We start from the raw sequence: 144,179 nt of genomic DNA on the forward strand, positions 1-144,179 counted from the left end.
ACACGGCCACGGAACCGAACCCAAAACCAAAACACAAAACCCGAAAAATTTCAAGTGCACATCCCTAGTATATAGCAAGAAGCCTTATCCTAGGGAAATTTTGTACGGTGTTACCAGTTCACTGTAATGAATCCTCCAATAGGTTAGCACTCCTTGGAAATGGAGATCCTCTCACTGGTTTGCTTGTCCCGTGCTGGTACTGGTAGAGGGAATGAACCGTAGCAAGGTCCTGATGTTGTTACCTTCCCAGAAATTGCCCCAAAGGGGTCACCGTTCCCAGTAGATGGATTACAGGCAGATCTCGCAGTTTGAAAGTCCCAGCGAAACGCGTTGGTGATAAGACTGGGACTTTCAAACTGCGAGATCTGCCTGTAATCCATCTACTGGGAACGGTGACCCCTTTGGGGCAATTTCTGGGAAGGTACCAACATCAGGACCTTGCTACGGTTCATTCCCTCTACCAGTACCAGCATGGGACAAGCAAACCAGTGAGAGGATCTCCATTTCCAAGGAGAGCTAACCTATTGGAGGACTCATTACAGTGAACTGGTAACAACGTACAAAATTTCCCTAGGGTAAGGCTTCTTGCTATATACCCAGCATTTCAAGAAATTTTCACAAAATTCAGCAGTGTTGATTTTTGCCCTATTTTTAATCTTGGTATTTTTTATCAATTTTTATCTGTTGCAACAGTAATTATATGCTAATGTGCACGAAATTGATGGTTTATGTTCTAAATAAATTTCTTATTTTATATATCTAACCAGTTACTAGCGCTGAATTGTTTTTATCTTTTTCTGTTTCTAATAAGGGTCTAACTAGCCCTTTTATTCAGCAGCTTGAGGATCCACAACAATTGTCAGCGCCATCGTACCTTGGTAGTTTTTCTCGCAGATGCATTGATGTGCAGATATATCTACCAGTGTGTACCCAGCTTAAGCTGCAGTTTCATACCGGTGGAAATCACAGGTCTAGCTCTGTATAATCCCGCTTCCCAATGTAAGTGTCTGGGGTTAGGTGAGGTCACCCAAAAAGTTGAGAAAGGGATAGAGGAGCTTTAATACATGTGCAATTCTGGAAAGTTAGCAAATAAATACTTAATGCATTTCAGCTATCATCAGACTAGCAAAGTCTACCCGGCAGCGGGTCCCTTCATCACCATGGACCCACGCCCGCATCGCCATTAGTTCTACCACTGCATGCACACGAACACTCACAGAAGCTCACATGCCAGACACATATACACACACATACAAGTCACACACACAGAAGCTCACATACAAATCACACACACAGAAGCTCACATACAAATCACACACACAGAAGCTCACATACAAATCACACACACAGAAGCTCACATAGAAGTCACACACACAGAAGCAAACATGCAAGCCACACAGAAGCTCACATACAAATTACACAAATACAGAAGTTCACGAACAAGTCACACACACACACACACACACACACACACACACACACACACACACACACACACAAGGTCACATACAAGTTACACACAGAGAAGCTCACATGCAAGTCACACACACAAGCTCACATACAAATTACAAACACAAGCTCACATACAAATTACACACACATAAGTTCACATACAATTTACACACACACACACACACACACACACACACACACACACACACACACAAGCTTGCATTCAAGAAACACACACACAAGTTCACATACAAGTTACACCGACAAGCTCACATACAAATTACACACACACATAAGCTCACATACAAGTTACACACACACACACACACACACACACAAACAAACACACACACACACACACACACACACACACACAGAAGCTCACATACAAGTCAAGTTACACACACACACAAGCTTGCATTCAAGAAACACACACAGATGAACACATACAAGTCAGTAACACACACAGGTTCACATACAAGTCACAGTCAGTACCACACAAGTCACATGGATACACCTTTCCCTCCACTCCCTCTTACTGTACCAGTGTACCTTAGAAAGAAACACTGAGCAGAGTGCAGTGCAGTCCCAATCAAGGCAGGCCCTGGATCTGCAATAGCTACTCCTGAGTTCTGATCATCTGACACCAGCAGCAATTAGGTGCCTGAGTCCCATGTAGCTTCGCCCCCGCAGAGTCCCACATAGCTCCGCCCCCTGCTGAGTCTCTAAGCATCCACAACCAGAGCCACACTAGCGCTGCTACTGTCTCATCTCTTGGGGCAGGAAGTGCACTACTGCCGGCCTGCAGTGCAGTGCGAAAGGCCAAAGGTGCTATGGGGCTGGCCCACTGGCAATCTCACCCGGTATCCCGGTGGACCAATCCGCCCCTGCCGCAAACCCCCAGCCCCGGGTACGGCACCTGTGCAATGGATCTGGCAAGTGCTGGAACCATCGCATGCACAGATGCTGCAGTGCAACTGCTCATGCACAAATCCCCGACTTCTATAGACTGCATCGCCTGCAGCCCATAGAAGCTGGATCGGATTAGGCTGCGCCAAAAGCAGGAAGTGGCTTCCTACAGGAAGCCAGCTCTCTGCTTATCGCAGCCAGGTCTGGCAGTCCCAGAGAGAGGAAACATCTCCCAATGGGACTGCCTTGTGTGTCTGCAACTGACAGGTAGGATTTCCAATAGGAATTAATTACCAGTCACAGTGAAGCCAGTGGCTCACTGACACTGAGAGGGGTGGTGAATTTTACCTGGGGAAGGGGATGGGGGGGGAGCTGCAGTCCTGCAGCCCATAGGTAAAATCCGCCACTGCTAGTGACAGTCATCGTCATCTCACAACTTGCACCTGGGGTCAAGTACCCGTAAATTCTACCCTCCAAATGGGCATGTTTGTGCCTCTTGGATCCCCATCTTGGGGTGCATTTTACAGTGAAATGCTCTTACTATACATTTGCTGTGTCTACAAGTCCACCCCAACCCCCAGCCCGGCCCCCTTGGAGCAGTTATCAGTAAGTGTTGAGCCGCAAGGACGTAAGACATTGTGAATTGACACATATACACAATTAACAAAACAAGAGAAAGTTGCTGACTTAGATCCATTTTGGGAATTGAGCTTTAATGATAGTTTTGATTTGTTTTTGCATTTCGGGAGAATATATTATTTATTGATTGTTCATATGTCAATTATGCTTCATTGATTGCTAAATGTTTAAAGGATACATCCATGTACTGAACACCCCAGAGAAAATAAATTTTGCAAGGCGTAACTAAATAACATGGAATTTTCCGGTTGACTTTTTCATATCCAATGCCCTACTTGTGATTTTAGCAGAAGATTATTTTATTGATGTGAAGGGATTTCCTACCTTTATGCTCTTTTCATTATTGCAGCGGATTTGACATCTTGAATTTATTCAATCCCTTTCTGGAATTACAGCCAGTGACTTTTAATTCTTTTCCAAATAATTTACTATGTGTTCTTACTCCAATATAATGTCCCACTTTTTAAACATAAAGTACAGTATGAGCTCAATTTTCTGCATGACTCTTACATTTGAAACTGGTATCATCCATGTACAGCATACTGTGTATATGTTCAGATTAAATGTTTCTGTATTGAGGGGGTTATTCAGAGTTGTTAGCAAACCAAGACAGTTAGCAATTGGGCAAAACCATGTTGCAGTGCAGGTGGGGCAGATGTAACATGTGCAGAGAGATTTAGTTTTGGGTGGGTAATATTGTTTCTGTGCATGGTGTGTGGGGTGTAGTTAATATCCCGGTGGTCTGGATCCCGACCGCCAGAATGCCGGCAGCTGCCCAAGGGATATTCCCACTCGTAGGTGTCCATGACACCTATAGAGTGGGAATAGAGCCTGTGGCGAGCCACCAAGCCCGCAAGGGTCTTCGTTGCACTCACCCCCCAGCCGGCATTCTAGCAGTCGACATCCCAGTGTCGGTATTCTGATCGCCGGGATAACATACCCAACGCATTCTGGCTGCTTTATTTTTACACTGCACTACACTACACTGCAGTTTGTACACACCCCACCCTAATATAAATCTCTCTGTACATGTTACATCTGCCCCATATGCAGTGCAGCATGGTTTTGCCCAATTGCTAATGTTTTTGGTTTGCTAACAACTCTGAATATCCCTCTGAATCTACAATTCAGGTTGATTTGTATGACATATTTTTGTTTAATTAAGTTTATTGTATATTTTAATAAACTACAGTATGAGATTGAGCAATCCAAATTTATGCTTATTAAATTTTACTGTATATGGAAATATGAAATTTATGAGCTACTTTGAAAAACAAAACATTTGCGAGTAGGCAATCATCTGGTGTCCAAATGCCAAGTTGGAGTATAGGCAGGGAGAAATGGGGTAGGTGACTGTGTGGATACATAGCTTCCTATTGGCCAACCAGGTCACCACTCCTACTGACTTCTGCACAGGTTTCCTTGGAAAGGGTGCCAAGAATCCGCTGCATTTAGGACATAAATTTCTTTCTCAGTGGACTAGTCTGTAAGTTGCAACAGAGACAAACAAGGATCAAACATCTACCAAACAAGGCACACTCAAAATACAGAACTGTTTCCAGTATTTGGTGGCACTTCAGAGGCACTTATAAGGCTATTTCTTTGGGGATCCGGTCTTTAGGTCGACTGCACTTAGGTGCAAGGTCACATGTGCAAGGTCAAGGTTGACATGAGTTTTTCAAAAAATTTTAACATTTTCATACTTTCCAATCCACATGGACTATGATTGGGAATAGTAACCTGTGTCAAGCGCAGCGGTAACGAAGCGAGGCACCTTGCCCAAAGCACAGCGAGTGAAGCGAGGGGACATGGTGCACTAATTGGTGTTCCCGTTTACTTTACAAAGAAACAACCCCCCAAAAATGAAACCTTGTTCATGTTGACCTAATGACCACGTCGACTAGTCACTGTCGACCAATAGTGGTCGACCTTATGACTGTTGACCTAGTTACTGTCGACCCTATGATCCAAACCCATTTCTTTGTAGAAGAGCACAATATACATTAAGCTATTTATTTACAACCTGGGATTTGTATACAGTATATAAGCAAAGTTGGCCATGTAGAAGCCAGTTTTGCCATTTGGTCCAAATGTGTGTGTTGCACCCGGGGCTAGGATGGGCAAGTATGTATGAGTGTGCAGAGGGATTCACCGTCAATATCCGTGATTCCCACACTTTGTCGATCAGTTCAGCTCACACGCTGGCTATCCTTTCCGATAGATCAGAGGAGCAATAAAGGTAAATCAACACAGTTGATGCTGTGATAGAGTAACACTCAGGGGCGGATCCAGAAAAAAATTACAGGGGGGGCACCATAAGTGGTTGTGCTATCAAGGAGGGGTGGAGTCAGAAGTGGAGTGGGTGTGACCAAGTTTTAGTGGGTATGACCAACTGTGTGAGGGTGTGTGGTCAAGTGCTCAATGTGCTCAAAGGGTAGATGCTAGAATCAAGTGGGCTAAGAGACCTTTTCCATCAGGGGAAGGAGCCACGACACAAGGGGGAGGAGCTATGCCAGCGGGATAGTTCCTCTACTATCCACGCCACCAACTATTACCTTTAGTAATCAGGTGGCGAGCGAAGCGAGCCACCAAGCCCGAAGCATGGCGAGCGAAGCGAGCTCGCAAAGGTACCTTTCGGGTACTCTGTTCACCCGTAGCTCCTCCCCCTGGTGACGTGTCTCCTTCCCTAAGTACGTCATAAGGTCCCTTCTCCCACTCCGATATAGAATCAACCATACTCAAAGTGCTCACAGCAGCACCATTCTCCCTCCCCAGGCCACCCCCACTCCCCACCCAGCAAAAGACCGCTCACAGCAGGCAGCAGAACTATTCTCCCCCCCCCCCCCCGGGTAACCCCCACTCCCCACTCCAACAAAAGACCACTCACAGCAGGCAGCAAAACTATTCTCTCCCCCCCCCCCCCGGGTAACCCCCACTCCCCCCTCCAACAAAAGACCACTCACAGCAGGCAGCAGAACTATTCTCCCCCCCCCCCCGGGTAACCCCCACTCCCCCCTCCAACAAAAGACCGCTCACCAGCAGAAGGCAGGGCCAGTCAGGCAGGCGTCGTCTTCTTGCTCGGTTGGCGGCTGCTCTCCCGTACCCTTGCGCTGCTGTGCACTGTTCCTGTGTGCTGTCCCTCAGGGTCGGCGGTGCGCTGTCCCTCAGCGGCAGCGGGCGGCGGCGGTGCACTGTCCCTCAGCGGCGGCGGGCGGCGGCGGCGCACTGTCCCTCAGCGGCGGTGCGCTGTCCCTCAGTGGCGGCGGGCGGAGGCGGTGCACTGTCCCTCAGCCGCGGCCTGGATCTGTGTTCCTCCTCCTGCTCGGCTCCTCTGCAGTCTGCCCTGACTGCAGGTCACATTTCACCAGGGAGCCAATCAGGAGGAGGAACACACACGCAGAGCAGCAGCAGCAACTGACAGGGGAGGGGGACATGTCGGGTGCCGGGTGCGTTCAGCGGTGCAGACAGTTAAAAATGACAGGGGGGGCACGTGCCTTGGTGCCCCCCCCCCCCCTAAATCCGCCACTGGTAACACTCAGCTGAGTAACACTTTATTATAGCATGGCAACAAAGGTAAGTACGATATATTTAGGCAGAAATGATTGCTTACTTCAGTTGTACCATATACATTCACAATAGGGTCACTGGTATCAATATTCTACACCACGGCACATCGCTGGGTCATGGATTAAACCCTTCAGAGTAACTAAGTTTAGCAGATACATATACGCAACAACTCAAGATATTCAAGATAACTAGCTCCAGTAATTGGACCTATGTAAACAATCTTCCCTATCAACGGATTAAACACTGCAATGTATATCATTTACTTACGTATCCTTCAATTTGTCCGGTATTATGACAGGACACCAGTAATAACATTTAAATTATGTACTAACAATGGTATTATAACAATATATTTTTCCCCTTAGAGCAGTCAGTGTCCTATTACCTGGGCTCAGGTTGAGTAGTCACCGTTGGATGATAGGAGGTTCAGTTAAACTGTGTATGTATATATATATATATATACATATATACTAGATACTGGGTTCTTTAGATTAACTTTCCATTAGTAGAAATTGTGCCCCAGCTTTATATGACCCTTAGATAGTTCAATGTGGAAAAATTAGGTTACTGTAATACACTAATGGTGATTTGTCATTGCAGACAGTCTCGTCCATGCAGGGGTTAATTATGCAAGTTAACAATGGAGATCAGAATGGTACTTCTGTAGGTGTATACAAACTGATGCTGTCCTATAATTCTGCTAGCTCTCCCTTGCACAATGGTTACTGAGCTGGCTGTAATTGAATTCCTCCTTAATATGCACAAACAGTACTTGTAGTCAGGGCTGGATTAAGCCTTCGGGGGGCCCGGGGCAGTAAAGACAGGGGCCCTCCTGGTTATGCACCTGTGTGTGTACTCCTCCTCCTGCAACAGCAACTCCCTGTACCCACATACAGAGCTAGATTTAAACCTCATTGGGATCTTAAGCAAGAAATCTGTTTGGGGACCCCCTCCCTCAGTTGCATGCAATTTCACACACACACACACACACGCACGCACAAGCACACACACTGTCCCCCATAGCCACACACACACACACACACACACACACACACACACACACACACTGCCCCCGTAGCTGCACACATAAACACACACTGCCTTACTGACACAGACTCCCCTTACTGATGCAGACACTATCTTACTGACACAGATGCACTGACATAGACACACTTACTGTCACTGATGCACATTACTGACAGACACCTCTTAATGACACAAACACTGACATACACCCCTTACTGACACAAATGCCTACACAGACACCACTTACTGACAGAAAGCCCTTATGGACACAGACAGCACATTCACAAATACATACTTGCTGACAGACATCCGTTACTGACACAAATACCTGTTACTGACACACACAACACCAACACACTTAGTGACAGACACCCCTTACTGATACAGACATCCCTTACTAACTCACTTACTGACAGATACTACTTACTGACACCACATATTGGCACATTACCATACATATTTGCTGACAGACATCCCTTACTGACACAGACACAACTTACTTGAAGCCGATAGCCCTTAGTGACACACACAACACAAACACACCTACTGACACGGGTGCCACTTACTGACAGACACCACTTATCGACCAAGACCCCCCTTACTGAAACACACACTAACCGACACCACTTACTGACACACACACACTTCATGACATGCATTCAGACAGCACAAGAAGACACAGCCTTCATGTATAGCTCTCTGGCCATGTGGCTGAGTCAATGAGTGGGTCCCCTTGTGTGGTGCTTCACTGCTGCTGAGGCCTTTCTCTAGAGGGCAGAGTTATCACAAGTCACTTACGCCTGTGGTCTGCTTTCCGCGAAGGGCTCTGCGGAGCATGCAGTTGGAATGTCTGGAAAGGATCCCTACTGGCTGTGCGAGGCCCTGCTGTCTGTCGGGGTCACCTCTGTAGCTGCACGGTGCTGTGCCTGCAGACGCTGACAATTGCGACCGGAAGTCTGGGGCTTGTCTCGGCTGATGGCACAGCTGCGAGACCAGAGCTGTTTTCCATGTGTCAGGCCGCACCACATTCACTCTCCTGCCGGGGATGTCACTGCTTGCTCACCTCACCAGTCACCTCCGGGTTACTAGAGTTACTGCGCTGCCGCTTCTGTCCACTCTGTCATCACTCTGTATCACGGGCACACTGTTCTGTGTTCTCTCCACAGCGTCATGCCGCACCTCTCTGTAGTACAGCTTAGCTCGGTTCACTCACTGAGCAGCTTCTTTCTCTAAACCCTTTGACTCTGTCCTCCAGCTACTTGCAGACCTCTCTTTGTTCATCGGGAGGCTTGCCACCTAGCAACAGATGGTGGGTTAGATGCAAGCCTCCCGACGATCGCGGAGAAGGTAAAGTGAAAGAAAACTTTCACTTACCTTCTCCACACAGCCAGGGGGGAACGTGGCAGCGTGGTGCCGCGGGTCGTGATAGCCGATGAGCGCGTCACATGCACCCGCCCGCTGGCCACGCGCGTGCACGCTGGGAACGTGCGCGCGTGCACGCTGGGAACGTGCGCGCGTGCACGCTGGGACCGTGCGCGCGCTCACACTATAAATGATAAGTCACGCCTCCTCCTGACTAGATTTTACTGTAGCGCTGCAGGATGGAGGACACAGTGTCTGTGTCAGCTACAGGCACTCTGCTAGTGTCTCCATCTTGTGGCAAAAGAAGCAGGCAGCCCTTCAGGCTCAGGCTGAGGGAGTCTGCTGACAGTTCTTCCTCAGAGGAAGAAATTGTTTTTAAAAGAAAAAGAACTTTTAACTTGCCAGGTCGAAAGACAGCAGGAAATACTCTGAGGAGGGTGAAATCAGTCAGGATGCACAAACCCCTTCACCTCCTGCATTTTCTAACAGGATATTAAAAAAATCCACCTCAAAAAAGAAACACATAGACCGTGTTTCTTCAAGAGATGCCTGTGCAGGACAAAACATCTCCTTCCCAGGTATTGCCAGTGCTTGGAATAGCTCTGACACTCGCAGTAGACCGCTGTCACCCGCCCGTGGCCGGCACATATTTCCTGCCTCCGACAGGCAGTATGTGCAGCAGCGCACTCATAGGGGAGTGAGTTCCCACCATACATCGTCCCTATCTAAAAAGGACACTAGTTACACTCCGGTAGATTGGGAGTCAGAGGAGGTAACTAGGACTAGCGCATCCTCTCACAGAGGAGAGCACAGCGATGTGCAAATGGCGCGGGTAACCTTAGCCGGCAAACTGCCCCCGTCAAAAATGTATTCTGCTCACTGGGCTTTGAGTGAACGCTCACAGCTGTACAAAATCGCTCAATTGGCCTTCAGAACGGCCCTCGTTAAAGAGGACCAAATGGTACTCCGTAATCACACTGGCATCCCAGACACTGAGGCCCTATTTGTCCCGGAAATTGATCCAGCCCTCACTTCACTCATTGGGGATAAGGCCCAGAGTGATTCTACTGATAAATTATTAAGGAAAATTCAGTTTAAAGTGGCGGACGCTGCTGGTCCTTTATTATTCATATTAGACAAGGCAGAAAAGGAAGGAGTCACAGGGGGCTCCCTAAATTTCCTGGTAGCTTCCGAAATGGCCCTTTTAAAAGCAATTAGCAGGGCTACCCTGATGATAGGTCAGACATTCGATTTTATAACAAATACCCGCAGAGTCCGCTGGCTAGCTAATGCAGGTCTAACCAATCTAGCTCCTAAGCCAGTGGGATGTCCCAAACCTAACAGAGTCTGATCTATTTGGCCCTGACTTCATAGACAAAATAAAGGTTCGCTATAAAGCCTGCAAATACTTTGCAGACCTTAAAGCTCACCAAACCTCCAAACGGCCCTTTCGTCAGGAGGGTTGTACCGCAGGATCCAGCAGTTCGACCCGAGACCAGCAAAGTGGCCCCAGACCTCTCCCGGACACAAATCGCGAGAGGCAACGTTTACCACTCCAGAAACAGAGGATACGGTAAGCCACATACCTTCCCCACCTCCTCCTTGTCTCTGCCAATCAATAGCTTCCTGGAGGCAGATCACCACAGACAGGTGGTTGCTAAAAATTGTGGAGAAAGGTCTGTCCCTCCCCTTTTCCGATTTCCACGCCAGATATTTCCCTGTTCAAAGAATGCCAGTCCTTTATTGGATGGTGTCCTATCCCTTGCCCTACAGCAATGCAAAATAGAGTTAGCAGACGCTTCCAAAAAGGGTTGGGTCAGTCACCTTTTCCTGGTCAGGAAACAGGACGGTTCATACAGACTAGAGATGAGCGCCTGAAATTTTTCGGGTTTTGTGTTTTGGTTTTGGGTTCGGTTCCGCGGCCGTGTTTTGGGTTCGAACGCGTTTTGGCAAAACCTCACCGAATTATTTTTGTCGGATTCGGGTGTGTTTTGGATTCGGGTGTTTTTTTCCAAAAACACTAAAAAACAGCTTAAATCATAGAATTTGGGGGTCATTTTGATCCCAAAGTATTATTAACCTCAAAAACCATAATTTACACTCATTTTCAGTCTATTCTGAATACCTCACACCTCACAATATTATTTTTAGTCCTAAAATTTGCACCGAGGTCGCTGTGTGAGTAAGATAAGCGACCCTAGTGGCCGACACAAACACCGGGCCCATCTAGGAGTGGCACTGCAGTGTCACGCAGGATGTCCCTTCCAAAAAACCCTCCCCAAACAGCACATGACGCAAAGAAAAAAAGAGGCGCAATGAGGTAGCTGTGTGAGTAAGATTAGCGACCCTAGTGGCCGACACAAACACCGGGCCCATCTAGGAGTGGCACTGCAGTGTCACGCAGGATGGCCCTTCCAAAAAACCCTCCCCAAACAGCACATGACGCAAAGAAAAAAAGAGGCGCAATGAGGTAGCTGTGTGAGTAAGATTAGCGACCCTAGTGGCCGACACAAACACCGGGCCCATCTAGGAGTGGCACTGCAGTGTCACGCAGGATGGCCCTTCCAAAAAACCCTCCCCAAACAGCACATGACGCAAAGAAAAAAAGAGGCGCAATGAGGTAGCTGACTGTGTGAGTAAGATTAGCGACCCTAGTGGCCGACACAAACACCGGGCCCATCTAGGAGTGGCACTGCAGTGTCACGCAGGATGTCCCTTCCAAAAAACCCTCCCCAAACAGCACATGACGCAAAGAAAAAAAGAGGCGCAATGAGGTAGCTGTGTGAGTAAGATTAGCGACCCTAGTGGCCGACACAAACACCGGGCCCATCTAGGAGTGGCACTGCAGTGTCACGCAGGATGTCCCTTCCAAAAAACCCTCCCCAATCAGCACATGATGCAAAGAAAAAGAAAAGAAAAAAGAGGTGCAAGATGGAATTATCCTTGGGCCCTCCCACCCACCCTTATGTTGTATAAACAAAACAGGACATGCACACTTTAACCAACCCATCATTTCAGTGACAGGGTCTGCCACACGACTGTGACTGATATGACGGGTTGGTTTGGACCCCCCCCAAAAAAGAAGCAATTAATCTCTCCTTGCACAAACTGGCTCTACAGAGGCAAGATGTCCACCTCATCTTCACCCTCCGATATATCACCGTGTACATCCCCCTCCTCACAGATTATCAATTCGTCCCCACTGGAATCCACCATCTCAGCTCCCTGTGTACTTTGTGGAGGCAATTGCTGCTGGTCAATGTCTCCGCGGAGGAATTGATTATAATTCATTTTAATGAACATCATCTTCTCCACATTTTCTGGATGTAACCTCGTACGCCGATTGCTGACAAGGTGAGCGGCGGCACTAAACACTCTTTCGGAGTACACACTTGTGGGAGGGCAACTTAGGTAGAATAAAGCCAGTTTGTGCAAGGGCCTCCAAATTGCCTCTTTTTCCTGCCAGTATAAGTACGGACTGTGTGACGTGCCTACTTGGATGCGGTCACTCATATAATCCTCCACCATTCTATCAATGTTGAGAGAATCATATGCAGTGACAGTAGACGACATGTCCGTAATCGTTGGCAGGTCCTTCAGTCCGGACCAGATGTCAGCATCAGCAGTCGCTCCAGACTGCCCTGCATCACCGCCAGCGGGTGGGCTCGGAATTCTGAGCCTTTTCCTCGCACCCCCAGTTGCGGGAGAATGTGAAGGAGGAGATGTTGACAGGTCGCGTTCCGCTTGACTTGACAATTTTGTCACCAGCAGGTCTTTCAACCCCAGCAGACCTGTGTCTGCCGGAAAGAGAGATCCAAGGTAGGCTTTAAATCTAGGATCGAGCACGGTGGCCAAAATGTAGTGCTCTGATTTCAACAGATTGACCACCCGTGAATCCTTGTTAAGCGAATTAAGGGCTGCATCCACAAGTCCCACATGCCTAGCGGAATCGCTCCGTGTTAGCTCCTTCTTCAATGCCTCCAGCTTCTTCTGCAAAAGCCTGATGAGGGGAATGACCTGACTCAGGCTGGCAGTGTCTGAACTGACTTCACGTGTGGCAAGTTCAAAGGGCATCAGAACCTTGCACAACGTTGAAATCATTCTCCACTGCACTTGAGACAGGTGCATTCCACCTACTATATCGTGCTCAATTGTATAGGCTTGAATGGCCTTTTGCTGCTCCTCCAACCTCTGAAGCATATAGAGGGTTGAATTCCACCTCGTTACCACTTCTTGCTTCAGATGATGGCAGGGCAGGTTCAGTAGTTTTTGGTGGTGCTCCAGTCTTCTGTACGTGGTGCCTGTACGCCGAAAGTGTCCCGCAATTTTTCTGGCCACCGACAGCATCTCTTGCACGCCCCTGTCGTTTTTTAAAAAATTCTGCACCACCAAATTCAAGGTATGTGCAAAACATGGGACGTGCTGGAATTTGCCCATATTTAATGCACACACAATATTGCTGGCGTTGTCCGATGCCACAAATCCACAGGAGAGTCCAATTGGGGTAAGCCATTCCGCGATGATCTTCCTCAGTTGCCGTAAGAGGTTTTCAGCTGTGTGCGTATTCTGGAAAGCGGTGATACAAAGCGTAGCCTGCCTAGGAAAGAGTTGGCGTTTGCGAGATGCTGCTACTGGTGCCGCCGCTGCTGTTCTTGCGGCGGGAGTCCATACATCTACCCAGTGGGCTGTCACAGTCATATAGTCCTGACCCTGCCCTGCTCCACTTGTCCACATGTCCGTGGTTAAGTGGACATTGGGTACAACTGCATTTTTTAGGAGACTGGTGAGTCTTTTTCTGACGTCCGTGTACATTCTCGGTATCGCCTGCCTAGAGAAGTGGAACCTAGATGGTATTTGGTAACGGGGGCACACTGCCTCAATAAATTGTCTAGTTCCCTGTGAACTAACGGCGGATACCGGACGCACGTCTAACACCAACATAGTTGTCAAGGACTCAGTTATCCGCTTTGCAGTAGGATGACTGCTGTGATATTTCATCTTCCTCGCAAAGGACTGTTGAACAGTCAATTGCTTACTGGAAGTAGTACAAGTGGGCTTACGACTTCCCCTCTGGGATGACCATCGACTCCCAGCGGCAACAACAGCAGCGCCAGCAGCAGTAGGCGTTACACGCAAGGATGCATCGGAGGAATCCCAGGCAGGAGAGGACTCGTCAGACTTGCCAGTGACATGGCCTGCAGGACTATTGGCATTCCTGGGGAAGGAGGAAATTGACACTGAGGGAGTTGGTGGGGTGGTTTGCGTGAGCTTGGTTACAAGAGGAAGGGATTTACTGGTCAGTGGACTGCTTCCGCTGTCACCCAAAGTTTTTGAACTTGTCACTGACTTATTATGAATGCGCTGCAGGTGACGTATAAGGGAGGATGTTCCGAGGTGGTTAACGTCCTTACCCCTACTTATTACAGCTTGACAAAGGGAACACACGGCTTGACACCTGTTGTCCGCATTTCTGGTGAAATACCTCCACACCGAAGAGCTGATTTTTTTGGTATTTTCACCTGGCATGTCAACGGCCATATTCCTCCCACGGACAACAGGTGTCTCCCCGGGTGCCTGACTTAAACAAACCACCTCACCATCAGAATCCTCCTGGTCAATTTCCTCCCCAGCGCCAGCAACACCCATATCCTCCTCATCCTGGTGTACTTCAACACTGACATCTTCAATCTGACTATCAGGAACTGGACTGCGGGTGCTCCTTCCAGCACTTGCAGGGGGCATGCAAATAGTGGAAGGCGCATGCTCTTCACGTCCAGTGTTGGGAAGGTCAGGCATCGCAAACGACACAATTGGACTCTCCTTGTGGATTTGGGATTTCAAAGAACGCACAGTTCTTTGCGGTGCTTTTGCCAGCTTGAGTCTTTTCAGTTTTCTAGCGAGAGGCTGAGTGCTTCCATCCTCATGTGAAGCTGAACCACTAGCCATGAACATAGGCCAGGGCCTCAGCCGTTCCTTGCCACTCCGTGTGGTAAATGGCATATTGGCAAGTTTACGCTTCTCCTCCGACAATTTTATTTTAGGTTTTGGAGTCCTTTTTTTTCTGATATTTGGTGTTTTGGATTTGACATGCTCTGTACTATGACATTGGGCATCGGCCTTGGCAGACGACGTTGCTGGCATTTCATCGTCTCGGCCATGACTAGTGGCAGCAGCTTCAGCACGAGGTGGAAGTGGATCTTGATCTTTCCCTAATTTTGGAACCTCAACTTTTTTGTTCTCCATATTTTATAGGCAGAACTAAAAGGCACCTCAGGTAAACAATGGAGATGGATGGATTGGATACTAGTATACAATTATGGACGGACTGCCACGGTTAGGTGGTATAAAAAAACCACGGTTAGGTGGTATATATTATAATAATAATACAATTATGGATGGACGGACTGCCTGCCGACTGCCGACACAGAGGTAGCCACAGCCGTGAACTACCGCACTGTACACTGGTTGATAAAGAGATAGTAGTATACTCGTAACAACTAGTATGACACTATGACGACGGTATAAAGAATGAAAAAAAAACCACGGTTAGGTGGTATATATTATAATAATAATACAATTATGGATGGACGGACTGCCTGCCGACTGCCGACACAGAGGTAGCCACAGCCGTGAACTACCGCACTGTACACTGGTTGATAAAGAGATAGTAGTATACTCGTAACAACTAGTATGACACTATGACGACGGTATAAAGAATGAAAAAAAAACCACGGTTAGGTGGTATATATTATAATAATAATACAATTATGGATGGACGGACTGCCTGCCGACTGCCGACACAGAGGTAGCCACAGCCGTGAACTACCGCACTGTACACTGGTTGATAAAGAGATAGTAGTATACTCGTAACAACTAGTATGACACTATGACGACGGTATAAAGAATGAAAAAAAAACCACGGTTAGGTGGTATATATTATAATAATAATACAATTATGGATGGACGGACTGCCTGCCGACTGCCGACACAGAGGTAGCCACAGCCGTGAACTACCGCACTGTACACTGGTTGATAAAGAGATAGTAGTATACTCGTAACAACTAGTATGACACTATGACGACGGTATAAAGAATGAAAAAAAAACCACGGTTAGGTGGTATATATTATAATAATAATACAATTATGGACGGACGGACTGCCTGCCGACTGCCGACACAGAGGTAGCCACAGCCGTGAACTACCGCACTGTACACTGGTTGATAAAGAGATAGTAGTATACTCGTAACAACTAGTATGACACTATGACGACGGTATAAAGAATGAAAAAAAAACCACGGTTAGGTGGTATATATTATAATAATAATACAATTATGGATGGACGGACTGCCTGCCGACTGCCGACACAGAGGTAGCCACAGCCGTGAACTACCGCACTGTACACTGGTTGATAAAGAGATAGTAGTATACTCGTAACAACTAGTATGACACTATGACGACGGTATAAAGAATGCAAAAAAAACCACAGTTAGGTGGTATATATTATAATAATAATACAATTATGGATGGACGGACTGCCTGCCGACTGCCGACACAGAGGTAGCCACAGCCGTGAACTACCGCACTGTACACTGGTTGATAAAGAGATAGTAGTATACTCGTAACAACTAGTATGACACTATGACGACGGTATAAAGAATGAAAAAAAAACCACGGTTAGGTGGTATATATTATAATAATAATACAATTATGGATGGACGGACTGCCTGCCGACTGCCGACACAGAGGTAGCCACAGCCGTGAACTACCGCACTGTACACTGGTTGATAAAGAGATAGTAGTATACTCGTAACAATTAGGATGACACTATGACGGTATAAAGAATGAAAAAAAAACCACGGTTAGGTGGTAGGTATATAATAATAAATAATACAATTCTGGTCGGACGGACTGCCTGCCGTGTGCCGACACAGAGGTAGCCACAGCCGTGAACTACCGCACTGTACACTGGTTGATAAAGAGATAGTAGTATACTCGTAACAATTAGGATGACACTATGACGGTATAAAGAATGAAAAAAAAACCACGGTTAGGTGGTAGGTATATAATAATAAATAATACAATTCTGGTCGGACGGACTGCCTGCCGTGTGCCGACACAGAGGTAGCCACAGCCGTGAACTACCGCACTGTACACTGGTTGATAAAGAGATAGTAGTATACTCGTAACAATTAGGATGACACTATGACGGTATAAAGAATGAAAAAAAAACCACGGTTAGGTGGTAGGTATATAATAATAAATAATACAATTCTGGTCGGACGGACTGCCTGCCGTGTGCCGACACAGAGGTAGCCACAGCCGTGAACTACCGCACTGTACACTGGTTGATAAAGAGATAGTAGTATACTCGTAACAATTAGGATGACACTATGACGGTATAAAGAATGAAAAAAAAACCACGGTTAGGTGGTAGGTATATAATAATAAATAATACAATTCTGGTCGGACGGACTGCCTGCCGTGTGCCGACACAGAGGTAGCCACAGCCGTGAACTACCGCACTGTACACTGGTTGATAAAGAGATAGTAGTATACTCGTAACAATTAGGATGACACTATGACGGTATAAAGAATGAAAAAAAAACCACGGTTAGGTGGTGGGTATATAATAATAAATAATACAATTCTGGTCGGACGGACTGCCTGCCGTGTGCCGACACAGAGGTAGCCACAGCCGTGAACTACCGCACTGTACTGTGTCTGCTGCTAATATAGACTGGTTGATATTTAAAGAGATATTAGTAGTATACAACAATACTATACTGGTGGTCAGGCACTGGTCACCACTCCTGCAGCAAAAGTGTGCACTGTTAATTAATATAATTGTACTCCTGGCTCCTGCTAACAACCTGCAGTGCTCCCCAGTCTCCCCCACAATTAATTATAAGCTTTTAATTTATACATTGATGACTGTGCAGCACACTGGGCTGAGCTGAGTGCACACAGACTGAGTCACACTGTGTGACTGACTGTGCTGTGTATCGTTTTTTTTTTCAGGCAGAGAACGGATATAGCAGAGAGAAGTGAACGGATATATTATATTAAATAAAAGTTAACTAGCAACTGCACTGGTCACTGACTGTGGTAAACTAACTCTGTCTGCGACTCTGCACAATCTCTCTCTATCTAATCTATCTATCTCTATTCTAATGGAGAGGACGCCAGACACGTCCTCTCCCTATCAATCTCAATGCACGAGTGAAAATGGCGGCGACGCGCGGCTCCTTATATAGAATCCGAGTCTCGCGATAGAATCCGAGCCTCGCGAGAATCCGACAGCGTCATGATGACGTTCGGGCGCGCTCGGGTTAACCGAGCAAGGCGGGAAGATCCGAGTCGCTCGGACCCGTGGAAAAAAAAGTGAAGTTCGTGCGGGTTCGGATTCAAAGAAACCGAACCCGCTCATCTCTAATACAGACCAGTATTACATGTCAAATCTCTAAACCAGTATATAAAACCCAGTTCCTTCCGTATGGAGGGATTGGCAGACATACCCTTCCTGTTCACCAAAAATGACTATTGCATCAAAATAGATCTCAAAGAGGCCTTTCATACTATTCAAGTCCATTCGATCACAGGAGACTCTTGAGGTTCCTGTGGAGAGAGACTTCCTGTATCAGTGGACCATCATGGTGTTCGGCCTATCCAATGCTCCTTACACATTTACACGCCTCATAAAGACAGTAGTCACACACTTCCATCAGAAGGGAGTTCATTGTATTATCTACCTAGATGATCATACTGTCGTTACTCCAGAGTCTGGGGTTTACCGTAAATTACGACAAATCCATACTAACACCATCCCAGTCAGTCATCTTCCTAGGGTTCTTACTACATACCCCTTCTTTATCAATGTCTGTTCACCTAGAAAAATGGACAGACATTCAAAACTTTGTGTCTCAGATACTCAAACACCAATTTTCCATGAAAGACTTGGCCAGAGTCATAGGAAAGATGAGAGCCTTAGATCAAGGGTTTCTCCTTGTTTGCAGACATTCTCAGATTCTTCTCTAAGCCCTCCTTCGACAAGGTTGGGGTTGGACAGACAGAATCCTGTTATCTCCCATAGTTCTCAAAGAAATCTGCAGTTGGACAGCCCTTCCACTGCCTCCTCCCAGACCTCTCCTACCACTTCCCCCAGACATAATTATCACATCAGATGCGTCGCTTACAGGCTGGGGAGCTTTGACAAGGGACACAGCAGTAAGGGGAAAGTGGTCAATACAAGAGTCAAGAGCTCACATCAATCTCTTGGAACTAAGGGCGGCCAGATTAGCCCTTACCTTACTAGTTCCTCCGAATTCCCGGGAGATCTCAGTCCAACTCTGCCTAGACAACAGGACTGCAGTGTTTTACCTAAACAAAATGGGAGGCACTCGATCCCTCAATCTCTGCCAAGAAGCAATAGACATCTGGAACTGGGCGGCGGAGCGATCCATACTCCTTTCCGTGACATATGTCCCAGGAGAGCTAAACGAGTTAGCCGATTCCTTATCCAGGGAAAGACTTACCTTTGATCGAGCAACTCTGAGACCAGACGTCTTTCTCAGCATTGTGAGGACCTTCGATCAACCTCAAGTGGATCTGTTTGTAACTACATCAAACACACAGGTCCCAACCTTTGTGTCCAAACTCTGGACGCAGAGAGCCCTTCACATGGATACAATGTCCTTTCCTTCGACAGACCTTTTTCTCCCATATGCATTTCCTTCCCCCCGCTATGCTATTAAAGGTCCTCCACAAAATAAGAATAGACAGGGTGTCTCAGCTGATTCTAGTATACCCCGTTTTGCCCTCCAGAATTTGGCTCCCCTTAATCAATCTCCGCCGCAAGGGACCCAAGCTTTCTCTGGGCATATCCAAGGACTGCTTCCAGGGGACCCCAGAGCTGTAACAAGAACTCCCACATTGCATGTGGATAGCGACATTACTAGGCTGTTAACCAACACTACTCTTTCAGCCTCTTCCATGGCCTTGATTAACGCATCGTTCAGGCCCAGAGCTAGAACCAGATACCAGTCCATCATAAATGAGTTTATGACCTGGCGGGCTACTCAAAGTTCATCCTCGGGCCCTATTTCTGAGTCCAACTAAGCCTGGCCACTAAGTGTGAGTCCGGCCTAGCTTCCGCCATGATTCGTTTGTATGGCTCGGCCCTGGCCCTCCTCATTCCAGGCCTCACAGAAAATAGGTTATACCTTAGACTACTTAAGGGCATCTTCTTGTCTAGGCCCCCATGACCACAATACTGTACCACCTGGGATATCAGTCCCTTTCTAAATTTCTTGGCCACCATCCCTTCCACTACCGACATTTCCAATCTGACAAAGAAGTTGGCTTCCCTGCTTTTGCAGCCAGGGAGCCGAACTTTCATTGATTTACACGTCAGAACCCTGGATGACATCCACCCCAATGGGATTCCACATCGTACTAAGAGGTCACACGAAGACCAGCTTCATCCAAACTCCTCTAGTGGAGTTCGATCTGGTCAGAGACCAGACGGATCCTGATCTCTGCATAGTCCAATGCTTATCGACTAACCTTGCATTTACATCTCCTTTAAGGAATGACGTTTCTAACCTCTTTATCGCTTGCCAGAAACCCTTTCGACCTGCCAGACCCTCCACAATAAGAGGTTGGATAGTCTCTGCCATGCAGACCTCAGGGATAGACACCTCCCAATTCAAAGGACATTCCCTCCGTGGGGCCGCCGTCTCATCGGCAGCTGCAAAAGGCTTACCATTACAATCCATTATGCAAGCCGCACGCTGGGCATCTGCTCGCACCTTTGTTAAACACTATTGGAGGCCCTCCGATACTCAAAGGTAGAGTTTCTTAGAGCAACCACCAGGTATGTGGTATTCTATCCACCAGCTGTTGCTAGGTGGCAAGCCTCCCGACGAACAAACATTAGTTTGCAGGAAACTCTCTTTGTTCTAGGGAATAGGATTGCCACCTAGCAACAGCTCCCTCCCAACCCACCCTATACCTTGCTAGGTCTGCTGGTTGTGCTCTCTAGTCCGGTTATTGGTTAACCTAAATCTATCCTTTGATTTCAGGCACTCCAAAAGGTTAGAAGAAGGAGCAGCAGGCTCAGCCCCCTAAGGATCAGAAGTAGCCATACCATCTCCGTCTCCGGTCACAGCAAGTTCGCGGGAGTTTAGAATGGTTCATGGTTCTGTTCTACCTTACAGTTATTTCTGAAATGTTCTCAGTTCTTCAGTACATTGTGTTCAGCTTGATTGTTTTTCAAGTAAACATACTTCTTCCAGCATCAACATGATCTCCTGTCTCCTTTCTGGCTAGGCCACGGAATTCAGGGTCATGGCGCTCTTTTTCAACCTCACTCTTGTGATTGCCATCTTTAGGCTTCCGTAAAATCTAGTCAGGAGGGGGCATGGCTTATCATTTATAGTGTGAGCGCACGCATGTTCCCAGCGTGCGCGCGCGTGGCTGGCGGGGCACGTGCCCGTGATGCGCGCACTGTGCGCACGCATCTGCTGCCACGACCCGCGGCTCCACACTGCTCCGCTCTCCCCTGGCTGTGTGGAGAAGGTAAGTGAAAGTTTTCTTTCACTTTACCTTCTCCACAATCGTCGGGAGGCCTGCACCTAACCCACCATCTGTTGCTAGGTGGCAATCCTATTCCCTAGAACAAAGAGAGTTTGCAGGTAATAGATTCCTGCAAACTGATGTTTTGCTTTCACTTCTCTAGTACGTGGCTTCAACCCCTCCTCCTCTTCCTGGCTCCACACACTCTGTCCAATCAGTGCCCTTCAGCTGTGAGCACAGATAGAGTCCTGGCTGCTTTAACTTCTTCAAGTCCAGAAGCCCAGTTTAGTGCAGTGGCTAAAGTTTCACAAAGCAGACTATAGCAATGTACCACAAAACTAAGCATCCTATCTAAAACACATTTCCCCACATTGACAAAACACCTCTCTGGGTACCACATGTGGCCCCTGTCGTGTGGATTTATCATCACATTGTGTTGCGACACATTGCCATTGTGACTTTGACACTGCCCCTTTCCCCTTGTTCCAAGTCAAGGAGCAGTAAAGTTGGAAGGTATGCTTAGGTGTAACGGCTGAGGAGGAGACAGTCAGTCAGGTCCCAGCATCTGCGCAATGGATCTGGCAGGTGCTGGGATGGGTGCATATAAACCAGCAATTACAGTACTGCGCATGCACAGAACCACAGACTTCATTGACTGCTGCCCATAGAAGCTGGCCAGAATCAGGTAGGGAGAGGCTTCCTACAGGAAGCCAGCTCTCTACTAATCGCAACCCAGTCTGGCAGTCCCAGAGAGAGGAAACATGCCTGTGGTGTTTGTGACTTGACAGGCAGAACTCCCAATAGGAAGTCATTGCCATTTACAATCAAGCCAGTGCAATCACAGACTGTATCTGGCTTTACTGACTCTATGCTGAAGAGGCGAATTTTCCTGGGAGGGCTGCAATCCTGCAGTCCATAGGTAAAATCTACCACTGCTCAGGTGTTATTTCATCTTGACAACATAACCTTGAAGAGAGTTGATTGCTACCAAATTTATTTTCCCAGTATTTCTTAATGTCTCAATGTTTTTATGTACAGGTATGGCACCCTCTATAAACAGAAAGCACACGGCGACCTTGATTAGAAACAAATAAAACAACTGCAATTATGCAACAATTATGTACTTAAGAAAATGTCCATGCAGACAAATTAGTGCCCCCTAGACCATAGCAATACTGAATTGCTAAGGAGATTTAAAAAATGTATTAATTCAACATGTTTTTTTTCTGATGTGCAATTAGCTATGAAATAAGTTAAATACTACATATATGTACATAATTGAAAGCCTAGGTTAGGGAGAATTACAGTATAATTAGCTATATTGTATAAAAATACATTTGAGACTCCGTTTTGCTTTACACACTTCATATTTTCTCTCAGTATGGTTGTATGATCTTTTTTCTATGGAGAACAGCTTTATACTTATTCAATTTAATTTCATACCATGTCACTCAATATATAATAACAAACAACCTTGTCACTTTGTAAATAATTCTCCTGCACATGTGACTTTATATGTGTCAGCTGAGTGGCCTGTTTGCTGTGAGTGGGCTGCTGTTCCCAGACACTATTCATTGCATTGGGGACAGTGTTAATTAAGAGGTTTAGCACCTGCATGGAGGCTTCAGGGTTTCTTAAGCACATGGTGTACATAGGGATTGGGGAAAAAAAAAAAACATGGGACACCCACGTGATAAAGACTAGACCTCTAAAAAAAACTCAGTGGGGTGGCAAATTAAAAAGAATGTCTCCTGGTATTCATCCCAGTGATATATTGAGGTTTTACTGTTTAAAATGTAGCAAAATGGTTAAATGCTACAAGCTGTGTCTTAACTGAGTGTTATTGTGCATGACTCATCAGCTACAATAACATCACATGTCAGAGTCACTGGACTTAAAGGTCAGGCTGATGAGACTGCAGGTGCATGATATCTACTTGACTCACTAAAAGGATAGGCATGCATATGCCCAAGTCTGTCACTGTGTTATTGGAGTGTCACAGTGCTGTACAGTACTTAGTCCAGGAGAGAGTCATACCTTATCAAACTGACTGCTGTTTATCATCTATCACCTGTATCCTGGTATCTTCAATAAAATCTACTTGGGTTTGAAGTCAGTATGTGGTCTGACCTCCTTGCTCGCATCCACCAAAGTGTAGGCATCTGCCAATATTACTCTTCCTTTATTTCTGTTTTCAATGTGTGTTTTTGTCCATATATAAGCATACAGTTAGTATTTTAAAAAACTGTTTTCCAGGGATGACATTTTTATCATAAACATACTGATGGCTATTCTTAAGAGTAATGCACATATTCTCTTATAGACACACACTGACCTTTTCCTGAAGTAGCTCAGACAATATGGGTAGGATGCAGATCTATGCTCAAAAAGAGCACAGAAAAGAGACTGCTGAGAAATTCCTGCCTGATCCTCCATTTCATGATAGCATTTAGGGGTGCCATCGGGAGAGGTGCAGTATGGGACAGCACCTCCCAAATTCAGGCTCTCTGTATAAAGCTGCCTAAAGTTAGCACTGGGAATTTATTCCTGGCATAAGTCAGGTGAATATGTTACTGCTGCCAGCTGGCACACATCTTAACTTCAGTAACTTATAACCATAGCATATGGTTCTAAGTTACTGAAAATTTGAGGTGCATTTGTAGCCAACTGTTCATGAGCCCCTTATACTACAACCAGTCCATAAGTAGTCATGCTAGGAAAGCATATTCCTACTTATATACCTCAGTATACCAATTTGTGTATGGAAATTCAGCTTGCACTGACATTTCTCTTTATCCAACTCAATTTGAAGAATATACAGTTGTTTAAATATTAAAAATTACCTTTCAAAAAGTAGCAAATCAGAAGTTTTTATCACACTTAAAATTCACAATATCACCTGATTCCTCTACATATTGCCAGGGCTTTAGCTGGAAGAGCTCCTCCAATTCCCCATAGATGCGTCGTGTATGTGTACTGCAATTAGCATTGATGAGGTCAGGGATTTGTTCAGTGCATACTAGTCCTGCGTCAGTGCCCAAGTATTTTATATTTTCAATTACATAAAAACTGGTGATGTGGCTGCTCTTATGTTCCAACCATGCACAACCCCTGGGAGACACCAGTTGGTGTCATATGTCAGCACTGCCCCAGCCCTACAGTTGTTGCTCGTTGCATGCATTCTAAATACATATTTCTCTAACGTCCTAGTGGATGCTGGGGACTCCGAAAGGACCACGGGGAATAGCGGCTCCGCAGGAGACTGGGCACAAAAGTAAAAAGCTTTAGGACTACCTGGTGTGCACTGGCTCCTCCCCCTATGACCCTCCTCCAAGCCTCAGTTAGATTTTTGTGCCCGAACGAGACGGGTGCAGGCTAAGGGGCTCTCCTGAGCTGCTTAGTGTAAAAGTTTAAAGTAGGTTTTTTATTTTCAGTGAGACCTGCTGGCAACAGGCTCACTGCACCGAGGGACTAAGGGGAGAAGAAGCGAACTCACCTGCGTGCAGAGTGGATTGGGCTTCTTAGGCTACTGGACATTAGCTCCAGAGGGACGATCACAGGCCCAGCCATGGATGGGTCCCGGAGCCGCGCCGCCGGCCCCCTTACAGAGCCAGAAGAGTGAAGAGGTCCGGAAAATCGGCGGCAGAAGACGTCCTGTCTTCAATAAGGTAGCGCACAGCACCGCAGCTGTGCGCCATTGCTCTCAGCACACTTCACACTCCGGTCACTGAGGGTGCAGGGCGCTGGGGGGGGCGCCCTGAGACGCAATAAAAAACCTTTGTTTGGCAAAAAATACATCACATATAGCTCCTGGGCTATATGGATGCATTTAACCCCTGCCAATTTTTCCATTAAAAAGCGGGAGAAAGGCCGCCGAGAAGGGGGCGGAGCCTATCTCCTCAGCACACTGGCGCCATTTTTTCCTCACAGCTTCGTTGGAGGAAGGCTCCCTGACTCTCCCCTGCAGTCCTGCACTACAGAAACAGGGTAAAACAAGAGAGGGGGGGCACTAAATTGGCATATTAATATATACAGCAGCTATATTAGGGAAAAACACTTATATAAGGTTATCCCTGTATATATATATATATATATATAGCGCTCTGGTGTGTGCTGGCAAACTCTCCCTCTGTCTCCCCAAAGGGCTAGTGGGGTCCTGTCCTCTATCAGAGCATTCCCTGTGTGTGTGCTGTGTGTCGGTACGCTGTGTCGACATGTATGGGGAGGAAAATGATGTGGTGGCGGAGCAATTGCCTGTGTTAGTGATGTCACCCCCTAGGGAGTCGACACCTGACTGGATGGTCTTATGGAAAGAATTACGTGATAGTGTCGGCACTTTACAAAAGACTGTTGACGACATGAGACAGCCGGCAAATCAGTTAATACCTGTACAGGCGTCTCAAACACCGTCAGGGGCTATAAAACGCCCGTTACCTCAGGTCGATACAGACACTGACACGGACACTGACTCCAGTGTCGACGGTGAGGAAACAAACGTATTTTCCAGTAGGGCCACACGTTACATGATCACGGCAATGAAGGAGGTTTTGAACATTTCTGATACTACAAGTACCACAAAAAAGGGTATTATGTGGGGTGTGAAAAAACTACCCGTAGTTTTTCCTGAATCAGATGAATTAAATGAAGTGTGTGATGAAGCGTGGGTTTCCCCTGATAAAAAACTGCTAATTTCTAAAAAATTATTGGCATTATACCCTTTCCCGCCAGAGGTTAGGGCGCGTTGGGAAACACCCCCTAGAGTGGATAAGGCGCTCACACGCTTATCAAAACAAGTGGCGTTACCGTCTCCTGATACGGCCGCCCTCAAGGAACCAGCTGATAGGAAGCTGGAAAATATCCTAAAAAGTATATACACACATACTGGTATTATACTGCGACCAGCAATCGCCTCAGCCTGGATGTGCAGTGCTGGGGTGGCTTGGTCGGATTCCCTGACTGAAAATATTGATACCCTGGACAGGGACAATATATTATTGACTATAGAGCATTTAAAGGATGCATTTCTATATATGCGTGATGCACAGAGGGATATTTGCACTCTGGCATCAAGAGTAAGTGCGATGTCCATTTCTGCCAGAAGAGGGTTATGGACGCGACAGTGGTCAGGTGATGCGGATTCCAAAAGGCATATGGAAGTATTGCCGTATAAAGGGGAGGAGTTATTTGGGGTCGGTCTATCGGACCTGGTGGCCACGGCAACGGCTGGGAAATCCACCTTTTTGCCCCAAGTCACCTCGCAGCAGAAAAAGATACCGTCTTTTCAGGCTCAGTCCTTTCGTCCCCATAAGGGCAAGCGGGCAAAAGGCCACTCATATCTGCCCCGGGGCAGAGGAAGGGGAAAAAGACTGCAGCAAACAGCCTCTTCCCACGAACAGAAGCCCTCCCCCGCTTCTGCCAAGTCCTCAGCATGACGCTGGGGCCTTACAAGCGGACTCAGGCACGGTGGGGGCTCGTCTCAAGAATTTCAGCGCGCAGTGGGCTCACTCGCAAGTGGACCCCTGGATCCTGCAGGTAGTATCTCAGGGGTACAAATTGGAATTCGAGACGTCTCCCCCTCGCCGGTTCCTGAAGTCTGCTTTACCAACGTCTCTCCCCGACAGGGAGGCGGTATTGGAAGCCATTCACAAGCTGTATTCCCAGCAAGTGATAATCAAGGTACCCCTCCTACAACAGGGAAAAGGGTATTATTCCACGCTGTTTGTGGTACCGAAGCCGGACGGCTCGGTGAGACCCATTTTAAATCTGAAATCCTTGAACACTTACATAAAAAGGTTCAAGTTCAAGATGGAGTCACTCAGAGCAGTGATAGCGAACCTGGAAGAAGGGGACTATATGGTGTCTCTGGACATCAAGGATGCGTACCTCCATGTCCCAATTTGCCCTTCTCACCAAGGGTACCTCAGGTTTGTGGTACAGAACTGTCACTATCAGTTTCAGACGCTGCCGTTTGGATTGTCCACGGCACCCCGGGTCTTTACCAAGGTAATGGCCGAAATGATGATTCTTCTTCGAAGAAAAGGCGTCTTAATTATCCCTTACTTGGACGATCTCCTGATAAGGGCAAGGTCCAGGGAACAGTTAGAGGTCGGAGTAGCACTATCTCAAGTAGTACTACGACAGCACGGATGGATTCTAAATATTCCAAAATCGCAGCTGATTCCGACGACACGTCTGCTGTTCCTAGGAATGATTCTGGACACAGTACAGAAAAAGGTGTTTCTCCCGGAAGAGAAAGCCAGGGAGTTATCCGACCTAGTCAGGAACCTCCTAAGACCAGGCCAAGTGTCAGTACATCAATGCACAAGGGTCCTGGGAAAGATGGTGGCTTCTTACGAAGCGATTCCATTCGGCAGATTCCACGCAAGAACTTTTCAGTGGGATCTGCTGGACAAATGGTCCGGATCGCATCTTCAAATGCATCAGCGGATAACCCTGTCTCCAAGGACAAGGGTGTCTCTCCTGTGGTGGTTACAGAGTGCTCATCTCCTAGAGGGCCGCAGATTCGGCATTCAGGATTGGGTCCTGGTGACCACGGATGCCAGCCTGAGAGGCTGGGGAGCAGTCACACAGGGAAGAAATTTCCAGGGCTTGTGGTCAAGCATGGAAACGTCACTTCACATAAATATCCTGGAACTAAGGGCCATTTACAATGCCCTAAGTCAGGCAAGACCTCTGCTTCAGGGTCAGCCGGTGTTGATCCAGTCGGACAACATCACGGCAGTCGCCCACGTAAACAGACAGGGCGGCACAAGAAGCAGGAGGGCAATGACGGAAGTGGCAAGGATTCTTCGCTGGGCGGAAAATCATGTGATAGCACTGTCAGCAGTGTTCATTCCGGGAGTGGACAACTGGGAAGCAGACTTCCTCAGCAGACACGATCTTCACCCGGGGGAGTGGGGACTTCACCCAGAAGTCTTCCACATGATTGTGAACCGTTGGGAAAAACCAAAGGTGGACATGATGGCGTCCCGCCTCAACAAAAAACTGGACAGATATTGCGCCAGGTCAAGGGACCCTCAGGCAATAGCTGTGGACGCTCTGGTAACACCGTGGGTGTACCAGTCAGTGTATGTGTTCCCTCCTCTTCCTCTCATACCAAAAGTACTGAGAATCATAAGAAGGAGAGGAGTAAAGACTATACTCGTGGCTCCGGATTGGCCAAGAAGGACTTGGTACCCGGAAATTCAAGAGATGCTCACGGAAGACCCTTGGCCTCTACCTCTAAGAAGGGACCTGCTCCAGCAGGGACCATGTCTGTTCCAAGACTTACCGCGGCTGCGTTTGACGGCATGGCGGTTGAACGCCGGATCCTGAAGGAAAAAGGCATTCCGGATGAAGTCATCCCTACCCTGATCAAAGCCAGGAAGGATGTGACCGTACAACATTATCACCGTATTTGGCGGAAATATGTTGCGTGGTGCGAGGCCAGGAAGGCCCCTACAGAGGAATTTCAACTGGGTCGATTCCTGCATTTCCTGCAAACAGGACTGTCTATGGGCCTAAAATTAGGGTCCATTAAGGTTCAAATTTCGGCCCTGTCAATATTCTTCAAAAAAGAACTAGCTTCTGTTCCTGAAGTTCAGACGTTTGTCAAGGGAGTACTGCATATACAGCCTCCTTTTGTGCCTCCAGTGGCACCTTGGGATCTCAATGTAGTTTTGGGATTCCTAAAATCACATTGGTTTGAACCACTCACCACTGTGGACTTAAAATATCTCACATGGAAAGTGGTAATGCTGTTAGCCCTGGCTTCAGCCAGGCGTGTTTCAGAATTGGCGGCTTTATCCTATAAAAGCCCTTACCTAATTTTTCATACGGACAGGGCAGAATTGAGGACTCGTCCTCAATTTCTCTCTAAGGTGGTTTCAGCTTTTCACTTAAACCAGCCTATTGTGGTACCTGCGGCTACTAGGGACTTGGAGGATTCCAAGTTGCTGGACGTAGTCAGGGCCCTGAAAATATATGTTTCCAGGACGGCTGGAGTCAGAAAATCTGACTCGCTGTTTATCCTGTATGCACCCAACAAGCTGGGTGCTCCTGCTTCTAAGCAGACGATTGCTCGTTGGATTTGTAGTACAATTCAGCTTGCACATTCTGTGGCAGGCCTGCCACAGCCAAAATCTGTAAAAGCCCATTCCACACGGAAAGTGGGCTCATCTTGGGCGGATGCCCGAGGGGTCTCGGCTTTACAACTTTGCCGAGCAGCTACTTGGTCAGGGGCAAACACGTTTGCTAAATTCTACAAATTTGATACCCTGGCTGAGGAGGACCTGGAGTTCTCTCATTCGGTGCTGCAGAGTCATCCGCACTCTCCCGCCCGTTTGGGAGCTTTGGTATAATCCCCATGGTCCTTTCGGAGTCCCCAGCATCCACTAGGACGTTAGAGAAAATAAGAATTTACTTACCGATAATTCTATTTCTCATAGTCCGTAGTGGATGCTGGGCGTCCATCCCAAGTGCGGATTGTCTGCATTACTTGTACATAGTTATTGTTACAAAAATCGGGTTATTGTTGTTGTGAGCCATCTTTTCAGAGGCTCCTTCTGTTATCATGCTGTTAACTGGGTTTAGATCACAAGTTGTACGGTGTGATTGGTGTGGCTGGTATGAGTCTTACCCGGGATTCAAAATCCTTCCTTATTGTGTACGCTCGTCCGGGCACAGTATCCTAACTGAGGCTTGGAGGAGGGTCATAGGGGGAGGAGCCAGTGCACACCAGGTAGTCCTAAAGCTTTTTACTTTTGTGCCCAGTCTCCTGCGGAGCCGCTATTCCCCATGGTCCTTTCGGAGTCCCCAGCATCCACTACGGACTATGAGAAATAGAATTATCGGTAAGTAAATTCTTATTTTTATATAAAAACAAAATTGTGTGTTGATTCCCACATGGCCATGCTCTACTTAATCTTCGAGACAAAATCAGATTTTGTACATCCCTGGCAAAATAGTGTGATTAATAGACACTTTTCAAAACAACTCCAGATTTAACAGTGATCTTGTTACACAGTGTTAATGAATTGATGGAAACATAAGGAAGGAAAACATGGACAGTTAATAAGTGATAGGAAGATCTTCTGCTTACTATCAGTCTCAAAGAGATTGCTACATCAACATGCACTCCGGCTATTGATGAAATAATGAATAGCAGTAATTGTATGCCCCTGGACATTAAGTGATACATCAATGTGTGTACTAATGAAGAATAAGCAGACACTAAGAGACTACTGCGTTACAGTGTGCTGTACAAACCCCAATTTAAGGAAACACACATATGAATAAATCATTGCCCAGAGTACGGATTAAGTAGCAAGTTTGCAGCATATCCACAAATTACAGTGTGATGTCATCATTTGGCAATTGTGGGTAAAAAGAAATAACACATCATGTAAATGTATAATAAAGTTAGTGCATCTCCCTCAGTGAGTACATGTTGTTATGCTGATAAAATCTCCTTAAAATTAATGTGTTATCTTTAATTTTTTTTAACAATTGACTAAAGTAGAAAACATTTGTCAAGAATAATCACCTTGGAACATATTTAATTAGCTGCGGGGCTTAACACGGGAGGATAGCCTCGAGCCTCGAGCTTGAATGCTTGGAGCTATTCAATTTTAAGTCCATATCCTCCTATGGTAAACCCATAGCTAATGCACATTAACCCATAGGTCCCTGGTTAAGTGCTCGGAGCTATGGGTTAACTCGCTGCGGTGGCTGCTGTATGGGCAAAAAGTCAGGAAGGTGCAAGCAGTAACCCACTGTAAGTGCGGTTAACTGTAAGTGCGGTAACTGCGGGTTTACCGTGGTCTGAAACTGAATAGCCTCAGGCACTGCAACCAGCCTGCAGTGAGCCCCATGACCATGAGTGGATTGGGATGGAAACCATCCCAGGAAATGTATGGCACCAACCTTAATGAAGGTGGGGTCTGTTGAGGGGGTGTGGTCTGTCAAGGGGGTGGGGGCCCTTCTCATAGGACCTAATTCTGAGTTCGATACAGGTGCGGCATTCCTTGAAACTTTTGCTGCAGACGCAAACTTCAACTTTATGCTAATTGACACTATAATGCCCTTCCCTGTTGTATATCCATGCATCCAAATATGCAAAGATTGAGAAACTCCCACTTTCCGTGTCTACAGTGGCTGCAATAATGCTTTGTATGTCTTCAAATGCCACCATCGATCACACCATTGAAACTTTTACCAGCCCTATGCTATGTGCAGATCATCCATCTGAGTATGGCTTCCAATGTGAGCAATTCAGTTTCAGCAACACACCTACATGAATCTGCATCTGATCAGCCAATCTGTAGCCATCTAGGAACCCACAACATATTTCAAATACACTTCTTGGTGTATGCTTCTGAATCCATACTGCAACTCTGTATGAACATCATTGGGAAGAATGCACAATGCAATTCAGATGCATGCACAGACAAAAACATCACACAAGAAAGAAATAAAACACTTCGGCCCCCACAGGAAAAACACACATTGGTCCCCACATGTAAAAACAAACATACTGCTCCCTAAACAAACCAATAAAACACATTGGCCCCCATAGGACAAAAATACACACATTGGCCTCAATAGGTAAAAAAAACAACAACTTCAAAACATGTCAGCCCCGACAATAAAATAAACCCACACATTGGCCACCACAGGAAAAAAACCATATTGGCCTCCACAGGAGTAGCCTGCTGACACGGAATCCTAGACAGTGTGTGGTAAGTGGGGATTTATTCTGGATCAAAGCATATGTGTAAGTAATAGGGACTTCAGATGCAGTATGCAAGTAAGATAATTAAAGTTGGCATAAAATACAGTCTGTGTATCACACCGTGTATGGAGAAAGCTGTGTACAAGGCAGTGTGGTATTGCCTGCAGCGGTAGTGTTGATGGAGTGTCAGGGCTGTCATATGAGTCCAATAGAGGTCTGTCTTGGGTATAGTTTCCCGGATTGTAGGCTTGGAGATGGTTGGAAATGTTCAGAAGGCATTTGTGAATGGTCCAGGAGTGTGTGTTCAGTCACATAGCCTATCTTCTAGGACTGGAGATGCTTGTGAAGGGGCACCTCCATTCTTTTAGTCTGTGGCTGAGTGGGTCTGGTGAGTGTGCTGTGGCTTGACTGTAGTCTGCACTGGAGCCATTGGTGGGCCTGGATGGTCACAGACTCACTTCAGCTTTGCTGATGTTCTTTCAGTCCCTGTTTCCGGTCTGCATTCCACAGTGGAACGTAGGTCCCAGAGGTGTGGCAGCCAGCCTGGCAGACCTGTTGCAACCTCCACTTGCATTAAGTTTTTTTCTTTAAGGATAATATATGTGGTGTTTAAATTCTGCCCTGATTGAAACTTACTGCTCTGAGGACTTGGAATATTTGTTGAATAAACCAGGCCTTACTATTTACCTAGAGAATATTCAATTGTCATAATGATGGCTGTTTATATCTGTCCACAGGCTGATGTGGGCTGTGCACTTGACACTTTATATGATATTTTAGTTGGATTACAGTCCAAATATGTGGATGCTGCTTTTATTATAGCAGGTGACTTTAATCGGTCTGATCTACAATTGGTGTTACCGAAATTTTATAAATATGTTCATGTGCCTACACATGGTGGCAACATTTTGGATCAAGTCTACACCAACATGGACCTTGCGTATGAGACTGTTGTTCTTCCGCATATTGGGAAATCGGATCATGTTTCTCTATTTTTGATCCTTATGTATAAACCCTTGGTTAGACGTGTTAGGCCTACCAAAAGATCTGTTCTTGTATGGCCAGAAAATGCTGTGGAGAGGTTACAGGACACCTTAGCATTTACAAATTGTGAGTTGTTAATTGAGGAGTCAGTGACGGGTGAGTCTATAGATGTCGATCTTTTAGCGACCATGGAGATAGTCTATAAAAGCTGCTGTGTAGAGAGTGTAACATCAAAGCAAAGTTTTAAAGTTTATGCAAATGAGAAACCCTGGTTGAACGCTGAGGTGTGTTCCCTAATAAGGGCTCGGGATAGGGCTTTTAAAATGAAGGACAAAGTCGTATATACAATAGCTAGGGCTGATTTGAGGAAAGGTTTTAAAAAGGCAAACATTCAGTTTTCTAAAATAATGGAGGATAAGTTTAAACAGTGCAATGATTCTAAGAGTATGTGGCAGAGCTTGCAAGATATTACCGATTATAATCCTAAAAAGGTGGAGTCTATTGTAGCTAATAATACTCTGGTGGAAGATCTAAATATTTTTTATTCCAGATTTGACAAGAATAACTTGACTACTGCCAAAGCTATTGAGACTAGACCAGGTGAGGTCCCTATAGTATTAGATGAACAAGATGTTCTGAAGTGCATACGAGGTGTCAGCATAGGTAAAGCTGCTGGTCCAGATGGGATTCAAGGAAAAATTATCAGAGACTGTAGTGATCAATTAGCTGGGATATTTACGTTGTTATTTAATATTTCACTACAGGTCTGTATAATTCCTAAATGTATTGAAGCTATGACAACTATTCCTGTACCCAAAAAGAGTGTGCCTAAATGTCTAGATGACTATCACCCTATTGCACTGACATCGTTCGTTATGAAGTGCTCTGAACGCCTGATGTTAAGTCATATTAAATCTTATTTTTCTGGCAATTTTGATCCCTTTCAATTTGCCTATAGGGAGATCCGTTCTACGGACGATGCAGTTTTGACTGTCTTGCACCAGGCGCAGAACCACTTAGAGAAGAAGGGGACATATGTCAGAATTTTATTTGTGGATTTTAGTTCTGCGTTTAATACTATAATACCAGTATCTTTGGTTTTTAAACTTTTTAATCTAGGCTTAAATGGGTTTATGTGCAATTGGATTTAAACATTTTTGACTGACAGGCCTCAAGTATTAAGTTAGGCAAATCTGTGTCTGGTGAGGTTCAGGTACAAACTGGTGTCAAACAGGGGTGTGCCCTGAGCCCATTGTTATATTCCTTATTTACGTATGATTGTTTTTCAGCCTCTGAATTTGTTGAGGTGGTGAAATTCGCTGATGACACAGCTGCTGTCGTTCTGATAAGTAGCAACAATGAGGAAGCTTATAGGCATGAGGTTTTAAACTTATTAGAATGGAGTAAAAAAAATAGTTTGCTCCTAAATACGTCCATGGTAATTGATTTTAGACGAGGCAGTAGAAGACAGTTACTTCCTGTACTCCTAGATGGTAAACCAATTGAGGAGGTGGAATCATTTACAGTTTTGACCATGTATAGTGCTAGTGACCTAACTTGGTCCTTAAATTGCACTTTTTTGATTAAGAAGGCACATCAGCGCCTTTTCTTCTTAAGGAGACTTAAGGCTTTCTGCTTGAGTACGAACACGTTAGGTTCTTTTGAAATATAGGCCCTCATTCCGAGTTGATCGGTCGCAAGGCGAATTTAGCAGAGTTACACACGCTAAGCCGCCGCCTACTGGGAGTGGATCTTAGCTTCTTAAAATTGCGACCGATGTATTCGCAATATTGCGATTACTAACTACTTAGCAGTTTCAGAGTAGCTCCAGACTTACTCTGCCTGTGCGATCAGTTCAGTGCTTGTCGTTCCTGGTTGACGTCACAAACACACCCAGCGTTCGCCCAGGCACTCCCACCGTTTCTCCGGCCACTCCTGCGTTTTTTCCGGAAACGGTAGCGTTTTCAGCCACACGCCCCTGAAACGCCGTGTTTCCGCCCAGTAACACCCATTTCCTGTCAATCACATTACGATCGCCGGAGCGAAGAAAAAGCCGTGAGTAAAAATACTTTCTTCATAGTAAAGTTACTTGGCGCAGTCGCAGTGCGAACTTTGCGCATGCGTACTAAGCGGATTTTCACTGCGATGCGATGAAAAAGAACGAGCGAACAACTCGGAATGAGGGCCATAGTAGAGTGTTCTGACTTATGGGATCATAGTACGGTTTGGGAACTGTACTGTAGCTGAGCAGATAGCCCTAGAATGTGTGGTTAAGACTGTCAGTAGGATTATTGGGGTGTCCAGGGCCGGTGCTAGGGTGTTTGGCGCCCCACTGCAAACTATAAATGTGCGCCTCCCATACTTTACAAAGGGACAGTGCACATAATGCCCCCTGTAGCAATGACGCTTACACACAATGCCCTCTGTTGTAGTGACGCTTACACACACACAACGCCCTCTGTAGTAGTGATGCTTAAACACACAATGTCCCCTGTAAAGGCCCCCCGTTGTAGTGACGCTTAAACACACAACGCCCCCTGTAGTAGTGATGCTTACACACAACGTCCCCTGTAGTAGTGACTCTTAAACACACAACGCCCCCTGTAGTAGTGACTATTAAACACACAATGCCCCCTGTAGTAGTGACGCTACACAATGCTTCCTGCAGTAGTGACGCTTACACAACGTCCCCTGTAGTAGTGACGCTTCTACTTAAACACAACGCCCCCTGTAGTAGTGATGCTTAAACACAATGCTTCCTGCAGTAGTGACACTTACACAATGTCCCCTGTAGTAGTGACGCTTAAACACACAACGCCCCCTATATTAGTGACGCTTACACACAACGCTCCCTGCAGTAGTGATGCTTACACAACATCCCCTGTAGTAGTGGTGCTTAAACACACAAAACACCCTGTAGTGGTGACGCTTAAACACCCTGTAGTGGTAACGCTTACACAAAACACCCCCTGTAGTAGTGACGCTTACGCACACAACGCCCCCTGTAGTAGTGACGCTTAAATACACAATGTTTGGATAATAAAGGACAATCTTGAACTTCTCAACAAGTCTGCCGAGTGCCGCTTTCTACAATTTGCCTATTTTGAGCCCAGCCTCTATTTCTAAGAGGGCACCGTAGCAATACCCCTTTTCCACTAGCTCAAAAAACACGGATAAATGCATGGGGGCATTTACCCGTGTTTTTTGCAAGTGGAAAAGGGTCCCCCTGCAAAAACCTGGATCAAGTGACCTGTGAATCCTACCCGGGTAAATACCTGGGTAGGACACGGGAATGATCGGGGTAGGGTTGTAGTGTAAACGGAAGCCGTGTCGATGCGACATGGCTCCTGTTTACACTGTATGGAAGAGCGACGCACCCAGCACCACCCCTGCTGCGTCACTAGCAGCGTCACCAACCCGGCAATATGCCAGGTTAATGACCGCAGTGGGAAAGGGGGCTGAGCACGGGCCGCAGCCGGGTAGCACCCGTGTCAGGCTCCAAGCTGCGTGCCGTGCTTGTAGGTGGAAAAGGGGTATTAACTGTAACCTTCAGTGCCGGGTTTTTGCATTAAATATATATATATATATATATATATATAAAGTCCAGAGGTGAAGCGCACACACTTAAAGGATGTTAGAAGGGTGCCGTGTCAATTGTTATTGATACCATATTTCCCAATGCTTACCCTGAAAGGGTTTAGACAAAAGGAGACCAGCACACCACCATATGAAAAAAATATGAAAAACATTTAATGAATCAGTAGCATTATCAGGCCTTTTGAAAAAAGTTTTTAGTACTCATCATGAGGCTTTCAGCAGTATTCAAGCAGAACAGCCATCCCAACGGCCCGTTTCGGTTGTCACACCTTCATCATGGGGTCAGCTACAACATAGTGTTCAAACAGAGAACCTTATAAAGCTGTGCAATTTGCATAAATCAGATACACCTGTTTTGCCCAATCACCAGTGATTCAAAAACCTCCCAGGGGTATGTGAACAGACCAGTGTGGAACTACAAAAGCAGGACAAAATTGCCCAGACCACTATCAACAGTTCCGTTGTACCGGAAGTGACAACACGCGACCGCGTTTGTCAATATCCGCCAAACAACGGAACTCAAGTGCCGGGGTACATTTCCACGGCACTAACATAAGTACCGCTGTGCCGGAAGTGATGTCGCGTCATCGCGACAATCAACTTCCGCCAATACAAAAACCGGCCTCAGATCACTGGCAATGTCACCGCCTATGTGTTCAAGGTACACAACTTGTCACATACATTAATCTGTACCTAAAAATAAAAATAAAAAATACAGCATAAGAATATCAAATAAAAAAAGAAAATAACACATAATAAAAAGTATATTATAGGACATGATGAAAAATAACCTGTATGTCGATACTTATTCTAAGGGCCAATAGGTCCTATATAACTATCATCTTAAACAGGCATACAAAGCCGCATTAGTAGGAGAATATCGACATAGAGGCTAATTGATCATAAAAAACAAATTATATAAAAAAAACACAAAAAACAAAGAAATAGAAATTGTAGTAAGTTGCATTAGTGGCATTGTCAACAGCGATCCCAGATAGAGACAATTTGACATAAAGTATACTATCTTGGTCAGTTGACTGTAAAACAGTAGTACCAATGAAAATTCAAATGAAAGGAGTCAAGATAAGTTCTTCATTCAAACCACTGGGCGCAGTTGAATTTAACTTGTAGATCCATTCACATTCACGTTGCAGAAGTAACCGATGTCTATCGCCTCCCCTACGTAGTGGGGGGATGTGATCTATTGGCATACATCTAAAGTCAGCCATAGTGTGACCACTAGTAACAAAATGCCTGGCTACTGGTGGTGTGCTGGAATCTAAAGCTGTAAAGGCCTTCTTGATTGAACTCCTGTGCATGGATATACGTTCCTTTAGCATACGGATAGTTTTACCCACGTAGAGTTTATTACATGGACAGAGAATGATGTATACCACATAGCGAGAATCGCACGTCAGTCGATGTCTTATAGTATAGCTACTTTTGGTAATTGGATGTGTAAAGGTTTTTCCCAGCAAGAGAAATCTGCAATTTGCACAGCCCGCACACTTATAGGCTCCTTTTTGCAGTGAAAGCCAATGCAGATTAGTGTGTATACCTGGACTAATGTCAGAGAATGTGATGCGTTCTCTTAAGTTGCGACTTCTCTTATAGCTGAAGAGAGGTGGATTCGTGCAACTAGGTCCAAGGATCGGGTCAGCTTGTAGTATGTGCCAATGCTTAGTAATGGTCTTCCTAATTAAACCAGAGGAAGTGCAGTAAGTCGTGGGAAAAACCAATCTGTCAGAAGTAGCATCGACACGTTGTGTAGATAGAAGATCATCCTGTTTCAGCAGCAAACATCGATCTATTGCTTCATCGACTTCATCTTTACTGTACCCCCGCTGGATGAAGTTATCACCCATTTTGTGTAGGGCTATAGGGAGCTTAGAAGGATCTGATGTTGTTCTAACAACTCTAACGAGTTGTGAGTAAGGGAGTCCTTTCTTCAAGGGCCGTGGATGAAAGCTGTCTGCCAAAAGTAGTGTATTTTTGTCCGTGGGTTTTTTAAATAATTCCGTATGAAAGGAGTTATTTTTAATAGATACCAAAACGTCTAGGAACTCAATACTGTCGGCACTACTCCTGCACGTGAAAGTGATGTTCTCAACCTTATGGTTTAATTGCTCCACAAACAATTCTAAATCTACAATTGTCCCTGACCAAACAAAAAATAAATCATCAATATACCGAAAATAACAACTGATAAATTTGGAGAAAAGTGGATCTGATGTGATATATGTGGTCTCAAAATCATACATAAAAATATTGGCATAAGACGGTGCCATGTTTGAACCCATGGCGGTTCCTTGAAGCTGTAAAAAAAATGCATTATTAAACAAAAAATAATTTTTATGCAAAATAATCTCCATAAGCAAAATCAAATAATCAACAGGTGGACCTTTGTAATGGGGATTAAGCATCAATACACGGCGCACTGCCTCAAAGCCTGCATTGTGTGTAATATTCGTATATAGACTAGTTACGTCCAAGGAAACCAAAAGACAGTTAACAGGTGGTATCCCAAACTGTTTTAATTTCAACAAAAAGTCAGTAGTATCTTTCAAATGATAAGGGTTTTGTAGTACCACAGGCTGCAAAAAGTAGTCACAATATTGTGAGAGGGTTTGACATAAAGAGCCACGTGCCGAGATTATAGGTCTGCCAGGCGGCAGACTGAGAGACTTATGTATCTTCGGCAGAATATACAGAAGAGGGATTTTGGGAAAATCCTGTATCAAAAAGTTCTTGGTGTGTACATCAATCCATCCATTAGTGAAACCAAGTTCAATGATGGAGTCAATTTCTCTTTTATATAAACCAGTAGGGTCAAAAGATAATTTTTTATAGCAACTCTGAATGGACAGTTGCCTGTCCACCTCCCTGATGTAGTCATCCCTGTTAAGACAAAATGTGGGGTGGTGTTTATCGATGTACAGGGCGCATATAGTAAATTTAAAACATTGAATACATCCCTTAGGTTACTGGAGAGGTGGTGAATCCTTAGTATGATAGCTTGATGGATTATTCTGGTGTTTTCTTCCTCCTCAACAGAAACAAGTGAGTGGAAACCCATAAAGGTATCTTTACATCAATAGGAATGTTAAAGATTAACTTGCAGGGGCGTACCCAGAACTCACACAGGTATCTTTAGTAAACCTTCAAATATTCATCAGATACGCATCTGATGAATATTTGAAGGTTTACTAAAGATACCCTTATGGGAATTTCCATTACTTCACCTGTGTGAGTTCTGGGTACGCCCCTGCAAGTTAATCTTTAACATTCCTATTGATGTAAAGATACCTTTATGGGTTTCCACTCACTTGTTTCTGTGTGAGTGGGGTACGCCTTTTTTCCTAAAGTTGTGGAAATAATCGACTGGTAGAAAAACTGTCCTACACATTTCTCTTTCTACTTTCTGTTTTCTATGAACATTTGGATCCTTACATGATTTTATGAGAGGAGGAAGAAAACACCAGAATAATCCATCAAGCTATCATACTAAGGATTCACCACCTCTCCAGTAACCTAAGGGATGTATTCAATGTTTTAAATTTACTATATGCGCCCTGTACATCGATAAACACCACCCCACATTTTGTACTATAGATTGTTCTTGTAAAACTAGGTGATTTTTACACTGGTTTTTATAGTGGACGGGCTGCAGTGCGCCATACGAATAAATAGTTCAGAACAAAACCTTTTCTGTGTACTCATCCCTGTTAAGGACAACAATACCACCGCCTTTATCGGCGGGGCGAATTATGATTTGTTGGTTATTTTTCAAGGACTGTATTGCTTTAATTTCATTAGAAGTTAAATTTTGAAAGTGTTTTTTCTTGTGTCTAATCTTAGGTATTGTGTCCCTCTTAACTAGGCGTATGAAGGTTTCTATAGCAGAGTTATTACTAGGTGGATCAAATGTACTTTTTGCTGAAAAAGGTAAATGTCTAGCAGTACTGGTTGTGTTGCCTTGTCTAGAAAAAAAGTCTTTTAGTCTGAGTTGTCTGTGAAATCTATATAATTCAGTCTCCCATTGGAAGTCAGTTTGTTGAAAGGTCTGTACAAAGGTTAATCCTTTAGTTAACACTGCATGTTCCGGCTCACTGAGAATATAATCAGAGAGATTAAAAACAACTATTTCTTCAGTGTTTTTGGTAATCTGTCTGGGCCCCTTCTTATGTTTGACCCCCCCTCGTCTGCAGGGTCTCTTTCTGTGGGATTTTTGTTGCGTGTAAGTGTCTGCTCCCTTAAAAAAGATTTCTTGGAGGAGGAGGACTGATCTGAGTCACTTTGTGATGTGTGTGACTCTATGTCTGTAAATGTCCGATTCTGTCTATATCTATTTGTTTGTGCACCTCTCCAAACCCTTCGGGTACTTTGATTCAAAAGCCAATAATAGACTCGTGAGTCTTTGTAGTATACAAAGACTCATATACAAAAAACAATACTCCCCTCCTGCGCTAATCTATTATGATATATGGGATGTGAGAAAAAGTATTCAGACAATACTAGTACAATTGGCTGCCTAATTCCCCTAAGTTCCCTGTTAGAGGAAACTAAACGTAGAAATGGAATGAGAAATAGAGGAATAGTGCGCCCAAGGATTGTGTCAACCCCAAAGTTTAAAAAACCTCAGAAAATTATACGGTATGATTAAATCTGGCATTAAAACATAAAAATATACTGTTCATTTAATAATTTATTAAAAAAATACAGAAGCATACATAGTGTCCATCACATTACATAGTTAGCAAGATGCAAATCTCCTGTGTTTTGTGGAAGGGTGCAGATAAACTTCTGCCTGTATCTTTAATCTTCCTTGTAGAGTATTCGGAGATAACATCAGAAAACAGAGTAATAGTCCAACGCGTTTCGTCTAATTTCAAGACTTCATCAGGGGTGTGTCTCTGATTTTTGATAAATAATGACAAAAAAGAACTATTTTGATGGACCCAGACAATCAATCAAGGATATTCATAAGGAAAATTCAATAACCACCATTGTGGTAATGTCACTCCAACCTCTAGAGTCGACTACCTAAATTCTAACCATCAATAGAGGAGGCTCAAGATGATAATGAAGTCGGCTAATTCCAACCCAAAAGAACCTCAAAGGTCAGCTCAAACAATGGAGCTTATGCATACGAGAGATCCTAGTATGAATAAATGGATTTTGGAACCTTCCAACAGCAAGTCAGTGATTGTCCAAACCTCCTTATATATGTATATAACCTGCACAGGGGAGGAGGCACAGCCTGGGGTGCGGTTCTGACATGTGGGAGAGGGCCCCCCTGTCTCAAAGTGCCCTGGGCCCCCCACAGCTTAATATGGCTCTGCACACACACACGCACACACACACACACACACACACACACACACACACATTCTCTTGCTCACTCTCTTTCCATTTACTCACCTAAAGAAGTCTGGCTGCTGGAGCTGTAGCCACTCATACTGTGTAACACAAGGCAGCCTGGTCCCGTGTAGCCCCGCCCCTCCAGTTCCGTCTAGCTCCGCCCCCTTTTCAGCCAGCCCAGGATACGGACACTGCAGGGGGAGTAGGGGGAGGCTTCAAGCTGCCGGCACCGCTGCCTGTACAGTGTGACAGGCACAGCAGCCGGCAGCAGCAGGGGTGCAGGCGGCGCAGCAGCAGTGGGGATGCAGGGCAGGCAGAGCGCCTCTCCGTCCTGGCGCCTACCTGCACTGCATCCCTTTGCTGAGCGGGTAGTGCCGGGCCTGGGGGTGTCCCTGCTTTATATGAAGGATCTTTATGTAAACAGAGTGCTAAAAAGAGCCAGATGCATATTAGCCGGACCTAGTCATCCAAACGCTGGGTGGGTGTGAGACGTCAAAAGCCATCTCTCCAATGTTAGAATCAACGCACACGAAGAGTAAGTCCACGGCTGGTCTTGTTTTGCACAAAATGTTTTTGCAGGCGCTCTTCTGCACAGGCGTTCGCACTTCTGCAAAGCAAAAATACACTCCTCGGTGGGCGGTGACAATGCATTTGCACGGCTGCTAAAAACTGCTAGCGAGCGAACAACTCGGAATGACCCCCATTGCTGCTAGTCACTATGTTTTGTTTCAACCAGTAAGCCAAATTCATCCTGTGCCTAAGGTACTGCGGGGGTTGAGTTGATCGCAACAGCAAATTTGTTAGCAGTTGGGCAAAACCATGGCCCTCATTCTGACCTGATCGCAAGCAGCAACTTTTTGCTGCCCGTGCGATCAGGTAGACGCCGCCTATGGGGGAGTGGATTTTTGGATAGCTAGGCTGCGATCGCTTGTGCAGCCGTGCTAGGCAAAAAAGTTTTGTGTAGGATAGGAGTAGGGTGAGACTTACTTACTTGTTGCGATCACTTCAGCATGTCAGGTCCCGGAATTGACGTCAGACATCCGCCCTCCAAACGCCTCGACACGCCTGCGTTGGACTCACCACTCCCCAAAGACGGTCAGTTGACGCCCAGATCTGCCTTCCTGCTGGAAATCTTCTTGCGGTCGCCGCTGCAACCACTTTCTTCGTAGGAAGCGTCGCTGCTCGGTGACGGCTGTCGCTGGGCAAGGACGCACCTGCGCATTGCGGCCACAGTGCATGCGCAGTTCCGACCCGATCGCAAGGCAGCTCAAAAGTGCAGCCTGTGATCGGGTCGGATTGACCCCCCATATGCACTGCAGGTGGGGCAGATATAACATTTGCAGAGAGAGTTAGATTTGGGTGGGTTATTATGTTTTGGTGCAGGGTAAATACTGGCTTCTTTATTTTTACACTGCCATTTAGATTTCAGTTTGAACACACCCCACCCAAATCTAACTCTCTCTGCACATGTTATATCTGCTCCCCCTGCAGTGCACATGGGTGGTCATTCTGAGTTGTTCGCTCGCTGCCGTTTTTAGCAGAATAGCGATCAGGCTAAAAATGGGCGATTCTGCGCATGCGTATGGGCCACAGGGCGCACGCGCTAAGTATTTTCACACAAAACTATGCAATTTTACACAGGTCCGAGTGACGCTTTTCAGTCGCTCTGCTGATCGGTGAGTGATTGACAGGAAGTGGGTGTTTCTGGGTGGTAACTGAGCGTTTTCCGGAGTGTGCTAAAAAACGCAGGCGTGTCAGGCTAAAACGCAGGAGTGGCTGGAGAAACGGGGAAGTGGCTGTTTGTGACATCAAACCAGAACTAAACGGACTGAGGTGATCGCAGTCTAGGAGTAGGCCTGGAGCTACTCAGAAACTGCAGGGAAATATTTAATAGCAAAACTGCTAATCTTTTCGTTCGCAATTCTGCTAAGCTAAGATACACTCCTAGAGGGCGGCGGCCTAGCATGTGCACTGCTGCTAAAAGCAGCTAGCGAGCAATCAACTCGGAATGAGGGCCATGGTTTTGCCCAACTGCTAACAAATTTACTGCTGCGATCAAGTCTGAATTACCCCCTGTATGTGGCCACAACACCTTTGTTATGTTCACTAGACAATATCACCCAGCTCTGCAGGAAAACATTGTTTTCTGCAGATGGGGGATGGGCATTTTTTGCCCCATCTCCCTTATTCTGGCCCACGCACACATGGAGGCATCCTGCTTGAAAGAGTGGAGACTCCTCTTTCAAATGATATGCCTGGTGATCACCAATTCACCAATGGAAAACAGTACGCAAAAAATTAATTTGTCCACAGATGGGGGAAGGGGGGGGGTTAGAGCCCATATCTCACATCTTTTGTCAAATAATAATGTGATAGGCCATCTAGTATTTACAATGAAAGGCCTTTATTGGCTACCATATCTTCCCTATATACAGGAAGTATTTAAATGGCATTTTTGTCAAAACCTACACATACAGTAGAATCCTACTTTTTACTATTTTTGGAAGGGTGGATTGTTGGCAAAACAAAAACCACAAAGTAGTATTTCTTTATGTTTGCTTTTGGCCCCTTTCTTGAAATTTCAATAAAAACACTATTTTGGACCATTTAGGTAGAAAAACAATAGTATATGTTAGAATGATTAAAAAACCTAATGGTATATTCTGAGAACACAAATGCATGTAGGTACAAGGTGCAGTAGACATCTTGGGTGCACTACACAGGTCACACTGGGTAGGATAAATGATACTAAGAGACATGGTAGAAAATGGGGGAAACAGAATACAACATAAAAAATACCGCCAAAGCCATCACATCTCTGGATTATTTATCCAACATTTGAGAGTATCCGGCAAAGGCAGATATTTAGGTGCACTACATAGGAAGCAGTGGGTGGGAGCAATTTTTCGGAATACGATGTGTACTGGAGGGTTTCAGAACAGAACATATGAGATATGACAAAATTCAAAATACTGGTGAAGAGGCCAAACAGAGTAAGGGCCAGCATGACACAGAGATCAAGTGGTGTAAGAGCATGGGTGCTGCAGAGGCATGTGTGTAGATGGGACATTGCTGACCTACAGATGGGTCCACGGTTATCTTGGCTAGTTTGCTGCGCCTAGGCACAACATGGTTTATTAATCTAAACCCTTAATCTATTGTTCTCAGCTGCAATACAATACAGAGAACAATACAGCAGGGGATAAAGTCCGACTGCCCAGTCTCAGTTAATCCTATTAAAGGTCAAGATAAATATGGACCCATCTGTATGCGTTAAAGAGACTGGGTGGAGGTTTGTATGGGGCAGAGGACTTACTAGAGAGTCTCAAATACTGAGGGACCGGGATGACTCAGAAGTCTAGCAGGTGGGGAGGCCAAGGTGGTGGTGAGGCCTGTATGTGGCAAAGGTCTTCCTGGTGTGTATGACCGGTGTAAATAAGAGAGCCACCTAGGTGGTGTAAGGACCATCTTACTTACTGTAAATAAGAGAGACATCTGGTAGGATGCAAAGATCCACCTGTTAAACTGTGCAATCAACAATGGAGGTGGTAGCAGCACTGACAAAAGTATTTCCAAGCCAGAAGTAGGGGAGCCTGTTAAGGGTCATCTGGACTGGAACCTGGCATGGGCAGTCCAGGAGCTATAGCTCAGTAAGTCCACCCTCTGCTTCCTGCTGTCACCCAACTCTTTCAGGTGGTCCTAAGAGCAGAGAGGCATCACTGCTGTCCAAGGCCCAGACAGGTGGAAACAGCTAGGTCTCTCCATGATTCAGCATGAGACAAATTATACTAAATGCTGAATTAGACATACTGAATCCATTAACCAAAATAAGCCTAATTAAAATAAAGGTAATGGAACTGCTCTATATTTGAATATAAGTATAAAGTTTATAATAAATTAAAGTCCACTACTTGGAACATAAATGTATTCCCAATATCAAACACTTATGAGGCTGTAAGTGCCATCAGTCAGTCAGGAGTAGAGGAGCCCACTGGCATGGACTCTATGGAGCAAAAGCCAGGGAAAGAGCAAAGGCAATCGAGCACATTCTCCTTTACTGGTTGCTTATTGGCCAAGCCTCAATAGTAGGGAACACATAATTTGAAGTCTTTTGACTATGAGAAGACTGTGCAGTATCATTGGCCTGAGCATACCTGACTCTTGCATGGCCCTTGTTTCAGTCATTTATTGACTATTATATTGAGGTAAAGAGGCACCATAATGTATCTTGAAAACATTGGAGGCAGATCCCTGAGTGACTGGAGCCCATTACAATGTCAGAGGTCATTAAATGTATCCCCCCTCACCGGGCCTCCCCACTGTGCATTCATCCTGGACTTTAGGACCCAGGTAGGTCTGTCCTCCAATCTTATGTACTGCTGCAGTATGTGACTGCAGTTATGTTGCAAATCCTTCAGTAATACATTAAAGGTCCATATACATGGGAGAGATGTGTGGTGAGCGAACCGCTCAGCACACATCTCTCCCACAGCTCAGCACAGCGCGATGTGTGCTGAGTGATGCGGGGGGAGGACGGGGGGCCGCTCATTTCACCCAGCGGGTGAAATGAGCGACGTGCTAGATTGAGCCTGCATGCAGGCCAATCTAGCACCGGCAATAGCGATGTGCGGGGCCATGCATCGCTATCGCTGAGGGGGGTACACGAGTGAAAGCATGGATCTCTCCGTGAGTACCCCCTTTAAGACTGTGGAGCAGATGAAATAAGCCTTGAAAAGTGATAAAGTGGAGAAAGATAAACTACCAACCAGCTCCTTTTTTTTTTTTTTTAAACACAGCCTGTAAAGTGTCAGTTAGGAGCAGATTGGCTGGTACTTTATCTCTCTCCACGTATCACTCTCCAAGACTTAGTACATCTCCCCCTGTGTGAGAAGTGACATGATGGAAACACAAGCAGAGGTGTTTTAAGAGTGGAGAGGGCCCATGTGCAGGCTCCATGCGACCCCCATACTCTTTGGCAGTGCTGAAAAATGGTGCCTGTGCCATGTTACTGGAGATTTTATTGCGCATGTGCAAACCACTGGGAGAATGGCTGCCACACCAATTTCCCATGGATTTCTGCTGTTCTGAAGCGCTGGCTTCAGTTAGCAAAATTCTTCTCCAAGCCCTTAAATTCACATTCCAGAAAGTATTTCCCATACATGTAATGGGAAATGTGATCTGCCCAAATTAACAATACAATTATAAAAAAAAAGAAAAGAACCAAAGGGAGCCTTATGATAATAATGCTATCTTGATATAGCGTTATCTGGGATTCCTTCTGGTTCCCCGACTCCTGCACAGCCTACTCTGGCTGCTGGCTCATGTGTGACACGCAGACTGATCACTGTGTGAAAAAAAGTTAGTAAAAATAATTTGATAAATATGCTGTTAGTACCAGACAATCAGCTCCTGTCAGGTTACAGGTTATGTTAAAATAATGACAGTTAGAAGCAGATTGGTTGGTACTAGTGATGTGCACCGGACATTTTTCGGGTTTTTTGTTTTGGTTTTGGATTCGGGTGTTTTTTTACAAAAAACCCTCAAAAACAGCTTAAATCATAGAATTTGGGGGTCATTTTGATCCCATAGTATTATTAACCTCAATAACCATAATTTACACTAATTTTCAGTCTATTCTGAACACCTCACACCTCACAATATTATTTTTAGTCCTAAAATTTGCACCGAGGTCGCTGGATGGCTAAGCTAAGCGACACAAGTGGCCGACACAAACACCTGGCCCATCTAGGAGTGGCACTGCAGTGTTAGGCAGGATGGCACTTCAAAAAAAATTGTTCCCAAACAGCACGTGATGCAAAGAAAAAAAGAGGCGCACCAAGGTCGCTCTGTGACTAAGCTAAGCGACACAAGTGGCCGACACAAACACCTGGCCCATCTAGGAATGGCACTGCAGTGTCAGGCAGGATGGCACTTCAAAAAAATTGTCCCCAAACAGCACATGATGCAAATGTAACTCCACCTTATTCCTAGATGTGGGCCACTAATATATGTTCGTGCCTCCACCCAAGCTATTTTATTGCAGTATATGCAGTTAGGCTGCTTAGGTAACCTATTAGTTTGGTTATTAAATAATGAAAGGGCTTAATCAATTTTATTACTATAATATATCTATATATATATATATTTTCTTTACCTTACCCATTCATCATTTCTTCTGTACAGATTCCTCCAAACCGCGTTACATAATATTATCCAGTCTATTTAATGGTAAGTATATAGTTTTATTACATTCCCTATACTCATAAGCATAAATCCAAAATATTTAGATAACACAGTCACCTTTCTTATCCTTTACTATATTCCCCAGTACCTATACATATAAATACTGCATGCAATACACAAAATTTGTTATTAACCTTGCTTATTGAGTTACCCGGGTACTCTTTAAGACTAAAATTTTGCGCACGTTGGGGCCCATACAGTTAGACAGTTGAATAGCAGTATAATGTTCCTGTGCTTATCCTCTGTCCATAAATATGAAAACTCCTTAGTTCCTTAGTTGAGACTAATGCCAAATGTTACTTTAGTTTCAGGTTGCAAATAACTCTTTCAGTCTGCAGTGGTCAGAGTAAAGTTACATTTGTATCCACTCATATGCAGTAGACTAAGGGGCCCTACTCATTTGACGATGCGCCGCCGAGGTGCCCGACGGCCGAAACGGCCGACGAGCGACCCGGCGGCGGGGGGGCAGTGACGGGGAGAGTGAAGTTTCTTCACTCCCCCCGTCACGCGGCTGCATTGAAGTGCAGGCAAATATGGACGAGATCGTCCATATTGGCCTGCATGCACAGCCGACGGGAGACCAGCGATGAACGAGCGCGGGGCCGCGCATCGTTCATCGCTGGAGTCTCCACACTGAAAGATATGAACGAGTTCTCGTTCATTTATGAACAAGATCATTCATATCTTTCAGAAAATCGGCATGTGTGTAGGGCCTATAACTCTCACTATATAAATAGAGATGATAACAGGGCCAGTTGTTTGCTTGGTGAGAACTATTAACTGTTACTCTAGTGTCAGATTGCAACTAAAGGGCCCTACACATATCACGATGCGCCGCCGAGGTGCCCGACGGCCGAAACGGCCGACGTGCGACCCGGCGGCGGGGGGGCAGTGACGGGGGGAGTGAAGTTTCTTCACTCCCCCCGTCACGCGGCTCCATAGAACTGCAGGCAAATATGGACGAGATCGTCCATATTGGCCTGCATGCACAGCCGACGGGGGACCAGCAATGAACGAGCGCGGGACCGCGCATCGTTCATCGCTGGAGCCTCCACACTGAAAGATATGAACGAGTTCTCGTTCATTTATGAACGAGATCGTTCATATCTTTCAAAAAATCGGCCAGTGTGTAGGGCCTCTAAGTCTTTCAGCCTGAAGTGTTTAGACATTAGTATCTACTTGAGAAATTTGAGTCACTTGTGTCAGACATAGTACTCCACCTGTATCAGCCAGTTTCTGTGCAATCTGTTTCCTTCTATTACTGATCCAATCCAGCATCAACTATATCCCACAATAGTGAGTTAACATAAGTTTTCACTGCAACTTTCCTTCAATGTCTTTCCTTATGTAACTCAAGATATTAAATTAATTGCTAGCCTTGTATTTTCCAATCCTTACTCATTTGCATACTCTGTTTCATCTCCCTTTAATATATATATATATATATATATGATTAAAATTTCGATATCCTTTAAGTTCAGTCTCAATGTTCAACCATATATGTGTTATTCTTTCCTGGTATCAGCATGCAATATAACGGCTAGTATATGTTTGCAATATATCAACAGCTGATCTTCCTATTATTTTAATGTCATGCAGGTGCAAGTCCAAATATCACTAAAAGAGAGGTGTTGCTGTGTTGCTTGTTTCACTTATGTCTCACCATGCAGCACTGGTATCTGCAATAAGTTAACTTAAAACCAGTGGTATTATGCTTTAGGTGTAATTGATATATTAGATGTAGTTTTTGTTTCACTTACACCTCCAGTGGGATAGGATCAGTCTGACCTGTCTGGCTGGGCTTCCCCGACTCTCTCCCTGCCTCTGTCCCTGGATACACTCTGAAGCTGCTGGGCTCCCTATTCTCCCTCTTTGCCTCGCCTCCTCATAAGGTGCTGCACGAAGATGCCGCTGGCGGAGGGTCTCTCTTTCTCTACCTCCGCTAACCTGACACGGTCAGGCTACTCCTTGCCTTGAAGAGGATGGCCCGTGACCAAACTGAGAGCCGACGCTTCGGTGGTAGGACAACACTGTCTTAGAGCCCCAGCCGCCGCTAAGAATGTTACAGCGTTTACAGCTCTGTTAAGAGGCGGCAGCTATGAGGCTCCATCAGCATCACTACCCCAGCTCTATATGCGCCGCTCTCAGCCTTCTGCTGGCTCCAGCCAACAGTCCTGTGTGGGCTATACCCCCGAGCCTGTGCCACCGCTGTGTTTACAGCAGTTACAGCTCTCGGCAGCAACAGACTTCAGGCAGGTAAGCGCTAACAGGAGGAACAGCAGACTGACTCGCCGCCGGCTGGGAGCGTCTTATATACGCTCTCCTTTACCGGCACGCGAGTCTCCTCTCTGCACACGGCCCTTCCTCTCCACCGGCACTCGAGCCACCTCTCTGCACACGGCCTCTGGTTTACCGGCACACGAGCCACCTCTCTGCACACGGCCTCTGGTTTACCGGCACGCGAGTCTCCTCTCTGCACACGGCCCCTTCTTTTACCGGCACGCAAGTCTCCTTGTTCACACAACCATCCAATACTGGCGTGCCGATGCTAGCCAGCCAAATCCACACCGCCAACCCCACTACCCCCACGGGTCCCCAGGTGCAGAACTAACCAAATAAAATGAATAATATATTTACATTCTTCACACCCCACTACCTCCCATACCATATATATACACACATGAATTAGACATATATCATCGGCTCAAATAAATTAATACATATAAATGGTCACTACAATATCAATAAACCCACCATCAATTTTTCATGTACAGAATAATTTATATTTATGTTACACTCTTCCCCTGGTGATTCATTGAATGAAACGTAAATGGATCACCATCTTAACTCTAACTGGAAAAAATCATCTCCATAGTAAGGCCATACATTAACCATGTTGGGATGCACTATTCGTGGTACAAGACTTGGTACCCTAAATTCACTATAAGTCAAAATAGACGGAGGATGACATATTCTTCTAGGCCTTGCTGTAACTTGCTGTTCTACCTCATTTTCAGTTTGAATAGAGGAACAATAATTAGAATCCCAATCCTCCGGTCTATATTCCCCCCAGCTACTGATGTCATCACTAGCTTCTCTATAAGAGTTGTCTATTTGGTTCACTAAATTTTCATCAGAGAGGAATCCAATGGGATTATTAGTATTCCCCTCTTGAATGAGCTTTCCAAGGTCATCATCTACTGTTCTATTTCCATCTTTAAAGTAACACCCTGGCCCTGTAAGGTCATCCACTAAGTTTTCCACATCATCATTCTCATTTTTAACAAGTTGCTCAGATCCATTCTCTATATCCTCTACATCAAAACTCGTTTTAGGGTCATTCTTATAATTATTTAAACGAACTTCACGTCCTATAGGAAGCAAATGTTGTCTATGGAAAGTTAATACAGTTTCCTCCCCAGTTTCTGGCCTGATTTTATATACAGGTAATCCAGGAAACTTTTCTATTATTACGAAAGGATCTTCTCTCCACCTATTACTTATTTTAAACTTTCTAGGGGTCCCAAGTTGTTTTAATAACACTCTATCCCCAGGAGCCAAAACCTGATCCCGTACTTTCCTATCAGAATAGCTTTTATTTTTAATCTCTAATTTAGATGTATTTTCATTGGCTATATTATATGCTTTTTGCAAGTCTTCTCTCAATTTCTTAATATATTTAGTATGAGAAATAGCGGGTTTACTACTAGTGGAAATTCCCATACACACGTCTATGGGAAGTCTAGCCTCTCGCCCAAACATCAAAGCATAAGGAGAATACCCTGTAGCTTCATTTCGTGTGCTATTATAAGCATGTATCAAACGGTCAATATGCCTTTTCCAATCGTTTTTATCAAATGGATTCAGAGTCCCTAATATATCCAACAAGGTTCTGTTGAATCTTTCAGGTTGGGGGTTTCCCTGAGGATGATAAGGGGAGGTTCTTGATTTAGTTATCCCACAAATGGTACAGAGTTCCTTAATCAATCTACTCTCGAACTCTCTCCCTTGATCTGAATGTAATCGGTTAGGTAGACCGTAATGAACAAAATATTTATCCCATAGGGTATTTGCTACAGTATGTCCTTTCTGATTTGGTGTAACATATGCCTGGGCATACCTTGTAAAATGATCAGTAATTACTAATATGTGGCATTTTTTTTCTGGTTCTACTTCTAATGTTAAAAAATCCATACAGACTAGATCCATAGGGCCATTACTTCTAAAATTTACTAGTGGGGCACATTGACTACTTACAGTCTTTCGTACTATACAATTTCCACAATTTTGGCAATATGTTTCTATTTCTTTCCTCATACCAGGCCAATAAAACCTGTCATATATTAAATTTAAGGTTTTATCATTTTCTAAATGGCCATGGTCATCATGTAATGCTTTCAGTACCATAGATCGATATACCTTTGGCAATACCAATTGATATATTTTTTTTTCTCGCCTTCCAATTACCCGATATAATAACCCATTAATCATCAATAAGTGTTTCCTTTGTCTTTCTAATAACCTTACTTCACCAGAAGCATTAGATATCAAGGAGTCCCAAGTTTTTTTTTCTTTATTTTTTATCAACTCAGATATAATACATCCTATATCTGAATCTTTCCGCTGATCTTCCTTTATTTGGCTTTTTCTGAGTTTTGGTAATCCCTTTAATTCTAAATGACTCAACCAGCAATATGACAGGGGCAGAGCTTTCTCAGTGGCACCTAATGAACTTAATAATTCTCTTGGAATCATTTCCTTAATCTGAACATGATGACACATCCCCTTCACTTCACCAGCCGGTACCTCAATCCATTCATCCATAGTAACATTATCACCTTGATTAGGTATTCGGGATAATGAATCGGCATCAATATTATTAATTCCTGGCCTATATTTTAAAGAAAAATCATATAGAGCCAAAGCTGCCAACCATCTGTGTCCAGCTGCATCTAATTTTGCAGTAGTAAGGATATATGTTAAAGAATTGTTATCTGTGTGAATCTCAAAGGTTACCCCATATAAGTATTCATGAAATTTTTCAACCACACACCATTTTAAAGCTAAAAACTCCAATTTGTGGGTGGGGTAATTTCTCTCACTAACAGATAACCCCCTACTGGTGAAAGACACAGGCTTTAATTCTTCGTCATGCTTTTGATACAATACACCTCCAATGCCTTCTTGTGAAGCATCTATATGAAGTACATATGGAAGTGAAGGGTTTGCGTATGCTAGAACTGGAGCCCAAGTTAATTTTAATTTTAAGTTTTGGAATGCCATTTCACATTCCTCGGTCCACCGCTCACCAAAAGGTGCATTAGGTTTAAACCAACACTTAGGGGTTATTTTGGTCTCTTTATTCCTACTGGTAGGGGGATATCCTCTAGTCAAATCAGTAAGGGGTTTTGAGATTTTAGAATAATTAGGAATAAATCTGCGGTAGTACCCGCAAAAACCTAAAAAAGATCTGAGATCTTTTAGTTTATTTGGCCTAGGCCAATTTACCACAGCCTCAACTTTTGCCGGGTCAGTAGCAATTCCTTCACTATTTACAATGTGTCCCAAATATTTCACTGATGATCTGCATAGCTGACATTTGTCAATAGACAACTTCAATCCCCCTTCAATTAATCTATCCAACACTTTGATAAGACGGGTGTTGTGTTCTTGAATGGAACTTCCAAAAACAATAATGTCATCTAAATAAACAATGACTTCCCTATAATTCAAATCCCCAATTACTTTATCCATTGTCCTCTGGAATGTTGCTGGGGCTCCCTTAATTCCCTGGGGCATTTTTAGGAATTCAAAAAAACCTAATGGGCAAATAAATGCAGTTTTGTCTCTATCTTCTGGGCGCATGGGGATCTGGTAGAATCCATTCCGTAGGTCTAATACCGAAAACCATACACTTCCTTGCAAACAGTCTAATGCTTCATCAATTTTAGGAACAGTGTACTGATCTGGGACAGTTCTTACATTAAGGGTCCTGTAATCTACACACATACGAATCTTCCCATTTATTATTTAGCAATTACGATTGGAGAAGCATATGGACTACGAGATTCTATAATAATTTGATTCTCTAACAACCCCTTTAAGTGTAACCGGACATCCTCAAAATCCGCAGGAGCTATTCTGCGAGATCTTTTACGAAAAGGACTTGTATCCGTGAGTTCTATACTGTGTTCTACTCCTTTTGCCTCTCCTAAATCCCATTTATCAGATGAAAAAACCTTCCTCCTACTTCTCATTTCCCTTATCAAAGAATCTTTGTCCCCTTCTGGAATATCACTATTTTGGAAACAAACTTCAAATTCTCCCTTTTCCATCTCAAGCTTATCTCTAGGTTGAATTATCCATGTAAGTCCTGCTTCAGTAATCTTTTCCTCCCTATGTCTATCCTGACACCATTCTGATAAATCAGTGTACAATTGGGTATTAGTAACTATAATCACTGGAAGTTCATTCCTACCTCCTTGAATCTCTGGACAAATCAAAGCGATAAAAAGGAACCTGCAATGGTTGTTCATGGATTTCTCTATCAAATTCGAGAGTAACTTGTACATACCCTAGATAAGGATATTTACTTACACTTAAGCCCCAGATTATTAATCCATTAAGGGGTTGTATTTGCACATCAGAAATGTGTTCATTATACCAAGATTCAAAAATAATTGATACCTGGGAACCACTGTCTAGTAATACTTTACACTTTTTCCCATTAATGGATGCAGAGACTATTGGCGTAGAACCCATCAAACCTTCTGGAAATTTCCCATTCCACCAGGAATTCCCCATAGCGCAGTAGCTGACTTCTAGGGGGACTGTGAGGGGTTCACAGTCCTCCCCCGCCCGTTTCCCTGCCCAGAAAGATTATGGCTGTTCACTACGGTATTATTATTATCACTAACTCTTTGTGAAAAATTTCCAGTATCAACAATGCATTCATATGCCCTATGTCCTAACCTACCACAGTTGAAACATCCTCGGCCTCTATTATTATAATTACTTCCCCTTCCCCTCATAGATATATTATTGTTTGTCCTTGACGCGGAAATACTAGAATTACTGTTGGTATGTAAACCCATAAACTGTTCTAGTTTTTTATTTTGTTCCTCTATTATTTTAAGTATTTTTTCTTCAAATGGATTCACTTCTACCACTGGTTGTATCACTTTTACTTTTTTTATAGTTTTTTCTCTCATCTCAATTAATGCCTCCTCCTGCTTCACTTCCTTTAACAAATCATTAAAAGTGGGAGGGGTCTCTCTTATCCCTGAACACCTTAACATTTGAGCCACAAAGTCAGTGGTCAATGCTCCTCTAAGGAGCTGCCTCATCCTTCTTCCAACCACCTCCTCTCTAGTAATACCTCCTTTATCCACTATTTTATACAGGAGTTTATCAATTCTAATCAAATAAGCACTAAGTTTCTCCCCGGGTTCTTGGAATGTATGATGGTATCTCGATGTCAAATCTCCCACATCCTCTAAAGTACCATATGCATAATCCAAAGCTTCGAAATATGTTTCAAGTGTAGCTTGCGGGTTGCTTCTTCTGGCTGCCTGAATAATACCCATGGCTGGTCCCCTCAAACTATCTACTACCCTCTGCCTTTTTATTTGGTCGGGACATTGCCACTCTTCAGCTTGCTGAACAGCAGCTTCTTTCCACGCTTCGTATATTTCTTCCCCAAGTGGCACAGGCACTATCCCTGAAAATATTCTTAATCTCCTGTAACTTCCCTCATAGTGCCATCGTTCCAACTGTGTAACCACTCTATCTACCATGGTTTCAAACTGCCCTCTATTTACATTGGCACCATTCCCATGGGTATTGCCACTCTCATTAACCCTCTCTGGGTTTTCAGCAGAGGCTGAAATATGAGCACTAACTGCTTCTTCCTCACTACTTTTAGGCCATATAATGCGCCACAGTCTTCCACTCTCTCCCCCAGCTACTATCATAGTAGGTATTACTCTAGCATCTAGCTCTTTTTCTGTCTCTATAAAAATGGTCACAACTCTCCCTAATTCCTCTCTCCATTTGTCTATGATCCGGGGTTTGCTTACACCATACAATTTATCTAAAGTCTCTAATACCACATCATCATGCATATCAGAAAAATTTCCCCCTACTCCCATACACTTCTTTAAGCTTGTTCCTTTCTGTATACACCAGGTGTATAATTCCTCTCCTGAGATCCTCTCCATTATAATGTCCTATAATGTCCTGAATATTCATCTCAGCAGTGCCTCCAAAATGTAACCCCACCTTATTCCTAGATGTGGGCCACTAATATATGTTCGTGCCTCCACCCAAGCTATTTTATTGCAGTATATGCAGTTAGGCTGCTTAGGTAACCTATTAGTTTGGTTATTAAATAATGAAAGGGCTTAATCAATTTTATTACTATAATATATCTATATATATATATATTTTCTTTACCTTACCCATTCATCATTTCTTCTGTACAGATTCCTCCAAACCGCGTTACATAATATTATCCAGTCTATTTAATGGTAAGTATATAGTTTTATTACATTCCCTATACTCATAAGCATAAATCCAAAATATTTAGATAACACAGTCACCTTTCTTATCCTTTACTATATTCCCCAGTACCTATACATATAAATACTGCATGCAATACACAAAATTTGTTATTAACCTTGCTTATTGAGTTACCCGGGTACTCTTTAAGACTAAAATTTTGCGCAAGTTGGGGCCCATACAGTTAGACAGTTGAATAGCAGTATAATGTTCCTGTGCTTATCCTCTGTCCATAAATATGAAAACTCCTTAGTTCCTTAGTTGAGACTAATGCCAAATGTTACTTTAGTTTCAGGTTGCAAATAACTCTTTCAGTCTGCAGTGGTCAGAGTAAAGTTACATTTGTATCCACTCATATGCAGTAGACTAACTCTCACTATATAAATAGAGATGATAACAGGGCCAGTTGTTTGCTTGGTGAGAATTATTAACTGTTACTCTAGTGTCAGATTGCAACTAAGTCTTTCAGCCTGAAGTGTTTAGACATTAGTATCCACTTGAGAAATTTGAGTCACTTGTGTCAGACATAGTACTCCAACTGTATCAGCCAGTTTCTGTGCAATCTGTTTCCTTCTATTACTGATCCAATCCAGCATTAACTATATCCCACAATAGTGAGTTAACATAAGTTTTCACTGCAACTTTCCTTCAATGTCTTTCCTTATGTAACTCAAGATATTAAATTAATTGCTAGCCTTGTATTTTTCAATCCATACTCATTTGCATACTCTGTTTCATCTCCCTTTAATATATATATATATATATATATATATATATGATTAAAATTTCCATATCCTTTAAGTTCAGTCTCAATGTTCAACCATATATGTGTTATTCTTTCCTGGTATCAGCATGCAATATAACGGCTAGTATATGTTTGCAATATATCAACAGCTGATCTTCCTATTATTTTAATGTCATGCAGGTGCAAGTCCAAATATCACTAAAAGAGAGGTGTTGCTGTGTTGCTTGTTTCACTTATGTCTCACCATGCAGCACTGGTATCTGCAATAAGTTAACTTAAAACCAGTGGTATTATGCTTTAGGTGTAATTGATATATTAGATGTAGTTTTTGTTTCACTTACACCTCCAGTGGGATAGGATCAGTCTGACCTGTCTGGCTGGGCTTCCCCGACTCTCTCCCTGCCTCTGTCCCTGGATACACTCTGAAGCTGCTGGGCTCCCTATTCTCCCTCTTTGCCTCGCCTCCTCATAAGGTGCTGCACGAAGATGCCGCTGGCGGAGGGTCTCTCTTTCTCTACCTCCGCTAACCTGACACGGTCAGGCTACTCCTTGCCTTGAAGAGGATGGCCCGTGACCAAACTGAGAGCCGACGCTTCGGTGGTAGGACAACACTGTCTTAGAGCCCTAGCCGCCGCTAAGAATGTTACAGCGTTTACAACTCTGTTAAGAGGCGGCAGCTATGAGGCTCCATCAGCATCACTACCCCAGCTCTATATGCGCCACTCTCAGCCTTCTGCTGGCTCCAGCCAACAGTCCTGTGTGGGCTATACCCCCGAGCCTGTGCCACCGCTGTGTTTACAGCAGTTACAGCTCTCGGCAGCAACAGACTTCAGGCAGGTAAGCGCTAACAGGAGGAACAGCAGACTGACTCGCCGCCGGCTGGGAGCGTCTTATATACGCTCTCCTTTACCGGCACGCGAGTCTCCTCTCTGCACACGGCCCTTCCTCTCCACCGGCACTCGAGCCACCTCTCTGCACACGGCCTCTGGTTTACCGGCACACGAGCCACCTCTCTGCACACGGCCTCTGGTTTACCGGCACGCGAGTCTCCTCTCTGCACACGGCCCCTTCTTTTACCGGCACGCAAGTCTCCTTGTTCACACAACCATCCAATACTGGCGTGCCGATGCTAGCCAGCCAAATCCACACCGCCAACACCACTACCCCCACGGGTCCCCAGGTGCAGAACTAACCAAATAAAATGAATAATATATTTACATTCTTCACACCCCACTACCTCCCATACCATATATATACACACATGAATTAGACATATATCATCGGCTCAAAAAAATTAATACATATAAATAGTCACTACAATACCAATAAACCCACCATCAATTTTTCATGTACAGAATAATTTATATTTATGTTACACAAAGAAAAATGAAAGAAAAAAGAGGTGCAAGATGGAAATGTCCTTGGGCCCTCCCACCCACCCTTATGTTGTATAAACAGGACATGCACACTTTAATGAACCCATCATTTCAGCGACAGGGTCTGCCACACGACTGTGACTGAAATGACTGGTTGGTTTGGGCCCCCACCAAAAAAAGAAGCAATCAATCTCTCCTTGCACAAACTGGCTCTACAGAGGCAAGATGTCCACCTCATCATCATCTTCCGATTCCTCACCCCTTTCACTGTTAACACCCCCCTCCTCACAGATTATTAATTCATCCCCACTGGAATCCACCATCTCAGGTCCCTGTGTACTTTCTGGAGGCAATTGCTGCTGGTGAATGTCTCCACGGAGGAATTGATTATAATTCATTTTGATGAACATCATCTTCTCCACGTTTTCTGGAAGTAACCTCGTACGCCGATTGCTGACAAGGTGAGCGGCTGCACTAAACACTCTTTCGGAGTACACACTGGAGGGAGGGCAACTTAGGTAGAATAAAGCCAGTTTGTGCAAGGGCCTCCAAATTGCCTCTTTTTCCTGCCAGTATACGTACGGACTGTCTGACGTGCCTACTTGGATGTGGTCACTCATATAATCCTCCACCATTCTTTTAATCGTGAGAGAATCATATGCAGTGACAGTAGACGACATGTCAGTAATCGTTGGCAGGTCCTTCAGTCCGGACCAGATGTCAGCACTCGCTCCAGACTGCCCTGCATCACTGCCAGCGGGTGGGCTCGGAATTCTTAGCCTTTTCCTCGCACCCCCAGTTGCGGGAGAATGTGAAGGAGGAGGTGTTGACGGGTCACGTTCCACTTGACTTGACAATTTTCTCACAAGCAGGTCTTTGAACCTCTGCAGACTTGTGTCTGCCGGAAAGAGAGATACAACGTAGGTTTTAAATCTAGGATCGAGCACGTGGCCAAAATGTAGTGCTCTGATTTCAACAGATTGACCACCCGTGAATCCTTGTTAAGCGGATTAAGGGCTCCATCCACAAGTCCCACAGGCCTAGCGGAATTACTCTGTTTTAGCTCCTCCTTCAATGTCTCCAGCTTCTTCTGCAAAAGCCTGATGAGGGGAATGACCTGACTCAGGCTGGCAGTGTCTGAACTGACTTCACATGTGGCAAGTTCATAGGGTTGCAGAACCTTGCACAACGTTGAAATCATTCTCCACTGCGCTTGAGTCAGGTGCATTCCCCCTCCTTTGCCTATATCGTGGGCAGATGTATAGGCTTGAATGGCCTTTTGCTGCTCCTCCATCCTCTGAAGCATATAGAGGGTTGAATTCTACCTCGTTACCACCTCTTGCTTCAGATGATGGCAGGGCAGGTTCAGGAATGTTTGGTGGTGCTCCAGTCTTCGGCACGCGGTGGCTGAATGCCGAAAGTGGCCCGCAATTCTTCGGGCCACCGACAGCATCTCTTGCACGCCCCTGTCGTTTTTTAAATAATTCTGCACCACCAAATTCAATGTATGTGCAAAACATGGGACGTGCTGGAATTTGCCCAGATGCAATGCACGCACAATATTGGTGGCGTTGTCCGATGTCACAAATCCCCAGGAGAGTCCAATTGGGGTAAGCCATTCTGCGATGATGTTCCTCAGTTTCCGTAAAAGGTTGTCAGCTGTGTGCCTCTTCTGGAAAGCGGTGATACAAAGCGTAGCCTGCCTAGGAAAGAGTTGGCATTTGCGAGATGCTGCTACTGGTGCCGCCGCTGCTGTTCTTGCTGCGGGAGGCAATACATCTACCCAGTGGGCTGTCATAGTCATATAGTCCTGAGTCTGCCCTGCTCCACTTGTCCACATGTCCGTGGTTAAGTGGACATTGGGTACAACTGCATTTTTTAGGACACTGGTGACTCTTTTTCTGAGGTCTGTGTACATTTTCGGTATCGCCTGCCTAGAGAAATGGAACCTAGATGGTATTTGGTACCGGGGACACAGTACCTCAATCAAGTCTCTAGCTTCCTCTGAATTAACGGTGGATACCGGAACCACGTTTCTCACCGCCCAGGCTGCCAAGGCCTGAGTTATCCGCTTTGCAGCAGGATGACTGCTGTGATATTTCATCTTCCTCGCAAAGGACTGTTGGACAGTCAATTGCTTACTGGAAGTAGTACAAGTGGTCTTCCGACTTCCCCTCTGGGATGACAATCGACTCCCAGCAGCAACAACAGCAGCGCCAGCAGCAGTAGGCGTTACACTCAAGGATGCATCGGAGGAATCCCAGGCAGGAGAGGACTCGTCAGACTTGCCAGTGACATGGCCTGCAGGACTATTGGCTTTCCTGGGTAAGGAGGAAATTGACACTGAGGTGGTGTGGTTTGCAGGAGCTTGGTTACAAGAGGAAGGGATTTAGTTGTCAGTGGACTCCTTCCGCTGTCACCCAAAGTTTTTGAACTTGTCACTGACTTCTGATGAATGCGGTCCAGGTGACGTATAAGGGAGGATGTTCCTAGGTTGTTAACGTCCTTACCCCTACTTATTACAGCTTGACAAAGGCAACACACGGCTTGACACCTGTTGTCCGCATTTGTGTTGAAATAATTCCACACCGAAGAGCTGATTTTTTTTTGTATTTTGACCAGGCATGTCAATGGCCATATTCGTCCCACGGACAACAGATGTCTCCCCGAGTGCCTGACTTAAACAAACCACCTCACCATCAAAATCCTCCTTGTCAATTTCCTCCCCAGCACCAGCAACACCCATATCCTTATCCTAGTGTACTTCAACAGTGACAGCTTCAATTTGACTATCAGGAACTGGACTGCAGGTGCTCCTTCCAGCACTTGCAGGGGGCGTGCAAATGGTGGACGGCGCAAGCTCTTCCCGTCCAGTGTTGGGAAGGTCAGGCATCGCAACCAACACAATTGGACTCTCCTTGGGGATTTGTGATTTAGAAGAACGCACAGTTCTTTGCTGTGCTTTTGCCAGCTTAAGTTTTTTCATTTTTCTAGTGAGAGGATGAGTGCTTCCATCCTCATGTGAATCTAAACCACTAGCCATGAACATAGGCCAGGGCCTCAGCCGTTCCTTGCCACTCCGTGTCGTAAATGGCATATTGGCAAGTTTACGCTTCTCATCAGACGCTTTCAATTTTGATTTTTGGGTCATTTTACTGAACTTTTGTTTTTTGGATTTTACATGCTCTCTACTATGACATTGGGCATCGGCCTTGGCAGACGACGTTGATGGCATTTCATCGTCTCGGCCATGACTAGTGGCAGCAGCTTCAGCACAAGGTGGAAGTGGATCTTGATCTTTCCCTATTTTAACCTCCACATTTTTGTTCCCCATTTTTTAATGTGTGGAATTATATGCCAGTATCAATAGCAATGGCCTACTACTATATATACTGCGCACAACTGAAATGCACCACAGGTATGGATGGATAGTATACTTGACGACACAGAGGTAGGTACTGCAGTGGCCTACTGTACCGTAATGCTATATATTATATACTGGTGGTCAGCAAACTGTGCAAAACTGAAATGCACCACAGGTATGGATGGATAGTATACTTGACGACACAGAGGTAGGTACAGCAGTGGCCTACTGTACCGTACTGCTATATATTATATACTGGTGGTCAGCAAACTGTGCAAAACTGAAATGCACCACAGGTATGGATGGATAGTATACTTGACGACACAGAGGTAGGTAGAGCAGTGGCCTTCTGTACCGTACTCCTATATATTATATACTGGTGGTCAGCAAAATTATGCACTGTACTCCTACTATATACTGTCTACAATGCAGCACAGATATGGAGTATTTTTCAGGCAAACAACGTATACTGGTGGTCACTGGTCAGCAAAACTCTGCACTGTACTCCTCCTATATAATATTATACTGGTGGTCCCCAGTCCCCACAATAAAGCAGCACACTGAGCACAGATATGGAGTGTTTTTCAGGCAGACAACGTATACTGGTGGTCACTGTCAGCAAAACTCTGCACTGTACTCCTGCTATATAATACAGCTGCTCCCCAGTCCCCACAATTAAGCAGTGCGAGCACAGATATATGCAGCACACTGAGCACAGATAAGGAGCGTTTTTTTCAGGCAGAGAACGGATAAAACTGGTGGTCACTGATTAGCAAAACTCTGCACTGTACTCCTCCTATATTAATATACAGCTGCTCCCCAGTCCCCACAATTAAGCAATAAGTAAAGCAAGCACAAATATTTGCATCAACAATAAACGGAGAGGACGCCAGCCATGTCCTCTCCCTAACATTTCCAATGCATGAGTGAAAATGGCGGCGACGCGCGGCTGCTTATATAGAATCCGAATCTCGCGAGAATCCGACAGCGGGATGATGATGTTCGGGCGCGCTCGGGTTAACCGAGCCATACGGGAGAATCCGAGTATGCCTCGGACCCGTGTAAAAAGTGTGAAGTTCGGGGGGGTTCGGTTTCCGAGGAACCGAACCCGCTCATCACTAGTTGGTACCTTATTTCTCTCTACTCCAAGGCTTAGTACATCTGCCCAACTGGGAGAAGGGAAGCCCCCTAGCAGCGACTTTTTGCATATTTAGTTTTTCACCAAATCCTGCTTTCCATGTCCTAATTAGTCTCCCTAGTGAATTTGGTGACATTATGATTGTTATTTCAAGCTAAAATGGCTTTCAATATGGAAAGTTTCATTATGATCACGTCGATGATGAAACACGTTGGGCATGTCCTAGTTGATGCTGGTGATGCTGCACTGTTCCTCTTCCTACGCTTATAGTTGCAGGCCCTAGCGTGCTGCGGTCGGCTGTGGTTGATAGGTGGTGTCGTGTGAAGTTACCGGCGCATGCTGGTCTTTGGAGAGACACTGTGGTGGTGCAGTTTAATGTCTTAGGGCAGAGGTTCCCAAACTGTGTGCCGTGGCTCCCTGGGGTGCCTCGGGACACTTGCAGGGGTGCCCTGGGTTGGTGGTCCAGGACCAATTCAAATTGTTCATGGTCAATATAATAGGCAAAACCAGTGCTGGTGGCAGCCAGTCATAAAATATGTGGCCAGACAGAAGCAAATCTTGTCCCTCACCACACAACTGACCCTAAGGATGACATATAATCGCAATCTACTTAATGTAATAATTCTTTCTAAATTTCTCAATAAGAAATTTTTGGTCTAGGGGTGCCATGAAAAAAATTCTGATATTCTAGGACGCCGTGATTCTAAAAAGTTTGGAAACCACTGTCTTAGGGTATCAAGCCCACAGTGTTTGTTAAAATGGAACGAGCTTTGCCTAACAGGACATGGTGTCGCTTTTTAACTTCTGCCTGTGAATAAAAATGTTTCATGCACCCCCTATCTTGTTTTTTGTTTTGTTTTTACAGATTTCGATGATCCCATGGATTCCAGGCAATTAATAGGGGAGCTGCAGTCCTTAATACCTCAGGACATTTTGTGGAATTTTACTCACTGGATAATAACTGACTACTGGCGAGACCCCTACCCTGCAGGCACATAGCAGGTTGCCTATGGGAACTCTAGTGCACTGTTTTTTTATTATTGTATATATAGTACAGTACAGTATACTGTATCTAAATATATAAAAGTGAAAATATGTATGAACAGTATGTATGTTTGTTTGTTCTTCATAGGCTCCTACATGGCTTTATGGATCTGGACCAAACTCGGTACACATACCCTTCATTATCCAACTTAAAATACTGGACGGTGTAAACTAAAAAAATCCACCCCTTTCGGGGCCAGGGCCATATATATATATCTTATATATAAAATTAATTGCTTTGTTTTGTTTGTTTGTTTGTATGTCTGTCCGGTTATGCATTCGGACATCCCTGCACCAATTAGGATGAAGTCAGTGCAAGGTGGTCCAGTTGGATCCTGGACAGGTTTTAGGAGGGTTGGGGCCCCGGTCTGACCTGACGGTGGAATGTGCCAGACAAAACTTACACCCAGGGTACCTGGCTATTCCGCTGAATGGATTTGGAAGAAAACGTCACAGAGTGGTAACACTGGATTCCAGAAGACATACTAGGGGGCAGGGCCATATTAACAATGGGGCGGATGGAGCTACAGCTCCAGGCCTACACATAAAAATAGGCCCATCATCAAGGCAGCATGATGATCACTAGCCACCACCTATACACATGGTCTGCCACAAAGCATAACTATTAGGCTTGCATTTCTATTTTTCTCAAATTATGCAATTTTTTATATTTTTACATATTTAGGGTGACATTAGAGCTGATAGTGTAGAGCAGTGTTTTTCAACCACTGTGCCGTGGCACACTAGTGTGCCCTGAGCAGTCTCCAGGTGTGCCGCCATAGAAGCAGAGCCAGGCCCATCAGCATTTTGCCGCTACTGAGGAGCTGGAACAATCAATACTGGTGGGTTTAGTGGTTGCAGAGTCAGATCTTATTTTGGGCCTGGGCAGTGTTGGGCTCTTCTGGCTTTCTCATATGTGGCTCAGGTGTTACCTATGGAGAAGCTGTGACATGACATCCTAGGACATGCAACTGCACCATGCATCACTATTATATATGAGTGTGCCTTGGCAAATTTTAAATCTTGTTCAGTGTGCCGCAAGTTGTAAAAGGTTGAAAATCTCTGGTGTAGAAGGTGTATATGCCCATATGGCTCTTGCCACACCCACACAGAACTCCCCTGTTTTCTCAATAGGCCCTTGAATATTTTCAGCTCCAGGCCCATGCGGTCCTTAATCCGGCCCTGCTAGGGAGTTGGGGTCCTGTCGGACATCAGGTATGTGTACACTGGCCAGCACTTTGACAGAGGGACCCTGTTCTGGGCCAGACACTGGATAGATTTGGAAGAAAACTTCACAGAGTGTTAACATTGCATCCTAGAAGACATATTAGGGGGTTGTCAATCCCCTTTTCATCCCCTTAGGGCAGGCCTGGCCAACCTGTGGCTCTTCAGCTGTTGTAAAATTACACATCCCAGCATGCTCTGCCATAGTTTTAGCATTTCCTAATAGCAAAAGTGTAAAAGGGCATGCTGGGACTTGTAGTTTCACAACAGCTGGAGAGCCACAGGTTGGCCAGGCCTGCCTTAGGGGATGTTTATTAAAATTCTAATTACGTAGTTTTCCTATTTCCCACCTGCAAAATACCTATGTTAAATTTCAGCTTCCTAACATATCGGGAAGTTAGAGAATTACTGATCAGTCAGTGAGTGAGTGAGGGCTTTCGCATTTTTATATATATAAACAATATAACCAACCCAAATCTTATTCTCACTGCACATGTTACATCTGCCCAGGGGTGTATTCAGGGGTCCGAGCACCCCTGTCAAAGTAGGGGGCTTGTGCCCCCCCCATATTTAATTAGGGGAGGTGCATGCAAGTGTGTGTGTGTGTGTATATATATATATATATACACACACAAATACACACGGTGGTTGTGGTAGTTTTAAAGTGGGGGTATGGAAAGGTGAAGGCTGTAATTATGTGCGCGCCTCCGAAAAGGGGTGAGTGGCCACTCAAAAGGGGGCGTGTCCTTAAGTGTATTGTACCACACCATATACCCCTTATACACATTATACACCACAATAGTAGGACCCCTTATACTATCTAGTACTGGTGCCCCTTACACATTATGCCACATGGAATGAGCCAAAATTCACAACTGAATGAGCTAAAATTTACATTATGCCACACTGAATGAGCCAAAATTCTCATGGAATGAGCCAAAATTCACATTATGCCACGCAGTATGAGCCAACATTCCCATGGAATGAGCCAAAATTCACATTATGCCACACAGTATGACCCAAAATTCACATTATGCCACGCGGAATTAGCCAAAATTCAGGGACAGGGAGAGTGACAGCAGGGACATAAAGACAGGGAGAGTGACAGCAGGGAGAGTGACAGAGGAACTTAGGGACAGGGGTAGGAACAGAGGGTCAGGGAGAGTGACAGTGGGACATAGGGACAGGGAGAGTGACAGATAGAGGGACAGCAAGGACATACAGTAGGGAGAAAGAAAGGCAGTAGGGTAAGATTACCTAATCAGCAGCAGCGGTGCGGAGTAGGCTGTGGTCAGCGTCGGCTGTGCTGAGGATGAGGAGGCTGTGGTTGGTGACGGTGCGGAGGAGGAGGCTGTGGGGAGCGGCAGATGCGAAGGAGGAGGCTGTGGGCATCGGTGCGGAGGAGGAGGCTGTGGGCAGCGGGGGTGCGGAGGAGGAGGCTGTGGGTGGCAGTGTGGAGGGGACTGTGGTCAGTGTTGGCCTTTGGTGCGGCTCTGGTCCGCCTATGACCGCCACTATTTTAAATCTGCAGCATAAGCTGCTGATTGGCTACAGGTCTGAGAGCTCCAATTGGCGCGTGAATAGTGGCGGATTTGAAATGATGTGGCGGCGGGGGTCTTCAGTCAGTGCTCGAAGTGCCAGTATGCCATACCAGTGTATACTGGTGAATTTCGAGCACTGCATGTGTGTATGTATGTACAGTATGTATGTATGTATGTATGTATGTATGTATGTATATATATATATATATATATATATATACACTACACTAATATACATATATATATATATATATATATATATACACACATGCACACTATACTAATTATATATGTATATACAGGTTGAGTATCCCTTATCCAAAATTAAAAATCCCAAATTTTTGGGTCCCCTACTGACATATATATATATATATATATATATATATAAAATATATATATATTATGTGTGTATATAGATATATTATATAGATATATAATATATATTTGTATGTGTCATCAACATCTCAGTAGGGGAACCAAAAATGCGGGATTTTGAATTTTGGATAAGGGTTACTCAACCTGTATATATGTATGTGTGTGTATATATATATATATATATATATATATATATATAGTATTCAAAATAAGGGAGCACTCACCAGTCTTCAAGTAGTAAAAAGGGATAGTTTAATCAGACCATCAACATGCAATTCACATCGACGTTTCGGTCATAGTTCTGACCTTTGTCAAGATACCAGTGAAGTGAAACAGTGATACCTACAGTATATGCCCCTATTGGTCCCTCCCCCCAATTAATCTCAGCAACTCCCCATCACCCCACATAGTAGACAAATACAGACATAAGACCTTACATTACAACAAACATATATTAAAATTCAAGAGTCACAGTGATCCATATTAGATCCCCTTTATCAGTGTCTCAATCATTCCCAACAGTAGCCGCTGCTGTGTATCAAAATACCACATTCACAAATGCGGCGTGCATTCCACTGTCGGCCACACGTCCGGTCTGTGGAACACACTCGCTATACTAACATAAGAAGGAACAGGTGGAGTCATATGCGTTCCACCAAAGTTCCGGTCCGTGGAGCGCACACAGTAGGTCACATGATCGGAGCTTCAAGCGCTCCATGGCAACAGGCTGTTGACAGTGCGCTGTACTCAGCGCGATCAGGTTTAATAATAAATATTGGAAATTTCAACATCCGTCTGCGCTACCATAGTATATTAATAATACACAAAGTATATAGGTGTCCATACAGACTAGGCCACAGTGGGGACAGATGATCACTGGAGAAGATAACATATAGCGGGTATCATTCTAAAAACATCACATTGTGATCCATAACTTGTAGTTATATCCAAATCCTTTTCTCAATATAATATATAGCTAAATCAAAAATAATAATGAATAAAGGCAAATAAAGATACATAAAAAATAATATTAATTTTTCGGCTTCAGACTGATATATAGGAGAAAAACAGTTGACCGATGACAGGAACCTTCCAAACAAAAAAATAAAAATAAAATAAAAAATGAAAAAAATAAAAAAATAGTCACATTATTCCAGGAAAATACTGTAATGTATTCCGCCATTGAGGCCACGAGGTCGTATCATATTTAGTCTGTGAATCCAGGCCGCCTCTCGTTTCAACAGGAGTTTAGCCCGGTCTCCGCCTCTTTTAGGTAACTCGACTCTATCAATCCCCATACTTCTCAGGGATGCCAAGGAATGACGAGCTTCACAGAAGTGCCTGGCAACCGTTTTATCTAAATTGCCACTTGTTATAGCATTCCTAATGGAGAGCCGGTGATTAGCCATTCTCTCACGAAATGGATGAATGGTCTTGCCCACGTACATCAGAGAACATGGGCATGTCAAAGTGTATACAACAAAGTCCGAAGTGCAACTTAATCTGTGTCGAATAGGTATTTTTGCTCCCGTGTGTGGGTGATGGAAGAATTGACCAATGGCCATACTTCTACATGTGGTGCAATTTATACACCTAAAACACCCCAACTTTTTAGGCATCAGCCATTTGTCTGGCGCCTGTACCATTGGTCTATCTGGCTGCATCAGGATGTCCTTCAGATTATGAGCACATCGGAAACTTAATAGCGGTTTATCAGGTAATCTCTTCATAAGAATTGGGTCAGTTCTCACTACTGGCCATAATTTATTTACTGCTTTTCGAATTACCGGTCCAGCCATGCTAAATGTGGTGGAAATGACAAAAGGATTATCTTCCTTTCTTTTTTTATTTGAAGTCCCTGCATAGATATTCTTTGCCCTATGTAGGCACCTGTTGATGGTCTGCTTGTCATATCCCCTTGCCTCAAATCTCAATTTCATCTCATCCAGCTGTACAGCAGCTACTTCCTCATTTGAGTTATTCCGGAGAACCCTCAAGAATTGAGACACAGGTAGATTTTGTTTCAGTGGTCCAGGATGTTGACTATCATATGGTGTATCGGTCAGTCGGCTTCCTATATAGTCTGAAATCATAGCCTTCATTGGTGGTGCAAATACTAACGTCAAGAAAATCTACTGTTTCTGTACTAAAGTGCATGGTAAATTTAATTGTTGATTCAAGACCAATTAAATACTCCAACATCTTCCGTAGAGACTCCTCCGTATCCACCCATATTAGGAAGTCATCGTCAATAAATCTCCGATAGAAGGCAATACTATCTCCAAACAGCGGGATGATGTTCATATTTTAATGTGCATCCATATATAGATTTGCATAAGATGGAGCGATATATATATACACACACACATATACTTCAATGGAGAACCGGCACTCCTCCCTAAAGGTTAAGTTGCTCCGGTGCCCTCTGGAAACAATCTAACCGAATTCCAACAGTGCAAATCAGCAGCACTCAGAGACATCCATAATAATCAAAAAGAGTCAACTATACTCTGAGTGCCGCTGATTTGCGCTGTTGGAATTATATATATATATATATATATATATATATTAGTAGAGGCAATGCCTTTGTTCCCCCTTCCCATGCCAGTTCCTCACCCGCCCCAGCCGCTGTAAGGTGCTGGGTTCCGACAATGCACCACATTACAATAAAGAAATGCTGCGTACATTAGAGCTCCCCGCAACCCTTGCTTCTGTGAGGTCCGGCATCAAAGGCTGCTGGGAGCTGTAGTTTATGCAGCATCTTCTTCATTGCAATACGGTGCTGCACCCGACTCCAGTGCCTTATAGTGGCTCCCGCTTCTGCTTGCAGTGGTTGTTGCCGGGGCGGGTGAGGAACTGGCAGGAGAAAGGGGAAAAAAGGTGCTGGCTGCCTGTATGAAGTGTATCTACCCCCTGGACGTTGGTGGCACCATCGGGTGGCACCCCTTCTTGGCTGGCGCCCCTGGCGAGTGCCATTCTTGCCAATGGGTAGATATGCCTCTGCATCTGCCCCACCTGCAGTGAAACATGGTTTTGCCAATTGCTTACTTTTTTGCATTGCTAAGAAACCTGAATAACCCCCTCTGTTTTTAAACAATGACAGACTTAAAATGTAATTTGTGGTGCAGCTCTTCAAAGAGCAAGTCTTGAATCGTTTGAATGATTTTTCCTTTAGCCAAGACAGAACAGGCCATGCAATGTACTAGTTTTAAAGCCACCGCACATTGCAGACACCTTGTCCTGTCTCTTTTCAAATCACTGGGTATTGCATTCAGCGTGTTAGAAGTCAATATTGCTGTAAAAACTGCAGTTTGCAGCAATTTATAAGCTGCCAAAAATGCAAAGTCTATACAGTTTTGGCTTTTGTCTCTTAATACCCAGTCTTGTTTTATTAACAGCATAAAGTGAAAACTTTCTATTAAAGATACAAAGGACACAAATGTTGCTGTTTTCTAGAGATGTAAAAAATTGGCTCCTGTGCCTTCAGCAGAAGAATGGGAGGATCATTTTAATTTAGTTTTTATTGCAGAAGTTTATTTAATGGCATGACTTTATGTGCTCAATTACGCTGTAACCTACAGCAATCAGTTGGATTGTGTCATTCTGTATTTTATTAGTGCATTTTAGAAAATGCATCTGACTGCTGTATATATACCTCCCAACATTGGGTGTCATTCCGAGTTGATCGCTCGCTAGCAGTTTTTAGCAGCTGCGCAGAAGCATTGTCACCGCCCACCGGGGAGTGTATTTTCGCTTTGCAGAAGTGCGTACGCCTGTGCAGCAGAGCGCCTGCAAAAACTTTTTTTTGCAAAACAAGACTAGCCCCGGACTTACTCTTTTCGTGTGCGTTGATTCTAACGTTGGAGGGTTGACACCCAGAAACGCCCCCTTCCTGTCAATCTTCTTGCATTGTGCCATGCGACTTAAAGCTTCGCTAGAACCTGTGCAAAACGACAAAGGTCTTTGTACCCGTATGATGCACGTGCGCATTGCGGTGCATATGCATGCGCAGAAATGTCAATTTTTAGCCTGATCGCTGTGCTGCAAACAACGGCAGCTAGCGATCAACTCGGAATGACCCCCATTGTGGAGCATCATTGCAGGACTCCTGCACACGGCAAAGCAACGTGCAACCTAAAGGGGGCATGGCTTCAGCAAAAGGGGTTGTGACTTCACAGGAATACTGGGTTTTTTTTGTCAGCCCCTCTGTCTACCGTGAATAGACCACTGTGTGCATATGAACAGCATCTTTTCACAGCTGCTCAGCAGATCAGCAAGTTACAGGGGCCTCCCAACCAGAGGTGTCACTGACCTCTTTTGTACCTAGTGCAGCAGGGGGCATGGCTTTGTGGGGGCAACCCAGGGAGGGGCGTGGCTTTACAGGAGGGGCGTGATTAGGCACCCCGACCCGCATTTACATCACTCCGGGGGTCCGGGAGCTGTGGCCTGCCCCTGGAGACTGGCGTGTCTGCAGTGCCAACTTCTACATGGTGACAGGAGCCGGGTTGCTGCTTGTAATGTTACAATGCAGCACCCGGCTACTTTCACTGAGCAGGAGCCGGCACTTTGGTGTCACCCCTGGTCGGATGACACCCGAGTGCGGGCCGCACCCCCCGCACCCACCCTGTGATGCCACTGCACCCAACTACCCCCCCAGGACAATGCGGCCCTTGGGCAGGCAGCAGGACACTGCCCAGAAAAGGAGTCTGTCCAGTGAAAATCAGGACAGTTAGGAGGTATGCCTCCCAATCCCATAGAAGCCGGTACACAATGAGCTATTTCTAGCAGTGTGTATGGGGCTGTAAAGAGGCTGACAACAGGTTAATCTGGGGACACACTTCTCTGCTGATCGGGAGCATTAACCCCATCCCCAGTATGATCGTAAAAGTGTGTACCCAGCTTTAGTTTATTGTGCTTTTATGTGGTCTCTGAATGATAGATCTACACTGTCTAATCAATGCAAGTCAACCAAAAGGTCAACACAAAATGTGAACACCTTATGGTTAACTTGCATCAGATCAACTGGATCAAAAGAGGTATATTTACCTATAATAACATTATAAAAATCCATTTTGAATGATTGATGGGCGGAAATCGTCATAACAATATGGAAATACATCCTCACTACCCAACAGCAAATGGGGAGCGAGGATAAAACTAATAGAAAGGTTTATCAGTAGAATGCATTAGATTGCATGGACCACACAGACATAATTTCCAGATTAAGACCAGAAAATTGAAAGGAGATTGGCAATTAAGGATTTAGGAGGGGGGTATTTAATCCCTGCACCTAACAAGCACACTATCCGTTCTTGATGAAGGTCAAATCAGACCAAAACACGTTGTACAGACTGGTGTGTTCAAGGAGAGTGGACTGAAACAGTGGGTTCCATCATCTGGGTCTGATAAGCTTTTTGCGGTACTTCCAAGCTCTTCATCCCGGGACCAGCTCTTGCTTTAATTAAGATAGCCCACCGTAGCATCGCCCAAGGGCGAGAGACTTGAACTGTTTACACTGCACTGTGCCACTTTAAAACATTGTGCCCGATTCAGACCTGATCACTGCTGTGTGTATGCACCACATTGCGCACACGTGTCACCAAACAGCGACAAACTGGTGCGAAAATTTCGATCACATAACCATTCGCAAGCTGATTGACAGGAAGAGGCCGTTTGGGGGAGGCAACTGCCCGTTTTCTGGGAGTGTCAGGAAAAATGCAGGTGTGCGGGAGTGTGTGTGACGTCAGCTCCGGACCCAATCAGCCTATTCTTTTTGTATTGTAGGAGTAAGTCCTGGGCTGTGCACAGATTGCACACACTGGAAAAATCATTAGATGGTGAGTGAGTTGCGAACGGATTTGCAGCTGTCTGGAGACTGAGGGACATTTTCGCACGGCGTACACATGGTATCGCACATTTGCACGGGGCGAATTTACACTTCCCCTTGGGCGGCGACTATCTGATCGCAGGACAACAAAATTAGCAGCACAGCGATCACGCCTGGTTTGTTTTTATACAATTGCTAGCACTAAGTTTATGAATTCTTTTTAATGATGTTTTAATGTATATGAATTTTAATGTCTATGAACTTAGTTTCCATGTTCACATAAAGGAATAAATGTAATATTTTCTTTGATCCAATATAATGTTCTCCTTGGAATATATTTAATTATATATGAAGTATTTTTGGATCTACACATCTATAGGGGCTAAGCGCCAACGAATATACCAAACTCTTCAACTTGCATATATGTTTATGGGAAATTGGTGTTTTGTCCCAAACGGTACAAATGAGGCAGCATTACCCATATAAATTGTGCAATATTAGGTGTATACAAAATCTTTATTGATTTGCATCAGGTCAACAGGTATAAAAAAAAAACATTTTGAGGTTAGGTCAACAGGTAATAGGTTGAGAGGTTCAAAAGGTCAAACATATATGGTTGTCACGCATTTTTGGGGGGATCACACATTTTTTTTAACTTTTGCTTGATTCACTATCCACACTGACTATAATTGGGAATAACTTGTGATGAGCATTCTTGTCTTCCTCTACTGGGTCAGCCAGGAGGCTCCTGAAAATCGGGTGGGGCTCCTGGCCCCCGGAAAGGTAGGAAAGCCTCCCGCAGCCAGTCACAGCCCCTGCACCCACAGCCCCCCCCCCCCACACACACACACACACACTGCTCATGAAAGTAGGTGGTCTAGGGAGGCCAATGACGTGGTTCATGGTGAATTGCGTCATCTTAGCCCCATCCTCCGCTTTGGAATGCTGGTAATGTGGGCATTGCATAATGGGGTGTGTGGCTGCGATGACAGGATTGCATCTCCACGCCCCCTGGACTGTCCCCTTTTTCAGAGGCTGACCCCCTTTTTTCATAGCCTCACCCCCTGATCAGCCGACCTGGCTGCTCCTCCCAGAGGGAGCAGCCTGCAAGTCAGCAAGCCTGGGACTGAGCGCAGTGGTAACGGAGCAAGGCACTTTGCCCAAAGTGTGGCGAGCGAAATGAGCCCGCAATGGTCTACGCTTGCTATAATTGTGGTCACATATCATGAAACATTGAAAATGACAAAAAAAAATTGTATTGACCTTTTCTGTGTTGACTATTTCAATGTCAACCTTTAGACCCTGTTGACCATGTCAGTCATATGTGGTCAACCTAATGACTGTCTGTGTAATTCCTGTAGATCTTCTGCCACACCCCTTTTATGCACATTACTCATCTAGCCAATTTGCTACAATTTAAATTGTGATCCAGTGGATACAATAAAACGTTATTTGTGTTCCTGCTCTGCAGTGATTCTTTCCTTGTGTTAAGGTTGTACAGTATTTCAGTTTTCACAATATATAAAGCAACTCGCTGTTTTCTGTAAAACAAAATAATGGTTTTTTGAATATCTACAGAAGACAAAGATTATTTCATTTTCCAGAGGGAAATTAAATGAAAGAAAAAAAGCTTAAATGCTTTCACTCTCCATCATCCAATAGTAACGGAGTATGAAATATGGAAAACATACAGTCTATCTGCTATTAAGCTCAGCAACTAATAACTTCCCTTGATAAAAAATCTAATTTAACACTGAACTACTGTACTGTATAAAGTAGCTTAGAGAAGAATAGCTCCCCTAGCAGTACGATTAGGCTGACAAGGGAGCAAGAGGGCAGCTCTGTTCTTCACATACAAAGTCTGGTACTGAAATACTGATGGGGCTCGTTTCCCTGCCACAAATAGTCAGTTCAGCAGTGCATGTTATTTGTGTACATACTAGAACTAAATCAGCCCTGGCATACAAGTGTCGAAGTCAATACGTTTTATTTAGCCTTTTGATGTCACTAAGGATTCCTTCACTAACCATGGTTTCACTACTGTGTCACCACTAGCTAGGGTAGAGACTGAGGTGGTCATTCCGAGTTGTTCGCTCGCTAGATGTTTTTAGCAGCCATGCAAACGCTAAGCCGCCGCCTTCTGGGAGTGTATCTTAGCTTAGCAGAAGTGCGAACGAAAGGATCGCAGATCGGCTGCAAAATAATTTTGAGCAGTTTCAGAGTAGCTCCAGACCTACTCAGTGCTTGCGATCATTTCAGACCATTCAGTTCCTGTTTTGACGTCACAAACACGCCCTGCGTTCGGCCAGCCATGCCTGCGTTTTTCCTGTTACGCCTGCGTTTTTTTCGAACACTCCCTAAAAACGGTCAGTTGACACCCAGAAATGCCCCCTTCCTGTCAATCACTCTGCGGCCAGCAGTGCAACTGAAAAGCTTTGCTAGAGCCTGTGTGAAACTGCATCGGCCGTTGTGAAAGAACGTTGCGCGTGCGCACTGCGCCACGTACTCATGCGCAGAAGTGCCGCTTTTTTGCCTGAACACTGCGTTGCGACCGAAAACAGCTAGCGAACAACTCGGAATGACCCCCTGAGTTCAAACCATAATATTTCATAAAATGATGCCTTGGAGGCTGACATTCAATTTTAGAAAGCTTGAGGGCCCACCCAATCCACTAATGTAAATAGTGCTCTTTTTTAGCAACATAAATGGTTTTCTTCTAGCTTTACAATGGTGGAAACTCTGTCTATTCAACAGGTCTAGCAGCTGCGCATCATCATCAATTTTAGTTCTGTGCAAGTGAAGGCAAACATATTGTGAATGCAATGCATCCCACCATTCATCGCAAGTATAACTGTGTATATATTAACTCCGTATGCTTGAAGAAAATCTCAATGGACAGCTGTACTGGTAAGAGCTGTCCTTTGCAATAGAAGGGCTTCCAGGTTTAGGACCCAGGAGTCCTTTTGCGCATGCGTCTAGTAATACATGCTCCATGGGGGTACTGGGAGATCCCTCTTTATATCAGTTAGATCCTTCTCAGGGGGAAACACAGAAAGAAGCCCAAAGACTTCTACTTGGTAATGCCATCTAAAGATGGTGTTGCCCACCACATCCAAGCTCCAGAAAGTATTGCATTTGGGAGCTTCAGAGCTAGCTCTAGGCATAAGCAGAACAGGTAATTGCCCAGGGCATCTGCAATTCCTAGGACATCTGGGCAGGCTAGAAGGACTAGGGCATCAGTGCAGGCTTAGATACATTGTGCTGGGTCCATCTGTCCCATGTCACTGACAAACCGCTGTCCCCCCTGTCTAGGCCACTGTCCCCGGCACTGCTGAGAAGGACTCCTACCTTCCTGCAGCATTATGTTGAGTCAAATAGACTCATTAGTATACTGTCACGCTGCTCTATGGGCTGTGACTAAGGACCCTGGGTACTCCTCCCCTTTGCCTCCTGAGTGACTGCCGGGGACTGACAAGCTGATGCTGATGGGAGGCGGTGCAGCCAGATGTGATGATTGAGGCCAAGCAGATAGGAGGAACAGCCTGGGTCCTGCCTGCAATGAGAGCCAACCCATCTCACACCCGGCCCCAGTAGCAAGGAAACTTACGATTATTTATTTTTGCCACCTCGCAGCTTTCATCAACTGCCTCCCCAGTCACCCACTATCAATCTGTCATGCACTATCTGTCACACTCTATCCCTATCACTCTCTTCCTATAACCCACTATTTCCCTATCAGCCTCACTATGTCACCCACTATCTCCCTGTCACCCTCTTCCTGTCACACAGTGTCTGCATCACCTATCTCCCTGTCGCCCTTACCATGTCACCCACTTACTTCCTGTCAGCATCTATCTCCTTGTCACCCTCTTCCCATCACCCACTATCTCCCTGTCACCCTCTACCTGACACCATCTATTTCTATCACCCAATGTCTCTCTGTCATCCTCTCCCTGTCACCCAATGTCTCCCTGTCACCTGCTACAGTATCTCAGTCACCTTCACCATGTCACCCAATGTCTCCCTCTCTGACACCCTCTATCTCCTTGTCACCCAATGTCTCCCTGTCATCCTCTCCATCACCTAATGTCTCCCTGTCAACCACTATCTCCATCACCCACTATCTCCCTGTCACCCAATGTCTTCCTGTCACCCTCTATCTTTCTGTTACCTAATGTCTCCGTGTCACCCTCTACCAATCACCTACTATCTACCTGTCACCCTGCCTCCCCAGTCACCCACTATCTCTGTCACCCTCTCCATGTCACCCACTATCTCCCTGTCACCCTCTCAACATTTCACCCACTATCTCCATGTCACCCCTGCCTCCCCAGTCACCCACTATCTCCCTGTCACCTACTATCCCCCTGTCACCTTTTTCCAGTCACCCACTATGTCCATGGGTAGCACTGGACAGAAAATTGCCTATGACATTTGTTATTTGTTCCACTTGACTAATATTCAAGAGAAGACAGTTCATTTTTGTAATTCTTTTCAAACATAGCAGAAAGTAGCACTATATAAATAGGGTTGCTATAATATCCTCTTAATCAAATACATGAATTAGGAAGGTTCTATGGGTGGTTAATTGAGGCATGCATTTTATCTGATTTTATACCTGTGTAAGTCACAAGTGTCCCAGATTAAGGAGATATTATAGCAAACCTATATATAAAACAACTGTTGAGCTGCTGGAAAAAGCTTTTGGGGCAATTTTTCAAAGGGAGGAAAGCTGTATTGCCTGCAGAAAAGGAGTTTTTTTGGTGTGGTTGTCGCCGCCTGAGCACATTGACCCCTAATTAGTACACGTGCTTTGCTCACCCTGCTTGGGACAAGGTTACTATTCCCAGTTGTAGTCCATGTGGATGGTAAAGTATGAAAAAGTTGAAAATAGTGAAAAAACCCACACAAAAAACGCATGTCGACTATATCGGTGTCGACCATTTGCATGTTGACCATTTGCACCTGTCAACCTTTTGTACCTGTCGACCATAAGCACTGTTGACCTTTCATAGGTCAACCTAATGACCATGTCGATCATATGGTGTCGATCTAGTGGCTGTCTAACTAAACAATGTAGATCTATTTACCGCATACCATTTGCAGACAAACTATTGCAGCTTCAGCAGAACAATCACTTTTCAATTTAAACATCTAACATACCTACCAATATAAATATCAACTATTATTACACCAAAACTTTAAAGCTAACTGTTTATTTAAAGCATTTTTTTTTCTTAAAATATAAGATCCTTCATAACTGCGTATCATTTTTCATTTTAATATCCTTGTACATTAGAGCGTATTTGCTTAGCACTATTGTTATGATAACTGGATATCTCTAATGACAGCTGTGAAGTCAGGAGCATAGTGAAATATAAACTATTGCAAAATAATATATATATATATATATATATATATATATATATATAGTGCATCCGGAAAGTATTCATAGGGCATCACTTTTTCCACATTTGTTATGTTACAGCCTTATTCCACACTGGAATAAATTCATTTTTTCCCCTCCAAATTCTACACACAATGGGGGTCATTCCGAGTTGTTCGCTCGTTGACGATTTTCACAATGGAGCGATTAAGGCAAAAATGCACATGCGCATGGTACGCAGTGCGCATGCGCTAAGTATTTGAGCACAAAACTTAGTAGATTTACTCACGTCCGAACGAAGAATTTTCATCGTTGAAGTGATCGGAGTGTGATTGGCAGGAAGTGGATGTTTCTGGGCGGAAACTGACCGTTTTCTGGGAGTGTGCGGAAAAACGCAGGCGTGCCAGAATAAAACGCGGGAGTGTCTGGAGAAACTGGGGAGTGGCTGACCGAATGCAGGGCATGTTTGTGGCGTCAAACCAGGAACGAAACGGACTAAGCTGATCGCACTGTAGGAGTAAGTCTCGAGCTACTCAGAAACTGCTAAGAATTTTCTATTCGCAATTCTGCTAATCTTTCATTCGCAATTCTGCTAAGCTAAGATACACTCCCAGAGGGCGGCGGCCTAGCCTGTGCAATGCTGCTAAAATCTGCTAGCGAGCGAACAACTCGGAATGACCCCCCATGGGCCTAATTCTGAGTTGATCGCAGCAGCAATTTTGTTAGCAGTTGGGCAAAACCATGTGCACTGCAGGGGAGGCAGATATAACATGAGCAGAGAGAGTTAGATTTGGGTGGGTTATTTTGTTTCTGTGCAGGGTAAATACTGGCTGCTTTATTTTTACACTGCAATTTAGATTGCAGATTGAACACACCACACCCAAATCTAACTCTCTCTGCACATGTTATATCTGCCCCCCCTGCAGTGCACATGGTTTTGCCCAACTGCTAAAAAAATTACTGCTGCGATCAACTTGGAATTACCCCCAATACCCCATAATGACAACATGAAAAAAAGTTTTTTTGAGATTTTTGCAAATTTATTACAAATAAAAAACTAAGAAATCACATGTACATAAGTATTCACAGCCTTTGTTATGAAGGTCAAAATTGAGCTCATGTGCATCCTGTTTCCACTGATCATCTTTGAGATGTTCCTACAGCTTAATTAGAGACCACCTGTGGTAAATTCAGTTTATTAGACATGAATTGGAAAGGCACACACCTGTCTATATAAGGTCCCACACTTGACAGTGCATGTCTGAGCACAAACCAAGCACAAAGTCAAAGGAATTGTCTGTAGACCTCCGAGACAGGATTATCTTGAGGCACACAACTGGGGAAGGGTGCAGAAAATTATCTGCTGCTTTGAAGGTCCCAATGAGCACAGTGGCCTCCATCATCCATAAAGTTTGGAACCACCATGACTCTTCCTAGAGCTGGCCGGCTGTCTAAACTGGGCAATCGGGGGAGAAAGGCCCTAGTCAGGAAGGTGACCAAAAAAGCAATGGTCACCTTCCTCTGTGGAGAGAGAAGAACCTTCCAGAAAGACAACCATCTTTGCAGCAATCCACCAATCAGGCCTGTATGGTAGAGTAGCCAGACGGAAGCCACTCCTTAGTAAAAAGCACATGGCAGCCCACCTGGAGTTTGCCAAAATGCACCTGAAGGACATTCAGACAATGAAAAACAAATTCTTTGGTCTGATGAGACAAAGATTGAAGAATTTGGCGTGAATGCCAGGCGTCATGTTTGGAGGAAACCAGGAACCGCTCATCACCAGTCCAATACCATCCCTACAGTGAAGCATGGTGGTGGCAGCATCATGCTGTGGGGATGTTTTTCAGCTGCAGAAACTGGGAGACTAGTCAGTATAGAGAGAAAGATTAATGCAGCAATGTACAGAGACATCCTGGATTAAATCCTGCTCCAGAGCGCTCTTGACCTCAGACTGGGTTCATCTTTCAGCAGGACAACGGCCCTAAGCACACAGCCAAGATATCAAAGGAGTGGCTTCAGGACAACTGTGAATGTCCTTGAGTGGCCTAGCCAGAGCCCAGACTTGAATCCGATTGAACATCTCTGGAGAGATCTGAAAATGGCTGTGCACCGACGCTTCCCATCCAACCTGATGGAGCTTGAAAGTATTGAGCAAATGCAGTGAATACATATGTACATGTGATTTCTTAGTTTTTTATTTTTAATAAATTTGCAAAAATCTCAAAAACACTTTTTTCACATTATCATTATGGGGTATTGTGTGTAGAATTTTGAGGGAAAAGGTTAACCTATTCCAGTTTGGAATAAGGCTGTAACATAACAAAATGTGGAAAAGTGAAGCACTGTGAATACTTTCTGCATGCAGTGTGTGTGTGTGTGTGTGTGTGTGTGTGTGTGTGTGTGTGTGTGTGTGTGTTCCAAGAATATTAATAAACGTCCATGTGCAGCTACATCCCACTCTGTGCCACCGGAGTATAATCAAATTAATCTTATTTAAGAAATTGGATAGAGCATTCGTGAGTGTAATAAAAACAACACTTTTTACTTTAAGAACAATGCTCACATATATCAAAGTTTAAAAACACAAGTAGGCAATCACTTAGCCGCTCCTTGAGACCATCAGGACTTTAATCTGCCTCGGCTAACATCTCATGCCAGCCTTGGACCCAGCGGGTGATGCCACAATGTCCACATAGTATATCCACACTTAACACGTTTCGTCCAATAGGGACTCCATTAGGGTGTGTGTGTGTGTGTATATATATATATATATATATATATATACACATATATATATATATATATATATATATTCCAGGCAATGAAGGATAACCAGGAGTGATATTTGAAATGAGTAATGTAGAATTAAGAGGAGCAATACTAAAATCTTGTAATGCAGGATAAATAAACTAGCTCCGGGTGCGGCTGGATAGTAGGTAAATTGAGTGAACAATACTGGAAAGCAACTGTTCCAGGTAATGCAGAAAAAATGTAGACACATGTACCGTACATTTAACTCTGGAAAATGCAGACACATTGTGAGCTGGAAATGATGGTAATCTGCCCAGTACAAGGACACATGGAAACTGAACAATGGTTAGCTGGAAATCCAAGGCAAAGGGACATGAGATCATAATGTCTAGAACATGGTCTAATACTATCCAGTAAAAAAATATATAAAAACAAGCAAAGTGCATGGTGAGGGGCAGGAATACAGATGGAGCCCGCCTCATCTCTGCCTTTAATAAGATTAACTGAGTCAGGGCAGTCGGACTTAATCCCCTGCTGTATTGTTCTCTCTGTATTGTATTGCAGCTTATAACAATAGATGAAAAGCTTATGCTAATAAACCTTGGTGCACCTAGGAGCAGCAGAGAAGCCTAGATGAGCGTGGCTCCATCTGTAAATAGTTTGTGAGGCAGATGCAAGTGATTAAACAGGGGAGTGAAATTAACTTCTGCATGTGAGGAGATAATGTCCAAGCTCCTAAAGGTGGGTACACACTAATAGATATATCTGCAGATCAATTGATCTGCTATATATCTATGGACGGATCAGGCAGTGTGTTGAGCATACACACTGCCCGATCCGTCGAGGACTGATGTCATGAACTGGGTGGGCGTGTACACACGCCCGCCCAGTTCAGCTGTCAATCACCGCCAGTCGCCGCAGCATGTGTACGGGCAGTCGGCCGACCGACCCGTACACACACAGCGACGCACCAATATATCGGTAGATATATTGGCCGTCGGCTGTGCTGCGTGGCCGACGCGATACGTCTGTGAACGACGGAGTTCACAGATGTATCGGCCGTACACACTGGCCGATGGACCCACGATATATCGGCCATTCAAGAGAACGCCCGATATATCGACCAGTGTGTATGGGCCTTAACAGAATCACAAGTGAAATATTAAGCTCCACCTGTGAATCTTTAAAAATGTGTCAGTGAGTAATGAACACACATGTGCACCTGCTAGGTGACCTGGAAAATGTGAACTGTTTGGGGGTCATGAGGAACTGTTTGGGAACCTGATTAACTGCAGGCCAGCAAACACTACTTCCCTGATCTGCTCACCTGGAGTTCAGAGGAGGGCTAGGTCAAGGTTTGGCGGGGCAAGGGAGTGATCTCCCTCCTTCCTTCCTACCTACCTAGACAGGAGCATAAAAGGTGGGCTACAAATGGAGGCACTGCTGAGATAAACCTGTACTCTGTATTATTCCTTTTCCCCTTTAGAATGTAAGCTCTCATGAGCAGAGCCCTCAACCCTCAAGTGCTTATCCTTCTCTTACTTAAACCATCATTGACAGCACCTAATCCCATGGTTTTCTGCCCCCTTAATACTTATGTCAGTGTTTATTAACCCTGCACTTGTCCTATATTGTCTTCAACTGTGAGTTGCTATTGTCTTGTTTTCTTTTCTTTTATGTACTCGGTAATTGGGTGCTGCGGATCCCTTGTGATGCTATATATATATATATATATATATATATATATATATATATATAAAGGATAATAATAATAATAATAATAATAATACTCTCCCATCAAGATAGGATATATTATTTAATTAGTACCTCCACCCAAGCTGGATTATTAAAAACAGCTTTTGGCCTTGCTTTGGTAGGTCCTAATTCTTAATACTATTTTGCAGACTAAACAATGCACTCAAGTCAGAAAATACAATTATTATACATTAAATTAAAACATCTACTAATAAAGCACACCTTCGTTACAAAATTGTGTCTCTTTATTTTGCAGGAACACTTTAATGGAGAAGATCTATGCTTCATTTCATACAGGAATGTTTTAAAGAGTATGCAAGTAAGTAGAAAAACACTTAGCTTTACTTTTTTTCTCCCTTTCACTATTCTTATATGCAGTATAAGTTAACCGCTGACTAATAGAACCCCTAAACCATAAACTTATAACTACTGTTATTCTACCAAGCTATATTATATATCTAAATTAATATCCTTATAGTTGTTATTTCATATGTGAATGCATCACACACTTGGCAATTCATTTCTAGCTCCTAAAGCACTTAACCACTTCTTATACTGCAGTATAAGTCTCTGAATACCAATTGTTATAATATTTTGGGTATATTCCAGCATTGGTCATGCATATAGGGGTTGATACCCTCTTTACAAGTTGTATAATGTATTTGTGGAGTCTAGTTGCTGTGTTGCTTTTAACTACAATTGCTGTTTAAACAGTAAGTTGTAGAGAAGTTATCGTGCATTGGCATGTTGTATAGAAGTATTAACTTTAACTTGTTAAATCCACCTTCATGGCAGAATCACAAAATATTAATAGTTTTATTTAGCATCCAATTGTAAGTGTTCACTTTTTCCCAGAGCATTGCAGATATAAACCTCTACACTGTATTATTCCTTCCTTTATCTGTTTGTCACTTGGAATTTTAGCAACTTTAATACTGAGCTAGTCCATCTAGGGGTTAATTCTGAGTTGATCGCAGCAGCAAGTTTGTTAGCAATTGGGCAAAACCATGTGCACTGCAGGGGGGGCAGATATAACATTTGCAGAGAGAGTTAGATTTGGGTGGGTTATTTTGTTTCTGTGCACGGTAAATACTGGCTGCCATATTTTTACACTGCAATTTAGATTTCAGTTTGAACACACCCCACCCAAATCTAACTCTCTCTGCACATGTTATACCTGCCTCCCCTGCAGTACAAATGGTTTTGCCCAACTGCTAACAGATTTGCTGCTGCGATCAACTCGGAATTACCCCGTAGCGGGGTAGTCTAGTTTGACTGTCTGCAGATTGCTATTCTTTCACTGTCTATTAATCCTGATGGCTAAGCGCTGAATTTAAGGAGCAAATACCAACTTCCCCAGATGTATTGCAGTCAGTACCTTACCTCACCGACAGCTCCAGTTACCTCCCTCATACCTCCAACTGTAGTCTCCACTCAGCACTCTCTCACAGATATGGTAGCTCTTGGTACTGTCTGCTCTGTATCTAAGCAGTTAAATATAGCTCTCTTACGGAAACTCAAAGTCTCTGTATGCTGCACTCTCTCCTCAGAGTTGTTCTGCCTCCTCTCCGATGCCACTCTACTTCCGGCACCCACCTCTGCAACTCCCCCTGTCTAACGGCAATCCCCTTTCAGGGACCTCCACACAGGCAACATGTTACTTTCTCTCTTTTAAGGTTCTGCACATTTCAGGTTCCTTTTCCCATATGTTCCTTGGAGAGCACAGGCTCAATCAACTAATTATTTTGGATATTGGATTTTTGAATATGGGAGACTCAACCTGTATCTGAGTAATAGTAACTTCGGGAAGCGTCATGGAAATGTAATTTATTAATTGTGCCTAATTAAATTGAAATGAAAATATATTTAGTACATTATGCTACCAAATGGCGGCTCTGTCACTAAACCCCTTCTCCCTCTCTCCCGCCCTGACACCCTCTCTCCCTTGCTCCCCTCTCCCACTCTCTTTCTCCCGCTCTACCTCCCTGACACCCTCTCTTCCTTGCTCCCCTATCTCACTCTCTGTCTCTCTCACCCTCCCTGACTCCCCCCTCTCCCCTCATCGCTCCCCCTCCCTCTCTGACACAGTCTCTCTCTCTCTCTTGTTCCTTTCTTTCTCTCTGTATCTCTCTCTTTTGCTCCACTCTCTCCCTGTCTCTCTCTGTCCCTCTCTCTCTTGCAACCCCTCTCTCTATCTCTGTCTTTCTCTCCCTTGCTGACACCTTCTTTCTCTCTCCCTCTCACTTTCTCTATCTCTTACACTCTCTCTCAATCCCTCTCTTTCCCTGACACCCTCTCTTGCTCTGACACCCTCCTGTTTCCCTGCCACCCTCTCTCTCATTCTCCCCCCTCTATCTCCCTCGCTCCCTTTCTTTCTTTCTCTCTACCTGATACCCTCTTTGTGTCTCACTCTTCTCACTCTCTCTCCTACTCCACTGAGGAGCAAAATAGTGAGAGTGGCTGGGTGCAGAGTCAATTTTATTGGTGGGGGCCCCCCACATATTTGTTGCCCGTAGCCCCCACTAACCTTAATCCCACCCTGCCATCACTGTTTCTTCCCCATGTCTTTCACTAGTCAGTATGATATACAATACCAGTGCTGGTGGTGGCGAATCAGAAGCTACATGGACAAGCAAACAGCTACTACAGTACTGTGCAAAAGTTTTAGGCAGGTGTGGAAAAAATGCTGCAAAATAAGAATGCTTTAAAAAAATAGAAGTGTTAGTAGATTATTTCAAATAACAACATGCAAAGTGAATGAACAGAAGAGACATCTAAATCAAATCAATATTTGGTGTGACCACCCTTTGCCTTCAAAATAGCATAAATTCTTCTAGATACACTTGCACACAGTTTTTGACGGAACTCGGCGTGGAGGTTGTTCCGAACAACTTGGAGAACTAACCACTTAGTTCTTCTGTGGATGTAGGCTTGCTCTAATCCTTCTGTCTCTTCATGCAATCCCAGATAGACTCGGTGATGTTTAGATAAGGGACCTGTGGGGGCCATACTATTACTTCCAGGACACCTTGTTCTTTATTTAGGCTTTAGATAGTACTTAACGACATTGACAACCTCCCTGCCGAGTTCCTTCAAAAACTGTGTGCAAGTGTACGTAGAAACATTTATGCTGTTTTGAAGACAAAGGGTGGTCACACCAAAAATTGATTTTAGATTTATCTTCTGTTTTCACTTTGCATTTTGTTAATTGAAAAACATAAACTATTAATACTTCTATTTTTGAAAGCATTTTTACTTTGCAGCATTATTTCCACACCTGCCTAAAACTTTTGCACAGTATTGTATATACAGGGTTGCATTCTAAAATTGTGAGGCCCGGGACTGACGAAAAAGGCAGGCAGCCCCCAACTGCCCCTATACCCTGCACACACACTGCCCCCATGGTCAGATGCACGCACGCACGCACATTTGAATAAAATGCATGACCTGGGCACTATTAATTTAATGTTTGAAATAAAAATCCTAGACTGTTTCCATGTTACTCAGTTTTACAAGCAGGCAGTTAAGTAATTACTGTGCTGATGTATTCTGTGTGTGGATTGCACCACTGCTATCCACTTGTCATACTAGAAGTGTTTTGTTAAATAGGATTTTGTTGCTACAGCCATTGGGGGTCATTCAGAGTTGATCGCAGCAGCAAATTTATTAGCATTTGGGCAAAACCATGTGTACTGCAGGGGGGGCAGATATATCATTTGCAGAGAGAGTTAGATTTTGGTGAGTTATTTTGTTTCTGTGCAGGGTAAATACTGGATGCTTTATTTTTACACTGCAATTTAGATTTCAGTTTGAACACACCCCACCCAAATATAACTCTCTCCGCAGGTTATATCTACTCCCCTGCAGTGCACATGGGGGGTCATTCCGACCCGATCGCTCGCTGCAGTTTGTCGCAGTGCAGCGATCGGGTCGGAACTGCGCATGTGCCGGCACATGGCAGTCGTCGGTGCCCAACGGCAGCGACAGACAACTCCCGGCCAGCCGCAGAAGCTGTGTTTGCCTGGAGTTACTCCACAGATACAAAGGCATCATCTCTGTGCGGTGCTTTTGTATTTGTGCGGAGAGGGGGGGGCGGCACTGACATGCGGGGTGGACTAGCCCTGTGCTGGGCGACCCCCCGCATGTCTGAGTTTACGATCGTAGCTATGCTAAATTTAGCACAGCTACGATCAACTCGGAATGACCCCCATGGTTTTGCCCAACTGCTAATAAATTTGCTGCTGCGATCAACTCTGAATTACCCCCATTGTTATGACTTGCAGGTACTAAAATCACACTTCTGCAGTTCTTTAGAGTCTTGTGGTGATTTGCACAAAGATGACTTTACAATTGCCTTTTCCAAACAGGGTCCCAACAATCCGGAATATGGACAAACAGTAACAAAGATTAAGGCAGTTGACAGTTTGTCAAACATGTAGGATAGCAACTGTCCCAATTGTGGCAAGAGAGTCCTGTCTTTAGGGGTTGATCCTAATGACCTGCATGTAAGTACTTTTGTGCATACTGTATATATGTGGACAGTTGGGAGATGTGTATTGGAGTCAGGGGCGGATTGGGAACAAAAAGCGGCCCTGGAAAAATTTGTACTAGTGGCCCCACATGGGCAACACCAGAGGTGTAAGGTCTAGCCATGGGCCATGGCAGCAGCACCCTCCCCCCAAGACTTTCCAGATAGTGGGCATGTCCAGCATCAAGGGAGAAGTTAAAAATAAATAAAAATTAAATATTATGAGCACATTATATGATACACCTTCAGAATTTAGGAAACTATATCATTCTTTAGAAAGATATATTTTCTTGCTTATTACACCAACCGTATCCCAATCACTATTCACTCAATCTTATATGTCAGCCAAGCAGGCAGACAGAGCATACACTAGATCATCTGCAATCACAGGCTAAGTGGCAAAGTAATTTTCATATATGCAAATTATTTTGCATCTTATTCATTATGTCTATAAAAAGGACAATGTGTCCTCAAACAAAACAGGCCCACGGGTGCGTCGGCCCACCGGGAATCTTCCCTGTGAACCCTATGGCCAATCCGCCTCTGATTGGAGTGATGACCCTTCAATGCTGCTCATACCAGCTGCAATTGCACATTTCATTAAAGGGTTGTATTTAGAGCAAGGGAAGGAGGTATTGATAAATGCATGACTCAATTCTTCATTAGAAAATGTTGGAAGGTACAGTATGTAGGGAAAGGGAAAGACAAGCTCTAATTTTTCACAGGACCACTAATTTCTAAAAACACGCATGTTAGTCCTCTAAAGTCAACACTGTGGATTATGTTTAGGTTTTATATAAATGTACTTATTATTTATTTATTGTATTTCATAAATGTGTCCAGATATGCTTCTTCCTCCATGGTTTCTCCTGTGCCCTTTTTCTCTCCTCGCATCCCTCAGCCTTGCAGCCAATGCATTTCTATGCATTTTATGGTGTGGAAACGCTGCCATCTTGTGGTTTATATATTGTTTTTAAATCAGCAAATCAAGGTGGAAATTTACTAAGCAGTTCTTTAATTCTAATTAAAAAACTGAAACATATGATATTGTTACTAGTAATTTTGAGCTTCATACTGTTGGATTTACTATGCAGCAGGTTGGTGAGTAAAAACTCAGGTGATGACAGGTGATGAGTGGATGTTTTAAAACTGGTTACCGAATCAGAAAAGAGGCTACTCCTGATTGGCTGCCCATCTATTAACTGTAAAAAAAAAAAAATAATTACAACAAAAGACCAAGGTTGAGAAACATTTATATTGGAGGCGTGATTTCATTATTCAGAAATTACATGTGCATACTGGTTCTTATAGTTCTGCAAGTGCCAGTACGCATGAACACTCATGGCCTGTCAGTGTGCAGTATGCTGGCACTTGAAGTACTGTGCTTGCAGTATAATATGATGTAGATAATATCCCGCTGGGCGGGATCCCGGTGGTCAGAATACCGACACCGGAATAGCCAGGGCTATTCCCACTTGTGGGTGTCCACTACACCCATAGAGTGGGAATAGAACCTGTGGTGAGCGAAGCGAACCACCAAGCTCGCATCATGGCGAGCACAGCGAGCCCACAAGGGTCTTTCTGGTGCTCGCCCAGCTGCCGGCATTCTGGCGGCCGGGATCCCGGTGTCAGTATCCCAACCCTTCACAAGATTATACTACTGGGGGTCAGCTTACTGCTGCTACTCAGCATTTGGCCATTACCTTCTAGGTTTGGTGTCCCAATCATTTTTTTTTTTTTGGGGGGGGGGGGCTCCCACCAGAAATCTGTAGTTTCTATATTATTTTTCAATAAGCCGCCTATGATGGGCCTATAACCGAACTTAGCTAAAACCACAAGAAAACACTGCAAACAGCAAAAGTAGAGCCTAACATAACATAATATACACAAGAATGGAACATCTGTCCCAGATGCAACCTAGCCAAACTGGCTCCTGTTCAAGGACATTCCCAGGTGCTTTCTCAAGAACAGAAAATCTTTCCTCACTTCAGAGAAGAGGTGTCCCAAACCCACTGAACTATGGCTGCAGAATAGCAATGCTCTCCCACCTAGCCATTCTCATCTGTGAACAAAACAGATTAGAGAACAAAATAATATATCACTTGACATTGCAAAGATAACAAAAAACAAAAGGGAAACCAGGAGAACAAACAACTAAACTCAAGAGTATATGGACAGTTACAGTAAAACAGGAAGAGAGGGAGAGTCCTCCCACAAGAAGATTACTCACCCTCTACGCATATAATAGGCCAGCCCAACACCAGAGGACCTGAACACCTCCAGACTGGATTCTCCTCAAGACCATGCCCAAGTCCTCTCTCAAGAGCAGGAAATCTTTCCTCACTTCAAAGGGTTAATTCCTATAATAATCTCTTATGTCCACTTTGTCTAGTGAAGAGCAATGCTTTGCTGCCAACAGTTCTAATCGTACCGCACCTTGTCATCAACATCAACCAAATACAGAAATGAAAAAAATTGCTCCATAAACAAAATTAATCCATAATCACATGGACCATCTCTGGAACACAACAGGTCAAGCTTAATGTACCGAATGAGGTAGATGCCCTTACATTTGCTCAAATTATTGTCCCCAAGTGATCCATCAACTGCCCAGGGGCAGAGGTGTATCCAGGGGACTGAGTGCCCCTGGCAAAGTAATGGACTGGTGCCCCCTTCCCCCGCTATATTCTCCCTTGCCTATGTTTTTTCCCCTTATCACATATTACACTCTCTGCAGGTGGGCACTTTACAATACAGTCTTCATATGGGCACAATACACTCTATGCAGTACAGTCTGCAGGTAGGCACCATCAATGTGAATGACAGCAGCTGGCATATGAGCCCAGGTGGGCACCCAGCAACCGCCTTCACTCCTCCCCTGGACTAGCCCCTGGGTAACATCTTCCTCCTTCTCTCCATATAAGGCTGCCATGCACCCTGGTTCTGTGCTGTACAGTAATGTAGGGGTGTGAACTGGCTACAGCTGGCTGCACTAACCTGCCAGCATCTGCAACATGAAGACTATTGTCGCTGCCTACTCCAGGATGCTGTGGAGTGAGCCTTGGCTGTGGGGGCAGAGAGGGGTTGGCAGATGGTGGGGTATAAGCATGGTGGCAGATAGTGGCGGTGACGGGATAGAAGGAGGGTGGCAGATAATGGGGTATGGATGAAGGTGGCAGATAATGGCAAGGGATAGCAGCTAGTGGGTTGACTAGCAGGGGGTGGCAGATAGTGGAGGTGGCAGGATAGAAGGAGCATGGCAGATAAGGGGCTGGCTGGGGATGCCAGAGAGAGGGTGGCAGATCATGGAGGTGACTGACTAATTGTATCTGTGACCAGACAGAATGACAGTCACACTAACTGCAGGATCGTGAAGATGCACTGTTGCTTCAAGTAATGGCTATTTGTTCTGCAGAGTCGGCACTGTGCTCATGGGGGGAGGGGTCTTGGGGATGCCCACCCCTATCCTCACCATCGGCCACTCCGCCTATATTCCCCTCACATAAAGCAAAGCCCCAAAGCTGTGCTGCGTTGACAGTCAGTTACTTGCGCTACTGAGTATTACCAATGGGTATGGCCACTAGAGTACCTGATATGGTCAGTAGTGAACATGATTCCCCCCAGTCCCCCACATTTGGGTACTGATCATTGGCCCTGCACTTCCCTGGGGAACCCTGGCAGTAGTCTGCGCTGCGGCAGCAGTGGGTGTCGCTGTAACATGTGTTCCCTGTTTGTCTGACGCCAATGTTATTCCTTCCTGGACAGCATCTGGGATGTCCACTCTGCCTGGGCACAGAGACACTGGCCACCTAGGACCTGAATAGCCCATAAGGAGCAGAGGAGCAGTCACAGAAGAAACCCCCAGAGCTGCATTCTGGGACATTCAGCAGAGTCAGGAAGTGATGGTGGGATAATATAGGGAGGATGGAGGGAGATAATAAGGGCTATGGAGCTGTTCCGGGCCATGTACTTTTGTGGGGCGTAGCCTAATCACGGGAGGCGTGGCCATGCCCTCTTAAATAATGTGAGGGAAGTTTTTGCTTACAAAAGAAAAGGGATATCGGGTGGGGGGATGGGGGGGGGTGCTCCAGGAGCAAATCAGTGTGATTGATTATCCCCCTGCACAGGTAGAGAAAATAGCAGCCTCCCTGCCTGCACACATTGCAACTTAGTACATGCTGGGCTGCCCATATAATTGTAGAAACCATAAAAACATAAAGGATATAAACAGCCATTTAGACTCCCTAAAGGAGGAATTATTAGTTAAAGCCCTTGAAGCCATCACAGCAATGGTGGCAAACAACCTGGGTTACCCTCAAGGAGAGTGCAAACTCAACGATGCAGCATAGCAGATAGCACATATTATTTAAAGCCCAAGACTTCCAATGGCTGAAAACCTGGATGGACAAAATGGAGCAGCCAGCTTTCACGGTGGACTTTGCTACACTGATAGGGAATGAATGATACAGCAGCATTCAAACCTAATATGCCCAAACACCCCTGAAAATCTACGCTACATTATAAGTTAGTGAGAGTTGCACCATCCCTGTGACTCAGCCACTGTGTTCCATGTAATCAAGCATATTTCATGGCCTGCTCAAATCTCACAAACAACATAAGCAGAAAGCGAAACCCACCGCCTGCTGCGCAACTGGTTAGTTTTAGAGTGGTGGATTTTATACCTAACCATCATCTCTCAATTCAACAAGCTCCAAAAAAGAACTCCCGTTTGCACAGGTAAATAATTACCGACCTGGAAAGTCTCAGAAATTATAAAAGATACAGTGACATGAAGCAAAGTCACTTTGAAACTATCTGAAAAGTTTCTGTAAACAGGCAATCCTTAGCACAGCCCATCAATGTTCGAAAAAAATTTGGTCGGGTGAGGACAGTCATAGAGCTGCTTGGAGAAGAATGCAAAGACCACTAATGTGGAAGCCATTGCAGCTTTGGCTGGACTCTGCTGGAAATAGCCCCAAATAAAAGATATTAGAAATTGTAATGCCAATCCTACAATGGCTGATAATATACACAGTATCAAACATGAAAAGGGCAAGCTAAGTGAACAAACCGAGCAGCAGGATCCGAGGACATCACTAGCCTTGGTGACACCCGGTGCCGGTGAAAGACTCCATGTGCTAAAAGGGGGTGTAGCTTCTTGGGAACGGGTGTGGCTTTGTGAGAAGTAGCCTCACAACACGACCTCCATTTTTGTAGCTCTGGAGTCTCAGAGATGCTGGCTGTCCCTGGAGAATGTCTGTCTGCAATGTCGGCTCCTACACTGACAGGAGTCATGTGCTGCACGTAATGTTACAATGCAGCTCCCCTTTGGTGTAACCCCTTGTCCGATGACACCCGGGAACGGTGCGCACTCCCCTAGTAATGCCACTGGCAAGATCCAGTGCTTGAAAATGGGCCACCTTAAAGTGTGACAGTGGTACAGACATCTGGAACACTGTGAGTCTGAAAGCTAACCTTGGTATACAGGCAATATAGAAACATGTGCCTCAGCAACCACAACTCAAAGTGGGAAGTGGACCATATTGTTAATTGCACAACCCCTGAGTTATTGCATTAGAAATGATAGTCCGGATGACCACAGCTCATCTGCCCGCTAATCTAAATTCCCAAACAAGACAGACAGAACACGGGTCCATACATTTTGTCATCAACAATAGGCATACCCAAGATAAGGTACAGTACCTGAAGGGAGAAAAGCACATCTCTGCAAATACCACTTCATAGCAGACTGACAATAAGAAAATTGTCCAAGTAGTGGCTGATCCCCCTCATATCTCATGCCAGCCAGCATGCACTACTTTAGAAAGTATCTAAACCTGTCAAAGAAAGAGTAGGAGAGGACACAGACAGTGCATAGGTAGAAGATAACATTAAAACCACCATTCAGATTGAAGTCCATGAAATAAAATATGTTAGGGTGGAGTAGGAGGAAGCATCACTTTGCCACTGCCCAGTATACACTATTTCATGGAAAGACAGATCCAGTCAAGCTGCATTCAAGGCAGAATAGGATGGGCACAGGTAAAAATGGGTAGCAGTTAAAATGTCGGCTGTCGGGATCCCAGCGTTCAGGATACCGGCGCCACAATCCCGACATCCGACAATACCAACAGCTGGAATCCCGGCGCATCAGTGCTATTCCCACTCACGGGTATTGAGGAAGACCAAATTATATTTTTGCACCTGGGTCCACCATTCACAAGTTCCGCCACTGCTTCTGGGTGTATAAAGATACCTTATTGCAGCGATAAGGAATCTTTTTTCTTTGGGGGCTGGCTGCAATTGATAATACATATGGCCATATTTATCTTCTGTATATATGCACTATATAACAAACTGTAAATAAAATAAGTAAATACAAATAAACCAGAGGGAATACTGTCACACTTTTTACAAAACCCAAAGTTAATGTATAAAACATGTGTCGATAACAAGAGTTACTTGTATGTAAATAGTCCTCTTTTCCACAGACCAAATACATATCTCTAGGTTATCTGGCTTCTGACAAAATGGACCCTACTGTGTGTATGTTTGTGTGTAGTGCCGTAACTAGACATTTTAGCGCTATGTACAAGAAACAGCATTGGCGGCCCCCCTACATATTTAAAATAGGGCCAGCACATGTTGTAGGTGTGCAAAAAATATATTGGGGCGTGGCTTAATAGGGAAGGGGTGTGGCAATACCAATTCATATTATGCTGAACAGTAGTCTCCATTATTCAAATTATGCTGCACAGTAGCGCCACTTAGATACATTACACACATTACACCAGGTAGAGCCCCTTTTACACATTATGCCAGGTAAAGCCCCTGTCACACATTACACCAGGTGAAGTCCCTGTCACACATTACGCCAGGTAAAGCCCCATTTTACACATTACTCCAGGTAGAACCCCCTTTTACACATTACGGCAGGTAGAGTCCCCTTTTATATATTACGGCAGGCAGAGTCCCCTTTTACAAATTACGGCAGGCAGGGACCCCTTTTACACATTACAGCAGGCAGAGCCTCCTTTTACACATTACGGCATTCAGAGCCCCCTTTTACACATTACGGCAGGTAGAGCCTGTGTATGAGAGAGACTCAGTCAGTCTCCGGAGTGCACCTTACTTCACACAGCTACAGCATGATTAGCTGGAACAGCGCAGCCCATCTGCAACAAGTAGCTAGCTTCAAGAATCACACACGGGGGGTCATTCCGAGTTGTTCGCTCGCAAGCTGCTTTTAGCAGCTTTGCACACGCTAAGCCGCCGCCTACTGGGAGTGAATCTTAGCATATTAAAATTGATTTGCGAATAGACACTTCTTAGCAGTTTCTGAGTAGCTCCAGACTTACTCGGCATCTGCGATCAGTTCAGTGCTTGTCGTTCCTGGTTTGACGTCACAAACACACCCAGCGTTTGCCCAGACACTCCTCCGTTTCTCCAGCCACTCCCGCGTTTTTCCCAGAAACGGTAGCGTTTTTTCGCACACTCCCATAAAACGGCCAGTTTGCGCCCAGAAACACCCACTTCCTGTCAATCACATTACGATCAACAGAACGAAGAAAAAACCTCGTAATGCCGTGAGTAAAATTCCTAACTGCATAGCAAATTTACTTGGCGCAGTCGCACTGCGGACATTGTGCATGCGCATTAGCGACTATTCGCTCCGTTGCGACAAAAAAATAACGAGCGAACAACTCGGAATGACCCCCACTGTGCAGCCCATCCATACCATGTAGCTTCCCTGAAGCCTCAAGGAAAACACACTGCACAGCCCGCTCGTAACATGTAGCCGCCCACAGCAACTAATTACCGTGGGAAGCCACAGACTGCGACAGCCACACTACAGCGTTAGCTGCTGCCAACAGCAGCTAACTAGCACAGCACAGACACACAATGCGATGCATAAATGCGGGTGTTGCCAGTGGTTCTGCGCCCACAGTGCACATGCGCTGTGTCCCAGGCACCTCTAGCACACACCTAGTTATGGCCATTTGTGTGGTCTAGTACTTAGACTGTAAGCTCTAAGGGACAAATGTACTAAGCCTTGAAAAGTGATACGTTTCACAGTGATAAAGGACCAGCCAGTCAGCTCCTAACTGCCATTTTTCAAAGCCAGCAGGTGACATGGAAGTTAGGAGCTGACTGGTTGGTGCTTAATCACTGTGAAATTTATCACTTTTCAAGGTTTAGTACATCTCCCCCTGTGGGTGGGTACACATTAGACAAAATGTTGTCCAATACCGCAGATCAGAGCAACATATCATCCACATTGTCTAGTGTGTGCCCTCAGTAGCGCGCTCCCGCAGGTTGACGTTGTCACATCTGATGTTATACACGTGTGACAACCCGTCGGGCAACAGCATGCTCTTGGATGTGGCCACTGAAAGATATATTGTGCAGTAGCGCGCTATATTGTTCTGCGTGTACAGGCGACCAATGTATCTTTACATCGGTCATCCCGTCAGTCATAATGCAGGTGGTTGTTGTAATGTGTAACCAGACTAAATGGTTACGGGCTCATCTAAATTAATACCTATTTTCTGCAAAGTGCTTTGTAAAAGGTGATGCTACTGTACTTCAATAATTGCTAATTATTGTAACGTGTAGTACTAGAATTAATCAGTAGATGTCACAACTGTGCCATGGGGGTAATTCAGAGTTAATCGCAGCAGCAAATTTCAAAAAGGAGGGAAGCTGCAAGTGAAAGTTATTAAAACAGATATTTGATAAATGCTGTCAACAGTGCTCCCTATGCTGCAGCGCTACGTGCAATGGCACACTCCACACATACCTAGGGCCTAATTCAGACCTGATCTGTTTGTTAGCAGATTTGTTAGCAAATTTGTTAGCAAATTTGTTAACAAATGGCCAAAACCATGGCCCTCATTCCGAGTCGTTCGCTCGGTATATTTCATCGCATCGCAGTGAAATTCCGCTTAGTACGCATGCGCAATATTCGCACTGCGACTGCGCCAAGTAATTTAACAATGAAGATAGTATTTTTACTCACGGCTTTTTCTTCGCTCCGGCGATCGTAATGTGATTGACAGGAAATGGGTGTTACTGGGCGGAAACACGGCGTTTCAGGGGCGTGTGGTTAAAAACGCTACCGTTTCCGGAAAAAACGCAGGAGTGGCCGGAGAAACGGAGGAGTGTCTGGGCGAACGCTGGGTGTGTTTATGACGTCAAACCAGGAACGACAAGCACTGAACTGATCGCAGATGCCGAGTAAGTCTGAAGCTACTCTGAAACTGCTAAGTAGTTTGTAATCGCAATATTGCGAATACATCGGTCGCAATTTTAAGAAGCTAAGATTCACTCCCAGTAGGCGGCGCCTTAGCGTGTGTAACTTTGCTAAAATCGCCTTGCGAGCGATCAACTCGGAATGAGGGCCCATGTGCACTGCAGGGGGCAGATATAACATGTGCAGAGAGAGATAGATTTGGGTGGGGTGTGTTCAACTGAAATCTAAATTGCAGTGTAAAAATAAAGCAGGCAGTATTTACCCTGCACAGAAACAATATAACCCACCCAAATCTAACTCTCTCTGCAAATGTTATATCTGACCCCGCTGCAGTACACATAGGGGGTAATTTAGACCTGATCGTAGCAGCAAATTTGTTAGCAGTTGGGCAAAACCTTGGGGGTTATTCCACTGGGAGTGTATTTTAGCTTAGCAGAAGTGTGAACGGTTGTGTTGCAGAGCACCTGCAAAAAATTTTTGTGTAGTTTCAGAGTAGCTCAAAACCTACTCAGCGCTTACGATCACTTCAGACTATTCAGTTCCGGATTTGACGTCACACACCCGCCCATCGTTTGCCCAGCCACGCCTGCGTTTTCCCTGGCACGCCTGCGTTTTTCCAAACACTCCCTGAAAACGATCAGTTGCCACCCAGAAACGCCCACTTCATGTCAATCACTCTGAGGCAACCAGTGCGACTGAAATGCATCGCTAGAGCCTGTGCAAAACGACATCATTCATTGTGCCCGTACTTCACGTGTGCTCATTGCGCCACATACGCTTGCGCAGAACTGCCGTTTTTTAGCCTGATCGCTGTGCTGCAAACAAATGCAGCTAACGATCAACTCGGAATGACCCCCCATGTGCACTGCAGGGGGGGCAGATATAACGTGCAGAGAGAGTTAGATTTGGGTGGGGTGTGTTCAAACTGAAATCTAAATTGCAGTGTAAATATAAAGCAACCAGTATTTACTATGCACAGAAACAATATCCCACCCAAATCTAACTCTCTCTGCAAATGTTTTTTCTGCCACACCTTCACTGCACATAGGTGGTCATTCCGAGTTGATCGCAGCCAGAAACTTTTTGCTGCTGCTGCGATCAACTAATCCCCATCTATGGGGGAGTGTATTTTAGCATAGCAGGGCTGCGATCGCTTGTGCAGCCCTGCTATGCTTAAAAATGTTCCTGCAAAACAAGACCAGCCCTACAGCTACTTACCCAGTGCGACAGATCCAGCGATGAAGGTCCCGGTCCTGACGTCAGACATCCGCCCTCCGTTCGCCTGGACACGCCTGCGTTCTTCTTACCACTCCCCGAAAACGGCCTCCAACGGTGAGTATCCACCCCGGACCGCCTCTCCGCTGTCAATCTTCTTCCGTCCAGCGCTGTGTCTTTTCTTCTCGCTAGGCGCTCCGTCAGGCAACGGCGCGGCAACGGTGCGCATGCGCAATGCGCACGCTGCGCATGCGCAGTTCTGACCCGTTCGCACTGCAGCGAACAACCGCTGCATGCGAACGGGTCAGAATGACCCCCTAGGGGCCTAACTCAGAGTTGATCGCAGCAGCAAATTTGTTAGCAGTTGGGCAAAACCATGGGGGTCATTCCGAGTTGTTCGCTCGGTAAATTTCTTCGCATCGCAGCGTTTTTTCGCTTAGTGCGCATGCGCAATGTTCGCACTGCGACTGCGCCAAGTAAATTTGCTATGCAGTTAGGTATTTTACTCACGGTTTTTTCATCGTTCTGGCGATCGTAATGTGATTGACAGGAAGTGGGTGTTTCTGGGCGGAAACTGGCCGTTTTATGGGTGTGTGCGAAAAAACGCTACCGTTTCTGGGAAAAACGCGGGAGTGGCTGGAGAAACGGAGGAGTGTCTGGGCGAACGCTGGGTGTGTTTATGACGTCAAACCAGGAACGACAAGCACTGAACTGATCGCAGATGCCGAGTAAGTGTGGAGCTACTCAGAAACTGCTAAGAAGTGTCTATTCGCAATTTAGAGAATCTTTCGGTCGCAATTTTACTATGCTAAGATTCACTCCCAGTAGGCGGCGGCTTAGCGTGTGCAATGCTGCTAAAAGCAGCTTGCGAGCGAACAACTCGGAATGACCCCCCATGTGCACTTTAGGGGGGGGGGAGATATAACATGTGCAGAGAGAGTTAGATTTGGGTGGGGTGTATTCAAACTAAAATCTAAATTGCAGTGTAAAAATAAAGCAGCCAGTATTTACCCTGCACAGAAACAATATAACCCACCCAAATCTAACTCTATCTGCAAATGTTAGATCTGCCACACCTGCAGTGCACATGGGGGGTAATTCCAAGTTGATCGCAGCCGGAATTTTGTTAGCAGTTGGGCAAAACCATGTGCACTGCAGGGGAGGCAGATTTAACATGTGCAGAGAGAGTTAGATTTGGGTGTGGTGTGTTCAATCTGCAATCTAATTTGCAGTGTAAAAATAAAGCAGCCAGTATTTACCCTGCACAGAAACAAAATAACCCACCCAAATCTAACTCTTTCAGCACATGTTATATCTGCCTCCCCTGCAGTGCACATGGTTTTGCCCAAGTGCTAACAAAGGGGGTCATTCCGAGTTGTTCGCTCATTGCCGATTTTCGCAACGGAGTGATTAAGGCAAAAATGCGCATGCGCATGGTACGCAGTGCGCATGCGCTAAGTATTTTAGCACAAAACTTAGTAGATTTACTCACGTCCGAACAAAGAATTTTCATCGTTGAAGTGATCGGAGTGTGATTGACAGGAAGTGGGTGTTTCTGGGCGGAAACTGACCGTTTTCTGGGAGTGTGTGGAAAAACGCAGGCGTGCCAGAATAAAATGCGGGAGTGTCTGGAGAAACAGGGGAGTGGTTGGCCGAACGCAGGGCGTGTTTGTGACGTCAAACCAGGAACGAAACGGGCTGAGCTGATCGCAGTGTAGGAGTAAGTCTCGAGCTACTCAGAAACTGCTAAGAATTTTCTATTCGCAATTCTGCTAATCTTTCATTCGCAATTCTGCTAAGCTAAGATTCTCTCCCAGAGGGCGGCGGCCTAGTGTGTGCAATGCTGCTAAAAGCAGCTAGCGAGCGAACAACTCGGAATGACCCCCCATAATTCCTGCTGCGATCAACTTGGAATTACCCCCATGGTCTTGCCCAACTGCTAACAAAGTTGCTGCTACGATCAGGTCTGAATTACCCCCTTTGTCCTTAAAGCTTCATGGCCCGAAACTCCCTCATGTCTCATCTATACTATAAAAAAATACATTTAACAGTAATTAAAATGTTAATTCATCTTTTATATTGGTATATGACGATAAAATATATAATAATAGAATGAAATAGCTATTATGTCACCCATTCAGTTTTGTTGTCCACAGCTTGAGCCTTTGTTGCCATTCATTTATTGTATTGATTATAATGAGGAACATTCAAAGTTGCACATTTTGTGGACGGATATTGGAATATTTTGCACTGCCCATGATACTGAGCCAAGCACATACAGTTCTCAACATCTATAGTTCAAAGTTGCACACATCTCAGTCACATCTTCACTTGCAGCTCAGTGGTTGTTACTTGAAAAGTATTCTGAGGGCTGTCATGGGCGTGTGGCAAATGTTGGCTGATAGTGATGACAGCTACTTCAGCAAGTGGATGGATAGGGGCTTTACGGCCATATAGCTATATCGAACTCTGAATTCAAGCAGATATACCTATTTGCTTCCAAACACATGATGAGTATGCATCTGTTTGATTTGCATGCAACTCCAGAGGTGCTGAGAGGGGAAGTATGGTACTAAGGGGTCTATTTACTAAACCTTAGATGGAGATAAAGTCAACAGAGATAAAGTACCAGCCAATCCGCTCCTGACATGTCACAGGCTGGGTTTGAAAAATGACAGTAGCCGATTGGCTGGTACTTTATCTCCATTGACTTTATCACCACCCAAGGCTTAGTAAATAGACCCCTTAATACCCAGGCCCTGGTCTGTTGGGGGGGACCCGACAGGGGTGCAGGCCAGCTTCTGAGGGGGAGAAATGCCCCCTCTGCAGTGTGCAGTGCCGCTTCATGGTGGTGTGTATTTTTCAGGGGCATTTTTGAGGTTGTGGGGCCACACCTACTAGATTTTGTCCAAACCCCCCAGACCCTGGCCATATTAATCTCTCTATGGCCCTGTGCGATTCTGCAATATTACACTTAATAAAAAAAATTAGTTGAAGCATTAATGTCTTTACATTTATGTTTAAAATACATTGACACAGGTATTCCCAACCTCAGTCCTCAGGGCACACTAAAGCTGTGAACACACTCTATTAAACGGCTGATATATCGGGGTCCAACGGCCAGTTTGTACGAGCGATAGGTCTGTGAACTCTGTCGTTGACAGACCTATCACATAGGTCCTGCTGCACAGCTGACGGCCAATATATCGCTAGATATATTGGCACGCCAGTGTGTGTGTACATGCGGTCAGCCGACCGCCCGTCCACAAGCTGCAGGAGCCAGCGGTGACTTACAGCTGAACTGGGTGGGCGTGTGTAAATGCCCACCTAGTTTGTGACGTCAGTCTCCGACGGATCAGGCAGTGTGCATGCAGAGCACACTGCCCGATCCGACTTTAGATATATCTGCTGATCAATTGATCTGCAGATATAATTTATGTGTGTACCCAGCACAGTGCCGTAACTAGGCATTTTAGCGCTGTGTGCAAGAAACGGCATTGCCCCCCCCCCAACATGCAAGACAGGGGCAGTGCGCGCGTAGACGCACCAAAAATATATAGGGGCGTGGCTTCATGGGGAAGGGGCATGGGCACAAAATAATACCAGTTCATACTACGGTGCACAGTAGTCTCCATTATTCAAATTACGCTGTACAGTAGCGCCACTACACCAGGTAGAGCCCCTTATACACATTACAGCATACAGTCCCCCTTTTTACACATTACAGCAGACAGCGTCCCCTTTTTTTACACATTACGGCAGACAGCATCCCCTTTTTTACACATTACGGCAGACAGCGTCCCCTTTTTACACATTACGGCAGACAGCGTCCCCCTTTTTTACACATTATGGCAGACAGCGTCCCCTTTTTATACATTACGGCAGACAGCATCCCCTTTTTTTACACATTACGGCAGACAGCGTCCCCCTTTTTTACACATTACAGCAGACAGCGTCCCCTTTTTACACATTACGGCAGACAGCATCCCCTTTTTTACACAGTACACAGACAGCGTCCCCCTTTTTACACACTACGGCAGACAGCGTCCTCCTTTTTACACATTACGGCAGACAGCGTTCTCCTTTTTACACACTGCGGTAGCCATTCCCCCTATTTACACATTACAGCAGACAGCGTGCCCCTTTTTTACACATTACAGCAGACAGCGTCCCCTTTTTACACATTAAGGCAGACAGCGCCCCCTCTTTACACATTACAGCAGACAGTGTCCCCCTTTTTACACATTGCGGCAGTCAGTCCCCCTTTTTACACATTACGGCAGAGAGCATCCCCCATTTTTTCACATTACAGCAGACAGCGTCCCCTTTTTACACATTACGGCAGACAGCGTCCCCCCTTTTACACATTACGGCAGACAGCATCCCCCTTTTTACACATTGCGGCAGCCAGTCCCCCTTTTTACACATTACGGCAGACGGTGTCCCCCTTTTTACACATTGCTGCAGCCAGTCCCCCTTTTTACACATTACGGCAGACGGTGTCTCCCTTTTTACACATTGCGGCAGATAGAGAAAGAGAGAGAGATACTTACCATCTCCCCGCTGGCAGTCAGGATCCTCGTGCTGGCAGCTCCCTCGGTGCAGGCAGTGGAGAAGGAGGAGGAGGGAGGGGACTGGAGCCGCAGCAGTGCTATGTCATTGGTAGTAGCGCCGCTGCAGCAGCCCCCTCTCCTTCTGTATAGGCTGCCCGGCGCTGCTGTGAATGCTGGGATGAAGGAAGCGCATCCCAGCATTCACAGCAGCGCCGGGCAGCCTATACGGAAGGAGAGGGGGCTGCTGCAGCGGCGCTACTACCAATGACATAGCGCTGCTGCAGCTCCAGTCCCCCTCCCTCCTCCTCCTTCACCGCTGCCCGGCGCTACTCTCTCCTCTCCAGCGCGGCGCACGGCACACAACAGAGGTGGCATGTAATGAGTCAATTTGACTCATTACATGCCGCTGGCCGTTGCGCCCTCAGGGCAACTGCGCTGTGTGCCAGGCACACCTGGCACACACGTAGTACGGCCCTGATCCAGCATAACAGTCCAGGTTTTAGTTATATCCATGCTTGAACACAGGTGATTAGTACCTAAGGTATTTTGATTTAACCATCTGTGCTGAAGCCTGGATATCACTAAAACTGCACTGTTAGTGTGCCTTGAGGACAGAGGTTGGGAATGCCTGCATCAAAAAGCACATAGACATGTGCAGGGTGATGTGGCACCTACAGGCTCTAAAGCATGGGCAGCAACCCCTACCCTCAAAAAACCCTACATTGGTGCACAGCGCCTGCTTGATACACCTCCCAACAGTTGGGACATTTGGGACTCGGGAGGTATGAAATGCACTGTGCAATAATACCAACAAGCGCTAAAAAAGTATAGAAAAAAAGAGATGAAAAGTTATTATATTACCCGATTGTTGTATTTAATGGAAAACAGATCATCGGGGACATTTATTACTGGTACATCTGGCTTGTGGGTACAAGGGTAATTATGTACTCTTGCCCTCATAGGGGGTCATTCCGAGTTGATCACTAGCTGCCGTTGTTCGCAGCGCAGCGATCAGGCTAAAAGTGGCTTTCTGCGCATGCGTATGGGCCGCAATGCGCACGCGCATTGTACGGGTACAAAGCCCATTGTGGTTATGCACAGATTGTTGTTGAAATTTTCAGTCGCACTGACGGCCGCAAGAAGATTGACAGGAAGGGGGCGTTTCTGAGTGTCAACTGACCGTTTTCAGGGAGTGTTTGCAAAAGTGCAGGCGTGTCTGAAAAAACGCAGGCGTGGCTGGGCGTTCTCTGGGCGGGTGTATGACATCAAATCCGGACATGAATAGGCTGAAGTGATCGCAAGCGCTGAGTAGGTTCAGAGCTACTCTGAAACTGCACAAACTTTTTTTCCAGAGCTCGGCTGCACAAGCGTTCGCACTTCTGCTAAGCTAAAATACACTCCCCAGTAGGCGGCGGCATAGCATTTGCATGGCTGCTAAAACTAGCTAGCAAGCGATCAACTCGGAATGACCTCCATAATGAAATAAAGTACTGTAACGCTTATTGCCTAATTATTTATTAAGTAGTGACACTGTAGAAATAAAGTAAAGAGCTGTGCCATATTGAAATAAAATAAGTAGTGCCCCCCAGGAATACAGTGATAGTGATGTTTTCAGGGTGTGTCCTGAACACAGGCCTCTGGGTCAAGGCTGGCCCACTCCACACACACTGCACCTATTGAATGTACTTACCTTGTGATCACTGGCAATCATATAATCTCCTAGAAAATGTTACAGGTGACATTTTTGTAGTGATTTCTTTAGGAATATGGTGCCAGCGCCATGTTTCTGAAGAAGTCACTGGGAAAACAGTGACATATTTCAAAAGAAATCACTAGAAGAGTGACATCCTTACAGGGGGTAAGCAGTGGGGATTGTACATGGACTTTATCCTCTTATAAAAAAGGCCCTGTCCCCAATATTATAATCCAGTAATTATTAGTGCTCCTGGAGTGAGGGTTGGATAAGGGAGCAGAGGCTTCAGGTGTAGTGAAGCAGTTACCTCATGCCACTTGCTCTCACCTTCAGGCTGCCAATGACACACTGGTCGATGGTCCTGTAACACAGGTTGGGCATGGATGGAAACCCACACTCCTGGACCCTGCAAGGGAAAGGAATGTACTAAACGTGGACCCCCCTGGGGTCAATGGATAGTCATCAATGGCACTTTTGTTCTTGATTATACCTCCAGTGCAAAGCACCAGGATGCAACATAAATGAAAACACTAGAAGAGAAGGGGGTGGGGCAACACAAAAACAAAAATTACGCTTGCCAGATATACACTTGCCTCTTTGATGGACGAATAGTCTTGGTCACAGTACCTGCTAATACAACAATAGCCCAACCACATGGCATACTTACAGACATCATGGCTGCTCTCTCCAGGTCGGCTCAGTAGGGGGGCAGGGCTATGATGAGCAGAGGGGGAGGGGTGGAGGTGGAATGGGGATGGGACAAAGGCAGAATGGGGGCGTGGTCACCATATCTTGTCATTAAAGCCACGCCCCTGCTCTGTAATGCCAATATTACCCGCATTATGCTGCAGAGGGCATGGCTATGATGATGCGATTCAGCAGGAATCGCTTCATCGACAGCCCGGACTGCCTACTTTACTCACTAAGTGGGCGGCCAGGCAGGGGGGACCTGAAAAATCGGGGGACTTGCCTGCTTTTCCAGGGTGCCGGGAGGCTCACCTGATTTTCGGGAGCCTCCCAGCCAATCCGGGAGAGTAGGCAAGTATGCCACATGGCTATCCTAGGCTGACCTCTTATCATTAGTGTTTACCACCCACAGCAACTTGGATATACATTTACAAATCTAGATTCAGTGGATAAAACAATCACAGACTGATTGTAGTGCACTCCCTCTCACTCTACTCCTGTACTCCTCATAAAGCGTCTACACAGACAATGAAAATGACAGTTAGGAGCTGGTTGGGTGGTAGTTTATCACTTTCCATTTTATCACTCTCCAAATAATGATGCATCTAGCCCTTAGAGTTCTGCCACTCACAGTAAGACTTCCTAGTCTGGCCTGGCTTCTGGCTACTTCATCCCCACCTGGTCTCTACTCAGGCCAGCCTAACATGCCTGCCACAGTCCCTCATGGACTGTCTCCACACAGCAGCCCTTAGGTGTGGTCACTCCTCCTTTTTCTTCCCTGTGAGGGTAGATCCCTCCAGTCCCACACATAAGCCATTGCTCACTATTGCCATCTAGCTTAATACGGCCACATTCCTATGTGCCTACTTCTAAATTCTAATGAGGGCCTGGGTCCTGCACATATGGCCGCTCGCCACAGGATTGGAGTGTAACTTGAAGAGGGCTGCCTCTCTCATAAAGAGAGGCACATGGACAACAACAATCTTTAAGAAGGGTGTGGCATGGAAGCAATTGGTATTAAAATGCCTAATGCATGACAAAAAAGCATTCCCCTCCACATTAATACGGATATGATACAGAAGATAGCCATAAAAAGATAGACAGTCATTAGGTCGACAGTCACACGGTCGATATACAAAATGTCGACATGGTCAAAAGGTTGACACACACAAAAAAAAATTTTTAAACATCTTTTGGCCCAATTTGTTGAAATGCGTCCACCTGTGGGCCCACTTCACTCACCACAAAGTTACTAATGGTGATAGTTTGTGACATGGATAGTCAATTTGATGAAATGGGTCCCCTCGTGGGCTCGCTTTGCTCGCCACACTTCGGGATCGGTGGAGACAGCTATTAAAGATATTAGAACCTCCTCTAATATCTTTAATAACTGCCTCCTCTGAGGCGGCGGCCATCTTAAGAAGGACATTTTCAAAAGAGCCCCGCAGCAGGCTCGGTGGCTCACCACAGGTTCTATTCCCACTCTTTGGGTGTCATGGACACACAGGAGTGGGAATAGCCCTGTTAGTCGGCATGTTGACTGTTGGGCTTTCCCAGCTCGGGATTCTGGCGTCAGTATATTGACCGATGGTCACATAACTGCATCCACTGTGGACAATTTCTACCCAACCCACTTGCTGTCCCGGGGGTCGGAGGAAATTATCTAGTCTATCAGACATTCCAGGAAAGTAGGCAAGTATGAGTGGAATATTTTCACATAGATATTTTGGACTGCGCTGGGTTTTATCAATACAGGCTTGTTCATACTATATATGCTGGAAAAATGGGTAAATTGCATAAAAACTGATGTGCACTTCAAACACGGTTAAAAATAAATTTCAGTGCATTTACCGCGGGCTTTTGGTGTGTTGTGCTTTTATCTACAATCTATAGATTAAGTAAAATTCTAAAATGTTAAATGCAGGTTTGACATTTTAGTTAAGAATAGTAGGAATTTGGCTGTACTATAACCTTCATATAGTTTTAATTAGAGATGGGTACTTTTCGTGTTTTGTGTTTTGGTTTTGGTTCTAATTCCCCACTCGTGTTTTTTTTTTGAGTTGGTTTTGCCAAAACCACCCTTTTGTGTTTTGGTTTTGGATCTGGATGATTTTTGAAAACAACAACATAAAAACAGCCAAAAACACAGAATTTGGGGGTAATTTTGATCCTACGGTATTATTAACCTCAATAACATTCATTTCCACTCATTTCCAGTCTATTCTGAACACCTCACACCTCACAACATTGTTTTTAGGCCTAAAAGTTGCACAGAGGTTGCTGTATGACTAAGCTAAGCGACACAAGTATGCGGCACATCTTGAAGTGGCGCTTCAGTGGCAGACAGGATGGCAGATTTAAGAAATAGGTCCCAAACAGCACATGATGCAAAGAAGAAAAAGAGGTGCAATGAGGTAGCTGGATGACTAAGCTAAGCGACACAAGTGTGCAGCACAAATACATGACCCATCTAGGAGTGGCACTGCAGTGTCAGACAGGATGGCACTTAAAAAAACTAGGCCCCAAACAGCACATCATGCAAAGAAGTAAAAAGAGGTGCAATGAGGTAGCTGTATGGCTAAGCTAAGTGACACAAGTGTGCGGCACAAACACCTGGCCCATCTAGGAGTGGCACTGCAGTTGCAGACAGGATGGCACTTAAAAAAACTAAGCCCCAAACAGCACATCATGCAAAGAAGAAAAAGTGGTGTAATGAGGTAGCTGTATGACTAAGCTAAGCGACACAAGTGTGTGCCACAAACAACATGGGACATGCTGGAATTTGCCCAGATGTAATACACGCACAATATTGGTGACACAGGATAGCGTACCCCTAAACCAAACACACACACGGCAAAGCCTTTAAAATTAATTTGGATAATAATAACAACCCTTTTATTTGAAGCTATAATAATATGCAGCACAGGCGAGTGTACCCTACACCACACAGGGCAAACCCTGTAAAAATTATTTGGATAATAACATAAGTAACATACATAGCCCTTTTATTTGGAGTAAATAATATACAGCACAGGACACAGCCACTATACTTATGGCAGCACAAGACACCACCACTGGACTGATGCAGCACAAGACAGCACAATTGGACTGGACTTATACGGCAGTAATCCTGGACTTATACGGCAGTACCCCTGGAGTTGTACGCCAGTGTCAGACAGGATGGCACTTTAAAAAACTAGTCTCCAAACAGCACATGATGCAAAGAAGAAAAAGAGGTGCAAGATGGAATTTTCCTTGGGCCCTCTCATCCACCCTTATGTTGTATAAACAGGACATGCACACTTGAACAAACCAATCATTTTAGCGACAGGGTCTGCCACACAACTGTGGCTGAAATGACTGGTTTGTTTGGGCCCCCACCAAAAAAGAAGCAATCAGTCTCTCCTTGCACAAACTGGCCTACAGAGGCAAGATGTCGACCTCATCCTCATCCTTCGATTCCTCACCCCTTTCAGTGTGTACATCCTCCTCCTCACAGAGTATTAATTCGTCCCCACTGGAATCCATCATCACAGGTCCCTGTGTACTTTCTGGAGGCAATTGCTGGTGAATGTCTCCACGGAGGAATTGATTATAATTCATTTTGATGAACATCATCTTCTCCACATTTTGTGGAAGTAACCTCCTATGCCGATCGCTGACAAGGTTACCGGCTGCACTAAACACTCTTTTGGAGTACACACTGGAGGGGGGGCAACTTAGGTAAAATAAAGCCAGTTTGTGCAAGGGCATCCAAATTGCCTCTTTTTCCTGCCAGTATACCTACGGACTATCTGACATGCCTACTTGGATGCTGTCACTCATATAATCGTCCACCATTCTTTCAATGGTGACAGAATCATATGCAGTGACAGTAGTCATGTCAGTAATCGTTGGCAGGTCCTTCAGTCTGGACCAGATGTCAGCACTTGCTCATGACTGCCCTGCATCACCGCCAGCGGGTGGGCTCGGAAATTTTATCCTTTTCCTTGCAGCCCCAGTTGCGGGAGAAAGTGAAGGAGGAGCTATTGACGGGTCACGTTCCACTTGTTATGACAATTTTCTCACCAGCAAGTCTTTGAACCTCTGCAGACTTGTGTCTGCCAGAAAGAGAGATACAACGTAGGCTTTAAACCTAGGATCGAGCCCGGTGGCCAAAATGTAGTGCTCTGATTTCAACAGATTGACCACCCATGAATCCTGGCAAAGCAAATGAAGGGCTCCATCCACAAGTCCCACATACTTTGCGGAATCGCTCAGTATTAGCTCCTACTTCAATTTATCCAGCTGCTTCTGCAAAAGCCTGATGAGGGGAATGACCTGACTCAAGCTGGCAGTGTCTGAACTGACTTCACGTGTGGCAAGTTCGAAGGGTTGGAGAACCTTGCACAAGACGGAAATCATTCTCCACTGCGCTTGAGTCAGGTGCATTCCCCCTCCTTTTCCTATATCTTAGGTGGATGTATAGGCTTGAATGGCCTTTTGCTGCTCCTCCATATTCTGAAGCATATAGAGTGTTGAATTCAACGTCGTTACCACCTCTTGCTTCAGGTGATGGCAGGGCATGTTCAGGCATGTTTGATGGCGCTCCAGTCTTTGGCATGCGGTGGCTGAATGCCGAAAGTGGCCCGCAGTATTTCGGGCCACCGACAGCACCTCCTGCATGTCCCTGTTATTGTATGTGCAAAACATGGGACGTGCTGGAATTTGCCCAGATGTAATGCTCGCCCAATATTGGTGACGTTATCCGATATCACAAATCCACAGGAAAGTCTAATTGGGGTAAGACATTGTGCAATGTTTTCCCTCAGTTTCTGTAAGAGGTTGTCAGCGGTGTGCCTCTTACGGAAAGCGGTGATACATAGCGAAGCCTGCCTAGGAACGAGTTGGCATTTGCGAGATGTTGCTACTGCTGCCGCTGCTGTTATTGCTGCGAGAGGCCATACATCTACCCAGTGGGCTGTCACAGTCATATAGTCCTTAGTCTGCCCTGCTACACTTGTCCACATGTCCATGGTTAAGTGGACAGTGGGTATAACTGCATTTTGTAGGACACTGAGGACACTTTTTCTGACTTCTCTGTACATTCTCAGTATCGCCTGCCTAGAGAAGTGGAACTTAGATGGAATTTAATACCGGGGACACAGTACCTCTATCAGTTCTCTAAGTGCCACTGAACTAATGGCAGATACCGGATGCACGTCTAACACCAATATAGCTGTCAAGGCCTCAGTTATCCGCTTTGCAAAAGGATGACTGCTGTCATATTTCATCTTCCTCACAAAGGACTGTTGGACGTTGAGGGAGTTGGTGGTGTGGCTTGCAGGAGCTTGGTTACAAGAGGAAGAAGGGATTTAGGTGTCAGTGGACTGCATACGCTCTTACCCAAAGTTTCACAACTTAACACTGACTATTGATGAATGCGCAGCAGGTGACGTATAAGGGAGGATGTTCCTAGGTGGTTAACATTCTTACCCCTGCTTATTACAGATTGACAGAGGCAACACACGGCTTGACACCTGTTGTCCGGATTTGTGGAGAAATAATTCCACACGGAAGAGGTGGCTTTTTTGGTATTTTACACAGGCATCACAATGGGCTTCTTCATCCCATGGACAACAGGTGTCTCCCCCGGTGCCTCTTTTAAACAAACCACATCACCATCAGAATCCTCCTCGTCAACTTCCTCCTCAGCGCCAGCAACACCCATATTCTCATCCTGGTGTACTTCAACAGTGACATCTTCAATTTGAATATCAGAAACTGGACTGTGGGTGCTCCTTCCAGCACTTGCAGGGGGCGTGCAAATGGTGGAAGGAGCCACCTCTTCCCGTCCAGTGTTGGGAAGGTCAGGCATCACAACCGCCGACACACTTGGACTCTCCTTGGGGATTTGTGATACCATCTTAGAATGCACAGTTCTTTTCTGTGCTTTTTCCAGCTTAACTCTTATTATTTTTCTAGCGGGAGGATGAGGGCTTCCATCGTCATATGAAGCTGAACCACTAGTCATGAACATAGGCCAGGGCCTTAGCCGTTCCTTGCCACTCCTTGTTGTAAATGGCATATTGGCAAGTTTACGTTTCTCCTCAGACCATTTCAATTTCTTTTTTTTGGGTCTTTTTACTGAACTTTAGCTTTTTGGATTTTACATGCCCTCTACTATGACATTGGGCATTGGCAGACAATGTTGATGGCATTTCATTGTCTATGTCATGACTAGTGGCAGCAGCTTCAGCACTAGGAGGAAGTGGTTCTTGATCTTTCCCTATTTTATCCTCCAAATTTTTGTTCTACATTATTTTTCTGGAGTTATATAACAATATGCGGTACAGAAGAGCGTACCTCTACACCACACAGGGCAAACCCTGTGAAAATTATTTGGATTAAATATTAATAACCCCTAATTTGGAGTAAATAATATACAGCACAGGACAGCACCACTGAATTTATATGGCAGCACCACTGTACTGGACTTATACGGAATTATATGGATACAGTATATATGGAATTATACGGCAGGATCACAGGACTTATACAGCAGGATCACTGGAATTATATGGCAGGATCACTGGAATTATACGGCGGGATCACTGGAATTATACGGCAGGATCACTGGAATTATATGGCAGGATCGCTGGACTTATACGGCAGTATCACTGGAATTATACAGCAGTATCACTGTACTGGACTTATACGCCAGTACCACTGTAATTATACGACAGGATCACTGGATTTATACGGCAGTATCACTGGAATTATACAGCAGGATCACTGAATTTATACAGCAGGATCACTGGAATTACACAGCAGGATCACAGGAATTATACGGCAGGATCACTGGAGTTATACGGCAATATCACAGGAATTATACGCCAGTATCACGGGAATTATACAGCAATATCACAGGAATTTTACGGAAATATCACTGTAATTATACGCCAGTATCCCGAGAATTATACGTCAATATCACTGTAATTATATGCCAGTATCACGGGAATTATATGGCAGTATCAATGTAATTATACGGCAATATCACAGTAATTATACGCCAGTATCCCGAGATTTATACGGCAATATCACTGTAACTATACGCCAGTGTCACGGGAATTATATGGCAATATCACTGTAATTATACGATAATATCACAGGAATTATATGGCAGGATCACTGGATTTATACGGCAGGATCACTGGAATTATACAGCAGGATCACTGGATTTATACAGCAGGATTCACTGGAATTACACGGCAGGATCACAGGAATTTTACGGCAGGATCACTGGAGTTATACGGCAATATCACAGGAATTATACGCCAGTATCACGGGAATTATACAGCAATATCACAGGAATTATACGGCAATATCACTGTATTTATAATCCAGTATCACGGGAATTATATGGCAATATCTCTCTAATTATACGGCAATATCACCGGAATTATACGCCAGTATCCCGAGAATTATACGTCAATACCACTGTAATTATATGCCAGTATCACGGGAATTATATGGCAGTATCAATGTAATTATACGGCAATATCACAGTAATTATACGTCAGTATCCCGAGAATAATACGGCAATATCACAGGAATTATAAGACAGTATCACAGGAATTATACGGCAATATCACTGTAATTATACGATAATATCACAGGAATTATACGGCAGGATCACTGGACTTATACGGCAGGATCACTGGAATTATACAGCAGGATCACTGGATTTATACAGCAGGATTCACTGGAATTACATGGCAGGATCACAGGAATTATACGGCAGGATCACTGGACTTATACGGCAATATCACAGGAATTATACGCCAGTATCACGGGAATTATACAGCAATATCACAGGAATTATACGGCAATATCACTGTAATTATACGCCAGTATCACAGGAATTATATGGCAATATCTCTCTAATTATACGTCAATATCACTGTAATTATATGCCAGTATCCCGAGAATTATACGTCAATATCACTGTAATTATATGCCAGCATCACAGGAATTATATGGCAATATCTCTCTAATTATACGGCAATATCACTGTAATTATACGCCAGTATCCCGAGAATTATACGTCAATATCACTGTAATTATATGCCAGTATCACGGGAATTATATGGCAGTATCAATATAATTATACGGCAATATCACAGTAATTATACGCCAGTATCCCGAGAATTATACGGCAATATCACAGGAATTATAGCACAGTATCACAGGAATTATATGGCAATATCACAGGAATTATACGGCAACATCACGGGAATTATATGCCAGCATCCCGAGAATTGTACGGCAATATCACTGTAATTATACGCCAGTGTCACGGGAATTATATGGCAATATCACTGTAATTATACGATAATATCACAGGAATTATACGCCAGTATGCCAAGAATTATACGGCAATATCACAGGAATTATAACACAGTATCACAGGAATTATATGGCAATATCACAGGAATTATACGGCAACATCACGGGAATTATATGCCAGCATCCCGAGAATTGTACGGCAATATCACTGTAATTATACGCCAGTGTCACGGGAATTATATGGCAATATCACTGTAATTATACGATAATATCACAGGAATTATACGCCAGTATGCCAAGAATTATACGGCAATATCACAGGAATTATACGCCAGTATCACAGGAACTATACGGCAATATCACGGGAATTATACGGCAATATCACTGGTATTATACACCAGTAACACTGGATATATGGCAGCAGAGGACACCACCACTGTGACTGGTCACTGGACTGATGCTGCACAAGAGAGACACTACCACTGGTCTGGTGCAAGACAACACAGCAAAACTGCAAGGGACTTATACAGCAGCACTGGGGACATATAGCAGCAGAGGACACCACCACTGTGACTAGCTGGACTGATGCAGCATAAGACACTGACTACACTGGACTGAGCAGCACAAGACAGCATTAGAATCGCCACCCCACTTTCCCATCCCCACACAGACACAGAGGACGGAGACACGTCCTCTCACTACACTCTCCGAGACTGGAGTGAAAATGGGCACGACGCGCGGCTCCTTATATGGAATCCAAATCCCGTGAGAATCCAACAGCGGGATGATGACGTTTTGCCTTGTTCTGGTCTCCGCGCAGGCAGGAAATCCCGAGCCTGACTTGGATCTGAACTCGTGACGTGAAGTCCAATAGGGTTTGGTTCTCTGAAAACCGATCCCGCTCATTTCTAGTTTTAATGCGTTGTTTAGGTGTTAGTCAGCAGCCAAAAAACAATAACAGAGGAAAAGGGCCTAATTCAGAGTTGATCGCAGCAATAAATTTGTTAGCAGTTGGGCAAAACCATGGGGGTCATTCCGACCCATTCGCAAGCTGCAGTTCTTTGCAGCAGTGCGAACGGGTCGGCCGGCCGCAATACGCACGCGTGTCATTGCCCAGCGATGGCCGTCACTGGACAATGACAAGAATAACGAAGAAAGCGATCAGTGTTGAGATCGCAAGAAGACAGACAGGTGGAAGGCGTTCCGGGGCGTCAACTGACTGTTTTCTGGGAGTGGAGCAGCGAACACAGGTATGTCCATGCGTTTGGAGGGCGGATGTCTGACGTCAATTCCGGGACCTTCATCGCTGGATCCATCGCATAGAATAAGTAACTGCAGGGCTAGTCTTGTTTCACACAAAACTTTTTTAGCATAGCAGGGCTGCACAAGCGATCACAGCCTTGATATGCTAAAATACACTCCCCCACAGGCGGCGTCTAGTTGATCGCACGAGCAGCAAAAAGTTGCTATGTGCGATCAACTCGGAATGACCCCCAATGTGCACTGCAGGGGGGGGGGCAGATATAACATGTGCAGAGAGAGTTAGATTTGGGTGGGGTGTGTTCAAACTGAAGTCTAAATTGCAATGTAAAAACTAAGCAGCCAGTATTTACCCTACATAGAAACAATATAACACACCCAAATCTAACTCTCTATGCAAATGTTATATCTGCCCCACCTGCAGTGCACATGGTTTTGCCCAACTGCTAACAAATTTGCTGCTGCGATCAACTCTGAATTACCCCCTATGGGGGTAATTCCAAGTTGATTGCAGCAGGAAATTTTTTAGCAGTTGGGCAAAACCATGTGCACTGCAGGGGGGGCAGATATAACATGTGCAGAGAGAGTTAGATTTGGGTGTGGTGAGTTCAATCTGCAATCTAAATTGCAGTGTAAAAATAAAGCAGTCAGTATTTACCCTGCACAGAAACAACATAACCCACCCAAATCTAATTCTCTCTGCACATGTTATATATGCCTCCCCTGCAGTGCACATGGTTTTGCTCAACTACTAAAAAATTTCCTGCTGCGATCAACTTGGAATTACCCCCTATGCAGTAGCGGATCTTGCCACGGGCAAGCAGGACTTTTGCCCGGGGCGCCGCCTTCCGCTGTCGTGCTGTGAAGGGAAACTAGACGCTACACGTCTAGTTTCCCTTCCTGGAGAGGACCTTCACTGTAATGATGTGCGGTGCGCGTTGACGTCATTGCGCACCACACAGCAAAGGTCCTCTCCACGAAGGGAACTAGACACTTAGCGTCTAGTTTACCTTTGTAGAGAGGACCTTTGCTGTGCGGTGCGTGATGACGTCATCGCGCACCGCACATCCTACAACAGTACAAGGGGCGTAACTGACCATGCCCCCTGTATGAAGCTACGCCCCCTAGTGCCGCCCGGAGCGCCAGAAGCCCCGGAACCGGCCCTGCTCCTATGTCTGTATGTTTTTATGTCTTCATTTGCTGGGTAGATATTAAAAGTCACAGGAGTTGTGTAACCAAAAGTAACAGAAATGCTAGATTAATAATTGCCATAATAATAAACAACAGTACAGATTTATAATTCTTAAGTTTTTCTAGTGTACGCAGAAGTGATAATATCAGAATTCACTGTTATCAAAATGTAACAAAGTGACAAAATAGAAAGACATTTATTAATGCTCCCAAACTGGAAAATAAGTGTAGAAGATTTATTCCTCCCTTGAAACTAGTATGAATTGTTTTAAATCCTGTTGCTAAAGGAAAGCATGGTATATTATATGGATGCAACTATTTGATACTTTTTTTTTTGTTACATATTAAAGAGACACAAAAAAGAGCACAATTACAGTATTGAGTAACATACAAAATTATTTAGGCCCTTCATAGATTCTTTCATTCTACGGACACATTATACAAATACATTTAATATTCTATGCCATAACTTTATTTCAAATTATTGAAACCCAAAATTGTTTTGCAGTATTAAGACCTTTAAGTCTTTTCCATAGTCTTCAGAATTTAAGGGGTCTGTTTACTAAGCCCTAGATGGGGATAAAGTAGACGGAGATAAAGTACCAGACAATCAGCTCCTAACTGTCATTTTTCAAAATCAGCATGTGACATGGCAGTTAGACACTGATTGGCTGTCACTTTATCTCCGTCCACTTTATCCCCATCCAAGGCTTAGTAAATTGACCCTTAAATCCCTCTGTATATGAGAGATGAGTTAGGGATGGCCATCAGACCACCCACTATTGATAGTAATTATCGATGGTGATGCTGCAATAAACCATTGATGGTAAATTATGTGGTTTCTGAATGCTGCATCAATGGTTGTAACACATGTGTACGGAAAAAAGGCCCATGCAGCATCTTATGATTAGTTCTGAATTGGGCGGGGGGGGGGGGGGGGGGGGGGTGGACTATTTGTTCGGCCCACTATCTGCTCAATCTTACAAGCAACAGAACAGCTCCTGCGTCACTAGGGGATCCGGAGGGGGGGCATGCTGCAGCAAAGGGCAGGTACGGCTGGTACTGCCCAGAGATGGACCACATGGGGCCCTAAGCAAGAAACTGATTTGGGGCCCACTTTCTCAAACAGCCCACTCCCCACTACCCTCCCAGTCAGTGTAGGCTAAATCCCCCAAAAAGAGGCGTGGTCTGGTGGGGAAGGGGCATCAACACACAATAGTACCCCAAATTCAAATTACGCCACAAAGTAGTGCCCCTTACTTACATTACACCAGATAGTAGAGTCCTTTATTCATGTTACAACACACATTAGTACCCCGTATTTACGTTACACAACACAAAAGAGACAAGGCTGAAGTTAGCTTCTTATTCGAGCAGCTTCTTATTCACTTCTTATTCGGCTCCAGATTCTTATTCAGAAAACATTATATTAAAATAAATGAAATAAGGATAGATCACTAAGTTAACACTGCATAAACTTAAAAACCCACTTAGAAACCCATACAGGGTGCTCACTTACATATCACGCACTTGCAATTTGCCTTGATCAACAAGAATTTGGGCATGAAAATAGTGGTAAAGAGGGCACAGACACCAGATTTCATTATTTTGAATAAGAAGTTACAGTTCTGCAAGGGTTAAACAGCGTTGGTCAATAGATTTGAAACATCAAACCCACACAGGGTGGTCACTTATATATCACCCACTTGCAATTTGTCTTGACCAACAAGCATTTGGGCATGAAAATAGTGGTAAAGCGGGCACAGGCACCAGATTTCATAATTTTTAATAAGAAGCTGTAGTTCTGTAAGGGTTAAACAGCATTGGTCAAAAGATTTGACACTTGAAACCCACAAAGGGTGGTCCCTTACATATCACCCACTTCCGATTTGCCTTTACCAACAAGCATTTGTGCATGAAAATGGGTGGTAAAGCGGGCACAGATACCAGATTTCATCATTTTGAATAAGAAGCTGTAGTTCTGCAAGGGTTAAACAGCGTTGGTCAACAGATTTGACACTTGAAACCAACACAGGGTGGTCACTTATATATATCACTCTTTTGCAATTTGCATTGACCTATAAGCATTTGATTATGAAAATGGTGGTAAAGCGGGCACAGACACTAGATTTTTTCAGTGGCCTCATCATTTTGAAGAAGTAACTGTAGTTGTTTAAGGGCTAAACAGCGTCTTTGGGTAGAAAATGCCAGTGGACTAGATGCTGGCGGACCCAACATGGGCAAGGTAAGTATTCTTACCTTACCCCAATTTCCCCATAACCCTCTGTCCCTGCAGACTAAGGAACTTTTCCTATTTAAAGTTCAGTATAAGGCTGGTACTAGTACTCCCGCCTCACAGATTCTTCAAATCAGGCTTACTGGCTTCTCAGGCTGAAAGTACAATACTGCTGGAAGCTATTCTAACATTTGTCAAACACATGTCATTATTCCGGTTCCACCTCATTTACGTAACAGGGGTTACTATTCAAACATAAGGTCATTGGACCCCTACTGGTGGGTGTTCAATTCAGGAGGGAGTCTGAGAGCGGTGATCTCTGGTCGAGATATAGAGGAATTCCTGGTATCCCGGGATATCAGGGGTGCGCACCTTCACATTCCAATCTGGCCGCCTCTCTAGACCTATCTAAGGTTGCAATACAACCATATCGCTTCTAGTTACAAACACTGCACTTGGCTTCTACGCAACACCGGGGGTGTTCATCAAGGACATGGCGGCGATTGTGCTCTTACTCCACAGACCAGGAGTGGACGTAATTCTATATCTAAGCGACCTTAAAATCCTCCGGAGAGATGTTGTTACGGTGTGTTGCTCTCTAACATCAACTGTCCCGAGATCTTGGGTGGATCCTGAAGCTTCCAATTTCACGTTTGGAACCAACAAGGAGGTGTTCCTTCCTGGAGATGATTCTCGACATGGAAGTGCAGAGGGTGTTTCTACCGGTGGAGAAAACGTTGGTGATCCAATCAATGTTCCGGGATGTCCTGAAGCCAGCCCGGATATCAGTTCATCAGTGCATTCCCCTTATGGGGAAGATGGTTGCCTCCTACGAGGCTCGACAGTACGAAAGGTTCCTTGCATGGCCATTCTAACTGGTTCTCCTAATCAGATGATAGAGAGCTCATCTTCACATGCACCAGCAAATACTCCTGTTGCCGAAAGCCAGAATTGCATTCCTCTGGTGGCTGCAAACTTCTCACCTTCTCGACAGAGGTTGGGGAGCTGTCACCCAAGGGGAACACTTCTACGGAAAGTGGTCAAGTCTGGAATCCATCCTTGCGATAAACATTATGGAGCTAAGGGCCGGGTTCAATGGCCTTCTACTGCGGCACATCTTCTTCAAGATCAGGCCATTCAGGTTCAGTCGGACAATGTAATGGCGGTGTCCTACATAAACCAACAGGGTGGAACGAAAAGCAGAGCTGTAATGCAGAGGTGACAAGAATCCTCCTCTGGGCAGAAAATCACGCGGTGGCGCTGTCAGCAATCTTCAGTCCGGGAGTGGACAACTGGGAAGCGGACTTCCTCAGCAGACTCGATCGCCTTCCAGGAGAATGGGGCCTCCATCCGGAGGTATTCGTAGAGGTCACAAGCCGTTGGGGTGTACCTCAGATAGGCACAATGGCCTCTCACCTCAACAAGTAGCTTCGGAGGTACTGTTCCAGGTCGAGAGACCCACATGCAGTGGCGGCGGACGCCCTGATAACTTTGTGGGTGTTCCAGTCAGTGTATGTGTTCCCTTCATTTCCACTCATCCCAAGGACTGGCCCAGAACGGTTTGGTACGCGGATCTTCTGGACTTACTGCTGGATGATCCAAGGCCTCTTCCTCTTCGCGAGGACTTTCTGCAACAGGGGCCGTTCACCTATCAAGACTTCCCATGTCTACGATGGACGGCATGGAGGTTGACGCCTGATTTTACCTCGGAAAGGCATTTCCGAGAAAGGTCATTCCTACCCTGATACAGGCTAGGAAGGGAGTAACGTCTAAACATTACCATCGGATCTGGGAAAAGTATGTGTCTTTGTGTGAATCCAAGAAGTTTCCTACGGTGGAGTTTCAACTGGCACGGTTTCTCCTCTTTCTGCAAGCAGGTGTGGATGTGGGCCTATGCTTGGGCTCCATAAAAGTCCGGCCCTGTCCATTTTCTTCCAGAAACAATTGGCTGCTCTCCTTGAGGTTCAGATTTTCTTGAAAGGGGTTCTGCACATCCAACCACCTTTTGTGCCTCCTACGGCACCATGGGATCTTAATGTGCTGCTGCAGTTCCTGCAATCGGATTCCTTTGAACCTCTTCAGGAGGTTGAGGTCAAGTTTCTTACTTGGAAGGCTGTCACACTGGCATCTGATAGGCCTGTGTCAGAATTGGGAGCATTGTCATGCAAGAGCCCCTACTTGATTTTCAATGAAGATAGGGCTGAGCTCAGAACGCGTCATCAATTTCTTCCAAAGGTTGTGTCGGCTTTTCATATCAACCAACCTATTGTGGTGCCATTACTTCAGAATACTTGGATGTTGTTAGGGCTTTGAAGTTTTTCTCGTCACAGAAAGTCGGATGCTCTGTTTGTCCTTTATGATCCCAACAAGGTTTGGTGTCCTGCTTCCAAGCAGGTGATTTCTCATTGGATCAGGTTTACTATCCATCGTGCTAATTCTACGGCAGGATTGCCGTGTCCAAGTCCTGTGGAGGCCCACTCTACCCATAAAGTGGGTTCTTCCTTGGCGGCTGCCCGGGGTGTCTCGGCTTGGCAGCTTTGTCGGGCAGCTACAGTACTTGATCAGGGTCGAACACGTTGGCTAAGTTCTTCAAGTTCACTGCTTTGGCCTCTGAGGACCTTAAGTTTGGTCAATCTGTTCTGCAGGAGTCTCCGCGCTCTCCCTCCTGTACTGGGAGCTTTGGTACATCCTCATCATACTAAATGGAACCCAGCATCCTCTAGGACGTAAGAGAAAATAGGATTTGAATTACCTACCTGTAAATCCTTTTCTCGTAGTCCGTAGAGGATGCTTGGCGCCCACCCAGCGCTTTGTTTTCCTGCATTGTTACTTGGTTAAGTATTGGTTCAACTGTTGCTGTTGCTGTTGCTGTTCCTCTTTCCTGCTGATTAGCATGGTTTCTTCTTGTTCCTGCTGATTAGCATGGTTTCTTCTTGTTCCTGCTGATTAGCATGGTTTCTTCATGTTCCTGCTGATTAGCATGGTTTCTTCTTGTTCCTGCTGATTAGCATGGTTTCTTCTTGTTCCTGCTGATTAGCATGGTTTCTTCATGTTCCTGCTGATTAGCATGGTTTCTTCTTGTTCCTGCTGATTAGCATGGTTTCTTCTTGTTCCTGCTGATTAGCATGGTTTCTTCTTGTTCCTGCTGATTAGCATGGTTTCTTCTTGTTCCTGCTGATTAGCATGGTTTCTTCTTGTTCCTGCTGATTAGCATGGTTTCTTCATGTTGCGTGCTGCGTAGCATGGTTTCTTCATGTTGCATGATAGTTAACATGGTGTCTTCATGTTGCATGCCGGTTGGCATGGTTTCTTCATGTTGCATGCTGGTTAGCATGGTTTTTCAATTCAGTGTGAGCTGGTGTGAATCTCCCCACAATCCGTCTCCTCGGGCACAGTTTCTAGACTGAGTCTGGTAGGAGGGGCATAGAGGGAGGAGCCAGCCCACACTATTAAACTCTTAAAGTGCCCATGGCTCCCAAGGGACCCCTCTATACCCCATGGTACTAAATGGAACCCCAGCATCCTCTATGGACTACGAGAAAAGGATTTACCAGTAGGTAATTAAAATCCTTTTTTTTTTTACCACAATTATTATTAAACTTTATTTATAGGATGCCACAATTGGTCCGTAGTGCCATACAGAAGGCAAAACAATGCAAATAGGTAACTTTTGTAATGCTCTAGACCAGTGGATCTCAAACTGTGTGCCAAGGCACCCTAGGGTGCCTTGGCACATTTGCCAGGTGCTCTGTGTTGTTGGTCCAGGACAATTCAATTCAAATTATTTACAATTCAAATTACTTACAGACAACTATCGGGACTCTGCGCATGTGCAGAGCTTGTCCTGCATGTTGCTTGCATTTACCCAAAAGCCTCTGCATTTGGGGGGCAGGGGCGGAGACGGCCAGCGTTTCCGGAAATAGGGGCATGTCGCTCCTGTTTTTCGGGATTGGCAAGGCGAGGTCTGCATCTCAGTTACAGATTTCTTGGACTTGCAAGGCCACCTACGATAGCCAGTCTGAGTAAGCTGCGGCTTACTTAGTTGGCAGTCTGCAGGAAACTTTGCGACCATTAGTAGCGATGTTGATCCCAGGCTGCGACACGGTTGCATCGCTGGGATCGCATATGCAGCAAGGAAGTGTTTAACACCTCCTACTGCATTTGCATTAGTATGGATCGCATCTGCAAAGTTGCATGCGAGCGGCTTTACAAATGCGATCCATGCTGAATGAGGGCCTAAATTCAAAAGTGTTTGTTGGCCTCATAGTGGCTTATCTTGCAGATTTCTCTGTTGTTTTGTGCAGAGTGTTTTAAGGTTCCACCTTTTCTAATAGAGCATCCACATCTTTATAACTGAACCACGTGTACAACTGGCATATCCAACCAGTTGGACTTTATATTCAACCTTCTTTTATGTATGCATTTGCTTTACTTTGTTTTGTAGATGATTTTTGTTTCTCAGCTATCCTCTAGATTCAGAACCTGAATAATGATCCCTTATAATAGTGTGGTGTTTAACCCAGAAAATGTGGCACTTATTTGTAAGACAACTGTGTCCTGGCTCCTTAGGGGCTAATTCAATTAGGAGCGAGTAGGGAGAATTACCATTGCAATGGCGTGGAAATATCAGCATTGGTACCTCAGCTTGCTCCCAACTAACCCCGAAATCATACATTTTAGTTTGGACCCTTATTGGACAAAAATCTGCGAGTTTGTTGCTACCGTAAGTGTGGGATATCATATCCCGGATATAGTATACTTGTGGTGCAAGCTCACTAGTGGCTCAGTGAATTGATCACTTAGAGTTTCCTTCCCCCACACATGATACATTTAAACATTTTTGAAGATGTCTTTGTACCACAAAACAATGTCACATTAAAAAGAAAGCACAAGTATGTTTCAGTGCTTTGAAATAAAGAAGCAGGAGTCTTATACACACATCTATAAACTTTGCTCAACATTTGCTCTCATGCAAGGAAAAGATTCATATTTCATGATGCAGTCTATCTGGCCTAGTTGTGAAGTATCACAGCTTAGTAAAGATCTCCCAGTGAGATAAGGAAGTGTATTAGGTTGGTGTGAGAATGATGCACTTTGCTAGATGGAGCACTAGGTGACAGTATACTCTGACAGATCATAATCATTGCTGGGATAATCAGATGGATAAATTAAGTATCACACTTCCTTTAGACATATCTAAATTGCTGTCCCTGAACCTTTTGACCTTAAGGTCAGCTACCGGGGGGGGGGGGGGGGGGGGGGGGGGGGGGGGTTCTATTCTTCTCCGCCCTATTGACACTTCTCTCCAAGAATAGGCATAAGGCACCACAAAAACCAGAAACACAAATCATTAACTGTAACAGGATCGGGGACTGATCTCCTGTTGGAATAAACGTGAAATCGAACAATCAATACAAAATGATTTGACTCATTTGTGCTGATTTTCCAAATTAAACCTCTTAATAATAATGAATTAATAGTAATTCATTGAAAAAATAGTTTGATAAAAAGGCACAGGTGTAAACTTATATTAGCAATCTTAGGAAAACAGAATATTAATAAAAAAATGGATGTACATTACTGGTATTCTTTATTGTTGCAGCACCAACAAGTTATGCAACAGTTTACAACTTGCACCTATAACTAACCTAACAGGATGTAGTTGGCATCCCAGCGCTCGGGGTGCTGACAGCCGAGATACCAGCTCCGGAGTCCCGACACGATACTGGCGAGAAGACAGGCACCAGAATCCTGACACTACTCACAATGCCGACGCTGGAATCCCAACTGCTAGCATCCTGAATGTAAGTATGCTGGGGATGGTTAGGGTTAGGCTGCAGGGGGCGCAAGGGGAGCTTAGGTTTAGGCACTAGGGGGTGGGCTGGGGTTACGCTGTGGACGGAAGGATTAGGGTTAGATTGGAGTGGGAAGGGTTAGGTTTAGGCACTAACAAGGTGGGGTTATGCACTAAAAGGTGATAGCTAGGGTTTATGCTGGGGTGGGGGGGGGTGTCAGTTAGGATAGGCAGCCAGTAGGGAGGGTTAGGGAATTAGGGGGAGAGGGTTAGTATACTAACCCACTGGGTGTCGGGATCCTCATCATTGGCATGCCGATGTCGGTCTTCTGACCGTCTACATTGTAAGCGTTGGAATTCTGTACCAACCCAATCAATCAGCACATGCTTTACACATGCTCTTCATAAATGAACACCAAATGTATTTGTATTTCTTGAACCTGGACTGTCTCACAGATCCTGGTGCTGGTTTTCCTTTATTAGTGTTTTTTTTTTTAGGGGGGGGGAAGAGGGGGGCTTTTGTGTTTTTTCACTAAAAACACAAATGCCTGCATGGATCTCACTGATCCGTGCAGGTATATCATATGCACCAAACATGCTCACTAAAAACAAGTGCATTGATTTGGTCCATTGAGATGCAATTTTGGTGTGGCTCTCAAAGATTTCACAAAAACTATTCTTATTAATTTGCAAGGATATTTGCAGTGAATTTGCAGTGTTATTTTGACAATGTTTATTTAGATGGTGATCCACCACGATTTGGAGTGCAAAGTTGAGCCTGCCATGAGATTTCCATGTGAATTGGTCCTTATAAAATTCGCAAAATAGCGGCTTTATTGCAAAAAAAAAAAAAAAAAAAAATCGACCAAAAAGATTGTTAGTAACCCCCCCCCCCCCAGGAATTTAAATACTAAGTAATAAAGTAATAATTTTTAGCCATAGAGTCAAGAAAAGACACAAACGGAGCTGGATAATTCTCAAATTATTCCACTAGAACTACAGTAGTTTCCAATCCACCCAACCCCCAGGTCCTCTTAATGGAAAATCTCTAACTATTTTCATGTAATCACCACCTCTTTCGAGGTTTGCTATTGCAGAATGTTACCCTAAACTCATACAAGTTCGATTTATGAATTTATTTCATAATCCTCCTGCACAAGTGACAGGAGACACACATTCCTTACCTCTCAATTTCAGCAGTAAGTCCAGATTTGCAAACTCTGAAAGGAGCTGACTTCATACAAAGGGAGTAGCATTTTACCCCAAAGCGACTGTTTCTTTGTGTATTAGGGCATGATGTGGGCAAGGCTGGGCAGAAAAGGGAGTAATCTTTTTTTGTCCCATCAATATCTAAATGTGTGGAGATATGCTTCATTGTTCTGCGCTACTAGGGACATTCCTCCTTTCACTTTCTAACTCTCAGACTGCTTCTTTGCTGTCACATTCTGTCATTCTCATTAATGTACAGTAATCACACTAATGAACAAATCACTGCCTTATGCAAAAGAGGCACACTTAATATTCCAGAAGTTCATATCTCCCAACCTTTAAAGTGTTCGAGCCAGGACCTGGCGCGCTTGAGGCGTGCCGCTTCCGGAAAAGGGATGACCTGGGCTAAACCCCGTTACCATCACTGTGGGGGCGTGCCCAGAGCTCCCGGAGCAGCTGGGAAGCCCCCGTCTCCCCCCCCCCCCCTGCACAGTTATTTATCACAGAGGTGTCACTTACCTCCTTGACACCCGGCGCAGCGGTGAGAAAAAGGGGGCGTAGCTTTGCTGGAAGGGGCGGATTTTCACTTGAAGGGCGGGGCTTCGTGGTCCAGCTCCCGTTTTAGCTGCTTGGGGGTCCGAAAAAATGGCGGGCTTTGCGGTAAGGGATGGGCTCCAATGGGGCCGGGGCTTCGGGTCCCGACCAACACTCGTTTTTTAGTCACTTATGGGGTTCGGGAGGTGCGCGCTGCATCCCAGAGAGTGCTCTGCTTGCAGTTCTGGCTCCTACACAGTGACAGGAGCCGAGTGCTGCACATAATGTAACAGTGTAGCACTCTGCTCCTGTAACTGAGCAGGAGCAGGCAATCTGTTGTCACCCCTCAGGGGGTGAAACCCGGGAGCGGGCCGCACCCCCCTTGTGATGCCACTGAGTTATCATGCACATGCGCACAGCATCTAGTCAGTAATCACCAGCAGCTTTGCAAAGCACAGCACAGATGATCACAGGATCCCCCCAACCTGCCAGACAGCAGGACAGTGTCCAAATAGCGTGACTATCCCGCTGGCTTTGGGACAGTTGGGAGGCATGGAGGTTTGAATGACTTCTAGTAGTTAGAGCCACGGGTGCCGACAAGTCTGCCAGGCCCTGGTACAAGGCGGGGACGTGGCCAAAGGGGGAGGCATGGGCAGACCCCCTCCTTTAAAATAAAAAATATCATGGGCTCTATGCGGTCGCGAAGCGGCTGCGTGCGCTGCTTGGAGGGGGGGCACCAATGCTCAATATGGTTGGAGGCGGGGTGTGATCGCTCGCTCCCCCATGCAGGGAGAGAGATAATTGACTGCAGCTGCCTTTTTCCCCAGCTCAGCACACAGCACAGTTCTCCCTCTCCCTGGATTGCTCTCTGCAATGGGGAAGTGGGTAGGGTGGCAACGGGACCCAGGCCCCCGCCAACAGGCCCATGTAAAAAGTACCCCCCCCCCTTAGCACCACTGGTTACAGGCCACTTTTTAAAAAGAGAGGTTACCCTAGACAAGCAGGAGAGAAAGATTACATTTACTGTAATAAGGTTTTTTGAGTCAAACACACTTTAAGTAGAGATGTGCTCCAATCCCCATGTTTTGATTTTGGATCTGTATTTGCTTTGTGTTTTGGATCTGTATTTAGTTTTGCAAAATCCACCCTTGTGTGTTTTGGCTTTGGATCTGTATTTTTTTTGGACATGTTTTTGTTCCTACAGTATTATTAACCTCAATAACATTAATATCCAGTCATTTCCATTTAAGATTGACCACCTCACAGCTCACAATATTGTTTTCATCCAGTTTAGGACCAAAAATTGCACTGAGGTAGCTGGATGACTAAGCTTAGCGACAGCAGTGGGCAGCACAAACATGTGTCTGTTCAACTTCCAAACAGGACACAATGCAAAGAAAAGAGTTGCAAGGTGGAATTGTCCTTGGGCCCTCCCACCCACGCTTATGTTGTATATATTAAATAGGACATGCACAGTTAACAAACCAAGCACTTCAGCAACAGGAACTGCCACTTGTGGCCAAAATGATTGGTTTGTTTGGGCCCCCACAAAACAAGCTGCCAATGGGCAGTAGACATTGCTGGCAATGATCTTTACGTACACAAACTGTCTCTACATAGGCAAGATGTCATCATCATTCGATTCCTTACCCCCATCAGTGTGTACATCATCTTCTTCACACAATATTAATGCGTCCCTGCTGGAATCCACCATTATAGGTGCCTCTGTATTGTTTTGACGTAATTGACCATAAAGTTCTTGCTCGTGGAATTTGTAATTCATTTTCATGAACATCATCTTTTCCACATTTTGAGTAAGTAACTTCCCACACCAATCGGTGACAAGTTTCCGGGCTGCACTGAAAACTCTTTCTTAGTACACACTGGAGGGTGGGCAACTTAAGTAAAGCAAAGCCATTTGTGCAAGGGCCTCTAGATTGCCTTTTTTCACTGCCAATAGTAAATTTGGATGCTATCACTAAAATAATCATCAACCATGAATATTACACTGTGGTGCAGCCTGTAGCGTCATAGTAATTGTATAAATATTACACTGGGGTACGGTCTGCAGTTTCACAGTACTTTTATGAGTATCACACTGCGATATGGCCTGCATCGTCACAGTAATTGTTTGAAATATGACACAGGGGTACAGCCTGCAGCGTCACAGTAATTGTATGAATATTACACTGCAGTAAAACTTACAGTGTCACAATACTTGTATGAAATTGGGGTACAGCCTGCAGTGTCAAAATACTTGTATGATTATTACACTGTGGTACGTCCAACAGTGTCACAATACTTGTATGAAATTGGGGTACGACCTTCAGTGTCACAATACATGTATGAATATTACTACGCTGGAGTACAGCACAAAAAAAAAACACTGCCCCTGGACGTACAACACAGCACCCCTGGACAGAAAGAGTACCCCTGGACGTACTGCACTGTTGAAGCTTCACAGCCGGAGTGAAGATGTGTGCCGATCACTGGGGTCCTTTATGCAATCCAAAACCTGGTATAATCTGGAGCATAGCCAAGCGTGTGGGATTGTAGCCACACTCCATTGCAAATATCTCTTACTCCAGGGGGCATGGCAACCCCAGCTGTAACCAGAGGTGTGTGACCGCTGCTGCCGCCCATATCTTGGATGTTGGAAGCACCTTCCCTGGAATGCCTAAGATCATTGTTGGACTGCGGGGCTCCTGGTCACTCCGGACCTTTTACAACAGTAACCCTCTGATGGGGGGCCTGCAAACACAAAATAAGATGAATTGGTATTTTATTCTTATATTTACAAACCCAGCCTCAACTAACTAGAAGTAGTAATGACAACCTTTTATAGTTAATGGCGCTCTTTCTTGTATACTAAGAGCTAAGAACACTATAATTAAAATACCTATCCTGGTTGTTTTAAGCTATCCCGCATCCCATGCATAGCATATAGCTCCCTCCTTCATCTTGGATAGCCAGATCTCGCCATGGCACTTCAGTATAATGCAATGGATGGGTTGCACAAACAGTACCAAATGGCTCCAAGACATGTAAAGAGTGTGCTACCTTAGGAAGGGTTTATTGAAGAGAGAACAGCCACTTTATGTGCACATATGCTGAAATATTGATTAATCAGATAGTCAATTGTACCATATGTGGGTTCATTCTGAAATTAGGAATTGATAGGGGATAGTTTTTAATTGCCAATGCAAATTATCTCTGGTCTTTGCCCCAAAAGAGCAGTAGCCAATATATGCGTTGAGACTTCACTCAGGTTGGCACCAGTTGGTTGTCTTACAGTCATCCTGAGCAACCAGATCTCATTATGTGTGGGCCGTTTTAATACTGTATATGTCGAAACATCTTATAATACACAAGTGAAATATATAAACTCCTGTAAATAATAGTGGTGACTTCTGATGTCCTTATTCAGAACTGGTGAGTTGCAAATGTCATCAGTTCAGTGTTTCTTCAGAAAATTGGCATATTCTAAGAATGTTAGGAATCACTTTGGAGTCTGTGACCTTTCTATAAGTAAACTGCCATAGACTTATTTTTATATGGTCAAAATAAAGCTGTTTCATTGTGGGCTGCCTGACCCTGTCCATAACAGTACCCAGAATCTCCTGTAATTCATCTGGGGGTCGAGGTTTTAGCCCATACTTACCTACTTTGAATGTCTCCTCTCGGGGAGAAGCCCGGAGATGAGACGCTGCAGGAGACTTCAGGGAGCGGGGGCGGGCTGTTACATCATCAAGCCACGCCCCACATCCGGAAAACGCAGCAATTTGTGGGTCCGTGGGAAGGGGCGGGGCTAAAATGACGCGATTTGCATAATTTTAACCCCTTCCCCACTCCACGGACCTGCAAACACAGGAGATTATCTCTCCATCCTGCCCACATCACTAGGATGCGAGCAGGATGCGGAAGACTTCCCTACTCTTCCGGGGGTGCGGGGGGCTACCCCAAAAAATGGGAGCCTCCCGCAGCTTTCGGGAGAGTAGGCAAGTATGTTTTAGCCATGTGGCTCCAACTCTATGGAACTCGCTTCCACATGCAGTTTGAGAGGCACCCACTCTAGAATCCTTCAAAAATGAACTCAAGATTTTCCTGTTTACTCAAGCATAGCCATAATTGTCCCTAAAATATCTCCATGCTCTATGTATTTTATGAAAATCTTTTCTGTTCTTCATTGTTTCTGTAATGTATTATGTTAAGTCTGTGCCTTGAGTCCTATTGGAGAAGGAGCGCTATATAAATACAATTATTATTATTATTATTATTATTAATAATAAAGGGGGCAGAAGAAAGGGAAACCAGCTAGGGGACTGAGTAAACCAAAAAGGTGGTTTTACTCCTGGATCTGTGCTCTTAAGTACGACCAGTGCTTCTTCAGATGTTGTGGAACTACAAGACAAAGCATGCCCTGTTTGCTGAAGATGTTTAAAAAAACGCTTATAGGCGCGTCTGACCTTTGCTTTTGTATGTTATTTTTCATTAATTCCTTTTTGAACAGCTCCAGTCACCTTGACTCTAATCTCTTCTTTTATTTTTTGCATTTCTTGGTAAATGTTGCACTACCCCCAACGCTGTCATTGAAATTCTTGGCACAAAGAAAATGCATTTGTGTTTCATAACATCTCCCGGACCTGACAAGTTCCATAAAATCTATTAATGCATTTAATGAAATCCCCACTCTGAGCACCACACATGAATGAATGCAGAATGGAAATTGAAATGAAAATGTTTTTGTAAGCAATGTGCTGAGCAAAGAGTCATTGTGTTCTGTCTTCTTCTACTGCACCCTGCAAAGCATTTGACACTACACTACCAGGCCTTGCAACAGCAAGACGTAAATCACACGGACACATTCACCTGCTCTTGTTCTACATATATACTAATTATAATTTGTAAGGTTTGCTGATCAAAGAATATTTATCTTTTGAGAATGTTCTATTATGAATGCAGCCTCCAATTCCCATATGTATGTAGTGGGGACGGGTATTGTCCTACCCTTTAAGAACATCTGTTATTCCAAGAAGACTCTTCTGGGTCTTCAAATGCAGAGCAAGGCGCAGCAGAGTGCTCTGTTTGCTGTGCTGGAACTTTGTATGTGTTTTTAAGCAACCAAAGAAAGGAGTGCATGTTGTGGGGTCTGAGCCACTATCTCCGCTGACAGGACACTGAGCTCCTGAGGGGATAGAACGTTCCCCGCCACAGGGGATCGCTTACCCTGGCAGCATGCCGCCACCCCCTTACAGAGCCAGAAGATCGGTGGCGAGTTAGTCACCAGCACCCCTAGCAAGCGGGGAGCCGGTGTGAAGATGGCGACAAAACGGTATGGAGCGCAGTACTAACTGCGCTCCTGGGCTCAGCGGTACATAGGGGGTCATTCTGAGTTGTTCGCTCGTTGCCAACTTTCGCTACGCTGCGATTAGTTGCAAACTGCGCATGCACAAGGCACGCAGGGCGCATGCGCTTAGTTATTTAAAAGATTAGCAGATTTGCTGTGGATTCTGCGGCGCTTTTCAGTCGCACTGCTGTTCGGTAAAAGATTGACAGGAAAGGGGCGTTTCTGAGCGGCAACTCAGCGTTTTCCCGGCGTTTGAAAAAAACGCAGGCGTGTCAGGGAAAAACGTGGGAGTGGCTGGAGAAACGGTGGAGTGGCTGGCCGAACGCAGGGCGTGTTTGTGACGTCAAACCAGGAACTAAACGGACTGAGCTGATCGCAATCTGTGAGTAGGTCCGGAGATACTCAGAAACTGCAAATAATTATTTATTAGCAGTTCTGCTAATTTTACGTTCGCAATTCTGCTAAGCTAAGATACACTCCCAGAGGGCGGCGGCCTTGCGTGTGCAATGCTGCTAAAAGCAGCTAGCGAGCGAACAACTCGGAATGAGGGCCTTAGTGCGGCGCTGTGAGGGGGGCCCTGAGCCAGCGCCTACACTGACCTCTCAAGCCAGTCAGGGTCCAGGGATCTCTGTCACTGTCAGCATCAATCCTCATGCCAGTATAATCCTATGAAGAGCAGGAAGACAGTGTCATTAAGGGGGCGGAGATTCTCCTCAGAGCGGACCCAGCAGCGTTCAGCGCCATTTTCCTGCCTGCAGAAACACTGTCAGTGATGTGCAGTCCCTCCAGAGCAACTCCAGCTATCTCTCACGGTACCAGGGGGTTGTAGAAGTGGGGGGGGGGGGGGGGTCTGTGTAAAGACTGTGAAACCTATTAAGGTGCACAGTCAGCGCTGGTTTAGGGTCTCCCTATACCTGAAAAGCGCTGTGTGTGGGTTGGCTCCAATCTCTGTGTCTCTCTTGCCATTCTTGGGGGTGAAACTCTGTCCTCCCCTGTGTGTGTGTGGAGTGTCTGTGGTCTTCATTAAACTATGTCCAGGGACTCTGTGTCATATGCTGCCGAGGATATAATCCATGATTTCTCAGATTTCTACTAGGGTTGCACAGAATGAATCTGCAACTCAGGTTTTACAGATCTCTATGGCAGTTTGGTCTGGTTCTGTTACCTCAGGGCCCCCCTCTGCATTTTCCCATTGCACAGATTATGCAGGATGACACGGATACCGACTCTGACACGGCAGACGGTGATGGGGATGTGCTCAGAGGAGCCGCATCTCTTGCTAAAGGGGTGCAGTTGATGATAGAGGCTATAAGGGATGTGTTGAATATTGCAGATACAACACCTGAGCAGGTTGAGGAGGCTTACTTCACTGACAAAAGGAAAGCCTAACCTTCCTTGCGTCCAAGGAACTAAATGCTATATTTGAGAAAGCATGGGAAAACCCGGAGAAAAAATTCCAGATTCCTAGAAGGGTTCTGGTTGCTTTTCCCTTCCCTGAGGAGGATAGGAAGAATTGGGAAAAACCCACCCATAGTGGACGCGTCTGTATCCAGACTCTCTAAAAAGGTGGTTTTACCTGTTCCAGGATCTACTGCCTTAAAGGAGCTGGCTGATCGCAAAATTGATACTCTACGCCCAAATCCATATACATGGCTTCAGGGGCAATACTACGGCCTACTATTGCCTGTGCATGGATTTCCAAAGCTATAGTAAAGTGGTCAGGCACGTTACTTGAGGATTTGGATACTATGGATAAAAGTGATGTAGAATTGTTTTTACGTAACATTCAGGATTCTGCAGGATTTATGGTGGAATCCATGAAGGACCTGGGTTCAATGGTTGCAGGAATTTCTTCCATGTCTGTCTCAGCTCGTCGAGGACTGTGGCTGCGCCAGTGGTCTGTCGATGCGGAATCCAGGAGAGGTGTGGAGACCCTAACCTACACAGGTCAGGCTCCCTTTCGGGAAGCGTTGGATGCGTGGATCTCCACAGCTACAGCAGGTAAGTCACCCTTTCTTCCCTCAGCTGCACCTGCTGTGAAGAAACCTTTTCCTTCAGCGGCATCACAGTCCTTTCATGTTACTAAAACAAGAAAGGCCAAACCGTCCAACACCTTCTTTAGAGGAGGTCGGACAAAATCTAAGAAACCTGCTGCTGCAGGTTCCCAGGAACAGAAACCTGCTTCTGGTACACCAAAGTCCTCAGTATGAAGGTGGACAGCGCGGCCGGGAGGTAGGGCTGGTGGGGGCGAGATTCAGACATTTCAGTCACGTCTGGGTGTCGTCCGGCCTGGATCCCCGGGTACTAGATATTGTGTCCCAGGGGTACCGGCTGGAATTTCAAGATCTTCCTCCTCACCGGTTCTTCAAATCAGGCATGCCAGCTTTGCCGGCAGACAGGGCTATCCTACATGGAGCCATCCAGAAGCTGGTGGAGGCCCAGGTTATCGTATCTGTTCCTTCCCAGATGCAAAACAAAGGTTACTATTCTAACCTTTTTGTGGTACCGAAGCCTGATGGTTCGGTCAGGCCCATTCTGAACTTAAAATCACTAAACCCCTTTCTGAGGGAGTTCAAGTTCAAAATGGAGTCTCTAAAGGCAGTGATATCAGGTCTGGAGGAGGGAGAATTCCTGGTATCCCTGGATATCAAGGATGCGTACCTCCACATTCCGATTTGGCTGCTGCATCAAGTTTATCTCCGATTCGCACTGTTGGACTGTCATTTTCAGTTCCAGGCCATGCCATTCGGCCTCTCCACAGCACCGAGGGTATTCACCAAGGTGATGGCGGAAATGATGGTTCTCCTCCGCAGACAGGGGGTGAACAAAATTCCATATCTGGACGATCTGCTGATAAAGGCATCATCCAAGAAGAAGCTGTTATGGTCCATAGCTCTCACGGCACAGCTTCCCAGGAAACATGGTTGGATCCTGAATCTTCCAAAATCACATTTGGAACCAACCAGGAGGTTGTCCTTTCTGGGAATGATCCTCGACATGGAAGTGCAGATGGTGTTTCTTCCAGAGGCAAAAGCGTTGATGATACAAACAATGGTCCGAGATGTCCTGAAGCCATCCCGGGTGTCGCCTTCTGGGGAAGATGGTGGCCTCTTATGGGGCTCTGCAGTACGGGAGGTTTCACGCTCGGTCCTTCCAACTGGATCTCCTGGACAAGTAGTCGGGATCCCATCTACACATACACCAGAGAATATGTCTGTCGCCAAAGGCCAGGATTTCACTCCTCTGGTGGCTGCAATTACCTCACCTTCTGGAGGGCCGCAGGTTCGGGATTGAGGACTGGATCCTTCTAACCACGGATGAAAGTCTCCGGGGCTGGGGCGCAGTCACTCAAGAGGAAACCTTCCAAGGAAGGTGGTCAAGTCTGGAAACCAACCTACCGATAAACATTCTGGAACTAAGAGCCATATACAATGGTCTTCTCCAAGCGGCCCATCTTCTAAGAAATTGGGCCATTCAGGTACAGTCGGACAATGTAACGACAGTGGCTTACATAAACCGACAAGGCGGTACGAAGAGCAGAGGTGCAATGTCAGAGGTAACAAGAATCATCCTCTGGGCAGAAAAACACACGTTGGCGCTGTCAGCAATCTTCATTCCGGGAGTAGACAATTGGGAAGTGGACTTCCTCAGCAGACACGATCTCCACCCGGGGGAGTGGGGTTTCCATCTGGAGGTGTTCAAGGAGGTAACAGATCGTTGGGGCGTACCTCAGATCGACATGATGGCCTCTTGGCTCAACAAGAAGCTTCGGCGGTATTATTTCAGGTCGAGGAACCCGCAGCAGTGGCAGTGGACGCCCTAGTGACTCCATGGGTGTTCCAGTCAGTGTACATGTTTCCTCCGCTTCCACTCATTCCAAGAGTTCTCAAACTCATAAGGAAAACAAGAGTTCAGGCAATCCTCATTGCTCTAGACTGGCCAAGAAGGGCTTGGTACGCGGATCTTCTGGATCTACTGCTAGAAGAGGCGAGGCCTCTTCCTCTTCGGTAGGATCTGCTGCAGCAGGGGCCGTTCGCCTATCAATACTTATCACGGCTACGTTTGATGGCATGGAGGTTGAACGCCAGATACTAGCTCGGAAAAGCATTCCGAACAAGGTTATTCCTACCCTGATACAGGCTAGGAAAGGAGTAACGTCAAAATATTACCATCGTATTTGGAAAAAATATGTATCTTGGTGTGAGTCCAAGAAGTTTCTTGCGGTGGAGTTTCAACTGGGACGTTTTCTCCTCTTCCTGCAAGCAGGTGTGGATATGGGCCTGAGGTTAGGATTCATGAAGGTTCAAATTTCTGCCCTATCCATTTTTTTCCAGAAACAGTTGGCTACCCTCCCTGAGGTTCAGACTTTTTTGAAGGGAGTTCTGCACATCCAACCTCCCTTTGTACCGCCAACGGCACCTTGGGATCTTAACGTGGTGTTGCAATTCCTCCAGTCGGACTGTTTTGAACCTCTATAGGAGGCTGAGGTCAAGTTTCTTACGTGGAAGGCTGTCACTTTGTTGGCCTTAGCTTCTGCTAGACGTGTGTCGGAGTTGGGGGCTTTGGTGGTCATTCCGAGTTGATAGCTCGGTAGCTGTTTTTAGCAGCCGTGCAAACGCTATGCCGCCTCCCACTTGGAGTGTATTTTAGCTTAGCAGAAGTGCGAACGAAAGGATAGCAGAGCGGCTACAAAGTTTTTTTGTGCAGTTTTAGAGTAGCTCAAAAACCTACTCAACGATTGCGATCACTTCAGACTGTTCAGTTCCTGTTTTGACGTCACAAACACACCATGCGTTCGTCCAGCCACGCCTGCATTTTTCCTGGCACGCCTGCGTTTATTCGAACACTCCTGGAAAACGGTCAGTTGACACCCAGAAACGCCCACTTCATGTCAATCACTCTGCGGTCAGCAGTGCGACTGAAAAGCTTTGCTAGTCCTTGTGGGAAACATAATTTGTTATAATAGTACGTCGCGCGTGCGCATTGCGCCACATACACATAAGTGCAGTTTTTTTGCCTCATTGCTGCACAGCAAACGAATGCAGCTAGCGATCAACTCGGAATGATCCCCCTTGTCATGTAAAAGCCCATACTTGATCTTCCATGAAGATAGAGCTGAGCTTCGGACACGTCAGCAGTTCCTTCCAAAGGTTGTGTTGGCATTTCATATCAACCAACCTATTGTGGTACCAGTTGTGACTGACTCCTCAATTTCATCAAAGTCCTTAGATGTTGTAAGGGCTCTAAAGATCTATGTGAGGAGGACTGCTCATCACAGGAAATCGGACTCTCTATTTGTCCTGAATGATCCAAAGAAAATTGGGTGTCCTGCTTCTAAGCAGACAATATCTCGCTGGATCAGGTTCACTATCCAGCATGCGTATTCTACGGCTGGCTTGCTGTGTTCTACGTCTGTTAAGGCCCACTCTACTCGTAAGGTGGGTTCTTCCTGGGTGGCTGCCCGGGGTGTCTCAGCATTACAACTCTGCCGAGCAGCTACTTGGTTGGGATCGAACACGTTCGCAAAGTTCTACAAGTTCGATACTTTGGCCTCTGAGGACCTTACGTTTGGTCAATTGGTTCTGCAGGAGCCTCCGTGCTCTCCCTCCCGTTCTGGGAGCTTTGGTACATCCCCATGGTACTATTGTGGACCCCAGCATCCTCTAGGACGTAAGAGAATATAGGATTTAATTACCTACCGGTAAATCCTTTTCTCGTAGTCCGTAGAGGATGCTGGGCGCCCGCCCAGTGCTTCATGATCCTGCAGTGGTTCTTTAGTTCAGTACTACTTAGTTCTAGGATAAGTACAGTTTTGTTACTTGGTAAGTAATCTTGTTCAGTCATTGCTGATGTTTCAAGCTAGCTAGCTTGGTTTGCCTTGTATGTGTGAGCTGGTATGAATCTCGCCACTATCTGTGTAAAATCCTTCTCTCGAAGATGTCCGTCTCCTCGGGCACAGTTTCTAGACTGAGTCTGGTAGGAGGGGCATAGAGGGAGGAGCCAGCCCACACTCTCAAACTCTTAAAGTGCCAGTGACTCCTAGTGGACCTGTCTATACCCCATGGTACTAACGTGGACCTCAGCATCCTCTACGGACTACGAGAAAAGGATTTACCGGTAGGTAATTAAAATTCTATTTTCACACCGCTAATGTCGGATCCCACCTGGGAATTGGAATCGGGTCCTTCCCGGGTGGGATCCGGCATTGGACGCTGCTGCTAGCTTCCCCGACCCAGCAATATGCCGGGCGGGTTGCCATAGCTGTGGGGGGCGGAGCCGGCAGCGGGGATGGAGGCGGTGCTTGGAGATGAGATCATCTCCGCGCCGCCTCTCCCTGTTGTAGTGAACGGGTCCCGGGTTGCTTCGACTCGGGAGCCCGTTTACGCTGCCATTGACCCGGTATTCAACCCAGGAATAACACTACTTTATTCCCGAGTTGAATTGCTGAGTCAGGCGACCCGGGATTTCAGCTATGGTGCTTTCACACCACACGCTGACCCGTGTCGACACGGCAATATGCCGTCGATACCAGGTTATTTGTGCAGTGTGAAAGGGGTACAAATAGGGCTAACCCTGAAATAACCCAGGTGCAATGTGCAGTGTAAACACGGTCTGACCCTGGTCTGACCCAGGTTGCAAATGTGTCTGGAAACCTTGGTCGAACCTGGGTTTTTGGTGAGTGGTATAAATCAGTCTGTATGTAAAAAGCACAGCTCATCATGATTTTGCTCATTAAACACGTTGAGTTCATGCCAACATAATCTAGGCTTTACTTATAATAAATACAATCTATACCGGTTTCATAATTTGACTATATGTAAATATTTAAGTAGATTTCTTTTGGGGCATAAAAACAATTGCACATTATTAATAATCATTTTAAGATATTTAGACAAAGTCTGGTACATTGTAAGCCCTAAGGAACACAAACTTCTTTTATTGCATATTTCTGTATTACCATAATCAAATGTTCTCTTTACCTTCCCTATTGTACAAACTTGCTGAATATAGATTGGAAGCATGCGCGCAGAGCCTTCCTACCTCTATGACAGTTAGTCATCGCCCAGTTTTGTTTTATCATTTGTAAAGCGCAACAAAATTTTCAGAGCTATACAAGAAACTGTTAATAAATAAATAAATAAATATGTTAGCTCTGTACTAGGGATGGCCACCAACCATCGATGTTTCAAACCCATTTATGGTCTATGGCCGATGTTGAGTATTGAGTATTCTATTTGGCATAGACGGTGTACCACAATCCCACAAGCGACGGTAGCTATCTGCCTGATTTGTTGTGTGTGTATCTCCCCCGCCTCCCCCCCCCCCCCAATTTTCAAAGCTGCTACACAGAGCTGTAAAGTAGCAGCCCTGCACCTGCCCCACACTCTTACACTGTGTGTAAGAGACAGGATTCCACAATGGGATCTTGCCTCCTTGCGAGGCTAAGCTATCAGTCACAGCTCAGCCCTGCCACAATGGGCTCTAATACAGAGGAAGAATTAGCTGCTGGGCATGGGCAGAAAGAATGATGGCAAAACCATTGATGGCATCACACAGAATAATAATCTGCCATCAATGGTTTGTGCCACCATGAGCATCAATGGTAACCATCGATGGTAGTCACATGATGGCCATCCATACTCTGTACTATTAAAGTACTGCAACTAGCGTCTGCTCTGGGGCTCTTGACATCAAATTTTCACTAACAAAAGCACTGTGGGACATGTAAAAAGCTGCAAAACAAAATATGCATCTAGTGTGCTAATTAAGTAATAACTAATTATTTCATCTACTGTTGTCACACTTGCCACAGAATGGCCAATGTTGCCCTTAGAGGAATAACATGGATGAGTGCTTTCATACTTAGTTCCTGCTTGCAAAATAAGTCTGTGTCTGTTCTCTCAAACTAGCTAATTAAAGAAGGAGGGACAGGACAGGAGTGGAGCAGATTATGTTCACACCATATGTTCCCGGGAGTGGCAGAACTCACTATAGAACGTCTGTCTTCATCACTAAGGAACTTGATAATCCCCCTTGTTCATCTTAATGTGTGAACAACAATGAATAACTCTTCTCTGTTACTTTTTCTGGGACCAAACTTTACCAGACTATCTTTGGAGCTAAGGAGCTGTCCAGCCTTGGTAGACTTTTCAAGTGTGAGCAATTACTGTGGAGTGCAATGCTTGTATCCAAAAGTAGTAATGAAATGGTTGGATGTCTGAGTTTGTCACAAAAACAAAAAAAAGACAAAACAACTTGGGGGACTCAGAAAAAGGGAGGTAACTTTGTTTCCCATTGGTTTCCAGAGGGACCACTAGATAGTTTGAGAACAGCCAAATATTAGCACAGTAATTGTTAAGACTCAGGCTACATAATGTAAATTTATAATATACTTTCTTTTTAATTATTTTATATGTTAGAGCCAATAATAACATTGCAGGTTTCTAAGTAAAAATTTTAAGGGCTGATTTTATTGGCAGACCCTATAGATTGCATAGGTGGCAGCAGTGTGTAATGGAGCTCAAAAGACATGATAAATACTGTAAATGAACCAGGTCTTTGGTTTAGTATTTAGGCAAAATATGTTTGCAGGGTTAATGCACAGGTATGTACAATACTGTAAGTACACAATGCACATATACAATGGATGTGCCAGATCCAGCCAGTAACGTACAGATGTGTCCTGTTCCCTCTGTGCCAGCAGCGTGGCAAACATGTCCACGCAGCACAGACTGATAATTGCCACAACACGGGCAACACAGTACATCATGCTGCAGCTCCGTTCTAACCATGCAATCCTTTGGGATTGCGCCGTTGCGGGTACTAGTGCATGCATGCGCCTGCGCGGGCACTTTTCTCATGGTATGCATGCCATGCCAACCCATAGCGAGGGGAAAGATGCAACAGAACACCTCTCTGTGGGGCAGCACAGGTGGTGTACAGACTAACAGGAGCACAGACCTGTGTGTATACATACAGTGAAGGGTGTGGAGGATGCACACACTCCATACATATAGTGGTATAGCAGTGGTTGTATAATGGAAATTGCAGGGTTGCAGGTGGTGTAATGGAACTGGCTTCTGTAAAGCCCTCTCTCTTGGTTATGTAGACTCTCAGAGACACGTCCGCTCTTTATGGTGGACGGAGTTGAAGATGCATGGTACGGCCGTGCATACGCAGCACTGCACAATGGTCAGAGGTTGCACCTCCAGCAGTCCGGAGTCCTAGCACTGCTGGATAGAGGCATGATCCCTTCAGACTGTAAGGTGTAACAAGCAGGACCCTCTGTACCCTACTGTCTTTTCTACAGCTTTTCTGTCATTCTTGTGAATGTGAGTTTGTACTGAATGTCCAGAGGTTTGTGATGTTGAGTTTATAAAATACTTTTTATGGTGAGAAAAAGACAGGCAGGACTTGATGACACGATTTGCAGTGAAATGTGGGCAGAGCAATCACGTTATCAAGCTCCTCACCAACTCAGTTCTGGCAGGGTCGTTGATTCAACAAACATGTCATTACGCCTCTGTGAAGTATTTATCAAAGCGTGGGGAGAAATAAAGCACTCAATCAGCTCCTAACTGTCATTATTTCAAACACAGCCTGTAAAATGAGAGATAGAAGCTGATTGGCTAAGGCTTTAACTTTGTCCAATTAATCTCTTTCCTAAGCTTTGCTAAATGCAAGTGTTTACAAAGATGTCTTGAGGGACAAGCAAGTGCTTCCAGGAGAGTTACCTATTCTCTTGGGAGGTCACCCACTAAATTTGTAAGTTTCTGGGACATTCTGGGAAAGTAGGTAACTCTGGACTATCAACTCAGTAGGGCAATTCAGTGTATGGCTTTGACCGCAATTTAATTGCAGTTGCAGCAACTGTGGATGACCCCCTGTCTTTGCAGCCTGGCTGCAAAGGCAGGCGAACCACCTCCATCTTTTCCTTTGGAGCATCTGCATGTGACGTCACGCAGTGGCCCCCCGAAAACGCTGCCGACCTGACCCTGTTCGTAGCATGCCATCCTCGCAACGCCATGTCACCTGTCAATCAGGCAGAAGCATTCATGGCCAATGTGATACAAATGGGTGCACATGTGTGGACGGGACCTGTGCGTGTGCATTGGTGCCTACTCGGGCAAGTTGCTGTTGCATCGTGAATAAGGCCTTAGCCCTTAGACATTGCACAAAATACACCCCTCTACCAAGCTAATCACCCCTATCATTCCAATTGGTGGGGAATTTGGTTACAAAGTCTACACTGAGAAGGTGGATTATAACAGCTTGATGGATAGGTGGATGCTTACTGCATTGCATTACAGGACTCTCCTAGAAAGTCACAGGAGATGGTGAGTGGAGAAAATCCAAAAAGCCTGTTTAGGTAATGTCTGCATATCTGCAAATTGTCTGCAGATATACAAAAATGTTATGCAAAACCCAAGTAATGCTGTGCACACTTTAGTACTTGGAAAGAAAGAGAAGTAAGTGTTGATCAGTAATTAAAGTGATTTGCAAAAAGTGTGTTTTATTTTGGTAAAAACTCCAGAACTTTGGCTGTCCTGCAGGGTGTGGTTCTGAGAAACACCTCATTAAGGGCGCGATTCAAGGTTGAGCACAATAGCTTATGGAATCGCACTGCTGCTCTCAGATAACCACTCCCCGAGCTGCAGTTTAAAACACCTATTCCCGAACTACGTCTGCGTATTTCGCTATTTCATGCACTATGCGGCAAGTATCAGAACCATCGATGGACTCACTCTATGCTGCATAGTTCTGACCCTGCCTGTAGCTTGTGTCTCCATAGACCTCTGTTATGGCTTCTGGCACTCCCATAAAATGCTCCTGACACTCCTCCGTTTTCACCAGACACTCCTCCATTTTTCCAGCCACCCCCAGTAAACGCCAAGTTACCACCCAAAACAGACGCTTTCTGCCAATCACTTTCGTCTGAAACTGCGAATGGCACATTTTCGTTATTTCATGCTTAAAATACAGTCGCGCATGCCCAGTGCCTCTTGTGCCGTGCTACTGCATGCACAGTAGATTGTTAATCGGGAACTGCAAATCCATCTGCGTTTGCATCCAACCTTGAATTGGGCCCTAAGTGTGGTCTTGACATTTCTTTGTCAATTAGATATGTTCACACTCAAAAAGAGACGGCTAAGAGGAGACATTATTAATATTTACAAATATATAAAGGGACAATATAAGGATCTATCACAAGGTTTGTTTATTGAAAAATCTCTACACAGGACATGCTAGCACCCTCTGAGGTTAGAGGAGAGAAAATGTCATACCCAACGAAGGAAAGGGTTCTTCACAGTAAGGGCAGTAAGGATTTGGAATTCCCTGTCTGAGAAGGTAGTATTGGTAGTATTATCAATATGTTTAATAATGGATTAGATAAATTTCTAACTGAAAGAAAGATCCAAAGATATAGCATTTCAAGTGAGTGTATTTTAGAAAAAACTTAGAGTGTTGGACTTAATATCTTAACTTCATCTGTGTCATTATAGTTAAACTAGTATTAAATACAGATTAGTGTAAGAATTATAAAAAAGGTTGAACTAGATGCACATTTTGTTAGATACATGCATGTTTAACAAACTTATTGTTTTACTCTTTATTATCCACCTCCTAGAGTAATATGATGTTTGGATGGTTAAAATTATACAGCGATAAAATGTGGAAATGAATAACATGTTATGTTAATCTGTGATTAAATAAATATTTAAATTTGATTATATTGTGGGTTCATTCATACCAGCACTCCAATTGTTATATCAGCGCAGGGGATTCTGTTATATAAAGTTTGAGAGAAAGAGCCTTGTTATATGCTGGCCACTGTAGTGCCACAGACTTTTGAAAACACAGTGTGGTACAACTGAAAACAAAAGTATTTGCTGTCTTTACTATGCTAAGAAATACATTAGAAAGTCAAGTTAAATAAAAAGAACTGTGCTGAAAAAACAGGTGCATTTAAACCTTAAAATTACAAACACCCAATTTGTTCGGGAGAAAGACAAGTTATTTCTGTGCATTGTGTGCCAAGAATGATGGGAAATAAAAATAAATATATGTTAAAGGCAGATTGCCTGCTGCAAGAGTTCAGTTTCAAACTGGAGAAATGCAAAGCCCAGACTATAGTGTACCATCAGGAAATAAAGAAGGTATGACTGACAATAATATTAAGCTGTACCTCTTGTGTAAATCTTTTGAAAGTGATGATAAAGAAGAGACATTTAAAGTGACAGAGCAAAATAAAGCTGATAGTTGTGGTCAGTGTAATAAGGTGCTTGGTTTACCAGATTATGTCAGCATGGAGGAGTGTGATCATATTAACAAAGTAATGCATGAAAGACTGTCATATTATTATGCACAAATAAGTGACTTAAAGAGGAAGTCTGCTGAAGAAATGTTTGGACATAAGCAAGTTGAAGAAAGTTGCATAGTGAACTTTTCTCCTTAAAAATGACAAGAGCAACAAAAGTGAGATATGAAAGTTAAGATTTTTAAGGAGACAGATCTCTAATTGACAGTCATGTCTGAATACCTTAAGAAGGCTGATGAAGTAATGTGCATTACAAAATATGAGAATTAGATGCTTTGTACAAACCAAGAGAAAGAAATGGTTGTACTGTGCCAAAGGTGTTTTAATTTTCTGCAAAATGTGGAAGATTTAAGAAAATGTCTAGAGGAACTTTACATCAGACTGATGCAGAATGCACACAAGCCAAATTTAAAGAGTGTGAATTAGAGAGAGAGTCTCTCGCTGAGATGCTTTGTGGAATAAAGGGAAAATATATCCAGATACTGCAGACTCACCTCCAGTG

General features: G+C 44.9%; 1 long non-coding RNA gene across 1 annotated transcript; it reads left to right on the forward strand.

Moving 5' to 3' along the window:
• Positions 1 to 6,409: 6,409 nt before the first annotated feature.
• Positions 6,410 to 64,664, forward strand: LOC135057708 (uncharacterized). Its single transcript, XR_010244315.1, has 4 exons — positions 6,410 to 6,573; positions 48,386 to 48,430; positions 56,929 to 56,973; positions 64,493 to 64,664. It is a non-coding gene; the product is annotated as an uncharacterized LOC135057708 (long non-coding RNA).
• Positions 64,665 to 144,179: the final 79,515 nt, after the last annotated feature.

The sequence above is a fragment of the Pseudophryne corroboree genome, chromosome 3 (assembly GCF_028390025.1).
Source record: "Pseudophryne corroboree isolate aPseCor3 chromosome 3, aPseCor3.hap2, whole genome shotgun sequence".
NCBI classification, from domain to species: Eukaryota; Metazoa; Chordata; class Amphibia; order Anura; family Myobatrachidae; genus Pseudophryne; species Pseudophryne corroboree.